At 40.0% G+C, this 144179-nt stretch overlaps 2 protein-coding genes across 2 annotated transcripts; both read right to left on the bottom strand.

Annotated features, from left to right (window-relative positions):
- Positions 1-58078: 58078 nt before the first annotated feature.
- Positions 58079-85974, bottom strand: LOC148032285 (uncharacterized). Its single transcript, XM_087684070.1, has 3 exons — positions 85469-85974; positions 58868-58921; positions 58079-58701 (listed from the first exon to the last, which is right to left on the bottom strand). Exons 1-3 carry the CDS (start codon positions 85823-85825, stop codon positions 58567-58569), a joined length of 546 nt encoding a protein of 181 aa, XP_087540196.1. The 5' UTR covers positions 85826-85974; the 3' UTR covers positions 58079-58566.
- Positions 85975-142862: 56888 nt separating this feature from the next.
- Positions 142863-144019, bottom strand: LOC148032284 (cold shock protein 2-like). The gene has a single exon (XM_087682925.1). The coding sequence runs from the start codon at positions 143874-143876 to the stop codon at positions 143268-143270; it is 609 nt and encodes a 202-aa protein (XP_087539051.1). The 5' UTR covers positions 143877-144019; the 3' UTR covers positions 142863-143267.
- Positions 144020-144179: the final 160 nt, after the last annotated feature.

The raw sequence follows: 144179 nt of genomic DNA, 5'->3' as shown, positions 1-144179 counted from the left end.
TAATGCAGACTACACGCGCTTATACACGCGCTTCACAATTCAAATTAAAAAAAGAAATTAAATATCTTTTTTTTAAATGACATTTTTTGTTTTCTGTTCGCGTCTATCAGTGCTTGTAAAGGCGCGTTTACCAGCGTGTCTATATGCATGTGTATATATGCGTCTATTGCTCGTCTATTTGTGCGTGTAAATTCGTTGATACATGCTATTATAGACGTGAAATGATACACGCACAAATAGACGGGTGGATAGACGCGCCCGTAAGTTTTTCTCTGTATTCAAAAATCGTGTCTAAATGTGCGTCTATGAGGCCTTTTTGTTGTAGTGAAATGACCCATTTACCCTCTACAACTTAGGGTACCTTACCTCCTCAATGTAGGTCATCATTCATGAAAACAATTGCTATGCATCCAGGATGATACCATATTTTGCGTGCAATGTAATTGTGTATGATTCTTAGTGCTCAAACAAATTTCTTAATGACAACCAATATTGTGAAGTTGCAAAAACATGTATTTCATGCCTTTCCTCTAACCAAGATTACTATGTTGCTTTAGGCCAGCACACCGAGCATGCTCGTGCTACTAGACCCTTCTTAATTTTAAACCACATGTATCCTATATGCCATGCATTAGAAAAACATCAGAATTTAGTGTATTTTCAACCCTCAAAATCCCCCTTCTCCCTACCACTTAAGGTTGTGCATTCGGTGGTAGGTTTAGAGAACAGTTTTTATATGTAAAAAACCTAAATTTTACTATTTTTCTTTATTTTTTACTATTTATTTATTGATAAATACCCCCATTTCTTGATTTACTGATTTTGACTTATCGATATTATTGAGAAATATTTTTCTATCATATGTTGTCCCATACAAACACTATACGCACAACAAAACACCAAAAACACATGATTTTTCTTAAATTGCAATGTTGGGGTTTTGCGTGATTATAAAGAAATTATTAGATGACTGATTTTTCTTGAATTCTTTAACATTTCTAGTAGATCATAGTATTGGCAGCCAAATGCAACCATTTTCAAACAAAATTACCATAAAACAATAAAATCTATGACTTACTTGTAAAATCATGCCTTATATTGCACATATCTCGTGATTGGAGGCATGTTGATGCTTTCCAACAGCCCATTGACGATCTTTTGAACCTCATCTATGCTCCTTTATGCTTTAGCATCATCCAATGATCAAAATCTTTCATCTCAACCCATCCCCTTCTCTCACACATTAATCCATGGAAACACACAATAAGAGAAGAGAGGAGAGAGGAGAGAGAAAAACTAAAAACTGATATTTTCATAGAATGCATCATTTTTTGAACAGATTGAAGCATTGGAAAGCATGGAAACTCTCTGTCTTGTTGCCTTCTTCCACCCCCTGATGTTAAGGGCCACAAAAATCATTTTTTTATTCATGGAGGAGGCGCCGAAAAGAATGGCACCCCCCTCCCCCCCAATGATTCATGTTTTTTAATTTTGCCTCTTAAATAAGGCTTAAGGCTTAAGCCTTAAAACAACTAGCTCAAGTTTGGAGTTTTTACACATTGTGCAAAAAGTGGGTTTTTGCATTTTGGCAGGGCAAACGAACTCGGATTTAAGATCCATCTGGCCAGTGGCTTCATGGTGTCAAAATCTATAAACCTAGCCTCCCTTGCGCACTTTTCAGATCCTGAATCACATAGTTGCTTTATAATGCCAAACCTTTGTGGGGATTAAATGGGGGGTCAAAATAGACTCTGATCGACAAATCGAGACTTGCATTGCATTACTAGCATCAAACTCTAGCTCATCAATCTACCAACCATTTCATTTTACATGAAAATGTGGTCTTTTACACCTCCCATACTACTTTTCCGCTTCAAAACGGGCTCTAAAAATCTGCTCTCATTGGCGACCACACGAGATAGGGCGACTCACCCCGTCAAATCCTAGAAACTTATTTGCACAAACAACAACCATAAAAAGAATCAGGCTGCTACAAAAAATAATACTCGACAAAGCATAAGAATAGCTCTCACCCTACCCCTTGACAAAATCAAGTCGTGATAATCCTCAAGGGATAGGCTCAGTATAATTTGATAGAAATCCAGAGCAAGTTGCTAGCCAACTACTCCAACATAGATTGGCTAAAAGAACCATCAAAGAAGTTATCCTTGGTTGTGGCCTGAACTACCTACCTGACTTAGGACAACATGACCAAGGACTCCTACTAGAAGGCGAGGACTCAAATCACTTTGTAAAGTAGTCTGTTGCTACAATAATGAAACTGACTGTCTCCTTTAGCATTATCCTTCATCGTTGCTCGAGCTGTAGACCACTTTGTAAAGTAGTTTGTTGCTACAATAATATAATGCTTTTGCATAGTCGATGAAGGGTATATTGGTCCAACAAAATCAATATCCCATTCTTTGAAGGGTAACGTAACTAAAATAGGGCTTAGCACGCACTTACAATTCTCCCTCGCATCGTATCTTTGACAGACATCACAGTGCTTAACATCGTATCTTTGACAGACATCACAATGCTTAACATCGTATCTTTGACAGACATCACAGTGCTTAACATAGTTGAAAGCAGATTCCTAAAATATCGATGGCCACCAATATCCAGCACAGAGAGCTTTCTGGGCGATTGGTGCACAGATCGGTCACCGTATGCACGCGTAGTGAGCGTCAGAAGGTCCCCAAGAACAAAAGAACTCTACTTTTTACACAAAAACCAATGAAGAAAGCTTGCACGACATGAACAAGGGACCAATTGGGTGCAATCTCCCCCCATGCCTTGTGTGAGCACTCCACAAAGCATGTATTTAATATATTATTTATCTTCAAGCTCAAATAATAGCCCAATTTACAAAATAGCATGCTTTAGCTTTTGAGTTTGCTTTTGTGCCAATAAAGAATTAAAGCTAATGGGCGCCCAAGAAGTCAGGCGGTACCCATTTACAATATCCAATATAAGTATTTAAATCGTGCGCCCATGCACATACAAAAATAATAAATAAATATCAAGCGCTTTGATAAATAAGCACATCAAAATATAGGTGTTATGCCTAAGATCCGCACCCATAAAAAATTGACGATAATTTGAATACACACTATCCTCCAATGCCTCCCACTGCCACCGTTGCTTGCTCTACACATCAACTGAAGCATTCACAATTGTTAAAAAAATAATACAATTAAACCGACAAAAGTGAATACCTAGCAATCTTCAGCTACATAAATAAATTGGTTAGAAATCAATCCTAACCTTAATTTATTACGAGTGCGCACTCTATAAACGTTTATCAATTTAAATATGTATTTTGTGGAATCACCCGCTATGGAATCACCCATGTACACATAAAATTAACAAAACGCCTGAAAAGGGTAGGCGTCCCTATCGACTTCTCGCACAAAGAATCCACTTTGTGTATGAGCCCCGATAATAATAATTTTACGGAATCCACCACAAAACCTCACGGAATCCATCGTGGGAATATGCCTCCTGGCATCATACCCCCAGGGTGGGATAGCAATTGTCCTCAATTGCTCTTAGCTCAATGTGGAGCTAACAAAGTGGGGAAAGCATTTAGGTCTCTAGCGTACATCCATTGGGCCTCTTCAACAGGATGATTTTTAAACTTGACCAAATATCTAGAATATCTACACCCAGTTCTAGTGGTCAGAAAGTTAGCATCTATAATAGTTACAGGCTCAAGGATTTCAGTTTCATCATCTAGTAAAGGAGGGTTTTCATAGACAGGTTGTACAGGTAATTGGCCTCTAAAGGTCGTAATAAACTGATATGGAAGGTGTTGTGAATTTTCCAATGTTGTGGTAGTTCTAGTTTAAATGCATTGTCATTGCTTTTGTGTATGATCTTGAATGGTCCATAAAAATATGCTTGTTTACTAAACCTGTCTACAACAGTTCAAATCATATCATGGTTAGCTTTAGTGTTAGGTAAACCAGTGATAAAATCCATTGAAATCTATTCCCATGGTCGTGATGGAATAGATAATGGCATTAGTAAACCATATTGTTTACCATGATGTCTTTTAACTCGTTGAAAAATTAAGATGTTAACCCTCAAACGAATGAAGGTGGAAAATCTGAAAAAGCTAAATAAGAAGACAAAGACAAAGGCCAAGGCAAAGAGAAATGGAAGACAAAGGCGCACAAGGAAAAGCGCAAGTCAAAACTTTAGTAAAAGAGCGCAAGCGCATCATGGTTTAATTCAAGAAGTACCGAGCTCTCACCCGTGCAATTTGTAAATGTAGACGGGCGGTGGAAAGGAAGTTAGGAGGATAGAAGGACAATGGGAAAAAGGGCCTAGGTTATGGCCGGCCATGTAAAAAAGGGAAAAGAGGATGACCGCCCAAAAGGGATTTAGGGTTTTGTATATAAAGTTGAAAAGTGAATGAGAAGCTCATTCTTGTGTGTGGCCAAAAGTAGCTCTCTTCTTCTTCTTCTTCTTCTTCTTGCTTGCTTGCTTGAGTGTGTGCTCGAGAGAGGGAGTGTGAGAGTGTGAGGGAGTGCGTGTGTGAGGGCGAGGGACCGAGGAGGAGAAGCTCTCCATCTTCTCCTCTCTTCTTCTCTTCTCTTCTCTTCTCTTGTCTTGCTCGCGGATATGGAGCTTGGAGTGTGGAGCTTGAGGATGGAGTTTTCTTGAAGCTTGCACTTGGATCGTGGAGCTACCGGAGTGCGCGGGAGAGGAGGTAACTTGAACGGCATCAAGGTAAGCTCACTACACCCGTAAGGTAGGCATTGCGCGTCGGCTATGTGAGAGGTAGCCATTAGTGCTCGGCTTGGAACGCTTGAAACAATAAGTGGTCCGAGGGTCTCGGCAGTTGAGTGAAAGCTCCCACATTTTGGTTCCGTTGCTGGGACCAACGGATTCAAGCCTTGAGCGCTTGCGCGCTTCGAATCGAGCATTGGAGTAGGGTTTTCCCCGAACCGGTGCTTGAGGTAGATAGATAGGAAGCGAGGGAGTTGAAGAGGGTATTCGATCTCCTTGGCAAGTAGGTTTTTTGCTTTCTTGAGATTTATGTTGTGGAATGGAGTAGTGTAGGTAGTTATTTTGTGATTTGGATGCATTTAGGATAGGAAAAAACAAAGAAAAAACAAGCAAACAGTAGGGTTTTCTGTTGCTGTATAACAGGCTAAAACAGGGAAATAGGGGACCAGATTCAAGTTTCTGGGTGAGACAGGGACAGGGAACTAGCTGTAAGGTTTTGCAGTGCTGGAAAAGGACCTTAAGAGGCCTGGGAGGCCAGGACTGACCTCATTTCCTTGGTTGGCTTTGAGTGAGAGATAGCGAGAGAGAGAGAGAGAGCTTCTGGTTCATAGGACGAGGAAGCGCTACCCCGATTTCTAGGCGCCAGCGATTCGTGCTGCTCCAGGTGAGTCTGGTGTTTTCCAATAGTACTCTAATCAAATCTAGGAAGTCTGTGGTGATTGCGTACAGTAGATAGTAAGGAGGGGTCAAACGCGCCGGAATTGTAGCTCAAACGTGCGGGAATCGCACCCGTCGCCGACACAGTCGGACCAACTCGTAGTGGTTCGATTCCCATAATCGGACCACCCGAGTCTTGGGGTCGGTCCGTCTGTCAGAATCGGACCGTCCGACTGAGGGAGTCGGACCAGACCTGTCCGATTCCCAGAATTGGATAGTCCGATCGGACGTGCCACATGGCACTCGAACCACTCAGATTCGGACCAACCCGTCTGAGTCGGACACTCGGACCAGTCCGAAATCGGACCCCAACCAGAATCGAACCACCCTGTCCGGTCCGATTCCCAAAATCGGACCACTTTGAAAATCGGACCACTTTTTGATTCGACTCCCAGAATCAGACGTGACCAAAATCGGACCACTGGCCCGATCGGACCAACCCAAAATCGAACGTCCGATTCTAATAATCGGACTCCTGAAAATCGGACATCTAAGAATCGGACAGAAAACTATCAAAATTGGACACGTGTCTAGAACACAAATTTTGATACATCTAAACCCCGAGATTGACCCCAAAGGCTACGTAGAGCTAAAGGCACATCACAGATTCATCACTGGGCTGAAACTTAGAGCAAGTAGTTCAAAATTTGCCTATAAACAGTCCTCCAAATTGTGCATGGATTTTACCGTAACGGCCCTGCGGGCCGGGGGGGACTGCCCCCCCGGACCCCCGCTGCCCCCTCCGCACCTCCCCCAAGTAGGTTGGAAGGAAAACGCGCACCGTGACAGGTCCTCCAAATTGGACCCTAGTGAAGTAATGGCTCTACAAGAGCATGGATTCTCACTTGCAAAAGAGCAGCCAAAAGCCCATACCTGAATAGAGACAAATAGAGACCCTAGAACCTCAATGGGCCCATCTAGCCAACAAGGGCAAAAAGGCCACACTGCAAAAACACATATGTGTTGCGTTCTGACTGCATCTAGTCAAAGCGGAAACCAACAATATCAAGCTACAATAGCGAGAATGACTAGATATGACAGTCCTGACGATAGATGCTCCTTGAATAGCACTACACTGACAATCCAAGGCACCAGTGGAGAATCCACATCTGGTCGTACAGTCGGGGACTCAAGGGCATTTGTCAGAAGGCTTAAATTTACAAGCCAAGACCCGAAAGATAAAGACATAGTACCACCTGCTTATCTTAGGGTCAAACTCACCGTAGAAAGAGAGCATAGTGTTGATGCTCTCATTGATGAAGGAGCAGATTTCAATATCTTGACTTACGAAGCATGGACTCTACTAGGTCAACCAAAGCTAACCAAAGCTCAAACCGAGTGATGCAACTCTTAACCCTTATGGGGAACACCCACAAGCACTTCTAGGGAAGTGCAGAATCCTTGTAACTATTGAAACAGAAAGCTTGCCAGTCCTATTCTATGTTCCTCCAAATATTGAGAATTGTGGAAAGGAAATCCTCCTAGGAAGGCCCTTCAAAAGGGCAACAAAGTGTGAAGCCGACTATATAGCACAGAGGATACACCTAACACTACCAGGTGTGAGGATAATCACAACTTTTAGCAAGGGTGACCTCACCAAACCTCGAGGGAAGGGAAATGAGCATTCTGACATATCAAGCAAGCCTAGTAATGAGAGCAAGGAGTTGTTGATACAAGCGCAGGTTGAACGGAGAGAACTAGTGAGAGTGAGGCCATACTTGAGATAAAAAGGTTAGGAGACAAGGCCAAGGATAGGGTTTGGACTCACAAATATCGTAGAAGACCACAGAAGAAGCCCAAGCCTTATAGGAGAAGGCATTGATGGAGAGCTAGCACAACACCACGATGGATATCCAAGGCATTGCTTCGTGCTCAAGGGTATTATGCAGGCAACCGATGGATTTGGGTACCAAAACCCCTTGCTAAACCACCTTTGTCAGACGCCCAAATCATGTCAAAAGCAAAGAGGCGTAGGAGGAAACCTAAACGAAAATCCAAGTCTCGAACCAAAAATATGGGAGTGATTGAGCCCCACATGAGTGAAGTCAAGAAACCAAACATGACCTATCAAAAAGTAGATCCTCGGCCTAGCATGCTTGACAAGCAGATGCCAGATGTAATCGTTGAGGATACGCAGAAGCCGCTAGTACCCAAGGAGCTTTTGATTCCCCAAGAGGATAGCAAGCATCATAGGCACAACATTGCTCAGGGCAAGGTTAAATGCTCAACAAAGCAAATAGCACAATCATCTAACAGCCACGAGCAAATCTCCCAGCTAGTGTCAAAGCCACTTAAGAGTTTCAAGTCTCCTACACCCTCTTCCCCTAAACGAACACAGGAAGCACAACACTCGTCAAGTGCGACTACTCAATCCCAATCTCGACCTACATCAAAGCTTCCAAATGTCCAAGAGGCAGGACACGACACCACCCTTAGCTCTCAACCTAGGGATGTGCCTGTGCAATCCACCATGGCTAGATCAACGGATACTCGATCTACGCAAGTGAATGCTCTAAGGGAAACAAAAGACACGACCACTTCCAATTTCTCTAAGGACTTGACACTGCAATCCACCAATAGTAGCAAGTCCATTGAACTAGCTGCTACTACTTCAAATCAGGGATCACACCAGTCACAGCCCTTGGCCATGACAAGACCCCTTGCAAAACATGTCCCTTAGAAGTTTACCTATGGAGGAGGTGTCACAACCAACTTCCTCACCAACTCCAGCACTTTCAAAGTGCCTAAAGCCTAGGTTGGAGGAGCTACACACAAGGGAGTTGGCTAAAGAGCTAGACTCTCCGAAAAGGGAGGCAGTTGTGCTCTCACAACCTAGCGAGGCTATTTAGCAGGCCACGGCCATGTCCCATAAGGACACACTAGAGAAAGAGAATGCTGAGGCCCGACCAAGCACATCAACGGCCGATATAGCCCAAGGTCTTGAGACGTTAGATGCAACTGCGTTGACCAAGAAAAAGAGGAGGAAACAACGAAAACAACAACAGTTGCAGGTGGTTATGGACCCCAAGAACATTGAGACGAAGGGCGCTGGAGAGCTGATGAATAAAGCATCGAGTCCATCCACCAATGAGCCCACTGATGCCTCTCCTAATAGCGGTGAAACCTTAGACACATCCGTGTGCTCTGAAAAATCAAAGCAGCTGTTGCCATCAACAGTTGCTTTCAACGCTCAATCCACTAACAATAGAACCCACATCGACCAATCAAGAGTGGATACAACATGGTCAGAACAAGGTGACGAACTCACACTAGTCACATCCAAGAAGAACCATAATGCAACAACGAAGCCTCTAGAGAAACATGGAAACCCCAAGAGCATGAGCAATCCTAACATTGACCAATCTTGCTCGTACAGGCCTGAACCCCCAACTATGCTAAAGCCTAGGCAAACTCCTAGGACCTTGCATGAGATAGCAACCGAGCAAGCCTTCGTTGAACATAGAAGTGTCACAGAATGCTTAACTAAGTTGGATGCTAAGCTCAAAGTGTTCGCACGTATCTACGTCCTTGCGGACATGGGCGCATGCCCTAAGGAGCAGCTTGAAGAATACTTGCCATTCCCCTTATCTTGGGAAGAGCAAGAACATCTTGACGAGCACTATAACAGGCTTTTACATGAACGCATGCAACTCATCCCTGACGAGGAGGCTAACAAACTGTGCTTAACTGTCACGTTCACTGAAATGCTCTGCCGACCAAATCTCATAGACATAGAGCAACTAAAGCGACTAACAGAGGGCCAAAGTCAATTTGAACAGTGTTGGTGTGAACGCCGTGTTGCAATGGCCGAACTAGGGGCTCAGATCATGACAATCACTAAGGAGTGATTGGCCACATGGCGATCCCAAAGGGACCCAACATATGTGGCACCAACTTCCCTTCGAGTGTGCTGACTACCATTCAGGGTACGCACTTAGCTGGAACTAGCCAAGAGAACGCTCTATTTGATAAGGTTCTCACTGAGGAGGAGTTACACATTGCCAGTAGACTCGGACAAGGTTCCATGCTACTCGATGTGGCAAAATATCTATTGGTACTAAGTAGGCTGCCACGAGTGCTGGATGCGTGTGCCACGCTCCAGTACAACCCCGAGTTCTACAATTAGTTCTTATCCTCGTAAAGTGACATTATGTATATAAATAAACACTGATTCTTGTGTCACCTTGTATAAACAATATCAACACACACAAGTAATGATAGTCAAGCGCAGGTAGAAGAGTTGGGTCTGACAGGCTAAACTCCTCAAGTCCTCCTCTCATCACCCATTTAAAAGCCGTGTGACCATCCCCACCTCCAAGTGAAGGGCATGCAACCCGCGTTATCGCCATAGGAAGCCTTGACCAACAGCACTGATGGTGTAGACAGGGTGCAGCCCCTTTCTATACACCTTCGTCCCTTTTTGGTCTATCCTTCCGAGGATGTGCCCTATCCCACTCCATGACAACCAGTCCACACAACTTAGCATAAGCCACTATTGGCTAATGGGTGGAGGCAAAACGAACATCATCATGGGGGCCATCCCTTTACGACAAAACACTGCATGCCTCACCCCTCCCCTTCTTGTCACATGCACTTGATAAACCACACTAAAGTCCCTTCCATGCGAATAGTTGTATCCTGTATCAAGGTCTAACCCTTGGATTGCATCTTGCAGGCTTCCAGACGGAACACATGGAGAACCATGGACATCTGGCATGCAAAGACACTCTTCACAGACGACGGGAGCACGTGGCATGTGCCCCTCCACCGGAGCGCTATGTGCCCACCATCAAGAGGTATGCCAAGAAGCGAGGCCCTAAGCGCCATTGTCCAGGGCGAACGCCGAAGAATCCTCGAGTCAAGAAAGCCAAGACTCAAAACACGCAACAGGTGGCAGCACTAGAGGCACAAACCCCCAGCTCACGCCCGGGCCCCAGATGCTCAAGGGCAAAAAGGGCAGCTCGGGAAAGGGAAGAATTCAATGAATTGTTTAAAGACATTCTGGAAACAGTAGCGGCCCGGGACTACACCATTCATGTCCCGGCCGACATGTTCCCTACCCGACCCCACAGGAGCCCCACGCCAGCAAAGCCCCAATCAACCGGCCACCCAGACTTGCCCCGCTTCGTACAAATAGAGTAGCCCCACTTCATATAAAGAGCGGGGCAAGTCTGGGTGGCCGGTTGAGTGTATTTCGGGGCAAGTCTTTAAATGGTTAAGTGTTGACATGTCCCCGAATTATACGAAACTTTCATATCTGCGTTTAATGTATTTCACGTCTTTTGCAAAGAAAAAGCTAATTAAGCGCAGGTGATAAATGTCCAAATTAACACCATAGAATTCAAATAAGTGGTGTCTCCTTGCATTGCACTGGTTTATTATAGTTGCAGCATATACCATGCATGTACTCTCATAAAGCGACAAGTGGATACAGGATCCGACATGTCTTTTGGGCGAAAGTGCTCAATGCCTGATTGCCGCAAGACCATAAACCCCACAAAGAGCCGTGGCAAAGCCACGCTGCCGAAAGCACCCTTGCCAACCGCCCCCATCGCACGGTCCAAAGCACATTCATGGGCCACGCTCCCTTTCTGGGTCAAGCTCTATAGTTGGCTCACGGTAGTCGTCACCTCAATCATACCAACATCGCGTGTGTCGCAAGGGAGGTTTGCAATATCTCAAGGGTAGCTCCCCATCTCAGCAACTGTTTCTCTAACAACGATACTAGGGCACAATCATCACTATAATATCAATTTCTTGAGCCCTCGAAACTTGATATTTTCCAACCCATTGGGAAGCTGATAGCCTCAACATGTTGTAATGATTATACTCAGGCAAGTCTCAAAAAAAAAGAGAGAGAAGAAAAGAAACAAAAAAAAAAGAAAAGAAAAGAAAAGAAAAAGAAACAAATGAAAAGATAAGAAGCACCCACGATCACAGCACAACACCTAGGGGTCCTCAAATAAGGTACGTCTAGTGACCTTGGTCGACTGGCTTCGTCCCTAGTTCCCTAGCCCTTTACCATCACCCACAATTGTTCAGGGCACATCAAGGGCAGGACATACCTGGGGAGCTTGTCTTGCCTATGGTTAGACCTGTCACCTTGACCCACTTGCACAATTCTCTCTTGCACTCTGCCTTAGTACCATTGCAATCAATGGTGGTAAGCACTGCACGATTGGCCATGAAAAGTACACCTTCCTCATCAAGCGAGTCCAATAGCTTCCAGCTACCGAAAGTGCGGTGTCCTTGTATTCATTTATGCTCCGTCGTGCAGTCATAATGCAAAGGATGTCTCATATACCTTCACGTGTACTTCTTCTCAACATGGACAACTTTGCTTCATCCACACATTGTTATGAGAAACTAGCCCACAGTCTTCTAACTACGTAATACCTAAGTATGCACGAACACTTACACAATACCTGCACTGAAGTATATACACAGTTTGGGTCCTCAAGTGTAGGACAATACTCTCAGCTTGCTTAGAGTTCGACCTGTCTCCCAAACTAATCAAATATGTCTTGTGCACAATAGAGAAGACTAGCACTACCCTTAGGGAGAGACCACATGAGAGGTTTTCAATTGCAAGTGTTGAAGACTCCAACGGAAGTGTCATTCGTTCTTCATCAACACCCACCTCTGAATGCTTATCCCTCACCATCCAACAAACCCGCAAAGAATAGTCCTGTGCAGAATCCCCAACAAACCAACACGTGTGCCGGCCACCAATGCAAACCAACACATCATAGCCCTACCACCAACTCCAACAACCTTCCACCAACCACCTTGACCACCAACAGGCCCCCAGGACCTTCTGCCACACCACCACCAACACTCCTCCATGGAAACCACAAGCGTCCTTGTCACCCACGTCTTCGGTGCATGCTACAGCCTGCTACCTACGACGGTGAGTGCCATGGGACCTAGGCGGGGGGTAATGTTAACCCTCAAACGAATGAAGGTGGAAAATCCGAAAAAGCTAAATAAGAAGACAAAGACAAAGGCCAAGGCAAAGAGAAATGGAAGACAAAGGCGCATAAGGAAAAGCGCAAGTCAAAACTTTGGTAAAAGAGCGCAAGCGCATCATGGTTTAATTAAAGGAGTGCCGGGCTCCACCCGTGCAATTTGTAAATATAGACAGGCGATGGAAAGGAAGTTAGGAGGATAGAAGGACAATGGGAAAAAGGGCCTAGGCTACGGCCGGCCATGTAAAAAAGGGAAAAGGGGATGACCGCCCAAAAGGGATTTAGGGTTTTGTATATAAAGTTGAAAAGTGAATGAGAAGCTCATTCTTGTGTGTGGCCAAAAGTAGCTCTCCTCCTCCTCTTCTTCTTCTTCTTCTTCTTCTTCTTCTTCTTCTTCTTCTTCTTGCTTGCTTGAGCATGTGCTTGAGAGAGGGAGTGTGAGAGTGTGAGGGAGTGAGTGTGTGAGGGTGAGGGACCGAGGAGGAGAAGCTCTCCATCTTCTCCTCTCTTCTTCTCTTCTCTTGTCTTGCTCACGGACATGGAGCTTGGAGTGTGGAGCTTGAGGATGGAGTTTGCTTGAAGCTTGCACTTGGATCGTGGAGCTACTGGAGTGCGCGGGAGAGAAGGTAACTCGAAGGGCATCAAGGTAAGCTCACTACACCCGTAAGGTAGGCCTTGCGCGTCGGCTATGTGAGAGGTAGCCATTAGTTCTCGGCTTGGAATGCTTGAAACAATAAGCGGCCCGAGGGTCTCGGCGATTGAGTGAAAGCTCCCACATAAGGATTCAGGTACAAAGTTAGATACATCAATGTCCATATGTGGCCAATAAAAATCTTCAGTCAATGTACGCAAAGTAGATATTATTCCTCTATGACCTTGATGTGGGGGACAATGAATTTCATGCAAAACAAAAGATCAAAATGGAACTGTCACACATAATATTTTTTCATAAAACATGAATCCATTATTGTAAGACAATGAATCAATAGGAATCCAATTATTTGCAACTAGTTTATTCCAATCAACTTGAAAAGTAGGATCTTGATGATAAGTATCTTTCATAGGAATAAGGGAATCAAATGATATCACAGAAATATTGTGAATTCTCGGTCTTCTACTCAAAGCATCAACTACAACATTCTCTTTTCCTGGTTGATATTGTATAAGGGAATGATAACTTTGATAAAAGCGGCCCATTTAATGTGTCAGTCAGATATTTGTGGTTGACTAAGGAGATGTCTAATACTTTGTTGGTCAGTTTTGATCATAAATTCAGATCCCATTAAATAATGTTTCCATTGATGTAAGGCTTGTACTACAGCTAGCAAATCTTTATCATAGGTAGAATATTTAAGTTTAGATGGTTTGAGTTTGCCACTAGAGTAGGCTATGGGATGATTATCTTGCATAAGGACTGCTCCTATTCCAGATCCACTAGCGTCAGTAACTACTAAAAAGAATGGTCTATTGAAGTCAGGTAGTTGTAATACAGGGGCATGAGTTAAAGCATGTTTCAATAAATCAAATGATTTTTGTTGATTGTCAGACCAGTTATACACAATACCTTTCTTTAAAAGTTTTGTCAAAGGTAATGCAAGTAATGAGAAATTCCTCACAAACTTTCTATAAAAGCTAGCAAGACCTAGAAAAGAACGTAATTCATGCACATTTTTGGGTATAGGCCAATTTAAAATTGCTTCTATCTTTTTAGGGTCGACTTTAATACCTTCTGATGAAATAATATGTCCTAGATATTCAATTTCAGTTTGGAAGAATTCACTCTTTTCTGGATTAGCATATAATTGATTGTCTTTTAACAACTTAAAAACTAAAGACAAATGTTCATAATGCTCATTCTCATTTTTACCGAATACTAATATGTCATCAAAGAAAACTATGACACAATGCTGATGTTTCAAAAATATGCGATTCATCATACGACTAAATGTGGCTGGTGCATTAGTTAAACAGAAAGGCATAACTAGAAATTCATAGTGTCCAAATTGTGTTCTAAATGCAGTTTTGAATATATCAGATTTGTCCAATCTTACCTGATGATATCCAGATTTAAGATCTATCTTACTGAATATGGCAGATCCTTGTAGCTTATCCATATGATCATCTACCCTAGGAATCGGGTATCTATTCTTAACAGTAATTTTATTTAGGGCACGATAATCAATGCACATGCGATAAGTATTATTTTTCTTCACTAATAAGACAGGTGCACCAAATGGAGAACTACTAGGTCTAATTAATCCTTTGTTAAGTAATTCTTCTAGTTGACTTTGAATTTCTTTATGTTCAATTTGGTTATGTCTATATGGTGCTTTACATGGTGGTTGTGTTCCGAGAATTAAATCTATTTTGTGATCTTCAGGACGTGAAGGTGGTAGTCCAGGTGGTAAATCAGCAGAGCAAAACAATCTTGAAATTGGGCAAGAAATTGTGTATGCCTAGGATGCATTTGTTTTTCTTTAGCTTGAAGTTCATTCACCCATATTAAATAAGATTTGCTACTTTTACGTAATGCACGTTTAGCCTGAGTATGAGTAAGCAGTCGAAAAATATTGGAAGCGTGCATACCATGCAATGTGATTTGTTTTCCTTGAAAATAAATTTTAATTGAATGCGTAGAATAATCTATGTCAGGATTGTATTGATGACACCAAGGCATTCCTAAGATAATGTCACTAGACTGCAAAGGTACAACTAAGAAATTTCTTCATTCAGTATAATCACCAATTTTAATTTCTAAATTATGCACCTCTTGTGTTCCATTATATCTCGTGCCTAGGAATGCAGCCTTGATGCGATAATGTGTAGAAACAGTTTGTAAATTCAATTCTTTGACTAATTTTGCAGAAATAAAGTCATGTGTGCTCCTATCATCATGTAAAATAGTCTTTTCTTTACCATGCACAAAACATTTCATTGTTAATAAAGAATGGGGAGTTGGCATATCTGGCAAAGTATCCGAAGTAGTAGCAATGTCGTCATCATCTTCCATAAAGTTCGGCATTTCCTCGTGTTCTTCTTCTTCTATTGCTCGTAGATAATTGATATGGATAGGTGGCTTTTTGGTTTGACAATTGGCTGCTAGATGTCCAGGTTGATGGCATTTGTAGCAAACTATGGGTTTTTCTTTAGATACATTATTGGTAATGGCAGAAAGTTTAGGAATGTTGGGATTTGAGGGGGATGGCTTAGGGTTTAGATTTGTGTTTGATGGCAAGGCAGGTGGTCGTGTCCAAGATTTACGAAATGAAGATGGAAGAAAACGACTTTGATTGAATCTTCAAAATTTTGAATTGAATTGTTTGGAACCAAAGTTACCATTAGTTGGAAATTATTGTGGTCGCTTGTCTCTTCCGCAAATCTTGTCTTCAGTGTCATGAGCTAAGGAAATTGCATCTTCAAGAGTTGTTGGCTTGAACATATTGACTTCCGCATAGAAATGTCCAAGTAGGCCAGACATAAACTTGCATTTATGAGTTGCTTCAGGTACATCTTCGAGCATACGTAGTTGCAGTAGAGAATTCTAGAAACGTTCAGTGTATTGGGAAATAGGTTTGTGATTCCTTTGTTGTAGAAGATCCCATTGCTTGATGGCTTTTTCATGGAATTGAGGAGGAAGGAAATTCTGCAAAAATTTCTTTTGGAAAGTCTCCCATGTAGTGGGGCAATCAACGCTCTTGCGGACCACAGTCCACCTTAAGGATGCTCGGTCAACTAAATGGTGAGTGACACATTTAATTTTGTCTTTCTCAGCATATGTTTCTTCATGGAAGTAATCATCAAATTGACTGATAAAAGCAAGCACAGTCTTTCCATTGCATGATCCATTGAAAGTACGAAATTTGAAGTTTCTTTTACTTATCTTTGTTTCTTTGCTACGGATGGATTGGGCTCCAAGTGTTGCATCGATGGTACATCGTATAAGATCTTCGGGTTGCGTTCCATCTTGGTCGATGGTAGATCGTTGCAAATTGGCCAATTGAACTTGCAAAGCTTGTCGAGCTCTTCGTTCTTTTTCAAGCCGCATCATAATCAAATACAACTTTTGCTCCATCGTTGGTTCAGGTAGATCTCCTTCAGCCATAAGATTGTCCATGTTTTGTTCAGTCATCTTGCAAAATTCCAAAAGACTTCACACTCTCAAAATCTTATTACCAGGATGAGTGTAGCTCAAAGGCGGATTTACAAGGCTTGTATATTTTGTTTGGCTTTTTTAGTCTTTTTCCTTTACGATTGCGGTATTCGTTGTCACAACCGTCTTCCAAGAGAATAGTGTTACGTAGAAACTGCGTAAGAACTTCTGTGTTTGCTGAAACTGGTTCAACAAGTCTGTAAGTGTGAACAGGGACTTCCAGAAAACAATAGACTGATTCGTGTGCTTCTGCGTACGAACTGCCTCTAGACTAGTTGTTGATGAAGTCTTTAATGACCTTGATGACTTGCAAGATTAAGAGAGCTTGGATAACTTGGAGGACTTAAAGCTTAAGGCTTTACTAACTCAGCATGATTTTCATGGACATGAGTATGTTGGCAGCCGTTTTGACGCCGTTCAGGACATGTCACTGCCGCCATTTTATAAATTCGTTTATGAAAGCTTTTAGATAAGCTTCTTATTAAGCTTAATAAGCTTAACCTTGAAGCTTTGAGAGATATGGAAGATTTCTTATCTGTGTATCACGAATTGATGAAGGAACTTTGCCGCCGGTCCTTCGCCTATAGAGGCTGGTCTCTCGCGATCAGAGGGTGCAGAAGGGGGTTCTTGACTACCAGGAACACGCTGGTATCGACCGTTCGCGACGAAACTGGCTGTAGAGCTCAATTTTTCCAAGAGCTCCACCTTCGCTCGAGATGGTAAGCGATTAGAAGCTCTCGATCTCAGCTTCGCTCTGATACCACTAGTACATAGATCGGTTGCCGTATGCGCGCGTAGTGAGCGTCAGAAGGTCCCCAAGAACAAAAAAACTCTACTTTTTACACAAAAACCAATGAAGAAAGCTTGCACAACATGAACAAGAGACCAATTGGGTGCAATCTCCCCCCATGCCTTGTGTGAGCACTCCACATGTATTTAATATATTATTCGTCTTCAAGCTCAAATAATAGCCCAATTTACATAATAGCACGCTTTAGCTTTTGAGTTTGCTTTTGTGCCAATAAAGAATTCAAGCTAATGGGCACCCAAAAAGTCTGGCGGTACCCAAATACAATGTCCAATACAAGTATATAAATCGTGCGCCCATGGACGTACAAAAATAATAAATAAATATCAAGCACTTTGATAAATAAGCACGTCAAAATATAGGAGCCATGCCTAAGATACACGCCCATAAAAAATTGACGATAATTTGAATACACACTATCCTCCAATGCTTCCCACTGCCACCGTTGCTCGCTCTACACATCAACTGAAGCATTCACAATTCTTAGAAAAATAATACAATCAAACCGACATAAGTGGATACTCTTCAGCTACATAAATAAATTGGTTAGAAATCAATCCTAACCTTAATTTATTACGAGTGTGCACTCTATAAACGTTTATTAATTTAAATATGTATTTTGCGGAATCACCCATGTACACATAACATTAACAACACGCCCGAAAAGGATAGGCGTCCCCATTGACTTCTCGCACAAAGAATCCACTTTGTGTATGAGCCCCAGTAATAATAATTTTACAAAATCCATCGCAAAACCTCACAGAATCCACCGTGGAATATGCCTCCTAGCATCAACGATAAGCCATCCAACAAAATGTCCCCCACATGCTAAATCATGGCATTCCTCAAGAATGAATGGTACCTCATTAGGTACTACACATCGGCAATAAATCTCGTCCACGCCTTTCCAATACAAGACAACCGTTATAATAAAAAAGAATAATGCTTGCTACTTAATCTTTCTCTTCTTAGACTTTGATAGAGGAGCCCCAAATCCCCCCCAGATAGATAAAGCATTATAGCTACATACTAGGAAGGGATGGAAGCTATATCAATTTTAAATAGACCTTTGATGTTAGTTCCTTCATCCAAAATTTCCTTTGGCTCCCCAAAATCCATAAGACATTCCACAATATCCTCTTGCAGCTTCGATGGCTTACTCCTAATCTAATAATCCAATAAACTGATCCCTATCAACTGAGATTCAAAAACTGCCACTTATTAGCGACTTCTAACAACTGCACCACTTGTCTCATGACCTAAAATGGGCCTGAACTTGGCTCTTGGAACTAGTCGAGCCTCTACTGCACACCCAAACTACCCCACATGGCCTCGCAGCCAGGAGTGTCTAAGGGCTATACTACCCTAACCTCTAATATAGAACTTCACGTTTATATGGATTGTAATCCAACGAAAAGCCATTCCCACACTTATTAAAGGGATTCCCTACACATGTCGCTGTTATACATCACGTAAGTACACACAAAGGGAGCGCCCCTTGGCTGATTGCTGCGGTCCCACTACGGCTCCCCTACAGCTCGAGGATTGGCCCCAAGATACATTGTGAACACATAAAGCACATATGACACATAATCCACTCTTTTAATCGAATTGATCCAGGAGATAATAGATAGTCCTCATTGAATACTCCCCAAAGAAACAAACCACTAACCCTGCTGCTTTGGGGTATTAAGAAAAAAATGGGGCATCGAAAAAATAGTGCTCCCTCCTTATTCATTGATTTTTTTGTTGATTAGCTTCTTTTAAGCTTCATTAACTTATAACTTGCAAAAAAACTGCTTTCCTCCTTCATGTTCACACTATCTCATAAGTGGTTTTGGGCCAAACATGGAGAGGCAAACCACCTCAGATTCACAATCCAACTGACGGGCAACTTTTTGGTATCAAAATCTATTACTTGGCCTTTGTGATTTGCTTTTTCCCTTCCAGATTAGGCAATTGCTTCATAACACCAAACATTGCAACTATTAAATGGGGATTCAAATGGACTGCGATCGATAAACAAATACTTGCCTGTTGGGTTCCTTGCATCAAAATACATATAAAAAAACTCCAGCTCCTTGATCTGTGATCAACACATTTTTTTTCAAAAATGCATTTTTTATTGATCTCGGGCCAGTTTTTCACTCTTAAATCGACTCTAAAATTCAGCTCTCATCAACCAAGTACTTGTCAAATTCATGAGAGACATACTCACTACCTCCATCAAATCTCAAGCATGAGATATAACATCCAAACTCTTTTTAGTATGTGTTTTAAAATTCTTGAAAACATGTAGCACTTCATCCTTGTGCTCCAGAATATACAACCAAGTATATCTATTAAAAACATCAATAAATGAGATATAATATCTTGCACCACTAAAGGATGTATTATGCGCCGGCATGGGGACCCTAGACATTTGAATGCACCAAATGTACTGGTGTAGTACTATTTTTGACATGTTTGACAAATAGAAGTCTTGCTTGCTTCCCAAACTAGACAAGTAAAGCATATATGCCCTAACTCCATATACTTGAAATTTGGCAAACCACATACAATTTCTCATTGTATGTTTACATGTCCAATGCACTTATACCAGATTTTCACATCTCTAACTACTCTAGTGTCATGACCAAACATGGCTGCCTTTAACTTAGGAATAGTAGCATCCAAGGTAAACGTCTTGCCATCCCTTCCGCCTTTAGCAATTTACTTGCAACCATTTCTATACTTTTCAATAAAATAGCCATCTCTATAGGATACATGCAAAGCCATCAATTTTTGAGCAAATCCATCCGACCCCCTTCTCCGCCTAAATTAGACAAGGAGAATTAGGCACAGGCTGTCGTTCTACTAGTGTAATACTATTTCAAAAAAAAAAGGAGACAAGCATACAAGGAAAAGCAAGAGGAACATTACGCACGGAATGGAGAAAACAAGTCACTTACAGAAGCACTTAGCACCACATAAAGCACAATCACTACACCTAGGGGTCCTCAAGTTAGGCATGCCCGGTTGCTTCGGTCGACTGGCCCTGCTCCTAACCCCCTAGCCCTTTTTGCTCCCCCACTTCACGCTGAGGGCCCATCAAGGACAAGACATACCTAGGGGGGTACCACTCACCTATGGTTAGACATGTCACCCTAAGCTACTTGCACCGCACCTCCCTTTGCACGAATGGGGTCCTCAAGTGTGGGACATCACCCAAGCTAGCCTGTGGTTAGACCCAACTCCCCATTGCACCAACACGTACACAATACACTACACAATAAGATCGACACCCCCATTAGATAGAGCACTGCACCTTTTTCTTCCAGGCATCACAAAGGCGACAAACCACTGACTTCGGAGGCCCCCATCATCCACTTGCTATCCAGCTGGCTTCTCCAACAATACTTATTACCAAGCTTCCACGAGCACCCGAGTTTACACGTGGCCCTACCCTCACACAACTACTTCGCCAATTGCCTCTTAAACCCCAATAGCAACCAAGAGTGCCATCGGGCTGGCACTCGTCTCGGAGGGGGAAAATGTTAACCCCAAGTCAAGAAGGCCGAGGAATAAATGAAAAAGCGGAAAGAAGATGGAAAAAGAGCAAAGACACGCATGCGGCCTCTAAAGCTAAGCCGGGGCCAAAGATGTAATTTTAAATGAAAGGCGCCTCAAAAAACTCCAAAAGCTCGTATAAAAGAGTGCCAAGCTCCCTCGTGTGGCAATTGTAAAGTATTAAACGGGTGTAGGCTAGAAGCATAAGGTTAGAAGGGGGAAATAGACAAAGGACCTTGCCACAATGGCCGGTCGTGTAAAAGAAAGGGATGGGTGCCCATGGGAATTTAGGATTTTGTATATAAAGTTCAAACAGTGAATGAAATCTCATTCTTTGGTGTGTGGCTAACAAGAGCTCTTCTCTTCTTCTCCTCTCCTTGCTTATGTGTGCTCTTGAGAGAGGGAGTGTAAGAGTGTGAGAGGGTGAGTGTGTGGGAGTGAGGGATCAAGGGGGTGAAGCTCTTCACCATCTCCTCTCCTCTTCTTCTCTTCTCTTCTCTTCTCTTATCTTCTCTTCTCTTCTCTTGTGCACACGGCTATGGTGGATGGAGCTTGGAGATGGAGGAGGCTTGAGAATGCTTGAGCTAGCATCTCGAATCGTGGAGCTACTGGTGTATGCGAGAGAGAAGGCAACTCATATCGGCATCAAGGTAATCTCCCTACACTCGTAGGATCAACAGTGGCGCGTCGACTAGGTGAGAGATAGCCATTAGAGCTCACTTGGAACGCTCGAAACAATAAGCGGTCTGTGGGTCTTGGCGGTTGAGGGAAAGCTCCCACACTAACAATAGTATGTACAAATCATCTTATTAGTGCTTAGATAGCTTCAGGACAATCGACGGCTTAAGTGGCTATTTGATTGGAGTTTTGTATGCACCTAGATTGGACAATGTTCACCATTAGCTTGAGTCTTAAACTTATTCACATATATTTTTTATTTTTAGGCTCAAAAATCTTGATTTTTTACTCACAACACTTTAGTCTACGTCCAAGAGATTTTATGCAAGCATATATATTCATGAGAGAGGAATTTTGATGCCGAGAAGTGCTTAAAAATAGCTAAAATTTACAAATATCAATGGAAAAATATTCAACGTCGAAGACGGCGGCTCGATCTAGGATGGTTTTAAGCCTCAAAGTGCTTTAAAGGCATCCCCGACCAACACTTGGTGATTTTTGATAATTTTTTAGACTGCCGTGCGAGTTGTCAAGAGTTATCGGTCAATGCGGGATGCTGAGCTGAATGCCCAGGATTTTTCAGAGCTCAATTCGCAGTCCGGACAGGGAAGGAACCAACAAATGGGCAAGATTTGAAGAAGTGGACCAAAGTTTGGCCAAATGGTCATGACTTTTGGGGGGGGCATGTAGCAACTTAGTGTAGCATGAAACTTTTTATGCATAGGAGAGGAAAAAATGTGGAGGAGGGCATAAGCAGTATGGCACCGAAAAATGCGCTTCATGGCATGATCATCAATTTGCAGCCTCAATGCAACCCCCCCAATGATCATTGGCAGTGAATCCCCTCTGGATGTTGGTCTTATCACCGCCTCTCGCCCGTCAAATGGTGGCCTCTATAGAAATCTCTGATTTCAGACTTTCTCTCTCCTCCCTCTCTCTCTTCTAGAGGCAGATTCATGTGGGAAGAAGAAGGATCTTGTCCAACCGAGATGGGATTGCTCCGTGTGTCAAGATTGTGGGAGAGAAGGAAGGAGTCTCGCTTGAAGCTTTCTTGCTTGCACAATGGGGGAGGACACACAAGGATGGAGGCTGAAAACAGTTTTCCTCTTCTTAGTTGTGTAAGCCAAAAGAACTCAAGTACAAAGAAATAGAAGAACCCTATATATGGGTCTCAAACCAAACTCAACTAACTAAGGTGGCATACTAACTGAGCCACGAACTAGAGTAGATAAGGATAGCTATCATGTAGCTATTATTCATGGGCGGTGTACCAACCGCGTCTGCAACTGACAAGTCGGTGACATAAATACACAACGGTCATCCTAGCGTATCACGAGTGGAGCTCGATATCTCAACACTCCCCCTCGAGCTCAATCCCAATTCCTGCACACCAAGCAGGTCTCTGAACTTGCGCAGCTTCTCTGCGCCCAATGCCTTCGTGAATATGTCAACTACCTGATCCTCTGTGCTGACATAAACTAGATCAATAAGACCTAGTAAAACCCTCTCTCGCACATAGTGATAATGCACCTCAATGTGCTTTGTTCTAGCATGATAGACTGGGTTATTTGCCAAGTGTATACTACTTATGTTGTCACAATAAATGACAACTGGTCCATCTGTAGACTGATGCATATCATAAAGTAGCTTATGCAACCAAGCTACCTCACATGCAGTCATTGTTGCACCCCTGTACTCAGCCTCTGTGCTCGACAAGGCAACTGTAGGCTGTTTCTTGCTCCTCCAAGTGACTGCAGTACTCCCAAAAGAGAACACATATCCACTGGTAGATCGTCTATCAGAAATACTACCAGCCCAATCAGCATCAGTGTATCCATGCAACTGTATCTAAACCCCAGTCTCATAAAATAGTCCATACTGCAATGTGGACTTCACATACCTGAGTATGCGTCTAGCCGCATCCAAATGTGGTTTCCTTGGAGCCTGCATAAACTGACTTACCAATCCAACAGCATAGCTCAAATCTGGCCTGGTAATAGTCATATAAATCAAACTTCCTACTATGCGTTTGTACATAGTAGGGTCTTCTAGAAGCTCACCTGCATCTGTGCTCAGCTTCACATTCTGCTCCAAAGGAACTGAAATAGGCTTACAGCTTGTCATCCCATATTTGGACAGCATGTCCAATCCATACTACCTCTGCAAGAGCTGTATCCCACTTGGTGATCTAATCACCTCAATGCCCAAGAAATAACGCAGCTCTCCCAAATCCTTCATCTCAAACTTCTGCTTCAATAGCATTTTCACATGAAGGATATCTTCATCACTGTCACCTGTCATAATCAAATCATCAACATAAATGACAAGTAGCATAATATCTTTCTCTGTTTTTCTCACATAAAGTGAGAAATCTGCCTTGGAAATCTGAAAGCCAATAGTGACAAGATACTGTCCTATCTTGTCAGACCATGCTCTAGGTGCTTGCTTCAAGCCATACAAGGCTTTCTTCAACCTGCAAACAAACTCAGGATGAACAACATGCACATAACCTGGTGGCTGCTCCATATAGACCTCTTCTTGCAAATCACCATGCGAGAAGGCATTCTTTACATCCATCTGATGTAAAGACCATCCCTTTGATGCAGCCATAGCAATGATTGCTCTTACGGTTGCCATCCTTGCAACCGGACTGAATGTTTCTTCATAGTCAATGCCATATGTTTGTGCATACCCCTTGACTACTAATCTTGCCTTGTATCTATTCACAGAACCATCTGCATTGCGCTTCACCTTATAAACCCACTTACAGCCAATTGCATTTTTACCTTTAGGCAAAGGTACCAATTCCCATGTAGCATTTGCTTCCAAGGCATCCATTTCTTCATCCATGGCTTTCTCCAATTTTTCTTTTCCCATGGCTTCCTCAAAAGAAGTGGGTTCTGGTTCCTGTATCACTTTAACCATATATGCATAGTGAATGGCTGTAAATCCATCATATTTCAGCCTATCCACAAGATACCTAGCTCTCGTAGACCTGCGCAAAGTAGGTTCACTCCCAGGTGCTCTCAAAACATCCCTGGTCTTCCTTACTCCAGGTGTAACAATAGAAGGAATACCCAACTCATCATCAATGCTCTGTTCTAAGCCACTGGATTCACCATCCACATAAGAGTGACCTGCATTCACATCAAACATGGGCTGATCAACCTTCTCTTTTCCTTTTCGTGATTCCTGCATACCACTATCTGCATTACTTTGAGAAGATTCTCCTGATCTCAATCTGCCTGTCCATGGCAAAGAATGTGAACCACTACTAGAGGACGCTCCAGGTCCACTAATATTTTGTGACTGCTGCTGTGAATTTTGTGCAACATTACCATTTTGTGCATCTACATCATCAATCACATTTACTGGTTTATACCAGCTACTCATCTCATCAAAAACAACATCTCTGCTCACTGTAAACTTACGAGTAGAAGGGTTATAGCATCTATACCCTTTTTTGCTGCAAAGAGTAACCAATAAAGATGCACTTCTCAGCTTTTGGATCCAACTTGGATCTCAACTCATCTGGCACATGTACATAGGCAATGTAACCAAAAATTTTCAAATGAGAAATATCTGGTTTCCTACCAGTATACCTCTCCTCTGGAGTCATTCCATGTATTGCTGCAGTGGGAGTCATGTTCATTATGTAGACTGCTGTAGCAACTGCTTCAGCCCAATAAAAATCTGGCAAGTCTTTTTCATTGAGCATGGCACGAGATACCTCTCCAATATGCCTGTTTTTTCTTTCTGCAATTCCATTTTGTTGTGGGATATGACTGCATGAATATTGCTGCTTTATGCCATGCTCCTGCAGGAACCTTGCAAACTCATTTGAGAGGTACTCTCCCCCTCCATCTGACCTTAGGCATTTTATCTGCAAGCCTGTTTCTTTTTCAACCATAGCTTTAAGAGTTTTGAAATGCCCAAAAACTTCACTTTTCTTTTTCATAAAATACACCCAAACTTTTCTGCTATAGTCATCAATAAAACTGACAAAATAATGACAACCTCCAAGAGATGCAGCTTTAGTTGTCCACACATCAGAGTGGATTAATTCCAATGGCTTCTTACTCTCTTGAACATGTCTAGGAAATGGTTTCCTTGCCTGTTTTCCAAACTGACAGGCTTCACATACCTTATGCATTTCTGCAACCTTGAATTTCGGCAAACCTGCAACAATATTTTGGGCCTACATTGATTTAAGTCGCTGTACATTAACATGACCAATGCGTTTATGCCAGATATCAATATCTGCAACTACACCGGTCCCATGTGCAAACATTGCTGCACTCAATTCAAACATGTCTGCATCCAATGTAAACATTCTGCCCTTCTTCTTTCCTTTTGCTATCAAGCGACCTTTATTTTTCATATCCTCAACAAAGCATCCATGAGGATTAAATCTGACCTGCAAGCCCTGCTCAACCATTTGACCAACAAAAACCAGATTCTTGGTGATATTCGGGACATGAAATACATCGGACAGGTATTTCTTTTTCCCATCCTGCATAGGCAAGGGAATTTTTCCAATCTGCACAATAGGATGTGCAGTATCATCACCAGTCTCCACAAATCCTGGTTTTTCCATTTTTCTTGCATCCTCCATCCATTCTGCATGACATGTCATGTGGTTTGATGCACCTGAGTCAACATACCATACATCATTGCTTTCTTCTACACTTGTCACAGAATTGTTCATGTGCTGCACCATAAACAAGTGCTCATTTCTGTCATCACCATGTCTACTAGAAGATGCATAATTCCCTTGTTGCAGTTTTCCATTCATGATGTCATTCTGCTTTTTATAGCAGTCTTTAGCCATATGACCCATTTTACCACAGTAGTAGCATTCAACATTACTGTTTGCATTTTGGCCTCTTTGCCATCCACCACGACCTCTTTGGCTCCCCCTGCCTCTAGAGTTACCACGTCCTCCTCCATAGGACTGGTTTTCTTGAGTTTGCTGCATATTCTGATTTCTGCCATGGCCTCCAAATCGGCCTCCTCTACCTCTGCCTCTACCTCTTCCAGCATTTGAGTAGAAGACAGCTTCTTTTGAAGTTCCTCCTGAAGAAGATACACCACCATTTCTTTGCTCCTCAGAAATTAGAAGAGCAATCAACTCAAAATCAAGAAATCTTTCACGAACGGAAATGGATGTTCGGAACTGTGCATAATCCTTTCCTAGACCATTCAAGGTCACGGAAACTAAATCATCATCTTCCACTGGCGACCCAATGGAAGCAAGTGCATCTGCAATCTTCTTCACCTTCATGTAGTAGTCGTTGATGCTCATACTTTCTCTTTGCACATTATGCAACTCTTGCTTGAGCTGCATTTTCCTGGCTTGCGTATTTGTGCTATACATTTTTGACAAAGTATCCCATGCCTCCTTTGGCGTACTTGCATCCTAAATATGCACAATCATAGAGTCTGAAATACTGATAGACAGCCAATACATAACTTTTCTGGCTCTCTCATGCCATGTTTTGAATGCCTGCATTTGCTGTTGATTGGGAACATCAAGAAGAACCGGTTCTTCTTTATTTCCTGCAACAAATTCCCAATATCCTTTTCCCATAAGGAAATTTGTCATTCTAAACTTCCATGCTTGGAAGTTGTTCTTGTCAAGCTTTTCAGTGACAATCTGTGAAAGAGAATCAGATGTCATTACAGAAGACTGGAAAAAATTCTGTCACTGCAAAAACCACAGCTTCACCCTCACACGGGAAAATCTGCAAAACTGGCGAAAGTGGTATTTGACCACACAATCACTTCCTAGTGACGATTTTGCATCAACAGGAAACAGGGATGATTCTGTAACTCCCAATGTCTCTGCGCACAAGCATACAATGCAATTTTACAGTAACTTTTCACCGACCTGTAGAACAATGGCTGCCCTGCATAAAACTGGGCCTTTTCCTGAGTGCGTGCAGAAAACTTCCGCCTCCAAAACAGGCCCCGAAATGGCCTCAAATCAAAAAAACAGGGTCGCCAAGGGCTAAAGCCCTGGCCCGCAGCATATATTGCCCTCTTGCTTCACCGCGAAGGGCGTCTCAACCTGAGACAATGCACTCCTACACTTTTCGGCTGTGCTACCTGCAGAGATCTGCTCCCAAAACAGAAAATGAAAGCAACACTGCTCCTCTTACCAGAACACCGCGAGCTTGGCTTGCTTTCTTGAGCTCCTTACCACAAACAAGGCTCTGATACCATGTCAAGATTGTGGGAGAGAAGGAAGGAGTCTCGCTTGAAGCTTTCTTGCTTGCACAATGGGCGAAGACACACAAGGGTGGAGGCTAAAAACAGTTTTCCTCTTCTTAGTTGTGTAAGCCAAAAGAACTCAAGTACAAAGAAATAGAAGAACCCTATATATGGGTCTCAAACCAAACTCAACTAACTAAGGTGGCATACTAACTGAGCCACGAACTAAATTAGATAAGGATAGCTATCATGTAGCTATTATTCATGGGCGGTGTACCAACCGCGTCTGCAACTGACAAGTCGGTGACATAAATACACAACGGTCACCCTGGCGTATCACAAGTGGAGCTCGATATCTCAACACCGTGATGCAAGAGGAGGGTAGATTGCTGATTTCGAACTGTCATGGACATTAATGGCTACTGGAAATCAGTCCCAAGACATGGCAAATAAAAATGCGCAACCCTCAAAGAATGGTAATTTCATTTTTACAAAGGGAATTGATGTTTTATGCAATTTGCTTCATGAATATTTGTTCCCATGGGCTGATTATGCATTATGATGTTGCTTGCTATGAGTTTGATCAGTTTATGCTCAGAAAATTAGAAAATTATAAGTGTTATGACTGAAGTTAATGGTATAAAACCCGTAAAACACGCGTTTAAGAGGCAAAATGGGGATTTTTTTGCAAAATAAAAGGCGAAACATGAGATATAACATCAATAAAACCTGAAATTTTGCTGTCAAAGAACCTAAGGGCCATAGCCCATAATCAATTTCAATTTCTAGTCATTTTTTATTGAAAATAAAAAAGAAAAAATACCTAAAAATGGTGAAAAATGAGTTTTAAATGGGGGAAAATTAGGAAACGATAAAAAGAAAATTCCAAAAAATTACATAAGTGTTTGTGCTATGTATAATGAAGGTAGAGCATGAGGTTAGCCTCGGTTTACCCTCATTTCTATGTTTTTGTTCGTATTTATTACTTTCTCTACAAAGAAATACACATAAAATGACTCTTACACCTATCAACGATTGCAAAACATTAAACGGTAGGGTGACAGGGGAGTTTGAGCGTCAAAGTACAATCTTAAATTTGATTTATGTATTGCATCATGGCTATAGGACGTTGTTTTAAAATAAAGGAAAAGGCAGCATAAGCGTAAGGCTCGGTGTCTCTCCTCGTTTCAATACATAAACGTTAGCGTGGAAATCATGAAAAGATTGGTTTTGCATGATGCACAATGCTGATTTTCTATTGTTTGTGCACTAAACCATTCACATTATGCACTATGCATGGTTCATAGTATCGAAGAAAAATCTCCTGGACTGCATAGCAATTGTTTTCTTAGGACTTTGACCCATGATTGAGAGTGTGAGGTCATCCCTTGCCGTAGGGTAGAGGGTCGATTTCCTAAGGGACTGTGAAGTGAGGAAGCATGGTATATCCCCTGAAAATACGAGAAATATAAAAGAGAGGAGTTTGTGCTTGTTTGTGTTATATGTTTAGCAGCGCATCAAAGGGCCAATCCCTGAGATGTAGGAGAGCTGCAATGGGGCTCCGACTATTAGTCGGTGGAGTGCCTCCTATGTGTGTGTGATCGTGGCATTGCCAATGTACTAAGGGATCTCCCTTTGAGGAGTTTTAGGAAAACGTTGGGACTATAAACTATAAACACATGAATTAAGCTTTAGGGCAGTTTGTCCTTCAACATTAGATTGACGCTCCTGGTCCGCAAGGCTGTGAGGGTGTTTGTGTGTCATGAGCATGAGGTTCGGCTAGTGCTATAACCAGTGCCGGCCCATTTCAGATCCCATCAGTGGTGCGTCTGCTGGGAGCCGCTTATAAGTGGTGGTTTTCGGATTTAGGGTTTCTAGGGACCAAAAGGAAGTTGGTTTAGGTCCTCTGACAAGGACCGTCAAGCCGAAATCCAAAAATCCAAATGTGTTGAGAGGGCTAGACGGCGGTTAGAGATTGTAAGCCGTTATTCTCCTCAAAGGAGTAGTCCAGTACATATACGAAGTAGTGGTCTTAGCCATTTAACTACTTCACCCATTCCATTAGGTGCAAGAGGAAGTGTAAGATCTTCCTTTCCTCCACCAAGTCTACCCACTTAAAGTGGGAGTGTGAATCCATCAGTTCATGCTCCTACTGCTAATCCGATTGTCACCATGGCACAACCTATTGCGATTCCTGCAGGGATGCCGGATTTACCAGCCTTAGGAGTCCCCTTGCCCATTTTTAATGGGTTAGCGGAAGAGGATGTAGAATTTCACATTTGTGAATTTCAGAGATTGATGTTCAATTATCGCATCCAAGACGAGGGACATCTCATGATGTTCTTCAATATGACGTTAAAAGGAAGGGCTATGGTATGGTATCACAGCATAGAGTCTGGAACCATAACCACCATCGATCAATTTTATGCAGCTTTCCGAGCGGAATATGCCCCTGAAAGAGGTGGCCAATATTGGTTGTGGGTCTTGAATGTAACACGTCAAGATCCTCACGAGAATGTAAAAGCATATGCCAAGAAGTTGAAGGAAGTATTCCACAAGTTACAGACTTACATTCCCATTCCGGCTGCCCAATTGCAATACTTTTTGCATGGGTTGGACTTTAATATCCAAGTACAATTGAAGAGTGTGGCCTTAGCAGATATAGACACTACTACCTATTGGAGCAAGATTAGTTCTCTCCAACAAGGGAGTAAACAACCGGGCCCAGTGAATCATAGAGCGCAAGGAAATAACTTGCAACAGAATGATGCACCAAGACAAATATTGCAGAGGGGAAAAACAACTATAGAAGAGTTGCCACAAGGCAATGGAGTCAGCCTTATTGAGACTGTACAAGTTAATGATGCTGAAACCTCTAACTTAAGGGCCGTGACAAGAGGCCAAAAGGCTAAAGAGGTTGACAAAGATAATATAAAACTGGTTTAGGCAAACCCTAAACAAGGGGATAAGGGGATGCAAGTCCAGAATTCTAGCATAGAAGGGGGACAGCTAAGACCGGTTGACAAGAAAGTCGACCCTAAAAAGGATGAGGAAGTTCCAAGAAAGAAGGCAAGAGCTAAGAAAGAAGCACCCAAACTGGTCCAAAGACCAAAAGAGAGAATGGTTTGGCGAGAAAAGAGAGCTTTGGCTACTTATCATGATTTTGATTTAGCGAGTTCTCTTTGCGAAGTCAAACCAGATGTGAATCTCTTGCAATTGATCAAATTATCTCCAAGAGTACGTAAGGAATTTAAGAAGATCCTGTGTACCGGATATATTGTGGAACCCCTGGGCATAGCACGAGTAGGGGAAGATTGGTTTGACTATGCTGAAAAGAACTACCCTAGGGTTCCAGCTTATGTAGATGGAATATTAGTGGAACATGCCATTGTAGACACTGGATCCTCTGTCAATATCATGAGTTCAGAATCGATGGAGAGGTTGGGTCTAGGCATCCAGAAAGACAGCTCCACCCTTCTGAGAATTGTTGATGATAGTCTAAGACAACCAAAAGGTTGCGTTACTAAGGTCCATATTACAGTTGCTAGTGTAGAATGTTTCTTGGACTTTAGGGTGACAAGATTTGCAGGACGTCCTAGCTATCGGGTTTTTCTAGGTAGGCCTTGGATCTTACGAACAGATTGTCAAGTCGATATAACCACTAGTCGAGTGGTTCTAGGTAGAGGTGCTAATCGAGTAATAGTCGATGCTTATCCTGTCTCCTCAAAGTGAGAGAGCTCCTTTATCTTCTACAGAATTAGAGATAGCAGATGATCCATTTGGTAGTGAGACATCATCTAGTGATGAATCTAAAGAGGGGTCCACTACAGAGAATATCTATCAGATAACTCTAAATGAGCCGATAGAACCGCAAGATAGGATAAGAGATGCGGATGTGATTGAGTTAGACTTTGGCACGCCGAATGATTCGCGGCCAATTAAATTAGGTTCCATGCTCAGTTTAGCAGAAAGGGAGGACTATGTGTCCTTGATTCAAGAATTCTGCGATATCTTCGCTTGGAGATATGATGAGCTGAGAGGCATTCCTCCCAACTTGGCTGTTCATACTAATCCTATAAAAGAAAGCAATCGTCCTGTGCATCAAAAAGTAAAGCGTATGCCTTTTGAATTGAGGGACGGGCTGTTTGAGGAGTTACATAAGTTAAGGAAAGCTGGTTTGATCTTCCTTGTGCAACACACAGAATGGTGTTCACCCGTTGTTATCAGGAAGAAGAAAAACAACCAGATCCGTTTATGTGTGGATTTTAGAGAGCTGAATAAGCAGACGGTTAAAGATTACTACCCGTTTCCATTTATTGACCAGATTTTGGATCAATTAGTGGATAGGGAGATATATTCGTTCATGGATTGCTTTGCGGGATATAACCAGATGGCAATTGCAGAAGAGGACAAGTTGAAAATAACTTTTATTACTGTCTTTGGTACTTTTATGTATCATATGATGGCCTTTGGTTTATGCAATGCACCTGGATCGTGGCAACAAACAGCATACAAGACCTTTGGTGACATCTCCCCAGATGAGTTGAAAGTATTTATTGATGACCTAGGGGCAGCCACTGTAAGGGAAAGGATGTTGATTATTTTGAGAAAGTGCTTTGAGCGTTGCAGAAAATTTTGTATCGCTCTTAACCCACGGAAGTGTGTCTTTGGAGTGCCTTATGGGCTATTGCTAGGCCATGTGGTCGGTTCAGTAGGAATAGCAACTGACCCTGAAAAGATCAAGGTCATAGTTGCTATGAGTCCACCACACACTCCAAAAGAGGTTCATAGATTTATGTCGTCAATAGGGTACTATCGGAGGTTTATAAATGCCTTGGCAGAAAGAACGTTTCCATTAACAAATTTATTATCCTTTAGCTGTTCATTTGAGTGGAGCGACCCTTGTAAGGTAACTTTCGAGGATGTGAAACAGGAGCTAGTAAAAGCACCCATTTTAAAAGCACCTAAAAGAGGTGAGATGTTCTATATATTTTCAACAGCCACCATGCATAGTATAAGCTGCTGTTTAGCCCAAATTTGGGAGGACAAGTGGTATCACCCAATAGCTTTTGCTAGTCGAAAATTGGGCATTTCAGAGATCAATTATACCTACATGGAGAAGTTGTGTCTTGCAATGGTCTTTGGGACTAAGAAATTCAGGCACTACATCCTCTATGAAAAGGTAGTGTTCTATACGAAGGCGGAAGGACTTAGATTGCTTATGAACAAGCTACAGCCGCCTGATCGTTTGGAAAAGTGGTTAATCACTTTGCAGGAGTTCAATTATGATATCAAGAGTAAGCCACCGGGGTTGCAGGGTATTGTGGAATGCCTTATGGATTTCAGGGAGCCGAAAGAGACTTTGGTTGAAGGAAGCAATATTGAGGAAATGTTTAAAATTGATACAGCTTCTATCCCATCTTGGTATGCTGCTATTACAAACTATCTATCAACAAGCAAGACGGGAGATGGTTTGTCAAAGTCTGAAAAGAGGAAGATCAAACAACAGGCATTGAAGTTTTCCTTGATCGCAGGGACACTATATCGGCAGGGTGTTGATGATATCTACCGCTGATGTGTGATGCCTGACAAGGTTCCTTTTATCTTGGAGGAGTGTCATGACTCTGCATGTGGAGGGCACTTCGCAGGACAGTTGACGGCGCAGAAAGCTTTGAGAGCTGGATATTGGTGGCCGTCCATCTTCCAAGATTCTTTTGAGTATGTAAAGAGATGTGATACCTGTCAAAGACATGACAGTAGAGAAAATAGGAAACGTCCACTTACACCTATTATGCCTACTCTTCCATTTGAGGAGTGGGGCATTGATTTTGTGGGTCCTATTACCCCGTCGTCTACTACCCAAAAGAGGTATATTATAGTAGCCACTGATTATTTTACAAAATGGTTAGAAGTGCGGACGACGAGGCAAGACAATGCAAAAGAGACTGCAAGTTTCCTTTTATAGCAGATTATCTGCCGTTTTGGTCCACCAAGGGAATTAGTGTCAGACGCTGGAACCCATTTTCTAAATAAAGTGATCAAAAGCTTGACTGAAGCTTGGCAAATCAAGCACAATAAAACGACTCCTTATAATCCGCAAGCAAATGGGCAGGTGGAAAGTACTAATAAGCAACTTGTGGGAATCTTGTCTAAGATAGTCTCTGAAAAGAAACGAGACTGGGACAAGAAGTTGTATGTGGCAGTATGGGCGTATAATACCACTTTCAAGTGAGCTACCATCCATACTCCATTTAAATTGGTTTATGGGGACGAGTGTGTGTTACCTCTCGAAATCGAATTGCCAACCATACGGTTTGCAATTAACCATTCCTTGGGAGATAAGGATTCCCTTTTTGAACGTTTCACGACCATAGCCCACCTGGATGAGCTGGAATTGCAGAGCTTATTACACCAGGAGGTAGCTAAGCGTTGGATGAAGTAGTTGCATGACCTTAGGGTGAAGAAATATACCTTTAAAAAAGGGCAATTAATCCTCTATTACGATGCGCGTAGGGAGTTGTTTCCAGGGAAGTTAGAACCTAAATGGGATGGCCCCTACAAGATTATGCGGCTAGGGAAAAATAGGTCTACAGCTCTATTAGCTGATCTACAGGGAGTAGAGTTTAAAAATAAGGTTAATCTTAATAAGATTAAACCTTATTATTTCTAAGTATGCTAATATAGAGAAATGCATTGCAAGTCCATGCTAGGAATGATTTGAGACCTGCGAAAGAGCTTAAAGTCGGTTGATGGGTCGGTTAATTCCTTATTTAGAGCACCCATATCTGGAGCAGAGATACCATTACAGGAAACTCATCTGGTAGAGCAAAGGATATAAAGTGATTGAGCAAGAAGACGAAACCTTTGTGTGGGAGATTAAAGTCTTTTGTCATCACTGCTTACAACTATTGACGAGGATCCCTGTTGAGTTCAATAAAGAATGTGGGATGGAGACGTCAGTTCATCCTCTCAACATGCTAAACTTTGATTACCATAATTACAAATAGAGGGGTTCATGATGGCCAACTGTGTAAACCCATTATGGATGTACACATTATATTTTGACAGAGCGTCCAGGGGCCCTAATAAAAAAAGGAGTGTTGGAGTAGTAATCCGAGATCCCCGACGAAGAGTTACGATGAAGTTAGCTGCTTATCTCGGGGTAGGATTCACTAACAATATGGCGGAGTATAAATCCTTGATTATGGGACTGCATATTGCCAAACAAGGTGGTATTCGTCGGTTGTTAGTAAAAGGGGATTCCCAGTTGATCTTGAATCAGCTAGATGGAACATACACAGTGCGGAATCCCATTCTTTGTATGTATCATCGAACTGCTATGACCCTACTTGAGGAGTTTGAGAGAGTGTCTTTTCACCTAATTCCACATTACTGGAATCAGTTTGCGGATTCACTGGAAAATCTTGCTTATGAGGAAGACCTCTTCTTCAATTGTGGTCCTAGTCTGGATATTATTATCAATGATGAAACAGGACCCGGTCGCTTGTGGGGAATGTTATCAGAGCATGCGATATATGGCAGACGATGGTTGATATGGGTGATGTAAAGAGTAACCGAGACCAATCTACCGTTATTATCTTGGACCCATAGATTGATTAGACAACATGTTATGCGTACGCCTCTTACTATATATATAGGAGGGATGGGTCATAACCTTATGCATTTAGTTTAGGGCTACGAGCTTGTTTTTCCTCCTTGGAAAGGAACCTATTATTGTATATCTGGATTCTTCCAGGGAAGGATGTGTAGGTGTTATTCTGTTTGATCTCGTTAGGCCAAGAGGGCCCGTTTTGCGAGGTTTTGAATGTTTTATTTCGTTAGGCCAAGAGGGCCGATTAAGTTTGGTAGTGAAGTGCTTTATTTCATTAGGCCAGGAGGGCCAGTTGTCTGTTTAGTGCAGGTGCAGTTAATGGTTTCTTGTTTGAGTTTTGTGCTAGACAGGTTCGGAAGAAGAGCTTGGAAGGAGCCTTTTGTTGCGTGGAAGCTTCTCCTGACCCTATCCAGGTGATATCTTTCCTTTATGAGTACTGTGGTTTTTATGCTATATGTGTTTGTGTACTTGTTAAGGGGTTTTTCGTTTCTTGTTGGGGACCGGCGACCAAGGCATGAAGTCCTAGGTTTATGTTCGGTATGTTTGAGGGAGGTCTGAGTAGTCGTTGCCTCCTGTAAAGACATTGTCAAGCATTGAAAGACCTATTTTAGAAGGGAGTCCTAGTGACCCTGTTCTGCGAGCCTACTAGGTGGCTATTCTAGGAGTTTTTGCTTAGTTGTGAGGCAGTTAGAGAAGCCTGCCAGAAGAGAAGTAATGAGGATAATGAAAGAAACTCTGAATATCTTAAAAACAATAATTCAATACAAAGGTGTGTAAAAAGGGGTTCTAACCCCCTATAAAAATAGAAAAGAAAAGAAAGGAAAATCTATAAGCAGTTGATCATTGCCTTGTGAAGGCCTGGTAGGTTCCTGGGGAGGGCCGATGCCTTGTCTTTCTAGGGGTGGCCTCTTGCTGGAAAAGAAGAAAATAAGGAAGATTGGAGCGAAAATAAAAGTGAGCATCAAAAAAGGATTAAGTGTCACCTTGCAAGGGCTTGGTAGATTCTTGGGTACCGAGACAGGTCCTGAGGCCGATGCCATGTTCTCCTTGGGTCACTATGCTCTGCTCCCTCCTTTTTACATACCCGAGTATGTCAATGAAATAAAAAACCCTGGAAGAAGAAATGTGCTATAAGAAAATACTTCTTGAATCAGGCTATAGGAGTCCTCGCCTAATAGGAGCTCCTAGTTGTGTTGTCCTTGGTTGGGTAGGTAGTTCAAACCACCACTTAGGGCAACCTCTTTGACAGTTCCTTTTAGTTTGGCCGTGTTGGAGCGGTTGGTTAGTGACTAGCATCGGACCTTTTATCAGATTATGCTAGGCCTACTCCTTGTGGATGTCATGCATTGGTTCTATCAGGGGGTAGGGTGAGTGTTGTGCTGTGTTTAATATGTATCTATTTTGTATCAGCTTGATGCTTCCTTTGGGTTGTTTTGTGCAGATCTATTGTGGGATTCGATGGGCTGAGTCACCCTATCCCGTGCTCGCCAATGAGAGTGGAATTTTGATGCCGAGAAGTGCTTAAAAATAGCTAAAATTTACGAATATCAAGGGAAAAATATTCAATGTCGAAGGCGGCGGCTCGATCTAGGACGATTTTAAGCATCAAAGTGCTCTAAAGGTGCCCGAGTGACACTTGGTGATTTTTGATAATTTTTCAGACTGCCGTGCGGGTTGTCAAGAGTTACCGGCCAATGCAGGATACCGAGCCGGATGCCCAAGATTTTTCAGAGCTCAATTCGGAGTCCGAAAAAGGAAGGAGCCAACAAATGGGCAAGATTTGAAGAGGTGGACCAAACTTTGGCCAAATGGTCATGACTTTTGGGGGGGGCATGTAGCAACTTAATGTAGCATGAAACTTTTCATGCATAGGAGAGGAAAAAATGTGGAGGAGGGCGTGAGCAGTATGGCGCCGAAAAATGCGCTTCTTGGCATGATCATCAATCCTCAGCCTCAATGCAACCCCCCCAATGAACATTGGCAGTGAATCCCCTCTGGATGCTGGTCTTATCGCTGCCTCTCCCCCGTTAAATGGTGGCCTCTATGGAAATCTCTGATTTCAGTCTTTCTCTCTCCTCCCTCTCTCTCTTCTATTCATGTGGGAAGAAGAAGGATCTTGTCCAACCGAGATGGGATTGCTCCGTGATGCAAGAGGAGGGTAGATTGCTAATTCCAGACTGTCATGGACATTAATGGCTGCTGGAAATCAGTCCCGAGACATGGCAAATAAAAACCCGCAACCCGCAAAGAACGATAATTTCATTTTTACAAAGGGAATTGATGTTTTATGCAATTTGCTTCATGAATATTTGTTCCCATGGGCTGATTATGCATTATGATGTTGCTTGCTATGAGTTTGATCAGTTTATGCTCAGAAAATTAGAAAATTGTAAGTGTTATGACTGAAATTAATGGTATAAAACCCGTAAAACACGTGTTTAAGAGGCAAAATGGGGGTTTTTTTGCAAAATAAAAGGGGAAACATGAGATATAACATCAATAAAACCTGAAATTTTGCTGTCAAAGAACCTAAGGGCCATAGCCCATAATCAATTTCAATTTCTAGTCATTTTTTATTGAAAATAAAAAAGAAAAAATACCTAAAAATGGTGAAAAATGAGTTTTAAATGGGGGAAAATTAGGAAACGATAAAAAGAAAATTCCAAAAAATTACATAAGTGTTTGTGCTATGTATAATGAAGGTAGAGCATGAGGTTAGCCTCGGTTTGCCCTCATTTCTATGTTTTTGTTCGTATTTATTGCTTTCTCTACAAAGAAATACACATAAAATGACTCTTACACCTATCAACGATTGCAAAACATTAAACGGTAGGGTGAGAGGGGATTTTGAGCGTCAAAGTACAATCTTAAATCTGATTTATGTATTGCATCATGGCTATAGGACGTTGTTTTAAAATAAAGGAAACGGCAGCATGAGTGTAAGGCTCGGTGTCTCTCCTCGTTTCAATACATAAACGTTAGCGTGGAAATCATGAAAAGATTGGTTTTGCACGATGCACAATGCTGATTTTCTATTGTTTGTGCACTAAACCATTCACATTATGCACTATGCATGGTTCATGGTATCGAAGGAAAAGCTCCTGGACTGCATAGCAATTGTTTTCTTAGGACTTTGACCCATGATTGAGAGTGTGAGGTTATCCCTTGCCGTAGGATAGAGGGTCGGTTTCCTAAGGGGCTGTGAAGTGAGGAAGCATGGTATATCCCTTGGAAATACGAGAAATATAAAAGAGAGGAGTTTGTGCTCGTTTGTGTTATATGTTTAGTAGCGCATCAAAGGGCCAAAATCCCTGAGATGTAGGAGAGCTGCAATGGGGTTCCGACTATTAGTCAGTGGAGTGCCTCCTATGTGTATGTGATTGTGGCATTGCCAATGTACTAAGGGATCTCCCTTTGAGGAGTTTTAGGGAAACGTTGGGACTATAAACTATAAACGCATGAATTAAGCTTTAGGGCAGTTTGTCCTTCAGCATTAGATTGACGCTCCTGGTCCGCGAGGCCGTGAGGGTGTTTGTGTCTCATGAGCATCAGGTCTGGTTAGTGCTATAGCTAGTGCAGGCCCATTTCAGGTCACATCAATTTATCTAGATTGTAGTTCTTGCCAATATACTAATCTAGATCAAGGAGCTATCATTGCAAGTTGAAGGGTTGAGTGGGTTTCTTATTAGAGAACATTCTTATTAAGATCTATGGAGCCTTTTTTTCTTCTCAAATAATCCTCTCATTGAAGTGATAACTTCACAGGAAGAAACATATTTAAAATGAAACCTCCTATCAACTATGTAGCTATCTAACTTGATGTAATTCGATCTATTAAAACAACTTTATTGGAATAATGCAATATGTAAGGTACAGATTGGTAAAATATTTACATCTTCCACAGTCTAGTGATGCAACAATTGAAGATATTTAGAAGCTTTCAAAAACCAATGGAAAACCCTATAACTCGTGCTTTTTTTACCCAACTCTCTAAAGAGCAACAAAATGCCTTCTTTATAGTGAAAGAAATCCAGATTCCCACATTTCCTATCAAAAAGCCTAAACTTTTTAGTGTTCTAGGTTTATTTTGTAAAGATAGCCCCAATGACATCCCACAATTCCACCATTGAATCATTCATGTCGCCAAAGTCCTCGAAAATATAGCCCCTTTGTAATCAATCTTGTAGTAGAAACCTATATATTTGACCCATTTCATAGTTTTACACCATAAGGGTCTTACTTCTTAGCACTACTAGAACAAGTGCCACAAATATTTCATATGTCTTTTGCATGGCCCACACATAGGAGATGCCCTCCCAAAATTTGCTTATCTCTCCCTAGTTGACCATTTCATGATGGCCCACCGCAGGACTAGGTTGAGACAGCATGAGGAGGTGCAGCCTCACACATCCCTAGCTCTTTTTCTCCATGTTCTCAATTTGGTTCTCTGGTATTTGCTCCTCCAATACTCAAAAGGCTTGAAGATAAATTGCTCGTTCTTATTTTTGAAATCTATTCTTTTCTTAGCATCAGGAAGCGATACACCTTTCTTAGTTTGAAACTTAGCAGACATGCATCTTGGCATGTGGGAAGTAGGCTAGCCTTCTTTCAGTTTACTTAGAACCTCTTCCAGCTAAATGGTTTCCCTTTCATCTAGCCTATAATGCCGTCATGCCAATCTAGAGCTTGGAAATCCCACATGTCAACCCACCTTCTAAGGCTTGTGTTGTGGATATTGCAAGCAAGATGATCCTGCCTTGAAAGCTTCAAGGGATAGCCAAATAACCTTATCAGAATTGGGTTGCCCCTCCCATCTTAATTTCCTATCCATTCAATGTCCAACTTCTTCCACTCATGCACCATCTTCTGAGTAATTTCTCAACTCAAAGCCCTTTGCAAATTTGTATATCAAACTCTTTGAGGTTCCAATGAGCACCATGGATTTTTCTTTTTGCCAACTATTCTCTTATTAGAATCACCCACAAATACTTTGAATCCACCCTACCTAGGGCTCCTGGTGGCATTCACGTGGCCTTCTCCCTAAGGGGCTCTATCCAAGCCCCCCCTCAAATTTATCACATCCGATCAATTCCCAAGGAATTAAATGCCACTAATGGTTGTCTCCATAAGTCCATAGAAAATTCTTGAAGGACTTCTCTAGTTCACTCCAGCATTTAGTGTTGAAACCAAAGGTAGCTCTACAATGCATATAGAAATATCCACAAGCATCAAACTTAGGATTTTTATCTACTCATGTGCACTGACATATACCAGGTCAATCTCTCCTACAAGTACCTTCTCTCTTATAAAGTCGTAGTGCACCTCAATCTGTTTTATCCTAATATGGAACACTCAAGTCCTAGCTAATTGTATGTTGCTCATGCTGTCATAGCGAATGACAATCGAACCATCTCCTTACACATCCAAATCACCAATAACTTTGCAGCTATACCACCTCACATGCTACCATAGCAACACCTCTGTACTCATCCTTTATGCTTAATGAAGCAACCATAGGTTGCTTTCTGCTCCTCCACATAAACGTTGTGCTACCAAGGGAAAATATGAATCCGTTGGTAGATCTTTTGTCAGATATGCTACCATCCCAATTTGCATCTGTGTATCCAAATACCTTTATATCATTAAAAAGTTCATAATCCAAAGCGGAATTCATATACCTCAATATGCATCTAATTGCATCCAAATGAGGCTTTCTAAGGCATCTGCATAAAGTGATTGACAAGATCAACAACATAACTCAAGTCTGGCCTTGTGATAATCATGTAAATCAAACCCCCTATGATCCTCCTAAACATACTAGGGTCTTCTATCTCATCCCCAACATCAGGACTCAACTTCACATTTTCTCGAATGGCATTGAAAGAGTCTTACACACTATTATACCATACTTGGGCAATATATCTAAGCCATACTACCTTTGAGGCAATCATGTACCATCATCACATTTGATCACCTTAATACCAAGAATATCTTAGCTCACCCAAATCCTTCATCTGAAAAAACTACTTCAAAAGGTCCTTGACTCAAGCAATCCCACTATCATTGTCACCTATAATAAACAATCATCCACATAGATGACTGTGATTACCAAACTTGTATCTCCCTTCCTCACATAAAGTGAGTGGTCAACATCAGAAACATAAAGGCTAATGTTAACAAGATACTCTCTGATCTTATCAGACTATGCTCTAAGTGCTTGATTCAATCCATAGAGTGCCTTCTTTAACTTGTATACATATGCGAGATGCTCTAAATCCTTATAACTTGCAGGCTACTCCATATACACCTCTTCTTAAAACTCACCATGTAAGAAGATATCCTTTATATCCATTTGCTACAAACTCCAACCTTTGGTTATTGTCAAAGCAATCACACATCTAACAGCTGCCATCCTAGCAACAAGTACATGAAATGTCACCTCATAATCTATGACGTATGTTTGAGCCTAGCCTTTTTTGTAACTAGCCTAGCCTTATACATGCTAACAGAACCATCTTCATTATGCAGACCCACTTATAGCTAATAGCTTTAAGGCAATGGTACTAGATCCCAAGTCTTATTGGCCTCTAATGTAGCCATCTCCTCATCCATTGCTACATCCCAATGAGCATGACTAACAGCATCATCAAAACAACTGGGCTCAACATCCTCAACCACCTTTATCATATAAGTATAATGGTGAGCTGTAGAGCCTTCAAAACCAAATCTTTTAATAGGGTATTATGACTTTATTAGACCTATGTACCATTAGATTATTGAATGGAGTCTTTATATTACCATCTGCTCTTTATATACTTGGCCTTTGAGTGAAGGAATACTAAGATCATCATCCAAACTCTCTGAACCACTAAAATCTCCATCAAATCCCAAATGACTAGTAAATACATCATAACCACCTGATACTTCCTTCTTCCTTTTGTTACCTACAACACTAATAGATGCAGCATGTGAAGATGTGAGACTACTCCTTAGTCTCCCAAACCAAGAGCTAACTTTGAATATAGTACCAAATGACATTTTTGGTCCACTAAGACTCCCAATTCATGCTTTTCTTTTTTCACATATATATCATCATCATGATAAACATCAAATGCATCATTACTACTAGATGCATACCAACCATCATCTCATCAAAAATAACATTCATGCTCCCTTTGAACTCACTTGTGATAGGGTTATAACAACAATACCCTTTTTGCTCTAAAGGTTATCTTGCCTGCTTACCAAATTGACATGCTTCATATACTTTATGAAATTTTGTAACTCTAAAAGCAAGGAACCCTTGTAACCAACCTTTGGACTACATTAATTTCATCATTTACACATTTGCATGTCCAATATGTTTGTGTCTACAACCACTCCTTTTCCTTTAGTATGCATAGTAGCGTTCATAGCCAAAATTCTAGCATCTAAAGTAAATATACATCCAACTCTACTTCCTTTTGCAACTAACGTGCACTTGACATTAAAATCTTTCACAAAAATAATATTTTGTATTAAATCAAACCTACAACTCTTGCTCTACCATCTGGCCAACAAACATTGACTTATTTTTGTGGATGGCACATGTAATATATCTGACAGATTCTTTGTTGTTTGACCATCATGCAAGGACAATGAAACTTTTTCAATGTGTGAAATTGGGTGGTATGAATCATCACACGTTTGCACATAACCAAGATATTGTAAATCTTGTATCTCTCCAAATAGTTCAAGCATGGTTTGTCATATGACTAGATGATATGCTTAAATCAACATACCATACATCATCATGTGTCCCCTTTCCTATAACAACATTCATCATATGATGCATAATAAACAGATGCTCATTTTTGTCTTCATTTTATCATGAAGAAAATGCATAGTTCTCTTCTTGCAATTTACCACTGCAAATATCATCCTTCTTAGTATAACATTGGGCTATAATATGATCTGTTTTGCCAAAATAATGACAAACAATATCAAAATTGCTAGAATCTCTATTCTACCATCCACCTCTTCCTCTAGAGCTCCCTCTACATCTAAAGTTTCCATGGCCTCCTGAAACCTACATTTTACTGAACTAGTGATTGAATCTATTTTATTGGTTATCACCAGTATATCCCATACCATAGTCTCTTAAAGAGGATATGCCATATCCCCTTCTTGAACTTGAGTAAAATTCTTGGATATGTTCATGACTTCTTTCAACAAATGATTCACTCTACATGTTGATCTCTTTAATGATCATGAGAGAGATCCACTCATCAAAAACTAGAAATGGCTTTCATATATACATAGAAGTGACAAACGATTTTCAAGCCTTCTCATTATTAAGGCCATCCAAAGTAGATAAAACCAAATCATTGTCATCAACTGTTACATCAATAGCTTCCAAGGAATCTGTAATGCTTCTCACCTTCAAAACATACTTATTTATAGACATTTTTTCTTTCTTCATTCAACTCTTACTTGAGTTGAATCTTCCATGCCTTTATATTTATCAAAATATGCTCTCCAAATTTGTCCAAGTTGCATGTGGAGTTTCTACATTTCTGATATATCCCAACATAGAATTATCAATGACTTCTGTTGTGGCAGATAGCCAATACATCACTTTTTGTCTTTTGCATTCCATTCTTTCCACGTCTTCAATTCTTATGTTGCCATAGGATTATTTAGCTCTTGCTCCTTTTCTTCACTTGAAACAAACTCATAAAGGTCTTTTTCAATAAGAAATTTTGTCACATGAAACTTCCATTATAGATAATTCTTCTCGTTCAACTTCTCAATGACGGGATCTCCACTTTTCTCTACCATTATCACAAAATTGATATAAAGGAGCAAGCAAGTCTTCTATAACCTTTCACAATATAACAACATACTAAGCAACTGCTTTGACTGATTGCTCAATAGTACATGTAATTTGCAACGTGTAAGCAAATAAAACTTATGTTTGCTTATAGATTTGAAATCCGTAACCTATGCATTCACTTTTGATTAGTGCAATCAAAATCACAATATACCCTGAAACTGTTGTCCACAACCTTGGGAGTCCAAAACGAGGCCCAAAACGGCCTCAAATGGCCAAAAAACCCATGGAAAAACCTCGAAGGACATATTTGCAAAATATGTAGCACTGTACTTGCACACCAAATCTCAAAGCAGTTTGAGATTTTTGCTATGCCAAACTTCTAGTGTCTCCACATGCACTATCCAAGAGAAAGAGTTGAAGAATAGGAGAACTTCTTATCCATTGCTTGATTGCTCAAATCCTTACTTCTTCTCCTTCACTTCAACCTTCAAAACCAATCTCTCTCAATGGTACTGCTTTGATACCATATCAAGATTCATGTCGTGGAAAGACTCGCTTGAGCTGCTACGCCAAACACACACCATACACATGAGAGGAAGCTCACACAACACCATAAGAAGAGAGATGGAGGCCAAAAAAAAATTCTTGTTGGTTTCTTCTTCTTTCACACATAGTACAATATACACAAAGTATAGATAAGACACAGTATAAAGAAAAGTGGCCTACGAAATCAAACAATCCATAACTGACTATATTAATCAACTGGTGCTATAAGTATGCCAGCTATAGGTAGTGCAACAAACCAAATATAATAAGTGATAAGTCAGTGGCTATATGAGGATCATAAAGACCACCAATGTGCTAAGTATAGATGTGCAGACCCATCTAGCTAAGTGGTCCATCATCAATGTCTGCACATGTTGAGCTTGCCATCTCAACACATTGATGGTTTCTTAGTCCTTACAAACTTTGATCTCCATGTCAACCATATGTACCCCACTCTTGCAAGTAGCAGCAAAGTCTAGATCCATGGTAGCTCCATGCTCAGTGCTTACTTCTTGCCATGGTAAAACTCAAAAGCTCATTCCTCTCCACTCTACTTGCTATTTTCTAGTGCTTGGATGCATGCATGACATTGTAGAATCCAACACATGTTAGGTGGCTTTATTGGGATTAAAGGCCACTACTGCGAGTTAAATCCATTAGCTCACTACCATTCACCTATCTTCCATCAATTCTTATGTTTCATCCACATTGTTAGAGACCTTTTACACAAACTCTCACCTTCTTTATTGAAAAAATATTTTCCTACCTCTCAATTCAACACCTTAACCAAGATTAGGCATCTTAGAAGTAATCCTTTCCACACTATCCTCAAAGAAATGGATGGTCCAAGTTGGTATGGATGGGCCAAGTCTACCAATAAGGTCCATCTTTATTCTCACCAATATTATCAAAGCTTTGCATTTAGCTTGGGAACATAAACTCATCATTATATTATGGGCTTATCACATATCCTATTTCTTTACGATATTTTATGAAACCAATCTTATTATTCCAATGGATTTTCCTCCTCCTAGCATATGAGTAGACATATAAGAAGGGAAAATGGGAACACTTGGGCTAAACGTCTAGAGGTTCATAAGAATCAAACAATCTATACTTGTTAACTACTCACACCTTGACTATGGAAAAACTTAAGTGAAAATATTGGTTTGACGAGCATTCACTCACTCTCTCTCTCTCTCTCTCTCTCTCTCTCTCTCTCTCTCTCTCTCTCTCTCTCTCTCTCTCTCTCTCTCTCTCTCTCTCTCTCTCTCTCTCTCTCTCTCTCTCTCTCTCTCTCTCTCTCTCTCTCTCTCTCTCTCTCTCTCTCTCTCTCTCTCTCTCTCTCTCTCTCTCAATGCAATGAAGCCAAGAAGCCTTAGAGAGTAAAAGCTACCAAAAAAAGAGCTACCAACTAGAATAATCAATTTTGCAATGTTAATTTTATAATTATTTTTTAGTCTTGCAAAATTACAAAAAATCTTCTTTTTGGGGGGGAGGAGTGTTTGTTTTGGGAGGGCACCTCTAACTGATTGTTTTATTACCTTGTTATATAAGTTAAGGGTATGTCTCATTACCCTTTGGATACATGTGATATGGATGGTTTCTTATAAGTACACCCCTCAATGTTGAGATACCAAGCTCAACACAAGCTAACACTCATGTACCTAGATGACCATTTTTGCATTCATATAACTAATGTGGATGGTACTTGCATTGATATATCATTCCAGTGATAATCCACTTACCTGAGTTACGAGATATTTATCTAGTCGTCTTTCTACTTAGCATGTTCACACAAATGACCACTTGTATATTATATATGTTGTACTCTCTTTTTGTTCTTCATAGACTATCATAGTGGAGAAAAAGAGAAAGAAAAAAGACTAGGGTTTTCAACTTTGTATCTTATATGCATTATTTACGTGTTTAGTGTCTTACTAGAGCTCAAGCTCTCTCTCTCTCCCCCTGTATTTTCATGGTATTAGAGTGATTTTCACGTGAGGAGTTGTGAGTTGCAAGCATAAGAGTCTACAAGGAAGCCTTGTTGTGGAGGACACCTATGAAGATCTCTCTCATATTATCTCCAATTGGTGAGATGTAGTACTCAATGGAGTGTAATAGACCTCTAGTCTATGAGCCTATGTGGTCAAATTCACATTCCGAGAATGTTTTGGCTTTCGTTAGAGATTAGACATTGTTCATGTGAGAATCTGGTAAGATTCATAAACTCTACAAACCCTGTCATTTTGCAAATAGGTTGTAGCTATTGGGTGTCGCAAACAATATTTGGGGACTATCAAACAAGTGTTACTCATGGTATGATTATGTACTTATTATGTACAAGTGACTAGTTAGATGAATTAGTTGGTTATTAATAAAAACATATTTTTGGGTTTTATTGCATAATGTTTGGCGATTCAATCAAATTGTCAATGACAAGATTGACAAGCATAACTTCCATGCTTGGAAGTTTAGATTGATTAATTTCCTTATAGTAAAGTTTATTGGGACCACATTGATGGAGATAGTGTTGAGGCACCAAAATTAAGAAAGGAAAATGTCATTCATGAGCAGGTCAAGGCATTTTAGAAATGGAACCAAGGTGCTCAAAAAGTCATGTATTGGATTTTCATCAATATTTCAAACAAGGTGATTGGGCATATACATGATGTAGACAGTCTTGCAAAAGCATGGAATAACACGGTCAAGTTGTTTGGTACAAATACCAAAGTTAAAAAGTTGATATTAAAGTCTGAGTTAAGCAATGTCAAGCATGAGAATTTGTTTATCAATGACTATGTATTGAACATTAAGAGAATTATTGAAGCTCTTGGATCTACTAAAGTGCAAGTTGATGATAATGATATAATGGCTACATGTTTGGATGGTTTGGGTGACAAGTACAAGTAGTTTCAAACCTACATCAACTCAAAAGACATTTTCCATGATTTTGCAAATCTAATATATATGTTGATATTAGAATAGAAAAACTTGGGTCTTATTGCATCATCGTCACAAAGTAAGAATATTTCAGAATATGTGCTCTACTCTTACACAAATAAAGGTAGAGATTGTGGTGTTAGAGGATGGAGTGGTAGACATTATGGGAAAAATCAGGGGCAACCTCATGACTCACAAGAACAATCACATATAGGTGGTGGTAGAGGCCAATCTTAAGGCAAGGAAAGCCATAGAGGACACGGCAAATAAAATGCAAGTTATGATAACAAAGAATGCTATAATTGTGGTCAAAAAGGTCATATTGCATATGAATGTCCCAAAAAGAGAAGAAGTGGAAATAACAAAAATGGGAGATGGTAGCATAACAATTATATATCTATCAATAAAAGTAGGTTAACAATGAGAAGTTGTTTGTTAGGCCACACATGATGAATGCCATGAATGCACATACACCAACAGTACTACCTGGTGATGTATGGTATGTGGATTCAAGTGCCTCTAACCATATGACATCTCATGGAGAATGGTTTAGAGAAATGAAAAATCGTGAGATACTTGATTTTATGGAAACATATGATAATACAACACATACTATTGCTCATGTTGGGAGTGTTCTATTGTCTATGTAGGAATGGAAAAGTGTTTGGTTAATGGCCTACCATGTGTCTAACATCATAAAGAACTTGGTTTCTATTGGGTAAATGGTTCAGCAAGAATTATAAGTAAAGCTCAATCACAATGGCTATTTTGTAAAAGACTTCAAAAATGGATATAAAATGGTTGCAAAAGGAAAGTCCGTGGGAAGGATGTTTACCTTGGATGTAAATGTACTCGAGTTGAAGGATATTATGTTTGCACAAGGTGTAAGAGTTTTAGCTGATATAGACATTTGGTATAAATGTATTGACTATGTAAATGTGTAGTATGATTGAAAATGTACAAACATATGAAATTGTAATGGCCTTACCTAAGTTCAGAGTGGTTGATGTGCAAAACCTATGTTAAGCATGCCAATTTGAAAAAAAAACAAGGCATGTATTTTCTCATGATAAATATGTGAGCATGCATTTACTTGTGTTGTACATTTTAATGTGTGGGATCCTGCAAATACTATATCAATGGTGGCTGGATGTAAGTACTGTGTAACCTTTATTGATAATCATAGAAGAAATATATGGGTGTATTACATGAAGGAGAAAAATGAGGTGTTCTCTTACTTTTAGGATTTTAAAAATCATGTTGAGAAACAAACTGGTGTGCGAATAAAGTATAAGGTCAAATAGAGAGGGAGAGTAGCAATGAATTTCGTAATTTTTTGAAACAGCCATGAAATTCAAGAAAGTTTATATGCAAGTATATTCCACAACAAAATGATGTTGCTAAAAGAAAGAACATGCACATTGTAGAACTTGCACGAGCCTTGATGGGGCTAAAAAGAGCATGCCTTTATTATTATTAGGCTCAAGCTGTCTCCCATTGTTGCAGTGCATGATATGACACCAAAGGAGAAGTTACTATCAAGAAACCAAATTTGTCACATGTTAAAGTATTTGGATGCATTGCATATGTACATGTTCTTGATGAGCTAATAAAGAAGTCCAATCCAAAAGCTGAAAAGTGTGTATTCTATTTCCTTGAGCAAACAGGTTGCAAACATTATAATCCAGTTACATGTAAGATAGAGGTGAGCAAAGATATTTTATTTTGTGAGATGAGTAGTTGATACATTACTAAAAAATAGATTGTTACAAATTATGTAAAAGAAAAGGTGGTTGCAAAAGAAGTGGATCCATAGTCAAAAACATTGAGTAGGCTAGAAGATTCCTCTTCTAGTAAGTCTATTGAGAGACCACTCCACAAGTGCAAAAAATGTATTACAAAAGGGAAAATAAAATGTGATTGAACCACTTGGTATGTTAGATGTTTCAATAGACTATTCACATGTAGATGGTGAATGTGATGGCACTCATAAAATCCACATGTAGTGTTGGAGTCATATTAATACCAAGGTCTACCAACCAAACACCGTAGCCATAGGGCCTCATTGCAAGCCGCACTAGGCTAAAATATACTGAGTTTCATTTAGTAAATAAGGCCGTGCATTTTTACACCCTAGACATCTCAAAAACAATACCTCCAATAAAGATGAAGACATATCCAGAGGTGGACTTTCTATTATCTCCATGTCTTGCATAATCAAAGTCAATGTAGCTCATGACTCTGGTATCTTGGGCACCATAAAAAATGTATATATTTGCAACACCTTTAAGGTATCTCATGATACCTTTCACAATGTCCCAATATTGTCACCAAGTGTCACCATATAAGTGCCAAAACCGCCACTACAAATGATATATCAGGTCTAGTTGTTATCATGGTATACATCAAGATGCCCACCACGAATGCATACAGGATCTTGTCCATCTCAACCTTTTCATTTATCTATACGGGACAATCTTCTTGACTAACCTTCACATGAGATAACGACTAGTCAATAGGCTTGCTACCCTACATATGGAATCACTAAAGTACCTTCTATATATACTCCTTGTGTGACAAGCAAAGAAGTCCATTAGAGCAATCATATGTAATGTGCATACCAAGTATGTGTGAGGCATGCCCCATATCTTTCATCTCAAAGCTCCTCTTGAGCTAAGTCTTCAAAGCATCAAAGCTCATCATGAGCACTCCCAAAAAAATCAACATGCCATCTACATAAAGCACCAAGATGACAAGGCTACCTATTGTCAGCCTTCTTCGTGTAAAGACATGAATTCATATCACTACAAGAGTGAGAATATGACTGCATAAATACATCAAACTTGTGGTACCATTCCATAGGTGCCTACTTAATACCATAAAGACTCTTTCTCAATTTGCACCCTAGGTGTTTCCTAACATTTTCTTGAAAGCCCTTCAGTTGCTACATATAGATGCCCTCATACAAGTCCCCATGCAAAAAAACTATTTTTTACATCCATCTAGTACAAGTCCAATTCCCTCTATGTAACCAAGGCCAATATATAGGGTAGTCATCTTGACCACATGAGAGAATATCTCATCAAAATCAACTCCCTTCTCTTACTTAAAGCCCCTAGTAACCAATCTAGCCTTATATGTTGGCTTAGGGAAACTATATGTTGGCTTAGGGAAACTAGGGGTACTCTTCAACTTGTACATCCACTTTCATACTTGTCATAAAGATCACAAATCATTTTCCATGCAACATAAGCATCACCTTCAATCGCAATAACATTGAAGTACACATGCTTTAACCATGATAAAACTGGCTATGCAAAGCCTTGAATGGGCTAAAACAAGCACCAAGAGCATGGCATGACAAGATAGCACATTATCTTGTCTCTCTATTGGTCTCAATGTTGGAAATGCAAATCACTTACTTTATGGGCATTAGAGTGATAGGGGCATTACTGAGATTACCTTGTATGTGGATGATTTGATTAATGGAGGTGATAATGTGCAAGAGAGGTGGAGCATATGAGGAGTCTTCTCAAGCAAAAATTTGACATGAAATATTTGGGGGAGCTAAAGTACTTTCTTGGCCTTGAGGTGATAAGAACAGCTAAGGGAATATGGCTCTCACAAAGGCATTACATTTTGAATATGTTGAGAAAGTATGGAATGGCTGATTGTAAGACAATCTCAATGCCATTATATCAAAATTTGAAGTTAAGTGCTAATGTGGGTGAGATATTGGAGGATCCCACAATGTACATGAAGATGGTGGGAAGTTTCATTTTTACAGCTATTACTACGCCACATTGCAACTACACATTTGGCTTTGAGAATCGATTTATAGAGGTGCCTCATAAGCCTCATTTGGATAGTATGAGATGTACATTATGGAACCTTAAAGCTACATTGGATTATGGTATATTTTATGAAGTTGACTTAGTGATTCTTTAATTATGGTTAGTCCATCTACCCGAGTTATGAGATATCTATCTAGTCATCTTTGTAGTTAGTGTATTTACACTATGGACCACTTATATATTATGTATGTTTTACTCTCTCTTTATTCTTCATGGACTATTATAGTGGAGAAGAAGAAGAAGAAGAAGAAGAAGAAGAAGAAGAAGATGAAGAAAGACTAGGTTTTTCAGCTTCCTATCGTGTGTGCATTCTCTATATGTTGTGTGACTTGCAAGAGTTCAAGCTTCCTCTTTCTCCCCCTCTTGTCACTTGAACCTATATTTTTAAATCTTGAAAGTGTATTGCAAAGGTATAGTTCTAGGGCAAGTACTATCGCAAACATGAATGGCCAAAAGAGCTATATTGAAGGTTGGAAACACCAACTAGTCTTGTATATAAATTTGAAACTCATCTAATGGAAGGTTAGGTCTTTATGTACAAGCTTATAGATATCATTCTATCTATGTCATTTTTTCTTCTCTATAATTAAAGCTTGAGTGAGAGTGAGGCTTGCTTGCTTGTGTGAGAATATTCATGAGCTTGAGAGCATGAGAGCTTCTTTGCTTGCTTGTGTGAGAATATTCATGAGCTTGAGAGTGTGATAGATTCTTTGCTTGATGTGATAGCTTCTTTGCTTGCTCTCTTGAACATTTTCCCTTCTTTTATTTTCTCTTGCTTGCTCGCAAGAGTGTGGTTTTGTGGAGTGAGTGGATACATGGATCAAGAGGAGGCCAATGAAGCTTGCTACATGGATCTAACACCATTGGAACTTTTCCCATAACATATTAGAATGGCTATAGAAGAGGAAATTGCAAATAGAATACAAAAATACTAGAGAGTAAGATGGAGGAAATGAAGAACTTAACTAACACAAATGAAGATTGATACAAGAACTCCTACACATGTTACAATGTCTATCATTGGGAGAATGAAAGTGAGAGATGGAAGAAGTCTAATGTTCCAATGCATGTTGACCAATTGATAGGATAACCTATAAATAGACAACAAACTTGGAAAAGAGCGGAAAGGTATCCCATGCTCCAAATCATGGGTAGGCCCAAAAATAGGGTCATTGACCAAAAGTCGGCCAAGTAAGAGCAAATTGATAAAAGTAACTAATTCTAGGCAAAGATCCTAATGTGTCACTAACACCTATTCTCAAATATTGGGTGTTCCCTAAACTCTCGAGATAAATTTAGGAAGAAGAGAAGGCAATGGAAGAGCCATCATAAAGATGTCCTATCACACTATCCTCTTTAGGACATATGCTTGCTCCATCTCTCTATTATATATCTACTTTCAAGCATGGAAATATTGAAACTCAATGTGCATTGTGCATGCATGAAACACAAGATTCTCTGTCGTGGCCAAGTAGTTCTATTTCTCGAAATGAATAATTGTAAGCTATGGTTGTGCAAACCAATCTCATCAATCATCCAACACAACTGCAAAACATTCTAGACCATTGTGCGAAGTGGCTCTTGTGCTCTACCTCTATAGAAGAAAGAGAAATAGTGAGTTATCTCTTGCTACTCCAACCAACAAAACCTAAATCCAAGGTAAACAAAAACCTCATTAAGGATCTCCAGGAGTCTATGACAATGCCTAATTTGAATCTTTCCAATATGTCACAATGAGGCCTCCTCTTTATACAAAATCCTATCAGTTGAGGTGCCATGTAAGTGTTGTGAAACCCACAAAGGGGCCTACCAATGAGGCTAAAGGGGTCTTTGCATGAAAGAAGTCAAGATGATGAAAAAAGTAGAAATATATGATCGGGTACAAATGAGCCAAATCAAAGTCCCAATAATCAAGCACCTGTATTAAGTGACATCTATCTTACTACATGTGTCAAGATAACTTGGAAACTAGTTCCATGGGGCACAAAATTGAGCTACAAGCAATCATGTGAAAGGTTCTCAACAACTCGGCCACGTATCTTTGTTGTGACATGAAAATATCTATGGATGTCTAAAAAATGTCTAGCCCAATGAAAAAGTAAAGGCCAAGATCTATGATCTCAAACTCCTTTCTTACATCTATGGTGTATCTTTGTTGTGAGATGAAAACACCTATTGGCATCTAACAAATGCCTAGCCCAATGAAAAAGTGGAGGCCAAGATCTATGATCTAAACTCCTTTCTTACATCTAGAATGATTAAAGAATGCAAAAGATTATCAACTCAATGTGACAATTAACTCTCCTCCTAAAGATCACCATTCAAGCAAGCTAACTTTGCATCTATCCAATAAAGGAGCTATTATGATCTATCCAATCTCCACATACCTAGGCTAGGATTCTATGCAAAGTGTTGATAACAAGCCTAGCCTTCGATTTGCTACAATGCAACTAATGTTGAACGAACACAATATCATCAATAACTTTCTCATATGGCAATTTTGTATTGATCACTCTTCTTTTTTCTTCCAAATACCTAATGTTACAATCCTCTTTAGTTAGGCTACATGCAAATCCATCCCAAACTCTTACTCTAGCCTTATCTATTTATGTATAACCCCATGGGAGGTGATTCAAGCAATCAAATGACTACCGATCAGCATCCAAAAGTTTGATCATGCTATTGTACCTCTACTCTACTGCGTACAATAGCAAATGAGTGGTCGGAGGCCATTTGCATGCATACAAGCAAAAATCATCCCGAATATGATTTTCCATGGCCTCAACGCAAATGTGCAAAGAATGTGTGTGAACATGTCATCACGAAACCAAAGACCAAGTCTTATTCCACTCAATGGAGACCAACTCATCCCACACCACTATATCAAAGTCTCATCAATGTAAGTAGGCTCTCTATCCTCTATAATCTTGTACATAATGGTATAACTCATGCTAAGGGAACTAGTATGATGGTACAATTTGTGCAAATGTTATACCTATTGTGATCTCTTACATCCATTATGAATGGTTTCTAGAAAAGAGTAAAACCCAAACTCCTACATTAGATTCTTGAATCATTGTGGAACTTGGAAAGGTGATTGCTATGAAAAATCTAGCTCCTCTCGGGCACTTGAATCCTATAACTCCATTTCACTATCTTCTTCATCCCCCTCTAACAACACTAATGATAACACCATTATGGGTGTCCTTGGTGGGAGTGCCTTAAGGGAGGGGATGAGAAAGGTTACATAAATGGGAATTTCAAAGGTTATAAAGCCCTATATATTGTATCTCATCAAGCATGAACTCAAGCATTGCTCTCTCTCTCTCTCTCTCTCTCTCTCTCTCTCTCTCTCTCTCTCTCTCTCTCTCTCTCTCTCTCTCTCTCTCTCTCTCTCTCTCTCTCTCTCTCTCTCTCTCTCTCTCTCTCTCTCTCTCTCTCTCTCTCTCTCTCTCTCTCTCTCATTTTGAGAGTCGAGGAAGGATTCAATCCATATTGAAGGCCCAACACATGGCAAATCCTACCATTAACATCACCTCTATATCTTTGGTTCGTGATGGTTGGCTATGTGCTACTCTGACTACAACTCTATTGGTTTTCACATCTACTAGGCCTTGCGAATTATACACATATTGAAGGACCAACACATGGCAAATCCTACCATTAACATCACCTCTATATCTTTGGTTCGTGATGGTTGGCTATGTGCTACTCTAACTACAACTCTATTGGTTTTCACATCTACTAGGCCTTGCGATTTATACACTACGCAGCTTAGCCTCCACACTAACCTTGTTGATCCATGCTTGAATTTGTGCACATCAATATAGAAGAAGGAAACAAGCAATAGAGTGCAACAATGCACGGGTCAAAGGCAACGGTTTCTCTAATCCTTTTTATGTGCAAGGCATGGTTGTCTATCCAACTCAGGGTCTGATTCTATAATGATGTGCAAGTTTCCATAACAATTGTGATCTAGCATTAGCCCCCTTATTCATCTTTCCCCACCCTAATTTACCTCAAATGCATTGCCATGGTGGCATGACCTGCATGCCATCCCGAAAGCATACCATAACATGGCAAACCTCTCAATACCATCACTACCACATGCTATCCGAAAAGTACACCATAACATAGCAAACTTCTTAGTGTCATTATTCTTAAGACTGCAATGATTATCACCCCAAAAGATATCAAAAATATATCGTCATACATATGTGAAGCATCCTAATATGTAAGGTGGCAAATAACTCCTAGATTGATGACGTCATTTTTATGTTTACAAATTGCATTTATAGGCGTTGCTTGTGGCAATCACATGCACCATGATCATGTTAATCAAACTCTTGAGATTTTATTATGGTTTCTAAGCTTTTTATTTATTTTAGGGATTTTCATTGTCTATTCACCACAAAATATTGACTTGTTGCACATTTTGCACGTATGTAGTGCTAATTGCATTGTACTTCACAAATAAATGACAAGGAATTAATATGTTTCATATTTTTATGAGCCAATTATTAGATGAAGTTATGCAAATGCAATTATTATTTTTATTCGCAAAGCACAATTAATGCACAAGCTTTTTATTAATTTAAGCTTTACTATAGTGCATATTTACTTATGCACTTTCACATGAAATTATTATTATAACCCTTGCATTGTGATCTAAGGTCAAGACTTTTTTTTAACAAGGTTAGACTTATTATAAATGTTTTAGAAATTATTAGATGAAAGCATATAATCCATGCAAGAAAAACACTTTTCAAAATATTTTAGCACAAGAGCTAAGAATTAAACATTCATAAATACATGCACAAGAAAGATGATCGCTCATACATGGGAGAAGACTATACTCTATTTTTAATCATACACTTATCTCAATCCCTTTATTCTATTCGTGCTCATTCAATTCTTTGTTAAGATGCTCACTCATACATGGGAGAAAGGTTGTATTTGTTCTTTTGTCGTGAACTCGTCCCAATTTCTCTATGTTCTATTTGTGCTCATTGGACTTTTAATTTCTTGTGTTTAATTATATGATAAATGAACTAACTATGCAATCACACTTAATTGATCAAAAAGATTGAACAATTAAGACTACTGCATGACCAAAAAATAAATGCAATCTCTCCTCATGCACAAGTTAGCATCTTCCTCAAACATATAATTATGGGATATATTTCTTAGCTTTTTTTATACCAAACAATCATTTAAAAAATCATTTGGTCGTTTTGCCTAAATTATAAGTCTTAACCTTACAAAAATAATTATCTTGCCCTAAGATCATATTATAATTGTTACAATAATGAATATTCGCATATAAGTGCATAATAGTACCGACCAAAATAATATACTCCCACATGCCAAATGTGCTTCACTAGACTAAATATAAAAACAATTGTATCTACATTACTCTATCTAATAATCTACTCGCTAGAAACACAAAACACGTTAATTTCCTAAAATCTACCACTCTAATACAATACAACTAATCACACACGTATAACAAGTCACTCTACTATGTAGCAAGAAGAGAAATGAAAATTCACAAAATAAAATCATAACATCTTACTTTCATAGCAATCAATTAAATACCATAACATTGCTTCCTCTTCAATTAGATAAATCGATTGAACTCGTGTTCAATAGCAATCACGCTCTTTCACCAAATTGCTCACAACTATGGTGTACATTGATGCAAAACTTTGTACATGATTGTCCTTGAGCTTCTTTCATGGGCAAGGATTAATACGGTCAAATTAGGAAGCATAGCCATGGCTTGATAAGACGTATTCAACATTGTTGTAAGTGGTCCCTAATGTGTGGGCTTTCCTCTTTTTGATTGAGGATGAGTTAAATTACACCTTCATTGACAAAATGCAGCATTTTCCCAGAAATCTTACTTGGTTGCTGTTTCAATATGCATCTTGTCCACAAACATCCCAAAAAGTGCTACAAAACTCAATGGCAAAACCATCAAGGCTCCAAGACTTTTATCTTTCTTCATTTTCCTGATAACATACTCCTCACATGTGCAAGACTTGCCAAGCAACATTGCATTTTCTTGATATATCTTTCTAGCCACCACTTAGAAGAATCACATACCTTTTTACAGCATCAGTACCCTTACTTTCTATAGAAGCTAGGCATTATTGAAAAACACAACAATACCATTGTTCTAGTAAAATTGCTACACTCATCCACCATCATGAATGTGTAATTGAACCTTCAGAATTTGCAGCTCTACAATCTTCCCTGTGTTTAAGGAAACCGTCAATGTTCTTACCATCACCAAGGAAGCAAGAAAGAGCATTAGAAATAGGGGACTAAAGTTGTATAGCTCAATATGATTACACTCTGCCCCAATATAGCTTTATTTTCTAAACGCTTGTTTTGTTAGCAAAGTTGCATTCCTCAGGCAACTATTCCAATTCTCAGTAGGGTGGAGTGCTGCAACAGGACCAAGGAGCCCTCTGAGACAAATGTCAATCAGGAAAGAAACACTCTATGCAAATAGCAGTTAGCCTTGGCCAAGAGGTCTTCATGAGACAAGTGATTGCTATTGGCACGAGATCAAACTGCAAAACATCATTCAGTAACTGCGCATCTTGCTCTAAGCACAATTCACCATTACCTATGCTCTAGCCTAGCTCTAGGAATGACGAAAGGAAACCAACTTTCTTTAGAAATACCTCGCAAGATCAACCACAGTAATTAGAATTTAGCAGGTTATCTTTAGGACAGAAACCTATAAAAATCTATTTTCAAGAATACGCCAAAAACAACAAAAGAGAGAGACTGGCTCTTCTCTGTTGCCATATTCCAGACAATCAAAACATGCATAAACATTGGGATCAACTGTATTAACCATGCCACAAGGTTCAATAAAATGGCTTGCTTCATTATTTCTCATTTCAAGCACACTGGCCTATTCAACTGGGATGAAATCACAAATTTCAATACATGTATATGCTCAGTCACACTTCTCCTCACCTAGCTCTGTAACTGGTGTTAGCTTTGATCCCAGAGCTTCTTTACCCACACTGTTTAGTGCAAATCTTGAAAGGTACAAAACTGAGCCTGCAGGCAAACACTCCGACCTCTTAACCTGCAACATGAAAGATTCCATCAAATAGAGATATGTAAGGTACAAAAGACAGGTAGCATAAATTAATGCTTGGCCAATGGACAATCATATCTGAAACTTGATTCACAGCCTACAACAAACTTTTGCTAAGTACTCCAATTAGACAAAGTACTGATCTGATACTTACAGTCATAAACTTCACTTCCTTTGGATTATCAGGTGGAGATCGTGCCATCCTCACCTATTGACACGAGGCAATAGACCAAATGGATGATCAATTTCATACTAGATAAAAATGAGCCAACATATACATGATGTCAGCTGCACAGACATGGTCTTAAGACTTACATTTAAAAAAACATCAAAACAGAATGCATATGACATCATTTTATCTTGAAGGAATTAGTACTATTCTGCCATGCAGCACCAAATTCATGAAGTTCTAGGTACCTCAGTATCCAGATATTCACAGTATCCAAAAGAAATTTGCCCTCACATGTCCAGAATTCACAGCTACAGATGTTGGAAGAAGAGGAGCACAGCTGAGAGAGATGGAGATCGAGCAGGAGTGGGCGAGAGAGAGTGTGACCGCTGAAGAGTGTGAGCAGAGTGAAAGTACGAATCGATAAGAGTGTACCAACAATGTGTTGGCACACAAAGAATAAAATGTATTTATACTTCGGGCATGTAAAGGGCCTGCAAGAGAGAGGGAGGAGATGCTGCTGCTCTGATTAGCAGCCATTGGAGGACCTTTTGAGAGAGCCAGGGGCAGGAGAAGATCAATCAACAGCAGGTGACAACATCTACAGGCTGTTGAGATAGGGCAGCAGAAGTAAATGACTGATTTTCTTCAATTCTTTGCATCTACAAGTTGTTGAGACAAGGCAACAGCTGCATTTGATTGATTTTCAGTCATTCTTCACAACAAAACTCTGAATTTTCTCTCTCCACAACTTTCTCTCTCATCTCCAAGGCATTTCACAGCCTTGCTCCGAAGATCTCAGCATTTGGACCCTTGGAGGCTAAGAAATTGCAAATTTCTCTGCTGTAAACCCTAATTTACAGCAAAAATTAGGGTTCAACAGCCTCGAGAAGTGCGCCAAAAATTGGAAGCTCTAAGACTTGGATTCAACAGGGCTGAAGGTGAATTTCAGCTAAATTCGGGTGGAGGACTAGCCAACCATTGAATTTGGGGCATTTCCATCATCTATGAAGTGGGTGAAGGCCAATTAAGTGCCCGAATCAAGGGGTGAAATAGATTGAAGACTTGCTGGTCACTTTGGAGAAGTAAGGGAAGTTTGGATTGTGAAGGGGATCAGGAGAATCCCATTGTAATTTAACTTCTTCAATAAAGCTAAAGAAATACTGAAAGGGGTGCCAATTTTAGGGCCAATCGGGTGTGCATTGTCCACAATCAGTAGATAGATTTGTATTTTCAGATTTGCATTAATTGTTTGCTGCTATAATTAAGTTGTAATCAAGGATTTATGTAACCGGCCTGTTCACTGGAAACGGCGATAGTGTACAACCAAAATTTATAAATGCTTTCACCCAATTCACAATCGCCCACTTTACCTGAACTTAAAGACACAGAATCAAGAAGAATTACAGGAAGCTAGAATGCTCCTGTTGCCACACAGACGCCCTGTTGGCCCCTAAGTCAAGCGTCCCTTGCGGTATTTCTTTATTTTTAAAAAGAGAGAAAGTACAATGGGCTGTCTTTCACCTATTCTGGGTGAAATTTGGCAGCATAACAGTACAATTACTGACCCAAAACACGTTGACCAAGAGGGGAAACTCTGCCCAAGTCTTAAACTTCTGGTTGGAGCACAGAATTGACCATTTCAGCCCGCTGTAATTATTGGTTCAGACCTGTTTTGAAACCTGTTTTCAGCTCATATTGTTCCCTGTACTATTCTCCAACATCTGTGCCATCGGACACTTGCTTGGTGAGGTTACCACCCTCACCTGTTCCTGCTTCGGGGCAATAAACAACTACTTGTGTTTCTGGAGAAAGGAGGCTCTTGCCTCATGCAAAAACAGCATATTCCCACACAACTGTACATGAATCAGAAGAAAGGCGCTCGACTGAGGCATAACCATAACTGTTAGGGAGAGAGAGAGAGAGAGTAGGGAGCAAGCTCAACCCTCTGTGCATCATAGACAAGGTAGGCAAGCTCTCAATAATTCTCCATCAGCAACTGTCCATCTTTTTCCCTCTTCAAATGAGTCCCCAAAAGCCCAAGAAACTGCACGCCAGCCCCTCTTTAAAGAGGAAAGTGCACAAATTTGTGCCAAATGGCAGCAATGGAAGGTGTTTCCCGTTCTAGCCTTCCGGTCTAAAATTCTCCATGCTCGGTGCAAAATTTGACCTCGGCACAGACCAGAGGATTAATCCTCGTGCAAAAACGAAGATAATGACGCGAACAGATTCTGGGGTCCAAAAATAGTAACTCCCTAAATTTTAGGAGTTGCTTCCATTGCATCCCCACTAGTCTTCTGACCATCTTTGCAGACTATGGCTACATCCAAATTTGCAATGTAGCACAACTGAAAGTGAATTTCCACTGATGACCCCACATGGACTAATCTCTTAGAGATTTGTCCATCTTCACTTTAAACTAGTCTCTTCCATGCTAGTTCTTTAACACATTTGTACATATACACTTTCACAAGTCTCTTCTAGGCTTGTCAATCTATAGTGCCATCAGTCTCTTCCAGACTTATACTGGACCCTAATTGTCCAGTCTTGACTCACTGGACATTCCTGTCCATTTCACATACTGGCCATGCAACTCAGGCGTTTAGATTTCAAGAGTGATCCTTCGAAAAAGAAAAAACAAATAAAGTAGTAATAAAGAAATCAGCAAAAAGATAATAGTTGTCACAGTCTTGTGACATACCTCCCTCTCGAAATCGCAAACGTCCTCGTTTGCATAAATGTCATACATGCTTGCTATCAGTTAACATTGTGTACTGAACACACTGTTAACACATGTATGTTCTAACTGTGAAACATGGTAGACTATCATCATGTGACTCCACATCACTGTTTCCAGATATAGTGGCCGGTACACCACAATGATATCCCCATAGTGGCAGATTCTCATTTGATGACTCCACATTACCCTGACTAGAGATCTAGTGGCCAGTACATCAAAATGATATCCCCACTGAGTCAATTCACAGAATACATGCCCGATCGAGTAAACATTGTTACAACATGTATTCAATTCAATAGAAGTAAAAACTGTATTCTTGCAACAAGCAATACTTACTTCTTTAGCACTGAGAAAACCATATGGACACAATAAGTGTTAACCTGTACAAAATTTGTTTATGTACATAATTTCTTTCTTGAGCAATTGTCACTTTGGCAATCTATTTCAGCTTAGAGATACAAGGGGTCAAGGTAGGTTGCAAGCGAAATGCTTCAAGGTAAAGTTCCAACACATTAGGTGACTCTGCAAGTTCACCTTCGTCCATCCACTTAGCATCTATAGCTGGATAGTTCTTGAACTTAACCAAATACCTTCTAGCAACCTTGCCTTTCACTTTCCTTTCCTTGTATGCCAGTACCTATTCTGGAACAAGAATTTCATCAAGTTCTTCAACTTCGGGCTGTTCCTCAACTGGCATATCTTCTGGCACATCACCCACATAGGGTCTAAGAAGACTTACATGGAAAGCATTATGAATCTTCCAATTGTCAAGCAATTTCAGCCTATAGCTGACATCACTAATCTTCTCTGTTACTTGAAAAGGCCCATAGTATCGCATACTAAGCTTAGTGAAAAGACTTTCCTTGCCTTTCCACTTCTTTAAGCGTGCATTTTCAAACCGCAACAGTACCCAATCACCAAGTGAAAATATCAATTCACGACGGTGATGATCAACAGCTTTCTTTTGTTTTGCCCGAGTCCTTTCAAGGGCATGCTTAACTTTCTGATACATTTCACCCATACTCTGCACATACTGATCTGCCTGAAAGATCTTATCCTTTGTATGCAAAATGGGAGGAACCTTTTTACCACCTTCAACAATTTCAAAAGGGGCTTTGCCTGTTGACGAATGCACAGTATTATTGTATGCATACTCGACCAAAGGCAAATAGTGCTCCCACTTTAACTTGTGCTCTGACACATAGCACTTAAGCAAATCCAAGACAGTAGAATTTGCCTCTTTTGGCAGTCCATCAGTCTGTGGATGAAATGACAATGAGAACTTAAACGTTGTGCCCATGTTCTCAAATATGCCTCTCCAGAATAGACTTGTCATCCGTGGATCACGGTCACTGACAATAGACTGTGGCATACCATGGTACTTGAAGACATTGTACATAAACAAACGTGCCATCTGATCTGGTTTTATCTTCTTCCTGACAAGAATGAAATGAGCATGTTTGCTAAACATGCAAATAATAGTCCATATACCATCATTTACTGTCTGTGTCCTTGGAAGATCAAAGATAAAATCCATAGCTATGCTTTCCCATGGTTTATCCGGAATAGGCAATGGCTGTAAAAGCCCTGGTGCTTTTTGCCTATCAAACTTGACCTTCTGACAAATCAAACGCTGCTGCACAAAAGCATCCACGTCTCTTCTCAAAGTAGGCCAATAAAAGAATGTCTCTACTGCTTTGACTGTTTCATCAATACCACGATGCCCTACATACGGTGGAGAATGACTCTATGTCATAACTTTCCGTCTCAATGGCATAGTCACACATAGTCTACCATGCATCAACATGAAACCATCCTTGAGAAGATAATGCTCATGATGTTGTCCATTGACAAGCTGATCAAAGATCCTTGCAAAATTTTCATCATCAGCATACTGTTCCTTCATATCATCAAGCTCATGATGATAAGAAATTGACACAGCTGAAATTTGTGGCTTCCTTGACAAAGCATCAGCCACAACATTCTTTTTGCCTTCCACATACACAATCTGAAAATGGAACATTGACAAAAAGTTTGCCCAACGCATATGCTTTTCTAACAGCTTAGTCTGGGTTAAGAGAGAACGCAATGTCTGATGATCTGTCTGGACAACAAAATCTGCCCCAAGTAGGTAGTGTTTCCAACAAAAAAGCGCATGAATCACAGCCAGCAATTCTTTCTCATAGACCTGCATAGTCTTCTTTGGCCCTCGCAGGATTCTGCTTTCTACCCGGCCATCTTGCATTAACATTGCACCAATGCTATTGCCACAGGCATCACACTGGACAACAAATGACTTCCTAAGGTCTGGCAGAATGATCACTGGACTAGAAGTCATCTTTTCTTTAAGAAGATTAAAAGCTGAAATCTCTTTCTGTGTCCACTAGAAAGAGATTCCTTTCTTCTGTAAAGCATGTAAAGGTGAAGCAATCTCTGCAAAGTTGCGGATGAACCTCCTGTAGTAAGAACACAAACCCAAGAAGCTTCTAACATCATGGACAGTCTTCAAATCTGGCCATGTTCTAATTGCTTCAACCTTAGCAGGATCCATTCGGACACCATCCTTTGACACTATGTGCCCCAGGAACTGGATTTCTTCCAATAAGAACTCACTCTTCTTGCCATTGATAAGCAACCTATTACTGCGAAGCTCATCAAAGACTGCTTTCAAGTGTTCTCTATGCTCCTAATCATTCTTTGAAAAAACAATCATGTCATCAAAGAATGTACCAACAAACTGCCTGTATGGACGAAAAATCCTATCCATCATTCGATTAAACATAGCAGGAGCATTAGTAAGTCCAAATGGCATTACCAAGAACTCATAGAGACCAAACGTGGTCCTAAATGCAGTCTTATGCACATCCTCTCGCTTAATCATGATCTCATGGTATCCACTCTTCAAATCTATCCTGCTGAAAATTGACGCTCCTTCCAAACGGTCAAGGATGTCGTCAATTCTTGGAATGGAAAACCTGTTCTTGATGGTACTCTTGTTCAACACTCGATAATCTATGCACATGCGCCAACAGCCATCCTTCTTCTGCACTAAGAGCACTGGTAAGCAAAAGGGAGATGAACTTGGCTGAATCAGCCCTTTTTCTAACAGCTCATTCACCTGGCTCAATATCTCTTTCTGTTGGGCTGCACTAATCCTATATGGAGGTCTATTTGGTGGGCTACTGCCTGGCACCAAATCTATCGCATGATCCTCATACCTCTCTGATGGCAACTGTGATGGTAATGAGTCAGAAAAACAATCACTGAATTGAGACAAGAAAGCAGACCTGTCTCTATTTAACATAGAGAAATTTGACTCATCATTATCCTTGACATCACGTGCAAAAATCAAGTGCGCAAAAAGATGATTCTTTATTATAGATATAATGGCAGAAGCCGATACAACAAGTACAAACTCTCCTTTAAGCTTCACATCAAGCACATGAGTCTTTCCCCTATGTTCCAAAGTCAGTGTCTTGTTAAAGGCATCCAACACACCATGCTTTCTGAACATCCATGGCATTCCCATCAAGACATCACAGCCTTCAAGTGGCATGATATAAAATTCTTCTGCATCAACATAAGACTGTATATGAAGACGCAGCTTTCCAAGAATGGGTGTCACAGACTCTGAGTGGCCAAGACATGCCAACCCTGCCTCTGTTGTGTAGCCCATCTCATCTGCTCTGATGCCCAAAGTAGAAGCCAACTCTGGTGAGATAAAGTTTGCCTTAGCTCCAGGATCAAAGAAAATGAGTACATGTTGATCCCTAACTTTACCCGAAGCTCAGCAAAGCTCATTAGCATCCAAGTGTGGCTTGTCTCCCAGCATATCTGGCACTAAACCTGCTGAAGGTTTGGGCTTCTTTCCTTTCCTGTCCTCTTTATCATCATCAACTGGTCTCTTATTCTTGTCCGGACAATTAGACGCAATATGACCAATCTGCTCACAAATAAAGCACTTCCTCTCAGCCATTAAAGCCTTTCTCTCTTTAAGAGACTTGTGCACAAAAGGTTTCTTCCGGTCCTTTGACTGCTGTCCAAAGAACTTGGCTGGCTTCTTCTTGAACTGCCAAGGTTTACCTGTGCTCTGAGAAATCTAAGAAACCTGTTTACCAAATGGCTTCTTTGCTGAAAATTTCTCAGATTTGTCCTGTTTAATGCTGCCCCCAAAACCACTTGACTGTCCCAACAATAATGCATTTCCTGTGCTGGCATTCTCAATTAACTAAGCGAAAGTGGTGACCTTTGTCTTTGAACAATAATTCCGGAGTTCCTTGGGCAGCCTGCAGCAATATTTCTCTATCTGCTCGGTCAATGGCACAACCCTGTAAGAAGTGACTGGAAGTAAAGCCTCCCAAAACTTCTTGTTATAGTCTTCCAGATCCTTGCATTTAGATGCATCCAAATTGTGCCAAGCTGACATAACATCAATCTCAAACTCATTGGTCAACCAAGCAAAAGCAAATACTTGCTTAAAATAAGTCCAAGTGGCAGGAGCCTGTCCTTGCATCAACAGTGTACTCCACCACTGACTAGCATTGTCCTTAAGAAAGGTGGCAGCTTTCCGGACCTTAGAAGGCTCTGTAAAGTTCCCTCCTGCAAATGCGGCATCAAATTGCTGTAAGAAAGAGAGAGCCTTAGTCCTATCTTCAAATCCTCAAAAGATGTCAAACTGTACGGCTGCACCACCTTCCATGTATGGCTTTGGCTTCTCATGAGCCATCAAAGGGTCCGTAAGATATGCCTATAACATAGGAACACTAACAGGTGGCATGGAAGTTGCCGGACCACTGACTACAGGGCTTGTAGACACAATACTTGCTTGCTGATTTTGATAACTAGTCATACCAAAAGTGCCCTGTGGCATGCCAAAACTGCCCTGAACTCCCTGAAATCCAAGCTGCATGCCTATATTACCATACATGGGGTTTGGCATAAAACCCTATGTACCCCCAAACACTGTTCCTGGTACATTAATCTGGTTTCCAGGTGCATAACCAGCCGTACTCTGAAATACAGATCCACCTCCAAAGTACCCAGGATGTACAGAGGTCGGTGGGAAAACCTGTGGTAAAGCCTGAAAACTGCTTCCCTGTCCATTTAAACCAACATTTGGCTGTTGTAAAGTGGCGAGCTGAACTGGCAATGCCTGTGTAACTAGCGTTTCTGCCACCTGTTCCTGGACAGTCGGAACCAATCTTGGAGTCTCCATTGACTCCACAAGCTGCCTTGGTGTTTCCACTGAATCTGCAGCATGCTTATCCTTATCCTGGACCTCTACTGGATCCAAAATCTTTGCAGATTGCCCAACTTGCTGTAAAGGAAGGGAGGGCTGCAAAAATGCCAAAAAACCTTGGATTCTGCATCACTTGAGTAAACATACTCACAGCAGCAACTAACTGAGTCTTGAAAATGTCTTCATCCATAGAAGAAGCCGTAAGAACTTGTGGCTCAACCATAACAGGAGGAAAACTGTGGAGGTCTAGAAGACTCTCCCAGTTAGCAGTCATGGTTGTCATGCCTTGTCATCTCCTGCCTGTGAGCCTCAGTCTGAGTCAGACGAGGACATTAGGAGCTCTGACATGTCTGTCATGTGTTATGATGGGGGAGGCTAGTCACTCTTGATTGGCTGTCTTAGGATGTGTATTTCTTTTTGGCCTCTTTTAGTGGGCAGCCACTAGCTGCCCGGCCACTTTTTGGTCACTGTTGTGGGGCGCCCATTTTAGGGCATTTTTAGGGTTTGCGCCCATTTTAGGGTTAGGGTTAGGGTTTGTCATTTGCCTATTTATAGGCAGTCCCCCTCCCCACTTGATCGCTTGTCGCAGATTCCGACACTCCTCCCCCGTGGTGGTGCTGCCATCATCATCAGCCTGATCTGGTGCCCTCACTGACGCTTCAGGCTGCGTGCGGGAACTGATCAATCCACAGTTTTGTATTCGGCATTCATTACAGTCAGTGCAGATTTTCTTCCTTCATTTTCTGCTCTCTCTCTCTCCTCCTCTGTGTTCGTGTTCTTCCGTTGCGCACTCTCACATGGTATCATCGCCTGACTGAGAGCACGGAGGACCTAACCTTGTGGAGAGATACCTCACCCCTCTTCTGTTGCTGTCGCCTCATCTCCAACTGCCCACGCAGCCCCTCCAGGTGGCCATTCTTCTTGCGTTTGCTGCAGACAACTACTCCCGAGGCTGCCACATCATCAAACGACCCCTCCTGCTTGCGTTTACCATCACGCGGCCCCTCCTTCAGCTGGGCGATACATCATCAGGCTGCGTTTTGCAGATCCGGTGGTCATTTCCACTCCTGGCGGCTCATCTCCTGTTGGCGACCCACTCCCAGGCTGCGTTTTGGTATTGGCAGTTTCTGTTCTGGTGATCTTCATCAGATACCCTTGCGTTTTGCAGCTCCAAGTGTTTGTAGGCTATCACAGCCTGCGTTTTGGTGGTTGGTGACTAGACTATTGGTCCTACTTCGGCTTCGGCACAGTTTTCTTTGGTGTTTGGTGTTTTGCAAATTGGAAGATGTCTTTTCATCAGTTTACGGGCTTTGATGACTCAAATGACGAGCTTTTGTCTCGCCACTCATCTGAACGGAGGCGTGATTTCTATCACGAGGACCGTCGTCCGGAGTCTATTTCTCTCTCCCGTCCCCCTTCTATTCATGTATCTCGGCAATCCTCTTCCAATGGACCGAAGATGCAGCCTTTGGTACCCCCTGTACAAGTACCTATACTTCCTCAGCTGCCCAAAGAGGACCGGTTGGATGGCTCCAACTTTTCTCTATGGTCCTGCAAGGTGGAGTGTATCTTGGACTCCTTCGATCTTTGGGAGCTTGTTTCTGTTCCTATTCCCCGGCCTCAGGTGGATCCCGCAGATGGAACATCTATGGATCATGCAGCCTTATGGGATTGGCTCAATTCTAGAGCCAGATCTTTCCTCTTTCTGAGTTTGCAGGATTCTGTCCTTGTTCATATTCACAGGTTGAAGACTGCAGCGGACGTGTGGAGAAAGCTCGCATCTCTCTATCAACAGAAGACGTTTGCCCACCGGAAATCTCTTGAAAAGAAGTTGCGGATGCTTGCTATTGATGATAGTCCTTCCATGAAGGACCACATCAACAGATTACAGGATATGAGGGATGAGCTTGCATCCCTCGGTCGGACGATATCTTCTGACGACATGGCTATGATTCTTTTGACTCAACTGCCATCGCCTCGGTTTGATGTCTTCTACACCAGCCTTCTTACATCGAGGACCCGTGAGAAGCTTCTATGGGAGGAGCTATCCCCGCTTGTCTTGGAGCATTACGAGCGACTCAGAGAGGTCAGTGCTAGTGGATCCGACTCCACTAGAGCCTTTGTTGCAGGTTCGGGAGGACAGAAGAAGAAGAAGAAGTCAAAGGCTAAGAAAAATGACAGTTCTTCAGGCTCTGACTCAGATTCAGAGAGCCTGAAGTGCCCACACTGTGGAAAAGAGACACATCCCAAGGAGAAATGCTGGAAGAAGTACCCTCACCTTCGTCCGGGAGCGAAGGGTGGATCTACATCGGAGCCTTCTTCTACCTCTACACCAGCTGTTACCCATGAGTCTGTGTTCCTTCATATCCATGCTTTGGAGAAGGATCCTTCTTCCGTGGCTGCAGTGTCTTCTGCGTAGCCTTGGTTAGTGGACAGTGATACTTCTAGTCATATGACTCCCCGAGGTGATTTGTTACAGGATCTCCGTCCATCAGAGGGTTCAATCACTGTTGGTGACATTTTATTGGTGTCTATTAGTGGTGTTGGCACATTGCCTTTGTTTACCGACCGACCTTCGAGCTCCTTTTCACAGGCCCTACATGTTCCGGATTTGGGCCTTCCCCTCCTCTCAGTTTATGGCCTTACGAGGCTTGGCACACGAGTGATCTTCACCTAGCATGCCGTTGTTATTGAGGATTCTTTTACAGGAGCTGTCTTATCTACAGGTTGGCAGGAGAGTGGGCTTTACAGGCTCCATTCCCCTTCTTTGATGCAGGGTCCTCCGAGGCAGTCTATTGCTACACCCGTTCCCGCTTGTGCACCTTCTATTCCACAGGTTCCTTCCCATCCCCCACCTTCTCCTCCAGTGGTTCCCTCGTACCCCCCATCCCTTTCAGAAGGGAACGATCTCGGTGATGCGGCTGTGGATTCCCTGGCCCCTAGTGTTTTAGAGGGGGATTCCCAGGATCGTGAGGAGCTCCTTCAACGGCAGTCTACATCGACGGACTTCATCGACCTTGGCATTCCTCTTGCCACCCCAGGATCCGTTTCTCCCTTGGCCTTCTGCCACATCCAGGATCTGAGAGGGGGTGTTAGCAGTCATGGTTGTTATGCCTTGTCATCTCCTGCCTGTGAGCCTCAATCTAAGTCAGACGAGGACATTAGGAGCTCTGACATGTCTGTCATGTGTTATGATGGGGGAGGCTAGTCACTCTTGATTGGCTATCTTAGGATGTATATTTCTTTTTGGCCTCTTTTAGTGGGCAGCCACTGGCTGCCCGGCCACTTTTTGGTCACTGTTGTGGGGCGCCCATTTTAGGACATTTTTAGGGTTTACGCCCATTTTAGGGTTAGGGTTAGGGTTTGTCCTTTGCCTATTTATAGACAGTCCCCCCTCCCCACTTGATCACTTGTCTTCTTGCAGATTCCGACACTCCTCCCCCGCGGTGGTGCTGCCATCATCGTCAACCTGATCTGGTGCCCTCACTGACGCTTCAGGCTGCGTGCAGGGACTGATCAGTCCACAGTTTTGTATTCAGTATTCATTACAGTCAGTGCAGATTTTCTTCCTTCATTTTCTGCTGTCTCTCTCTCCTCCTCTGTGTTCGTGTTCTTCTTCCGTTGCGCACTCTCACACTCCCACCTCATGAACAACAGGGATCTCCTGTGATGAAGACGCTTCCTCTCTGGTGTCTTCCTTTCTATCAGCCATAATGCACAATTCTGTGTCTTACACCCAAACAAACCCTGGCTCACTCTTTAGGGAAAAAGTGATTCGATCCCGGCAATGGAACCATGTAACCGGCCTGTTCACTAGAAAGGGCGGTAGTGCACAACCAAAATTTATAAATGCTTTCACCCAATTCATAGTCGCTCACTTTACCTGAACTTAAAGACACAGAATCAACAAGAATTACAGGAAGCTAGAATGCTCCTGTTGCCACACAAACACCCTGTTGGCCCCTAAGTCAGGCACCCCTTGCGGTATTTCTTTATTTTTAAAAAGAGAGAAAGTACAATGGGCTGTCTTTCACCTATTCTGGGTGAAATTTGGCAGCATAACAATACAATTACTGACCCAAAACAAGTTGACCAAGAGGGGAAAGTTTGCCCAAGTCTTAAACTTCTGGTTGGAGCGCAGAATTGACCATTTCAGCCCGCTGTAATTACTGGTTCAGACCTGTTTTGAAACCTATTTTCAGCTCATATTGTTCCCTGTACTGTTCTCCAACATCTGTGCCAAGTGCCCCTTGATTCTGACATCAATTGGGCTCTGAAATAACCTCTGAACAATCCAAAATCAGTACTGATTTAGTGCTGTTTCGGACACTTGCTTGGTGAGGTTACCACCCTCACCTGTTCCTGCTTGGGGGCAGCAAACAACTACTCCTGTTCCTGGAGAAAGGAGGCTCTTGCCTCATGCAAAAACAGCATATTCCCACACAACTGTACATGAATCAGAAGAAAGGCCCTCGACTGGGGCATAACCATAACTGTCAGGGAGAGAGAGAGAGAGTAGGGAGCAAGCTCAACCCTCTGTGCATCATAGACAAGGTAGGCAAGCTCTCAATAATTCTCCATCAGCAACTGTCCATCTTTTTCCCTCTTCAAATGAGTCCCCCAAAAGCCCAAGAAACTGCACGCCAACCCCTCTTTAAAGAGGAAAGTGCACAAATTTGTGCCAAATGGCAGCAATGGAAGGTGTTTCCCGTTCTAGCCTTCCAGCCTAAAATTCTCCATGCTCGGTGCAAAATTTGACCTCGGTACAGACCAGAGGATTAATCCTTGTGCAAAAACGAAGATAATGACGCGAACAAATTCTGGGGTCCAAAAATAGTAACTCCCTAAATTTTAGGAGTTGCTTCCATTGCATCCCCACTAGACTTCTGACCATCTTTGCAGACTATGGCTACAACCAAATTTGCAATGTAGCTCAACTGAAAGTGAATTTCCACTAATGACCCCACATGGACTAATCTCTTGGAGATTTGTCCATCTTCACTTTGAACTAGTCTCTTCCAGGCTAGTTCTTCAACACACTTGTACATATACACTTTCACAAGTCTCTTCCAGGCTTGTCAATCTACAGTGCCATCAGTCTCTTCCAGACTTGTACTGGACCCTAACTGTCCAGTCTTGACTCACTGGACATTCTTGTCCATTTCACATACTGGCCATGCAACTCAGGCGTTTAGATTTCAAAAGGGATTCTTCCAAAAAGAAAAACCAAATAAAGTAGTAATAAAGAAATCAGCAAAAAGGTAATAGTTGTCACAATCTTGTGACAATTTACCACCCATCCACAGAAGGAAGGCTGGTTACAACCACACTGGTACACACATATCAGTCGACTCACTCTCACTCTCACTCACTGTTCAGTACTATTCAGCACCTCAATTAATGTGTGCTCTCTCTGTGCTTCTGCTTCTACTCTGCACTTATATATGGGGAGACTCTGTCTCTATTCCTAAATTGAAAGCTTTAATCTCTGACCAAAAGTGGGTGCCTTTCCAAATGCATTCTTCTTCCACTCAAGCATATCATAGGTAGAAATTCCAACATCATGAAGCTCCTACGCCAAATGCCTTTCCCTTGTCTCTAGCATCGGATCCTTTCAAGGTTGATTAAAATCTTTGGAAATAGAGTCCAGCATGGTCCTCTATTGCTGTTCCCGAACTCCTCTTCTCTCTCTTGTCAGGGCAAACTGAGTCATCGCAGCCCTATGCAAAGAGCCCCCTTGTCCAAATCCTTTTCAATCTCTTTCACATGAGCCCAATTGTCCGACATGGCAAGGGCCCTATACGGCCAGGTGTCTTGAGACTTATGCAAGGACTTCTCATCCTTGCTGGCTTTCTTTGGGAGGAGGACAGCATGGATGGTGGTGAGCAAGCTCTTGACGAAGTACTCTAGTAGCTCGGCATTGTTTTCTTTGAGCTTTTGGTCAAAGATGTTAGGCTCATCTAGCCTTGGCAAGGTGGATGATGAACTCGGCAAGGACCTTGTCTGTGCAGCCAATGTTTGACTTGAGCTCTGTGCAGACCTTCGACACCATCGACAAGTAATCAAGATCCCTCAGCCCCGATTTGTCCTCATACTACTGCTCCACAGGCACTCCCATGGAGAAGTCTAGAGTAGCACCATATGCATTTTGGGTCGGTTCCATGCGTCCCTTGCATCCCATGTGACTCTGTATCAAAACATTTCAGTGCTTCTTCCTTACCTTGCACATATTGTGCATATCCTGTAATAAGCAAACTCCAAGGGACAACTCTCTCTCTAAACTTGAAAATTTAAAGAATACTAAACCTCGAACTCCTATATCTCAAGGATCAAGGCAGGGATAGTGAGCTAGAGAGTGTGTCGTACTCCGAATGGATCTTGAATCATAGTAAGGCAGCCTTCGATGGTCGAACACTAGTGAATGCAGCTTGTGTGGCTAGACCTTATGCAGACAGCAGTGTGCAGTGAAGCAAATGATGCAAACTATCACAAACCACCATCACAAACAAAAAATCCAGTATCATAAACTACCACCATGAAGATCACGAACCGCAAAGTAAACCACAAGCATGAAATAATGTAAACCACGAACCATGAACCTGAAACCAAAGACTACCATAAACTTAAAACCATGAACCTGAACATAAAACCATGATCTACAAACTAACGCAAACCATGAATCATGAACTATCACATGCTACCTACAAATTAAAGATCATTGCATCGTAAACTATGAAGTACGGTCTATCACATGCTACCCACAAACAAAAGAGCATCGCATAAACTACCACCATAAACTAACATCCATGAATCATAAAGTAAATTCTAAAGAACCATCCACATAAAAAGAACCATAAATTGAAGACCATGAGCCCTAGACTAACATAAACAAAATAAAGACCCAAGCGCATACTATCATCAAGGACTAACAACCATGAATCATCACATGCTACCATAATAAACTATCACATGCTACAATCATCAACCATGATGAGCTAAATATCTTTGTCCCTCCAATCGTAGCCCCATTCTTGTTAGAACTTATTACAAGTAGCTACGTCTTGGCACCAGTATGTGAATATCACTTTAATGCTCTCTTTGATTAGAGCTTGGGGCTTTCAAGAAGGTTAGACAACTAGCCCTAGCTGTTGACAAAGGATGGGCTAGTAGAAAACCTCTCTCTCTCTCTTTGTCTCTGTCTCTATTACTTACCTCTTACTTGCATTATTAGAAGTGACATCTCGAGGCCATATTTGAAGCTTTCCTTTGCTCTAGAAACAATAAGAGAAGGTTCAAAGTTCATTGTCGTGATTTCTTGAGCAACACTACCATCCCTACCAAGAAGACCCGAGTTTTTTGTATATTTTCAAATAATCAATGCTCATCCAAGTTTATGAAGGTGAGAGACACAAGAACAGAGACAACTATTTGCTTGGCAAGCTTGAGGTTTTTTTGGGGGAGTAGGGGGGATGACATGCCATATTGTAGTAGGGGAGCAAGGTTTTTTGGGGTTGGATGGAGCAGGGTTATTGGAAGGAGAGGGGAAGGATGTTTGCGCACGCACGCGCACGCGCGCGCGCGTGTGTGTGTGTGTGATGCCGTGGCAAAGTGGAGATTGGGTGTAGGGGTTGTGCCGCGGTTTTTGGAAGAGGGTGTGTGTACCATATCATGGGGGAATGGAGGTTTTTCAAGTTGGGTGGAGCGGTGTTTTTGGGAAGGGAGGGTGGTGTGCCATGTCATGGTGCGGTGTGGACTGCATAAATAGTAGCATCCGAGCTGTAGGAAAGTATCATGGAAATCAATGCTTAGACATTGTGCAAAACCTTTAGCAACAAGGCAGGCCTTGTGCTTGTCCAACATGCTATCATTGTAGTACTTGGTCTTGAAGACCCATTTGACTCCAATTACCTTTTTATGAGAAGGCTTAGGCACAAGATACCAAGTGCCATTCTTCCCAATCGACTCCAACTCCTACTCCATCACTTTCCGCCAATGATCATGCTGTAAAGTCTCCTTCACGAAGGTAGGCTCCCTAGAAATGCACCTGGTTCCTCCAAGAATACCGTAGGCCATCCTACGGCTGCCACTCCTCAAGGAACCCCTCAATCCCTACATCACGGAGAGTAACACGTACCCAACGAGGAGGAGACCGGATCTCTCCTCGTCACTCTCCATCTGCTAAAGACTCTAGGATGTCCATCGACTGTTGGGGCTCAATCTGAGAGTCCAATGGTGGAAAAATAAACTTCTCATCCAAAGAAGAATCCTCAAGAGGCACAAGCTCTAGAGGTATAGGAGTTGGTGCCCAACTATCTCTTGGATCTCCAAGAACGAGGTGTTCCTCACCCCTCTGAGGCTGCAACTTCCACAAACCGAACATCACAGCTCGTGTAGACATCCCGCTTGCCAAGATCATACAATCAGTAACCCTGGGACTACAAGCTATAGTCCACAAACACGTCTTTTAGAAGCCGCTTCAAATTTGTCACGCTTTGTTTTCGAGATGTGAACATAGACATCACACCCAAAAACCCTAAAATAAGAAACATCTAGCTTAGATCCAAAATACGCCTCACAAGGTGTTATACCAACGACAACCGAAGTAGGAGAGTGATTAAGAATGTGGACTGCAATAGCCACAGTCTCGGTCCATAGACACTGGGTCGTCCGTTATGATACGGGCTATCTCCATCGCACTACGATTCTTCTGCTCCAATATGTCATTCTCCTGAGGAGTGTTTGTGTTTGCAAACTCTTGGTGGATACCAAGATTTGTACAAAAGCAAGCAAGCTCATTAGAAACAAATTCTCCGCCCTTATCCGATTGTAAGGTCTTTAATTTCTAGCCTGAGTGGTGCCCTTCAAAGAGTAACCAATCCGCGAAGTTGGAGAAGGCCTCCGACTTCAACTTCAAAAATAAGCCCATGTCATCCTACTGTAATCATCCATAATCAACATGAAATACAAGCTCCCTTTAAGGGACTCCATCCGCATCGGTCCACAAAGATCGGTAGAAACAAGCTCCAAGGGTGCTGAAGACTACCTCGAAGCCTTGCTGGTAATTGCATCACAAGTTTGCTTTCCATAGATGCAAGATACACATGGTTGCTGGCTCGCCACAATATTCGGCAAACCTTGAACAAGCTATCCCCTAGACACCTTCCAAAGGTAATCTTTGAGCATACCATAGCTCGGACTGTGTCGGAGAGGTAAGAAGAAGACCTCAATCCTTATAACTTGAAGCAAGGACCTGTCTCGATCCACGATTAAGAATCTGAGAGGAATCCACATCAAACTCGACCAAGAGGCCGAGGGCACAAATCTTGTGCCCCGAAAGCAAATGGTATCCCAAGCCCGGCACATAAAGCACCTCGGAAGTACGGGCACCACCCTACCCATCTAGAATAAGCTGCATGTTACCCCGTTTCTAAATAGGGGTAAAAGAACTATCACCAATGAGAATCTACCCATGTGAAGGCCACAAATGAGCAACACCTGTTGTAGGAGTCATCTGCCAAGATGCACCACTGTCGACAATCCACTCCCAAGTGTGTGGGACCGTCAACGTAGCATCAAAGGCCTTCAAGGTCCATGCCTCAACCACCTCGAGGTGGAGGAAAGTAACTAATGAGGGAGCAACTACCGCTCTGAATCCTTTGAAGATTTCTCCTTCTTCTCCTTGTCCAAGTAGTCCTTCTTCCAATGACCTGTCTTGCCAAGATGTGACAAGTGGATATATTTTCCTTGTCCTTCTTTGATTTGTGCTCCTCCTTTTGGTCCTTCCCCTTCTTCTGAGAGGACTGACCTATCAATGCCTCCGATTTGGAAGCATTGGTCCCTTTCAACTACTACTCTTGGTCCAAGACCATAGGAATCAACTCCTCCCAACGAAGAGTATCCAACCACCCTGAGGTAATCAAGGGGAAATAAAACCACTCAAACGAGACGATAACTATGAAAGGAGAGTTATCGCCATGTCGTCAAAGTAATCACCTTCCTGTGTTCTGCATTTGCATCTGAAGCTGCCTCAGGTTGTTGATATGCTCCCGCATGGAAGACGCCTTGGTGACACTCATACTTCTCATCTTTACTTCCAAAGAAACTCATTTCATGACAATCATTCAATTATACATCTGATCAAGCTCCAACCATATCTCCCGAGCCATCGTCAAGTACTCTGTATGGGAGATCACAGCTAGAGTGCATGAGAAAAATAAAAACGAGCGGATGCAAGCATTTAGTTTGTCCCAATGCGACTGAGTCTTTGCCAACTCTAACTTATCACTAGCAGAGAGTTTGGATTGGTCTCTCAATGAAGGACAGTGGATAGCCTCTGTAACAAGCTCTGCCAAATCATAGGACTCTATAATGGCAAGATAAATGCGACACTTCTCGCCATCAAGCTTTTAATCCGATGTAAGAGCCGGTAAAATGGGCACCTTTTGATCCACGATTGCCTGAAACTCTCTCTTGGCCTCAGAAGACATCTTCACCTAAAGTACCTACACAAAATACAAAAAGCAGCCCCCTCTGAATATGAAACTACAGCTTACTAGGGCTCTTCTTCGCTTGTCCCACTCCTTCACCTGCCAAAGGCGATGAAAATGTAAAATCTATACTTGAAGACCCAAAACACAGCCTTCTTCCTTCTCGAACAGCAAAAATCAATATCAGCTTAGCAACTTTGCTCCTTTCTCGCACAGCCACACTCGCCTCAACCTTATTCTAATGCACAACCCTCCCATCCGCCCTTGAGCACTGAAAACGCAGCCTTGTGTCGCGCTGAACTCTCCTCTTCCGATAGGTCCATAGACCTTCAATGCTCTCGAGTCTCATACCATGTCAGAGTGAAGTGGTGCGGAAGCGTATGACCAAGATTGAGAGATTGAGTGAAGACAGAGAGGAGAGAGAGAGAGACCATGGAGAACAGAAAATTTGCAATGAAGAATGTTGAATAAGGAAGCAGATATGTACACGAGCACAGTGTATGTTTGCGTATGTTTCCACCTCGAAGATCTCATGAGCTATGAACCTCGAAGTATGTGCAACAGTCTCCACAATCAGAAATTTGGAATCGTGCAATTAGAGAATGTCTCACTATATACTAAAGGAAAGCAATAAATAGCCTGAAAGAAATGGTAAAAATATGCTGTCGGCTGCATTTAATGCAGCCAATTGTACTGTCCGACGACTGTACAAACGGCCTGTCCAACAGCACTACTGATGTGACATCACACATCCGACCTGTCCAGCACTACCACGTGGCATACCTGCAAACTGTACGGACTATACAAAACTACCATGTGCACCCACAAGACACACAGCTGATCAAATGCCTGACTGACAAGAAATGCATATATAGGAAGCCTATCTCTCAAGAATGCCTATCCAAGGGATAACAATCTCTAACAAAGGGCTATGCATATGTTTGCTCAACTGGGAGACAACAAACTGAAGATTGGGCCTCGTGTGACATAGATAAATCAAGCACCCAACAGCCTGCTGATGTAAAGTAGTAACAAAGGATCCACTACCATCATCGGAAACAAATTTAAAACGAGGCTCCAAGGGAGTAGACACAGGCTTACAATCCTCAAACTGAGAACATTGATGAAGCTGTCTAATATACTAGGATTGTGTCATAATGATGCCCCCCTCAATGGTGGCAAATTGGATACCCAAATAATAGTTAAGTAGACCAAGATCTATCATGGCAAATGTCTGCTGTAAATCAGCCTTAGAGGCTGCAATTTGACTGGCATTGATCCCAATGACAAGCATCTCATCAACATAAAGCACAATAATAATAAAATCAGATCCCTGATGTCGAATGTAAAGAGTGGCCTCAATAGGACTATTCTGAAATCCAAGGTGCAATAGATGAGAATGTATGTGGGCGTACCAACCCCGTGGAGCTTGCTTTAAACCATACAAAGCCTTCTTGAGACAACAGACTTTGTGCTCAAAGCCTTTTAAGTGCAAATCCTGGAGGCTGAGAAACATATACCTCTTCAGTGAGAGATCCATGGAGAAATGCCATTTTGATGTCCAGTTGATGCACCTCCCAATGAAAGTGGGCAACAAGGGCAATAATACTCCCGATGGTAGTAATGCAAGAGGTAGGGGCAAAAGTCTCCTCAAAGTCGAGCATAGCCCTTGGCAACAAGGCAGGCTCTGCACCTGTCAATAGAACCATCTAGCTTTCTTTTAATTTTATAAACCCATTTGGTACCTATGGCACACTTGCCGTGAGGCAAGTCACATAGCTCCCAAGTGTCATTCTAATGGATGGAATCAATCTCTACCTTCATTGCTTCCACCCAACGACCATCTGAAAAAGCATCTTTATAACATAGGGGTTCTTCATTGCATCCAATAGCCACCAATACACATGCCAGAAGATTACCTTCATCCTTGCAAGCAAAGGCTCGTACGCGGAAAGCCAAAGGAAGAGGCTGTTTGCTGTCCCGAAGAGTGTCTAACAACCAGCAAGGGACTCTTTTAGACTGCTGAATTTCAGCCCTTGTATGCTCCAATTGATCCAAAATAGGGGGCTGCTCTTCAGATGAGGTATCATGATGCTGTTGTGGCTGTAAATCAGGCTAAATAGACTATTGTAATGTATCTATAGATGGTGGAAATGAAGGCTAAGAAGAAAGATCAGCCATGGAACCATTATGGAAAAGGGGTAGCAAGCTGTCAAAGATGTCTAAAGCATCAATAGTAGGCTGTTTTTGATAGTCCAACAAGGAATGAGAAGCATTTTCAGCAAAGATAACATCTCTACTGACAATATCCTTGCTTGTAGAGGGTTGATAAAGAGGTACCCTTTACTTTCAGGATTATATCCAATAAATATGCAGTGAACAACCTTATCATCCAACTTATACATTTTCTCAGAAGGCACATGAGCATATGTCAATGATCCGAAAGTCCTCATATAAGAGAAAGAAGGCTTGGAACCAGCCCATGCCTCATAAGGAGTGATGGTACATAAAGCTCTTGTGGAACACCTATTCAAAACATAAGCAGCACATAGAATAGCATCGAGCCAAAAGGAATTAGGTAAATTCTTACTCTTCAGCATGCATCTTGCCATTGTCAAAAGATGATGTACCAGCGAGACAGCAGGGTTGGCAGGGAGGAACACGGAGTGAATTCGGCAAACATGGAGAAGAGAAGAGATGAGAGAAGAAACTTTGATGAATGGAATGATGAAGTTCCGAATCATGGAGTGAATGTGATACAAGGGAACAAGGGTGCCGTAGCACAAGGAAGATAATGATGACAGCCACGAACCACGAACCACAATGCCCTCCTGAAGGGGTATGAGGGTAGTGGAGAGACTAGAGAGAAGAGGTGACGGACTGAATGAATCAATCGCAAGGAATGAATGAGAGAGTGGCCTATAAATAGGCACAATCAGTCTAGAATAGGGCCCCTTTTTGGGGCTGCAAACCCTAAACGCAAACCCTTAACGCAAAACGCAGAAACGCAAAAACGCAAACTGCAGGTGAAGGATGAAGGGTTTCTCAACACCCCCTCTCAAGCCCAAAAAGGGGAACAAGAGAAGAGTGAGGTGGAGATGCAATGCTACATGCTAAAGAATGCTCATGCAGCAGGTGCCACTTGGACAGTGTCTCGCGTGGGAAAATTGTTCACTTGCCCAAGCGCCCTAGTACATAGATGATGAAATCATGCAATGCATAAGAGGACTGTCGGACTTTGTGTGGTGCCGAGAACCATAAGGATATGCCCGTACTTGATCTTGGGAGGTGGCTCCATGCTAACCAAGTGACCAAGGCAAGAAGAGATAGAGGACCCCTAAGATCCAAGATTTCCACCGGAAAGGAAACCTACAATAAAGAACAGTAGACAGAGTGAGCTGGAGAACCTGAAACTCAACCTCGGGAGAGAAGCCACTAGCTCCGTGCATCCATGCTGGAAGAAATACGAAGGCCTTGTCACCAAGTCGTGGCTGAACCTCCGAGGTCCCGATTTAGGTGGTACCTGAAGATCCTAGGGTATCAGTAGAAGAGATGACTGGTCGAAGACAGCCACCCCAAGAAAGTAGAGGATGGGTAAAGAACTTCACGTGGAGTAGGTTCCCCCTCTGAGGTGGGAGGTGGAGGGGCCCCTGCTGAAGTCAAAGAAGAAGTAGATGCCCCCGCTGAGGGCAAAGAAATAACATTCCCCTCTGAATCCCCCTCTGAAGTAGATAGGGAATTCAAAAACTCATGGATCATGGACTCCGAAATGTCTGATGACGAAGGAAGTGCCGCCGGTCGTGCTGAAGAAGGTATCTAGGGTGCCAAAGAGCTCCCAAAGGTAGCCTCTCGAACCTGAATAGTCGAGGGTGGAGAAGGGTGGGGCGTAGAATGAGCAAGAGGTGGGCAACAGTTGCTCTCTCAGTGGAGCAAACTGGGTAGCCGAAGAAGAGGAAGGAGTCGAGTAGCCACTGTCTCTCGAAGGAGCGGACTCACGAGGAGACGGTATCAAACAATCACTGTCTCTCGATGGAGTGGACTACAGAACCACGGGCCGTGGTAGCCGCTGTACCCGAAAATAGATGGGAGAAAAATGCCGCTGGCAATCGATCCTCCATGTGCTCGAAAGGACTTAGTACGCATCGGATGCGTCTTATGGCCTTGAGCATAGTACTCTCATAGCCAATGCAGAATGATCTTTATGGCCCAAAAAGGAGAGGTGGCACAAGGAGTGCCTTAGTCACTTTATTTCTAGCCAACCTGATTTCATTGTGGCTCCAAATGCTATCTAATTTGTTAATGATTGTGGCCTATTTATGGCCATGGCTCCCTCATCCACTTCAGTGCATACTCCTACACTTGCAAGTTATGTTGAAGAGAGGGAGCTGCCCACACAATTGGTGACTCACTATTGTTTTGTTGTCTCATCTTGGTTTACGGATTCCATTTCGCGAGCATTCTTCTTCTAAGTTCTTTTGCAGTGCTGTTCTTTCTCTGCAGTGTTTCCCTCCTTTGGTGTTTTTGTAGTCTATTACAGCAGATTCTCACACTTCCATCGATACACCTACTTCTAACAATGCTAACCTCCACAAAAGTCAAGCAGTTTGCCAAACCAAAATGGATATGCTCTAGGATTCGATCCATGCTGTCACTTGAGATGCCTTTGCTGAAGCTTGGAAAATCTCTCTTAGAATCAACTCTATGTAAGTTGTGGACAGGTTAGAATAAACTGAATGTGGAGTTTTCAGCAAGGACTCAGACAAACTATCAAGCTCTTTTCCAAAGGTAAAATACAGACAAACTATCAAGCTCTTTTCCAAAGGTAAAATACAGCAGATTCTCACACTTCCATCAATACACCCACTTCTAACAATGCTAACCTCCACAAAAGTCAAGCAATTTGTTAAACCAAAATGGATGTCCTCTGGGATTCAATCCATGCTGTCACATGCACTCGTGCATAGATCGGATGCCGTAAGTGTGCGTAGTGAGCATCAGAAGGTCCCCAAGAACAAAAGAACTCTACTTTTTGTACACAAATCAATGTAGAAGACTTGCACGACATGAACAAGAGACCAATTGGGTGCAATCTCCCCCCATGCCTTGTGTGAGCGCTCCACAAAGCATGTATTTTATGTATTAATTATCTTCAAGCTCAAATAATAGCCCAAATTACAAAATAGCACGCTTTTGGCTTTTGAGTTTGCTTTTGTGCCAAATAGAAATAAAGCTAATGGGCAGGTGCCCAAGAAGTCAGGCATACCCAATACAATGTCCAAATACAAGTATCTAAATCGTGCGCCTATGCGCATACAAAAATAATAAATAAATATCAAACACCTTGATAAATAGGCGCGACAAAATATAGGCGCCATGCCTACGGTATGCGCCCATCAAAATATAGATGATAACTGGAATACACGCTATCCTCCATTGCTTTCCACCGCCACTGCTGCTATCTCTACACATCAACTGAAGTATTCACAATCGTTAGTAAAATAATACAATTAAACCGACAAAAGTGAATACCTAGCAATCTTCAGCTACATAAATCAATTGGTTAGAAATCAATCCTAACCTTAATTTATCACGAGTGCGCACTCTAAACTCATAAACGTTTATTAATTTAAATATGTATTTTGCGGAATCACCCATGTACACACTAAATTAACAAAACGCCCGAAAAATATAGGCGTCCCCATCAACTTCTCCCACAAAGAATCCACTTTAATATGAGCCTCGGTAAGTGCCACGGTGGATTCTGTGAGGTTTTACAGTAGATTCCGTAAACTTTTATTACCGGGGCTCATACACAAAGTGGATTCTTTATACGAGAAGTCGATGGGGATACCCATTCCGTGCCACGATGGATTCCGTGAGGTTTTACGGTGGATTCCGTAAACTTTTATTACCGGGGCTCATACACAAAGTGGATTCTTTGTGCGAGAAGTCGATGGGGACGCCTATCCTTTTCGGGCGTTTTGTTAATTTAGTGTATACATGGGTGATTCCGCAAAATACATATTTAAATTAATAAACGTTTATGAGTTTAGAGTGTGCACTCATTATAAATTAAGGTTAGGATTGATTTCTAACCATTTAATTTATGTAGCTGAAGACTGCTAGATATTCACTTTTGTCGGTTTAATTGTATTATTTTACTAACGATTGTGAATGCTTCAGTTGATGTGTAGAGATAGCAGCAGTGGCGGTGGAAAGCAATGGAGGATAGCGTGTATTCCAGTTATCATCTATATTTTGATGGGCGCATACCGTAGGCATGGCGTCTATATTTTGTCGCGCCTATTTATCAAGGCGTTTGATATTTATTTATTATTTTTATATGCACATGGGCGCACGATTTAGATACTTGTATTTGGACATTGTATTGGGTATGCTGACTTCTTGGGCACCTGCCCATTAGCTTTATTTCTATTTGACACAAAAGCAAACTCAAAAGCCAAAAGCGTGCTATTTTGTAATTTGGACTATTATTGGAGCTTGAAGATGATTAATACATAAAATACATGCTTTGTGGAGCGCTCACACAAGGCATGGGGGGAGATTGCACCCAATTAGTCTCTTGTTCATGTCGTGCAAGTCTTCTACATTGATTTGTGTGCAAAAAGTAAAGTTCTTTTGTTCTTGGGGACCTTCTGACGCTCACTATGCGCGCTTACGGCATCCGATCTGTGCACCAACATGAGATGTCTTTACTGGAGCTTCGAAAATCTCTCTTAGAATCAACTCTATGTAAGCTGTGGACAGATTAAAAGAAACTAAAAATACGGAGTTTTCAGCAAGGACTCAGGCAAACTATCAAGCTCTTGTCCCAAGGGTAAAATACAGCAGGGCAAGTCCTACCTGGAGAGGAAAACTAAGAGAACTAAATCGATGTTGTCTAGAGACAGTAATGCAGCAAGGCAGGTCTGAAGTACAACTGCTAGGACTGATTTGATCGAAACCACACGGCTAGGAGGTCTGTTACCATGATGCCCTAGGAGACTAGTAAAATGCGGCCTTTTTGGGATGGAAAACCTACAAAGTTCAAGCATAATCAAAAACTATAGCATGTTGGTTGGTATCACATCTACTTCTGTAGCACAATGCTGCACCTTACTCTCAGTCTTGGCAGAAGAGTAGGAGGGCTAGGAAATGCAAAATTCAAAGCAGGTCTCGTGCTGAAAATGTAACCAGACCTCCACATGGCAGGGATCACAAATTGGCCAAGAACTCAACATGAGTGCATAGCTAATGTGCACGCGCACACAAGTAAAACTGTTGTACACTAATCTAAAAAGCCCCACATGGGTGCATGAGTGCCTGACTCGGATGATTGAATACTAGGGACCAAAGGTAGCTTTAATTAGCCAAAAGTCTTATATGGTAAGTTGGCCAAATCATTAAAACCACCCACATTTGACCATCAAAAGCCATTTTTAATGTCCATACATTGGACAAGACTAGAGCTCATCTGTCTCTTCAGACTATCTGTATTTGGTGTGAACAAGGACATTGTTCCCAAATCAAGCTGCACTTCTGTTATTGATGGATCATGCTTAATATTTTGACGTCTTAAAATAGTGAAGATGATTAGTGTCTAGCTCTAGACCGGGTCATGACAAGTCACAAATACAGAGTTGATAGACTTTCCAAAGTGGTGCTAAAAGCCCTCGCCTTTGGCACTTCATAGTTTGTAAGCGAGTACTTTTTGGATGTCTAGCCTCACGTTTTGAACGAGAGCACATGTGCGCGCCTTCCTGTCTGATAGAATATCTAGCATATAGTTTGAAAAAGTTCAAGGTTTTAGTTTAATAGAGCCTTGCTTTATTGAGAAAATGTCCCAACCAAATCATCATGTGCACCACAACATTCTAGCTATATGGTTTGTACCTGAGAGCTTCACATGCACAGACTCTGGCGTAGAAACCGAAATTTAAAAAACGCCTCAAAAAGATACCCAGTTGTAGTATTTATTTTGGTCGATCTAGTCACAGGCTTGGATTCCCCTTACAACCCCGGGAGCGACCTCATATATATGGCTTGTCGTACAACAGTGGATTTTTACTTGTCCCTCACCTAAGTAACATGGATGCAGGAGCAGAGAGAAAAAAAATTACCCGTCTGAGGTTGAAAAGCTTCTCAATACCATGCTGTGGCAACCTGGGGAGGCATTGTTTGATCCAATTCACGGCTGTCATGTCGGTTTGCGCCTTGCAGAGATGAGCCAGCCCGCCCATCTGAGGCGGTACGGGCGGGAGGATGAGCCATTCATCATCGCGAATGCGAAGGCCTGCTTGCAAGCGAGAAGGAGAGGACGAAGAGAAGGCGGTGGAGGAGGCAACCTGCACCTGTGTCCTCCTCGCGATAAGACTGTTCAAGGCGAACCCTCTCCTGCTGAAGAGATGAGCAACCATCGACATCACCGTTTCCTGTGACGAGAACCCTTGTCTGCCATCATCGGCATCTGCATGCATGTGCAGGCAGTGCTGGTGTAAAGCAAACTGCGCCGATGGGGCAAGCTAGCTGGTTTCAGTGTGAGTCGAGTTTCATGGGTGCATTAGTCTAAACTTTGCACGGATGGCGTAAGCTAGCTGGTTCGAGCGTGGGTTGAGTTTCATGGGTCCATGAGTCGACACCCAAAGTCACACTTCTTTGACAACAATATAAATATTTATAAGCGTCTAAAAGAAATTGTCACGGGATCAATAGCTCAGTTGGTTTGAGTGTGGGTTGAATTCCATAGGTGAATTTCACTACTTCTTTCCTTTTCCGGTATTTGATGGGGCGTCTTGTCCACAAGAGGAGTTCCCAAAGTGATTCTCATCCACCTTCCCATAGCTAATTGTAACCTACTACATTACAATCTTATGGAAAAAGGCTTTTACCAATTGATGATTGCATCAAAGATAGAGAGAGATTGTATTTTGGCTTGTGCAATAGCTCAGTTGATTTGAGTGTGGGTTGAATTCGATAGGTGAATTTCACTACTTCCTTCCTTTTCAGGTATTTGATGGGGCGTCTTGTCCACAAGAGGAGTTCCCAAAGTGATTCTCATCCACCTTCCCATAGCTAATTGTAACCTACTACATTGCAATCTTATGGAAAAAGGCTTTTACCAACTGATGATTGCATCAAAGATAAAGAGAGATTGTATTTTGGCTTGTGCAATTGGCTTCTATGGTCATGGACAATAGGCTTCTCACCCAAAGATTTCCTAAGAGACTGCCCTATGATGTATCTTTCCCTAGGTTGCACTCTACCTTTAACTTCAAAGCAATTACTAGTGCTCTTTGAAAAGCTCCTTATGCCCCTCACATCTAATCAACCCTAATGCTAACAAGAAGGCATCTTATGGGACTTGCAGGTGGAAATGTTGAAAATCCTTCAAACTCAAGATGCTCAAAGATGCTTTGTAAAATACATTCCTCCCTTTTTCTTGGCAATTGTTATATTTGTCAAGAATTGGGACATTTTACTAGGGAATGTTCTAAAGAAGCTCTTAAAGATGTTAAAGGACAAAAAGCAAAGGAATCAAGTTCTTCCGTTAAATCCCCACCTAGTGAGTGAGTGTCAAGCTATACATGTGATGGATGGAGCATGGGTAGACTCTTATTGTTTCAAGAGTTCAATGCTCTTGGACTCAACAACATCTCACATGGTTGGCTCACAATCCAATCTCACTGTTATTCACTCTCTCCTCACTTCCCTAGTAAGCAAAAAGTAAACAACCAAGAGCTCATAGCAGGCTTCCCTTCTTGCCTTCACACATTGTAGTCCAAATGCCTCAAAAGCTCGTCCATGGCCTCATGATTCAAGTGCTGCCCCTTCTACTACTAGTCTTTATCCTGACCAATCCTTCTAATCAATCATGGCTTTATTTACATATAATTAAACTTTATATTCATAGAAAAATAATTCTGATGCAGGATGCTAGTTGTTAAATTTACTAAACAAAGTGCCCTAAGGTTGTGACGTAGAGGAGGGGCTAGTGTGTTGCTCTAGGTGTAGTGAATGTGCATGCACTTTTTTTATTATCTTTGTTCTTTCTTTTTGTTTTCTTTATTCTTTTATTCTTTTTTTAAAAATTAGAGTGAAACATGTAGGTTTTATTGCCATGGATCACTTTGATACTAGGAATCGTTTGAAAATTGTATCTACCATGCTTCTTTTCCTAATACTCTTAGTTGATGTCAGGAGGCATATTTTACAGTGGATTCCGTGACCACGGTGGATTCTGTAAAACTATTTATTGCCAGGGCTCGTACACAAGGTGGATTCCTTGTGCAAGAAGCTGGCAGGGACACCTGTCCTTTTCGAGTGTCAAATTAATTTAATGTGCACGTGGATGATTCCGTAAAATACTAATTAAATTAATGGACGTTTACGAGTTTAGAGTGCGCACTTGAATTAAATTAAGGTTAGGATAGAGCTCCAACCTATTTAATTATTTTGTAGCTAAAGACTGATAGGTATTCACTTTTATTGGGTTTTATTTAATTATTTTTTAACAATTATGAATGCTTTAGATGTGTAGAGCAGGCGGTGATGGCATTGGATAGCATCGGGCGATGGCGTGAATCTAAATGCCTAGAAGAAATACTATTTTTTATGGGTGCGCGTCTTATTACTAAAGGAATGGTGCTAATATTTATTTAAGCGTGCTTATTTATTAAAGCGCTTAATAAAACATTTATTATCTTGTATGCCCATAGGTGATCGGTTAAATACTTCACTATTTGATATTTGTATTTGGACACAGCCCAACTTTTGGACGCCCAAACACCTTACTTTATATTTGGGCAAATGCAAACGCAAAAGCAAAAGCATGCTATTTTTTAGCTTGAAGATAAATAAATCTATAAATACATGCCTTATGAAGCACTCACATAAGGCATGGGGGGAGATTATACCCAATTTGTCTATTTTGTCTCATGTCGTGCAAATTTGCTTTTGCTTTGTACTTGAAATTACGAAGGTTTGTAGAGTTCTTTGTTCTTGGGGACCTTCCATCATTCATTATGTACGCATACAACATCTGATCTGCACATCAGTGGTATCATAGCGGAGCTGAGATCAAGAGCTTCCAATCTCTTGCCATCTTCTTGTGCAAAGGCAAAGCTCCTGGAACGAACGGGCTCTACAGGTTAACTCGTGACTAACTAACAACATAGGTGTGTTCCTTGCGATGAAGAACCCCTTGTTGTACCCTCTAATCACGAAGGACCTATCACAGCAGGTGGAGGACCGCTCAGGAAGTTTCTTCTACAAGTTGTTTTTTTTAAGAGAGGAGATAGAGAAAGCAATGGCAATGCTAAGCTTTATGTTTAAGCGTATAGAGCTTAAGCTCAAAACTTCTCACACTAGGACTTTGGCATGTACTCGTTGATGTCGACTCCAGCAAATGCATACCGCCGTCCTATGCTGATTCAACGAATTACTAAAGCTTTTTTTTTACAAAGCTTTAAGCTATTAAGCTTAACTTAAGCTTAAAGCTTAACTACCAATTATTTGACATAGCAGGTGTTCATATTGTGGTACTCCTGAACCAGTTCTGAAGCTTCAATAAGCCCTTCTTCCCACCTGCAACTTGACTGAATGAATTTACAGCAAGTAGGCTGTCACGCACAGTCTATGCAAAAGACTATTTTTCTTGGAAGAATACCGTTTCAATTGTCATACCCGAGAAAAGCAAGATCGTAAAAACAAATGCATACTAATAAACAAAGCCAGTTTGTGGTGGACTTATTCACACGTAACTAGAGGACGAGTGACGGATCTTCAATCAAATCCAAGATGTCGAATCATAACATGGATGATTTTATGGGCGAAGGTGATTTGCCAAAGCTGACTATGGAATAGAAATTGGATCTAATCATGATGCAACTTCAAGAAGAGCAAAGAGAATGTCAAAACTTGCAAGCACAATTGGTTGACTTCAACAATCCATTGCCGAGCAAGACGGACCACAACCTGAAGATGTCATCCGATGTACTATTGATGCAACAATCGATGCACATACTCTTAGGAAAGAGGCCAAGATAAGTAAAAGACATTTTACTTTCATTAGTCAGTTTGACGACTATTTTCATGAAGAGAAATATGCTGAAAAAGATAAACTTAAATGCGTCACTAACCATCTAGCAAATAGAGCATCATTATGGTGGACTGTTGTCTCACTGTTGTCCACAAGAGTGTTGATTGTCCCTCTACTTGGGAAGCCTTTCAAAAGAAATTCTTGCAAAATTTCCTTTCGTCTCAATTCCATGAGAAAGCCATCAAATAGTGGGATGTCCTACAAAAAAGAGATTGTGAATCCATCCCACAAGACACTGAGTGTTTCAGGAGTGCCTTGCTTCAACTTCGAATGCTTGAAAATGTTCTTGAGGCTACCCACAAGTGCAGTGCAAGTACATGTCCGGTTTGCTTGGTCACTTCTATGTGGAAGTGAATATGTTCAAGCCAAAAACTTTGGAGGATGCAATTTCTTTAGCGCATGATGCAAAGGATAAAATTTGTGAACGAGAAAAGTGACCACAACAATTTTCGATCAATGGTAACCTTGGTATAAAGCAATTCAATTCTAATTTCCGAAAATTCAATCAAAATTGCTTTGCTCCTTATTTTCGTAAACCCCAGGGACTTGACCTCCTACTTTACCATCAACTGCTAATTCAAACCCTAAGCCTTCCCTCCAGCCAAATCCCAATATACCCAAACTTCCAGTGTAATATTCCGTGTTAATAAAAATGAATTAGTTAATGGAAAATTTTTTATTATTATTCCCCCCTTATCCCTCCAGCCGACTGACGAGTTGGAGGGGGAGGGGAATAGAAGGAGCTACTAAGCTCCTTGGTGGAGCCTTGGGAGGGAGGGAGGACATGCGTGGCGACACGCAAGAAGAGAAGATCCCCCTCCCCTCCACTATTTAAACGACAGGAGGGGGGGGGGGGGGGGGGGGGGGGGCGCTGGAAAAAAAAAAATGAAGGCGGAGTCGTGTGAGAAAAGGTCGAAGGAGACAACCCTGCCGTGCCGCCATATCACCGAGCTGAGGGAGGAGGACGGAAGGTTGCGCCATCTACATCCTGAGACTGCCGCTGCCGTCGTCAACCAGTTCCACAAAGAGCCATCACGCCACGTGCATTCAGAAGCTTCTTTGAAGCTTCTTAGGGGGGGGGGATCTTTAAGCCCCCTCCCCCCCGGTTTCCATAAACCCCCCCTTGTTTCCCCTCCCGGTTTTTATTTTTCCCCCTAAGCCCTTGTTCTTTTTCCCCCCTCTTAGCTCTTTAGACTATTCAAGTCACACCCATAGGCCTGCTTTGTCCTTAGGCTACCTTGCGGACTTCCATTCTCTTGCATTAATTCCTTCACTCACTTTTTAGATCTTTTTGTGCAAGTGCTCTCTTAGTTGAGCTTTGTGTTCTTAGTTTTATTAAACAAGCCGGTGTCCACACACTCCCATGTCCTAAAAATCCAATTCATCATCATGGCCTCGTATGGTATCCCGTAAGGAGGAAATAGCCGTGAGATAAAAGATAGGGGGGGAAGTAGAGGGAGTGAAGGAGGAAGAGTGGGAAAAAGGTAAAAGAAAAGGAAGGAGAAGACGGTGGAATTCCAAGAAGAAAAAGGAAAAGGCTATCTCACATTCGAACTACGATGCCGCTGAAGAAAGTCCAAGGTGTAGCTGCGGGAGGGTCATCTCCCGATATCCATGTGGATATCTCACCTCAAAGCCAGGTTTTTTCTTCTTGGTGTTAATTCGGTTTTAAGTCAATCATGCAAAGAAAATTTGTTAAGGATAGGATATATTTGTTTGAGTTATTTTTAAACGAAGGAGTTAGCTTATGAATGACAATGAATACAACTTAGCTTTCTTCAAATTGCATCAAGCATTATAAAATTACAAGCAAGATTAACCATTTACTATAGTAATATATTCCTAAAGTGTAGAAATTATATCTTGCACCATTAGTCTTATTCCCTTTCGCAACGATTCATGGTAAATAGCTAAATTCAAGAAAGGTTTCTTTCGATGCTCAAATTACTAGGGAGTTATCTTTGCTAGTTGCACATCTTAACCAGAAAATTGTTGTTATTTGGCATGAGTTCATCTTTAAAGAAAACGGAAGTTAAATGTTAGGAATTAACAAGTATAAAAATTAGATGTACAAACTCATTTGGAAAGAAAATGTAATGGGGGATTGCTGGATGACACTCTATTAACACTTTTCCCTTGCTATTTGAGGACTTGGGACTAATAAAGTGTGTATACACCAATTTCACAGCTAGGCTTTTTTGTTCCAAGGAGTATTGTCGCTCTTTGTATCACCTTGGCATTATGCTATATGCCAAATTAAACTGTATTGATTGGGAAAGTAAATTGTCACAAGGATAGTAAAACCGTGACAAGACGATTAATATTACCTTCCAAAAGTTAACTAAACCAATCTAAACATAGAAACATTCATACCCTAAACACTTGACTACTTTCCTTACTGTAGGGACAATAAATTCATAAAGATAAGAAACTAGGGTTTGTCCCTAAGGTTCTTAAATGAAGAAACCCTAGGCCTGACATTCGTCAGCTTAAAGAATCTAAACAGATTATTCCATCGCAGGACTTGCGCAACATGTATGAAATCATTTTGTGATTGATTCACAAGGAGAAAAGGGAAAAACCCTCATCAAGGACGGCAGATCCTTACGCAAGTTATCTTGCAAAAAGACGTATTTTTGGATATCCTTCTAAATAAGGAAAGTTGTAAACCAGAAACTAGCATATCTAAGGTACCTTAGGGTTAACCAAGTTGGGTATGCCCCACACCGGAATGTAAGAGATCTTGCCAAGTTACAAGATACCTTGGGAACGAGTGCTGATACACTCAAAAAGGAAAGAACACTTCCTTAGCAGTTTGCCATACAACTGGGTTGATTAATGGAAATATTTGTGCTTGCTAGAGATTTTAGGGCTCTGTTTGAATTATGAATTACAAATTAAATGAGTACGTATACTTCAAGTTAAAAGGCCTGAAGGGAGAGGCAGCTTCAGTTACCCCCGACTGCCTGCCTGACCCTAACCAAGGGGGTTGTTGACCGCGCCGGGAACGTGGACCGAACCCCCCGCGAGAGGTCTTTCCGTTAAGCTCTACTTAGAGTAGGAGGACGCTTGGGTGCCAGGGGGGGCTCTGGCCGTAAATCCCTCGCATTCCGGGTCCTGCACAAGAGGCTAACGTGACTCGGGATTGGATCTCAAGGCCCGCATACTAGTTGACGCGGGCGAAAGCTTGGAATAGTGATCCCTGGAGATTACTGGTTAGCCTTTGGGCAGATTATGGAAAAGCCTACGAGCGGAACTCCTTGTATTTCAAAGATAAAATGATGAAATGTTAAAAGAACTTGCTTGATGTTGTTTTTCTATGTCACGTGATAAGATTACGTGAAGGAACCAGTGCTTAACAAGGTTAATTAAAAGAAGCTGATTGTTATATGTCAAATTAATGTGTTAGATAATTACATAACTAAAACAAACCGAGGAAAGTGCGAAGGATGGGCCATGGGTCAGTCCTACGGTTGGGTGGTCCCGGTTAGCCGGGAACTTTTCTCAAAAATCTTGAAGAACAGCAGAATGAAATCATCATAAAAAAGAATAGTGAGAACGATGACCTAGAGTTACATCTTACCCAATTTACACTGTTTTAGGGAAACGGAATGGGACTATGCCTTATGGCAAAGAGGTTGAGCTTTGCATCCCTCTCATTTCCCATTCTCCTTAGTGCGTCGTGAATCCGCTTCAGACCTGGTGTTTCTGCGTAAAGTAGTTCGCTCGGGTCTGACGCTAGTTGCTGTTAGCCGATGACCCATAAGGAAAACCCTAATTCCGGTCGATCCTAAGTGGGAACGGCCAGGATACTTCCGCTACGTGGCAGACGCGGAAAGACCTAGATCGTAAAACCCGTAACATTCCACGTGAGTGCCGGGCGGAGCTTTCTAGACATCCTTTCCGATGTACTGCTAAGACGTGTCTTGGATGATACTAGGGGACACGTTACATCTAGCCCTTACCAACAATGTCTCCAAAGCAAAGCTTATGGTTTGCTACAAGTGTCATCAGCCTGGATACTTAGTGGCGAACTATCAGTCCAAAAAGTAAGCTATTCAAATCAATCACTTGAAAGTAACTGATGATGAGGACCATGAACATTTGCCAGACTTGACTGAAGATGATGATGATATCGATGATGCTTCAGATATATTACCAAGTATGCCAAATCCTCATTTGTTATTAACAATGAAATGTTTTGTGCGTGGTCAAGAAAAGATTGTTTTGCATTATGATGGAAGTACGCATGATTTTATTTTCGCAAAGTTGGTAAAAGAATTGAATTTATCTATTGTTCCAACTCATTATCGCATAAAGGCTGCATTCTTAGACACTAGATACAATGGTACACAAGAAGTGCATGATTTAGAGATTAAAATCGGTGATTATATTGAGCGTAGAAATTTCTTGGTTGTGCCTTTCCAAGCTAGTGATATTATTTTAAGAATGCCTTAGTGTCACAAACATACCCTTGACATAGATTATTCCACACATTCCATAAAAATTCATTTTAATGAAAACCAAATCACATTACATGGATTACACACCTTTGATAATTTTCCACTGCTTAGTCACACACAGGCTAAATGTGCATTGAGATTCCAGGAGGCATATTTTAGCATATTTCATGGTGGATTCCATAAAACTATTTATTGACGGGACTCATACACAAGGTGGATTCCTTGTGCGAGAAGCTGACGGGGACATCTATTCTTTTCGGGCGTCAAATTAATTTAATGTGCACATGGGTGATTTCATAAAATACAAATTAAATTAATTGGCATTTATGAGTTTAGGGTGCGTACTCGAATTAAATTAAGGTTAGGACAGAGTTCCAACCTATTTAATTATTTTGTAGCTAAAGACTAATAGGTATTCACTTTTGTTGGGTTTTATTTAATTATTTTTTAACAATTGTGAATGCTTTAGTTGATGTGTAGAGTAGGCGGCGATGGCATTGGATAGCACCGCGTGATGGCATGAATCCAAATACCTAGAAGAATTACTATTTTTTATGGGTGCGTGTCTTATCACTAAAGGAGTGGTGCTAATATTTATTTAAGAGTGCTTATTTATTAAAGTACTTAATAAAACATTTATTATCTTGTATGCCCATAGGTGATCGGTTAAATACTTCACTATTTGATATTTGTATTTGGGCACACCCCGACTTTTGGACTCCCAAACGCCTTACTTTGTATTTGGGCAAATGCAAACGCAAAAGCAAGAGCATGCTATTTGTAAAGTGGGCTATTTTTTAGCTTGAAGATAAATAAATTATAAATACATGCCTTATGAAGCACTCACATAAGGCATGGGGGGAGATTGTACCCAATTTGTCTATTTTGTCTCATGTTGTGCAAATTTACTTTTGCTTTGTACTTGAAATTATGAAGGTTTGTAGAGTTCTTTGCTCTTGGGGACCTTCCACCATTCATTACTTACACATAGAGCATCCAATCTGCACACCATTAGCCATGCCTACTTGGGTAGGGACAAAGAGTGGATCTATCCACTTTTCCTTTCAGGAGTAAATGAGGCTTCCCAAGCAATCTTATTACCTTCTAGGATGGGGTAACGTCATTCAAGTAATCCTGCCATACTTCTCTGGGCTTCAATTTCAAGAACCTCCCCATGCTTTCTTATACTCTATGACTTTTGATAAGCTTCCGTATTTGAAGGGTCCATCCACTTTGTAGCAATGTTTTTATCTATACCTATGAGTAGTCATACAATGTGTAATGGAAGTGGCCTCCTAAATTGTCTCTCCTCATTTACCTTGAAATCAAACTTCATAACAGGGTTGTTCTCATGCTTCTCTTGGTATTTTTCCACTATTTCCTCTAGGTTTTCTTCCTCTTCCTATGTTAGGAGCTTAAGGGGAATTGTATACTCTATTAGTCTCTATGGCTAAGCTCATAAAGTTTAGATCATGGCAATGTAGGCATCCTTTTGCTTTGGCCTTCCCCTTCATCTATTGGGTGCTCTTCTAACTCCCCTATATTAAAATCTGGTAAATTTGGCAGATCTGTGGGGGTGTCATAACTGTGCATGGTAAGGAAGCTTGAATTGATGAAGATAGGAAGAGTTAGTATTGTACAAGGAAAAGAGTTGTTGAAGAAGATTTTGGAAAAACTCTTGAAAGGTAGGATGAACAAAAATTGGAGTCCAAACCAAACAAGTAACTCTTGAAGAACATGGTTCCCTACTCAATCAACCACTGGTGGTAGTCAATGAAATTACTATCCTTCAATCGAAGTATCTTTCCAAGCTTACTTTGAAGGTTATTTGCAAACACAAAGATGAAGGAAGTGGAAAGGGAAAAAGTGCAAGTGACGTTGAGACTCCCTATGTATGTCCTGACCTTGATGTGTCCTAGAGGTAAATGTGGGGGATGGTGAGAAAAGGGCTACGGGGTTAGCAATGAAGTAAGTTAACTGAAGTAATTAGATACATCCAACTTGAGGACCCCCAGGTGCAATGAAATATGAGTGCTGATTTTTTCTCTCTTTTTTTCTTCATTTTTCTCTCTCTCTCTCTCTTTTTGAATAAGAATAGGCTTGGACCTAGCTTATTGCTTTATAAACTAGGAATGGAAGTATGAAAGATTAGTAAGTTGAACGAGAATAAAACATCTAGCTCAAAGAATGCAATTGTACATTGAGGTGTACACAAGGAAGATTGAACATTGGGCTTATTGGACTTTGAAAGCATAATGCCTTGTTTTTGTTGAAGGTATTGTTAAAGAAGAACCAAATGGTTGATGAAGACTTGTGTGTTTGCCAATAAAGTAAGTTGTAACTCTTCCTAGGGAAATAAACGACCATGGAATGTTGAAGTCAAGGTATGCCATGATTGAAATTAGGATCTATTGTCAATGGCTCTCTTATGTCTTTGTCTCTTCTTGGAGTTTGATTGAAATTGGGATCTCATCGTCAATGGCTATCTTATGTCTTTGTCTCTTCTTGGAGTTTGATTGAAATTGGGATCTCATTGTTTGTCAATGGCTCTCTGATGTCTTTATCTCTTCTTGGAGTCTCTCAAATGATATTGGTAGCTTGATATTCTAATGATCTAGATAGATGATAGATGATCTAGATAGATGATGATCTATCATCTAGATACTTCTAGGACTTGAGATTTTTAGAAAAGTTTATGGTGCTCCTTTCATCTTCAAGTCTTGGATCTTCATTTTTTGACTTTGTCACCAATGTGATCTATCGTGTTTATGCATTCACTTGGTGAAATTTTGAGAGTATCATGCAGTGGAAAATATAGGAATAATTGATGACAATTTTTTTAGTTTTTCCCATTGCACCCACAATAGAAGCCTGATTGCATACCCTGGATCTTAACCTTGCACAAGATGTAGTATTGTTTCAAGGTTCAAGGGTTTTTAGCACTTGTCAGTGCAATACATTGAACTAAAGAAATAAATGTATATAAACTAACTAGGGTTGGTAGTATACAAGGTTAGTGTTTTGTAGTTTTAGGAATCCACCAATTATAGCAATTTGGATTTGCTCCAATTCAACAAAAGCATACAAGTAAGTTGGTTTGATAGCTAGTCCACAAAAGTAAGTGATCAAATTGCTAAGTAAGGAAGGCCTTGCAAAGTGATTGGTTATATGTAATTTCTCTTCAATTAGAATCGTCTCAAGTAATGGGTGATCTTTTAGCTATGATGGCTAACTCGCCAAAGATCAAGCCACTTTTAGCAAGGTTTTCAAAGAGTTGTTGCACAAGATATGTGGGATTTTTTGCTAATACCAATCACTCTAACTCATCTTCCTAGAGTTTATTATCAATTGATATAGTAGTCCAACCAACATTTCACCATGTCTATACACTAAGTAACCCTGCTTAGCTCCATTCATGCCACTTGCCACTGTAACTCATAGCTAGGTCTCTAAATAGATACTAGAGTCCTAGTCCTAGGCTAGCTTTGTTTTCCCCCTATCTTGTAAGGGTGCCTCTCACACTTTGCTCATGTCACATTGCAACGCTTTATCCATGATTTTTATTTTGTTTTAGTTTGAGAAAGTTTGTTTCAAGGTATAGATCTGTACGATCTACAAATTCACCATTTAAGTTCCTTCTTAAATGTTCTTAGCTCCTCCTCTTATAAATTCATTTATTTCATTTAAGTAAAAAGCAGACATTCAAAAGAAAACAAGCTAACATCCATAAAATCCAAAATTTTAATCCCCTTTTAAAATATTATCCTACTCTATAATGATATCTCATTGTTACACTTAAATGTTTAAATTATTAATTCATTTTAAGTTCCACTCGAAACGTCCTTTTTCTCCCTTCATTAGACTAACAACAAATATCATACAACTATCTTCTTCCTTATACCCACCCTTGCAAAAACAGAATTCATTATTAAATCTTGGATTTTTATCTAAATTAACAACTTAATCTATTAGCCCTCCACTCTGTTTCTTTACCAACCAATCAATTTGAGAATTTTGGATTTAGTATTCAAAGTCAACATTGAGGCTTCCCCCATACAAATGCTCCGTTCTTTATAGGCAATCATCAAATAAGATGTGAAAGCTCTTTAATTGCTAAAATATTTATAGTTATTTCTTTAGAAAGATAATTAGCTAATAGAATTTAGTACTCACTAAGAATTCTCAAACCTCTAAATTCCTTTATTCTAACACATAATCATGCGATAAATAATATGTCCATTTCTTTAATTCAACGAGTTTTAAATTAATTTGGAATTTAATATTTTACTTTTACTTATTCTCTATCTCAAAAAAATCTATGAAAAATACTAATAGTCATAATCCTATCAATTATCATCCACAAATTTCTAGCTTTTTATGAATTGGTTTCATAATTTTCATATAATAAAAATTGTGATTTTCATAAGAAAAACTTAGTTTTCTATTTTTTTAAAAAAATAGTAATTCTAGTCTAAAAACTCTCACAAAAATTATTAATATTTTTTATAACATAATAGATACTAAAATAATATTACTTTAAATTATTATATATTTTTAATTAAAAAATTTCAAATGTCTATTTTATGTCATTTTTGAGCGCTTTTAGTACATTTTTTATCTTTTGTTTTTTTACTAAGCTTAAAAATAATTTAGCATATAGGTAGTGAACAAACATCTCTGTATGTAGTGATAAAAAATATTAAACATGAAATTTTTCAACCCTTCCATACTTATAGCTAATAAAGAAGTATCATGCTTACTTGGAAATTTAACAAGTTTGTAGTTGCATCTTTGTAAGTTCGTATCTCCACAATCCAGCAAAGGATGCTAGTCTATCAATGTTGTTGTTTAGCAAACACCTCGATTTCACCTCCGTCACAGTTTCCACTCTTCATTAGAATATCACATATGAATTGTCCCTTTTTAACACTTTTAATTGAGCATTTAACTTAGAGCTAATGAAGAATTAATGTTATGATTTCTTTTCTTGTTTATGTTGATGACCATGGACCCAATATAATGATTTGAGAATGCCTACATTTGTGCATCAATTTAGGAAATGGTGATGGAGAGCGAAGAAATTATGTGTTGTGGTGGTGACTATCCATGACCTTCTAATGATTCTCCACAATGCTTGCTCTTTCATCAATGAAATGTCATCCCCGTTGTTTACAAAATCATGAAGAATGTTTCTCTTTCTCCAATGATAGCCTTCCTAATCAGGTGGCACCCCCTTTCTCTCTTATCTCTCTCTTTGCGGAATCAAATGCTTCCCTCCTACTCTCTCCAAAACAAAAAATTGTCACATTTCTCTCCCTCTCTTTTGTGGACAAGAAGGTGCCACAACAAAGAGAATGGTGTTGGCGATTATGATGAGGGGATGATGAAAATGGTGGAGAATATGTATTTTCTAATCAAATGCAAAGAAAAGGCAGCATGAAGGAAGAGACAACAATAGTGATGATAATGATGACAATAGCATGGGCCATGTTTACTACGATTCTTCTCTTTCTACACAGATCCTTTACCCCCTTCTTTATTAGTTCCTCGACATACTTCTTGCACCTCCCCTTTCATATCTTATGCCCTGTAACCTCCAAAATGCCTCCCTTCAAGTTCACGTTTCTCTTTTTTTTTTTTTTTTCATTTTTGCCTTTATCATTCAAAACCATTAGAGCATATAACCTTAGCTTATAAAATCTCCCCCCTCCCCTCAAACTTATATAAATGTCCTACAAAATTACAACTCTCTCTCTAGCTAGTTTGAGGCCTATTATCCCATACACGACATGGCCAAAAAATTTGCAAACTCTCATGTATGATCATCCTCGATAATCAAAGGTGCCTAGCATATGTATGCCATTTGATTCATGTCCTTTGCTACTACCATATACTCCAAACCATTCATGGCTTTATAAAGACTCATTCGAATTTGTCTATATAAATTCTGTCTATGTGAGTGAAGGTCAAATTATCATCTAGACCACAAATTCTAATCCCTTCTAAACCTTGCTAAATTCTACCATGTATTTTCCTAAGTCCACTCTTCCACTTAGTACAAAACTCCATTGAGCTAAGATTTTCCACTTGTCAGACTGCACAGACATGTCCTTCAAAGAGAGCAACTATGACCTCATCTACATAAAATTAATATGAAAGTTTGGTAACAATGGGTCGAATGTATACAATTTTGTTGAAATTTTTGCAATATCTGGCATGATCTATGGGTTGTTATTTCTCCTCCACTTAGATGCAAAGTGTCCTCATGAGCACAACTACAATACGAACATCTTGAACATCCAGCATCACAAACACCGCTATCACGGGCACTTCTACGCATCTTCAAAAAGAAAAATATACTCTCCCCCACTTAATTGCGATGCATCCTCACAAGAACATGAACAAGACTTGTGCAAGAACACAATGAATCTTTGTAGACACTGAAAAGGTAGAAAATACTTACTGGTGTCTTATCATGAAGTAAACAAGCAAGCTAGATATAACATTTAAAAAGGTTAAAATGTGTGCAAGCTAGCCTTCCCCTTACTAACTCACCCCACTATAGTGGATAACATGCATGGAGTGCATCAACTAGGAAATAGTCTACAAAACACTATATTAGAGAATTTGGGAATCTCCCAAGTTTCACTTCAAATTAGAAATAAAGATTTGACCATGTGGCTAAATCTCAATCCCTTTTTTAAAGATCAAACTTGGTGCTATTATCTATATAGTATCTAGAAAAAGTTTCACCTTCAAGGAAGGGGGTAATCATTTGACCATGTGACTAAATATTGACCAATCTATAAATTTCCAAAGTATATGAAAATTCTCAAACTCTCTAATGTAGTGTTAGAGCCACTAAGTAACAATAATCTCTCGGGGTAGTAAAATTACCACACTACTTTCCTATTAGGAATATTGTATTTGAAATAGTATCACTGATAAGATCAATGTCTATCAAAGAAAATATATAAGGCAAGCTAATACTAGAATATCAAATAGGACTCCTATGTTTTAATTGTTAACCCTCCATGTGACACTAAAATAACTAGTCATCAATGGTTCCTATCTCCAATCTTTCTCTTTTTTTGTTTTTTTCTATTTTTTTTTTGTAATCCATTTGGAGTCAAAAGAGTATATATATTTATTCTTCTTCCCAAAATGTCCCACCCCAAAGAGATGCAAGGCATCAGACGTAGGGCACCTATCAAGCAAATCCATATATCCTACCTGGACCTCAAAGGAGATAGTTATCTTCATTTGGTTTTTTATTTTTATTTTATTTTGATTTCCTTTATTCTTGAGTTTTTTAAATTTCTTTCATTGAAAAATAAATAGCTATACTCTTTTGGACTTATTTTATTTGTATTTAGTTTTGGGTAGCTTGACTTATAGGAATGACTAGAAGGCTAGGAATGCATCACTAAGTTGAACTTTTAAACATCTTAGCTTAAAAAATTCTAGAGAAATCTAAGCTAGCACATAATATCAGTCACCCTGCCTAGGCAAATGAAAGACAAAGATACCCACCAAATCAACATCTCTCATCTATGCTACTCCTAGTCCAAATTTTGTGGAGAGAACTTGGTTACTCAACTATCCACATTGCTAGGAAAGCAACAAATATACGGGAGTAAACTCTATTAGATTCCCAAGTGGTCACCCATACAAGGAAATTCAATAGGTCATATACCATCCCCTAAGATCACTTCCTAGTGCTAATGTCACATCCCATGTGGGTGGACACTCATATAGACTTGAGCTTTTATGGTTTCTTTTGTTGAGATCTTTTCTTTCATTTCTTTAATTGCATATTATGTAACTCTAATTATTCCAATAAATTGATATTTTTTTAAATTTTCCTTCATTTCAAATGAGCATGTATAGGTTAAGCAAGACACAACTTGTATAATGGATACTAGCATGGTAGCTCCAAATTGTGTTGATAGAAGCATCTAAGAATGCCCAAATAAAAAATGAAACCAAATGTACACATAAAACACAAACTAACCACTACATTATTAACATGTTAGAGCTATCGATAAATCATGCTTCATCACCTTGTCATTATTCTAGCATATAAACTCACCTACTTATTTGAACATAATTATTACAAGTCCCTCAATGTTGTAAGGATGACCTAACCATGCATGCAACTAACTACCTGATTACATGAGAACTAACTCGGCTATAAAGTGTGAGAAACTAAAAATAGCAAAGGTATAAACAATGCATGATGTGGCTTATGATTGTAATGTTATTTATTTTTTAATTTTTTTTTTCAAAATAGAAACACTACCAACCTAAGAGAACTACAAATCTAAGTAAAAATATTCACACTCCCTAAACTCATCTAAGACAAATAGAAAGCAAATATCAAAATCAAACCTATCCACTAAACTATCAAATAAAGGATGCACTTGAATGACCTCTATAACATAAGCACATCCAATATGACTAAACTACTATTAGGGGCATCACTAAAACTCTCCATCACTCATGGAGAGGAGCCTTGGTTACATCAAAATAATAGAGCATAGGTGCCACTGGTAATTATCCCAAGGACCAACTCTCGGTCGTATCCATGTATTGACAAATATAGTTCCAATAGGGACAACTATCATCTAGCTGAAGGTTAAGATATGATGAAGTAAGGTGGTAGACGATAGCTTGATATTTGGCAAATGACAGCTTCTCCCTATCCAACCTATATTGAACCAAGCGGTGCTCAAGTAAAAAGACACTAGCATAGTTGTGGTGCTGATAGGTAAAACCTGTAGCCTCCTGCATTGCACTGGCACCATAGTGTCAAAAATGACACTACTAACACTTATGAGCTACATGCATACATGAAGATGGTGCTAACAAGGCCTACAACTAAATAGTGGATGGTGGTATAAACAAAAAATAACTACAAAATGAGAATGGCAATAGGCGTCACCTCTTGAAGCATACAAAAACCGATCATGCATCTAAAATCTAGGAATACTATAAGGTCTTGCATGCATAGGATCAACATTGTCAGCATCAAGATGAGGAGAAATAGCATCCATCCACAAAATGTCCATACCTACATCCCATGAAGAAATCCCCCCAAAATAAAAGAAAGCCAAAAGCCAAATTAGTCAGGGGAGGTTGTCTAAATACTAACCTAAGTATACCTTGCTATTCTAAGTCACAAAATGCTTAAGAGGTAGGTCATTAGCCCTAAAAAGACTTCATTTTTAGCATGACTATCTTTCACATTGATAGAACCATTATCGTAAACTTTGATAATCTTAAAGGGTCCTACTTGATAAATTTTAAGCTTCCTAGGGAATTTGTAATAACGTTTATCATACAGTAACACTAAATCACCCTCTTTAAATTCTTGTACTTTAAGATTTTGATTATGCAAAACTTACGATGCTTTTGCATTGCTTCTAAACTCTACAAAACCAATAATCACTCTTCATCTAGTTGCACTGATTGTAAAATCCCGCATTTCAAGGACTCAGTTGCCCCTAATCATAATGAAAGAGCCATTCTGAGAGTGGGCAATTCCTACTCAATAGGAAATGTGGCATTGATCCCATGAACCAAATTAAACGGCGTATTTTACACTAGCACCTTGTAACTAGTTCGATAGGCCCAAAGTGCCTCATAAAGATGCTCATCCCAATATATTTGTGAGAAGCAATTGTTTTAGTTAAAATCCCATAAATAATTCAATTAGTCACTTCTACTTGGCCATTTTCTCTGGGATAATAAGGTGTTGATTTGCGATGCTTAATCTTATATAATTTGATTAACTCACTAATCAAACCATTTAAGAAATGGGAACCTCTATCGCTTACCAATTCCATTGGGCAACCAAAGCATGTAATAATATTTTCATAGTTAAACCTAGCCACCTCAATAGCATTATCTATTCTAAGTGCTTTTGCTTTCACCCACTTAGTATTATATTATGTACAAACTAAGATATATCAATTAGATCTGTATCTTGTATCTGGTTCAATTGGACCCACAAAATCAATTTCCCATTTCTCAAAAGGCACTAGTGTTAATATGCATGTCAAAGGTGTAGCAAAGCTTTTAGAAGGTTGACCACTCCTTTGACAAACATTACATTTCTTGCAACAATAATAATGAGCATCTTTAAATAAGATAGGCCACCAATAACTAGCTAGTAGATTTTTCCTTGAAGAGTTTGTCGATATTTTTTCTAGTTTTGATATTAACGTTTCATCCTCCTTCTCCTCCTCTAAGTCATCAGTGGTGGAAAATATTGCATGTCCATTATTATGTGCAAAAAATGCATTCTCAAGGTCATTGTTCTCCTTATTTGCACACGATCCAGGATAGGTTTCAATGAATGAATCACTCAATTCATTGTCATGGTGTCTTGCAGTATGGAAACCATTATCTCCCTCTCACTAAATCATTAAACAATCTAGAGTTGTATCTCCTGACGTAGATAGCCAATGGTTGATATCACTATTAGAATCGTCATCGGATAAGAAATTAAGAGCACATTCGCCAATATCTATCCGTTCTACTTTGTGAGGCTGATGCACTGCATTTACTTCCATGTTTTTCATTCCTGCTAGATATGTCTTAAATAATTAGGCATAAGGGCCTTCATTATTGGTCCTCTCCAATGCTAAATCATAGAACTCATTATTGGATTTTTCATCCATCTCACTAACTACTTGACCTCTTGACTCTCTCAAAAACCCTTTCAAGTTAACTTGTATTTTAACCCTATCATTCCTGAGGACCAATCATAAATGAACCTTTATTACCAATCTTGATGGCATCTTGCTTGGTATAACCAAGGTTGACCTACTAACATAGAAAATGAAGAGACATTTGTTGAAGAACCGACTACAAAATAATTCACATGACATTCTAATCTAGCAATTACTTCATTCAACAAATGGCCATTGATGGTAGTATTTATTGTTGGCACTCTTGGATCCACGAATAGATCTACTATTTTCACCTCCTTATTTTTTTTCCTTTTAGATGCATTTGTGCTAACTTTAATTACGTTAGTCTCGATTCTTTTTCTTCTACGTCGAACTAATTTATGATAAAGTTGTCTTCAACATGTAGGTGCTATTTCGATCAATTGGCAGAGGTTTATTATTAAGTGCACTTCCTCCAATGCTTCCCAAAGATCATAAGCTTTATTCATTGTTTCTATTTGCTCTTTACTTTCTCCCTTTGGGGGGGCACTAGTCTTTCAGGGAATGGAGCTATCCCCACTTGAACTTTAGGATTTGCCAAGGGTATCAACATTAATGGATAATCAAAAGAATGTTGAGGAGAATCTAATTTAGGTAACTCCACATTAGGATCTATATCCTTAGGTTTTTCTCCTACATCTCCTTTTGGTCGCACACTCTCTTCTTCTAAATCTTGCTCCTTTTGTTGTTGCTTTTGCACTCTAGAGAAGATACCAATCATGGTGTTAGCCTTAAAAGTCACCCTACGAGGTAGGAATTTTGACCTAACTCTGCACTCTTTCTCTTTTGTTTCTACCTCGATTAAATTTGTAGATGAAATCAAGGGATCATTAATGACTTGTTTACCCTTATCATTCTTCTTGTTATCATCCCGCTTGGGACAATTTTCTTCATAATGCCCTTCAGTGCTATTCTTCTTGCAAAGAGGTGTATAGTCCTGATTCTAGTGCGCATTTAGATACTACGTAGCTATATGACCTTCTTGTTGGCATGGATAACAAATAATTGGTTCTCTAGGCTATTCTTGTCCTTCTGTCCCATTGTATTATAGAAGTCTTCGTTATTTCTCCTAAAAGGGGAATTTCTTCCATGATTCGAAACGCTATTATAATTATTTCATGATATTGGAGGTCTTTCTTATGTAGCCAACCTCACAACCTAAACGGTTGGTTAGGTGGTCCAATTTCATAAATAGTATTATTCATGTCCATATAATTATAATATATTTGCATTACATGTGCTTGTTGCTACTCTTGACCTACCTTATGCCAACAATTGGTATCAAGATGCCCAATCTTTAGGCAAAAGGTGTAGAATGGTGGGTGGTTTGGTGTTAGGCTCAATGGAGTTGGACATTCACAAGCGACGTGGCCATACCCATGGCACTTACCACACCATATGTTTAATTGAGGTGGATTGATAGTCGAACTACTTGAAGGCTATTATGTATTAGTGGCTTGTGTTGCTATTAAATAAATTTCTTTTAATGGTGCTTGAACTGCATCCATTATCTCCTCTTTTAATGGTCCTAGATACTTTGCTATTATGTCCACTACTTTAGCCTCGTCTAGTGTAGACTAAGTCTAAGGCATAGATGGCATACCTGTCTGCATCATCATGTAAGCTAGAATTAAAGTGTATGGATTCAAAGGTACACTTAATATATTGGAACTTGCAGTTGTGGATGGATTTAGGGGAACAGTCACATATGACATATTCTTAGGTAGCCCACTTGAAGTACTCAAATATTCCATCTGGGGTTCCTTGAATAGATTAGGTCATTGTTGGATGAGTTGCACCTCTTCCCATCATCTAGCATGTGTTTTAGCATCTACTAGTGTAGCTGGTCTTTGTAGGCTAACATGCTGATGGACTTCTGGATTAAGCCCATCGATAAATTTGTGCTTTTGGGTTGGCTATGGATTTATATATTGTATGATTGTTTCCATATGCTCAACATAGTATTCAACACTTTTAGTTGACCCTTGAGACAAATAATCCAATTGAAGAGGTAACCTATCTTGGAAACCTTGCAGTTGAAATTTTTCTAAGAATGCTTTTGATAGGGCAGTATAAGTCCCCTTATGTCGAGTATCTAGATTACCATAACACCTTGCTCGAAAAATGTGAACCTTTTGATCATCATTAGCTATCTCATTTGTGACACAAGTTACTTCAAATCATTGTATGTGTGCATCGGGATCCTTATCCCACAATCCCCAAAATTGGGTAAAATCAACCAATCTTATAGGATTGTGAGCCATTGCTTCCCTAAATAATAACCCTAACCTAAAATCTTGAGTCAAGTAACCATGTGGGTTCCTTGGGCTCCTTGAATAGGGATCTCAGCCCTAGATTAGGTACATCTTGCAATGACTTGCCTTGATGGAAAATTCTAGACAAGGACTATAATCCTAAATCTAATACTCGCTCTATCTAGAAGACCTCCATAGGCTCCTTAACCAATTTTTTGAGACCAAAGTTAGAATCTAAATCCCAATCGATGGATAGGTCCTTACTTTCCACTGTGGCCCCAATCTCATTCTCTATACTTTCACTTTATATGCTTCTTTCCCTGGTGCGACTACTAGTACTTGAGAGCACTTAGTCCCATTGATATGAATCTACTTCACTTTCTTTTGATGGTGTTCTATCAATTGGTATATTAGGTCCAAGAGGCTACTTGTTCAAGCTAGATATAGCATCTTTTCCTAGGTTTAACAACACACCTTAATTGTATTTATCTTAATTTCATCTACCAATCCAATATGTGTCGCTAAAAGAACAATTTTTTGCATGCAATTGTTATAATTCTAACCCCAAGAGGATAATTGTTCAATGTCTATATTGTGAATTTTGGCCAAATATATTTACCCTCCTCATCTAATTTTATATCTCTTGCCCAATTTAGCACTTGCCTTTGGCAATCTTGAGGCAAATTCAAAAAATGGTCCCTTAAGAAAGAGACTTTGTATTCACTCATACATTTCATGAAAATGTACCTAAGATTCAAATGTCCTAGGCAAAGTCACCACTCATTCGAGTGCACTTGGCTCTTGGCAAACACACTAAAAGACAATTGTCCAAATACCAAAGCCACTTTTAGCCAGGTTTTTAAGCCCACTCCTAAGATTTTGTTATCAATTGCTATAGTACTCCAACTAACATCTCAGCATGTCTATTAACGTAAACCTACTTAGTTCTATTCATGCCATTGTCCATTGTAGCTCACAATTGAGTCTTTAAATAGGTACTAGAGTCCTAGTCCTAGGCTAGCTATATTGGTTTTCCCCCCATCTTGTAGGGGTGGCTCCTCTCATAATTTGTTCATATCGCATTGCAATGATTTATCAAAGATTTTTGTTTTGTTTGAGTTTAAGAAAGTTTGTTTCAAGGTATAGATTTGTACGACCTACAAATTCACTATTTAAGTTCATTTTTAAATGCTTTTGGCTCTTCCTTTTATAAACAAATTTATTTTATTTAAGTAAAAAGTAGACATTCAAAAGAAAACAAACTATCATCCATAAAATCTAAAAGTTTAATCTCCTTTTAAAACGTTATCCCACTTTGTAATGATAGCTCATTGTTACACTTTAAATGTTTAAATAATTAATTTATTTTAAGTTTTGCTTGAAACATCCTTTCTCTCCCTTCATTAACCTAATAGCAAACATCATAAAACCATCTTCTTTCTTACACTCACCCATGCATAAATAGAATTCATTATTGAATCTTTGATTTTTTCCTAAATTAATAACTTAATCTACTTGCCCTCTACTTTTTTTCTTTACCAACTAATAAAATTGAAAATTTGAATTTAGTATTCAAAGTAGGTGTTAAGCCTTACCCCCATACCACCACTCTATTCTTTATAGATAATCATCAAATAAATATGTGAAAGTTCTTTAAATGCTAAAATATCTCGAGTGATTCTTTTAGAAATAAAATTGGTTAATAAAATTTAGTACTCATTAAGAATTTTGAAATCCCCAACTTCTTTGTTTTGACACATAATCATGCGATAAATAATATGTCTATTTCATTAATTCAACGAGCTCTATGTTAATTTTGACTTTAATATTTTTACTTATTCTATATCTCAAAAAATCTAAGAAAATTAATAATAGTCACAATCCTATTACTTATCATCTCCACAAATTTTTAGATTTTTATAATTTTATTTTATTATTTTCATATAATAAAAATTGTGATTTTCATTGAACAAACTTAGTTTTCTATTTTTTAAAAGTAATTATAGTCCAAAATTTCTCACAAAAATTATTAATATTTTTCATAACATAATAAAAACTTAAAAAATAAATTTTAAATATTATGTATTTTTAATTGAAAATATTTAAATGTCTATTTTATATGTTTTTAGTTTTTAAGTAAATTTTCAAATTTTTAGTTTTTTACTAAGCTTAAAAATAATTTAGCATATAGCTAGTAAGCGACCAAGTCTGTGTGTAGTGATTAAAAATATTAAACACGAAAAAATTTAACCCTTCTGTACTCATAACTGATAAAGAAGTATTATGCTTGGAAATTTAATGGGTTTGTAGTTGCATCTTTGTAAGTCCGTATCTTCACAGTCCAACAGAGGATGTTGGTCTATCAATATTGTTGTTTAGCAAACACCATACTTTCACCTTCGTCATGGTTTCCATTCTTCATTAGAATCCCGCATATGAATTGACACTTTTTAAAACTTTTAATTAAGCCTTTAACTTAGACTTAAATGAAGGATTAATGCTATGGCTTATTTTCTTGTTTATGTGGTCGATGACATCAACCCAATATGAGGATTTGAGAATGCCTCCATATGTGCATCGATTTAAGAAAGGAAGATGGTGATGGAGAGGGAAGAAATTTTGTGTTGTGGTAGTGATGTCAAAGATGGTGGGTATTTAGAGGTGGGTAATTGTAGTTACAGAGAGAATGGTGATGAAGAAGATGATGATTTCCATGGCCTTCTAATGATTCTCCACAATGTTCTCTCTTTCATCAATGAAATGGCATCCCCTTTGTTTACAAAATCATGAAGAATGTTTCTCTTTCTCTCTTTCTCCAATGACAACCTTCCTAATTAGATGGCACCTGCTTTCTCTCTTACCTCTCTCCTTGTCCAATCGAAGCTTCCCCCCTACTCTCTCCAAAACAAAAATTGTCACCTCTCCCTCTTTTTCATGGATAAGAAGGTGCCATAATAAAGAGAATGGTGTTGGCAATTATGATGGGGGGATGATGAAAATGGTGGAGATATCGTCTTATTTTCTGATTGAAAGTAAAGAAATGGCAGCAATGAAGGAAGAGATGAAAATGGTGATGATAAAGATGACAATAATATGGGCCATGTTTACTACAATCTTCTTCTCTTTCTGCACAAATCCTTCCCCCCTTCTTTCTTAGTTCCTCAGTATACTTCTTGCACCTCCCCTTTCATATCTCATGCCCTTTAACCTAAAAAATGACCCCCTTCAAGGTCATGTTTTTTTTTTAAGTTTCATTTTTTCTTTTGTCATTCAAAGCCATTGAAGCATATAACCTTAGCTTGTACCCTCCCTCAAACTTATATAAATGTCCTACAAAATTACAACTCTCTCTCTAGCTAGTTTAAGGCCTATTATCCTATATATGATGTGGCAAAAAAAATTCCTAACTCTACTACTCCCGTCTATGATCATCCTTGATACTCGAAGGTGTCTAACATATGTATGCCATTTGATTCATGTCCTCTGCTACCATATACTCCAAACCATTCATGGCTTTATAAAAGACTCATTTGAATTTGTTTATATATATATATATATTGTCTATGAGAGTGAAGGTCAAATTATCATCTAGGCCACACATATATTCGAAATTCTAATCCTCTCTAAACCTTGTTGAATTCTACCATATATTTTCTGAAGTTGAGTCTTCCACTTAGTACAAAACTCCATTGAGCTAGATTTTTTCACTTGTCAGACTGTAAAGACACGTCCTTCAAAGAGAGCAACTACAATCGCATCTGCATAAAATTAATCTAAATGTTTGGTAAAAATGGATCAAATGTATACAAATTTGTTGAAAATTTTTGAAATATTTGGCATGTTTCTATGGGTTGTCAATGGCATGCCTAAATTTTGAGCTAGGATGATTGAGGGTAGTCAAGTGGTCTCATAGTAGGTTGGGTCAGATTGAAGTGTATTGACTATATGTTGCTATTCAGCCATCGTCATAAGTAGACTACCATTGGAGCAAGCTCACGTCGATGAGAATACCACTTCTGCAAGAATGAGCTTGAGGAATGGAAATTTTGCTTGAGTTGATCAAGTATGAGTGGTCTTTGATTTTGGTCATAGAAGCATAAGAGGGAACAACTTGGCATGACTGCAATTACTTTTGAGGTAGGGTCTTAGTATATTCATCTTGAACCAAGAGAATTTTACGAAAGAGGTGTTCACTCTCTTCCCAAATGGGATGCTATCTGGAAGCAAATTGAATTGGCTCATTGTCAACAAGGTCTAAATGAATCATTATTACAAACAACTTGGCATATTGGTGAATATGGCATCAAATTGGAGGATCCATTCTACTTTAGATGCATTGTATTTCTTCGCTAAATGAACAACCATGGTACTTGGTGCTCGGCATACTAGCAAAGATTTCATATGAGTAGGTAGATCAAGTTTAGCGGTACTAATGTGAAGGTGAGTCTATGCACCTTCCTGTGAAGTGGTCTAGGATTTGGCACGCTTATTTGGGTCTAGTTAGTGGATTGGGTTAGTAGGGATATCAGTTGTTTCAACCTTGAGACCTGGAGTCTCAAGCACACTACCTTTTTTTATTGTGTCTTTGTTAGTAGAAATTCGATGTACATCACTTCACTACACAACATTTAATAAGGATGCACTCTCCATGGTAGTTGAAGTTGAGAAACGATAAGATTCTATGTCACTCAGCCTTAGAATAAAACACTTGTAAAAACTAGGATTGTATTGAAGAGAAGCATATTTATCAAGAATTCAGGGGTCTTGGGTGACGATATATCTAATGACATCAACATCATGTTGCTTCGTCCCAATCAGCAACGTATAACTCTTCCTCTAAAAGGAGTTTGTTATACAAGGGATCTTTTTGGGCATGTAGCTCTTTCTCTAAAAGGAGTTTTCCACACAAGGGATCTTTTTGGGAAAGTTTAGAAACACTGCAAACAGTTGCAAGCACTCTCAATGATATAGGGGCTATGTATATCAGATTATGCATTGAAGTCCAAAGCACTTTTCTTTGCCTAGCAATAGTCATTAGGTGATTGCCATACCATGTAACTAGATTCCGACTAAAATACCAATTTTTTTCAAACTCACTTTGTCCTTTTACTTTCCTAGCCAACGTCATAATTCCTCCTTGCTTGTCTCACAATGCCCAATGTGGAATATAAGAATCAAGTGATGCTTCTCCTGCTTAGCCTTGGTCACTTGCTTTACAACTTCTCCCACAATTTTTAGATAACACCAAAATTTTTTGCTTACTCTAACCATGCCAAATGCCTTTTTAAGAGCTTATCGTACTCAGCAATTCAAATTCCAATGTTGGCATGAATATATGCATGAGTGAGCGATAATCTTATGCCCTCTAGTTTCTTCTGGTGTTTAGCCTCCACTTAATCTTATTACAGTACCAACTTATCCACCTCCTCTAGGAGAGATCGCTTACGTTTCAAATATGTAGGGGGTTTGGGCTAAGAAGAACATGACTTGTGAACCAATGGAGCTATTATGCTCTTTGTGTTTGAGTCTGTGTCCTTTTGTGATACTAGAGTACTAGAGGCTTCTTCCTTGGCTGAAGTGATAGTCTTGGTCACAACTAAAGGCTATGACCTTGTGGGTTCCACTCTAGAGTTGGTAGAAGTAACTTTTCATTCAATGGATTGGTTAATCTTGACAATCGAAGATGATTGTAAACTCGGATCCTTGAGTTGATTGGAAAAAGTCTCAGTCTCAAAATTTCTAAATTTATTTTTTTAACACCCTTAGAAGGAGGTTGTCAATCATCTGATACTTTCTTGATTCTCCATTGTGGATCCTTTTTCTTCAATTGAGTAGATGCATTGGACTGTTACTCTAGGATTTTTTGTTTGGGCTTGGATGAAAGGGTTCTTTGTTCTTGGGAGATTTCAGCCAGGTGGATGGACCTAGGGTTATTGCTTTGTCAACACTTGAGGACTCCATCTTCTCCTTTTTTGGAATTTTTGTTCCGATGTGAGTAGCGTTACTAGGAAGTGGTTGTTATCTTTCATCCTTTTGACTCAATGACTTCTTAGACACCACATGTTCCTCACATGGATTAGCAACTACTTCAGGATATTGCGCTTTAGGTGTAGATGTCTCTTCTTGGTAGGTTAGACGCAACTTTTTAGTAGTAAGCACAAGTTTCTCGGTCTCTAATTGGTCTAGGTTTGTCTCCCTATTGGTCTTGCTTCTTAACCTCGATTTACCTTGGGTGTCTTTGTCTTTCTTTTTTATTTCAATGGGACTAAGAATGTATTTAGAGGAGGTGGCTATGTGGGTGGTTTTGGCAACTAGATCCAACAATTTCCCACATGAAACCCTTGAGCATGTAGCAACGCCTTGGGAACCCTTGCAACTTTGTGCTAGCTCTCCATTGATGGTGCCGATTATATGCCTTGGGTCCTCTCTTCCTTCTGGATAAAGTTCTTTTCCAAATAGCTTGAGAAGCTATTGTGTTGTTCCTAACTGCATGGATCTTCTCTTTAATTCTAAGAGGATTCCTATTGAGAGGTTGCCTCTTATCTTCTTGTGCCTTGAGGAGTTCCTTTAAGGTTTCCTTTATTGAAAGTAATGATAAACTTGATGCTTGGCAAGCTCAAGTGTATCTTGTGTGCTTGATAATCCGCATCATATTTGGTTGGGCACTTAAAAGGTAATCAAAGCAAGACTTCCTTGTCCATATCCTCTCGATTTGGAAGCACATAGAACACAATGCTCTTAATCTATACAGTGGTCAGGAGAATTCATGCCTTCTTAGGAAAGGACATACGATCCTCCATATGGTCTAATAGTTGCATTTATTGAGGCGAGATTCGATTTGCTAATTTCAATCCATACATCATATGTCAGGATGTTGTAATCTAAACCTTTGTCTATGAGAGCATCAATTGCTTGGTAGTTAGCTTGATCCTACGATACACAGACGGTATTAGCTCTTCATCTTTAGGGTCAGGGTTTTGTGGCTTTGGCCTTTCAGATGTTAGGTTGGGTAGACCTAGTTAGGATGCCACTAGAAGCCTTGTGTGTTGGACAATCATTATCCATGTGAATGATGTTGTATTCAATGTATCTTAGCTCAACCTTTGTGATTTTATATGTCTTCATCCACTCCACTAGCAGTAACGAGTAATGTAGAAGTGAAGTCCTAATCCTAGTGTGGAAGTGAAGTTGATGCTAGGTCTAGTGTATGTGTGCTTAGTGTGTGAGTGGTGAGTGTGATTGGGGATGTGAGTGTGGATTGTATGGTGGGAGTGTTAAATGGAATTAGGTAGGGTGAGTTTGATGAGTGCATGTGATGTTTATGTGAGAGTAGGGTGTGTGTATAAGGGCATGTGAATGAGAGAGAGAGAGAGAGAGAGAGAGAGAGAGAGAGAGAGAGAGAGAGAGAGAGAGAGTGTGTGTGTGTGTGTGTGTGTGTGTGAGGCATTAGTAGATGTGTGTGAATGGGCGCATGTTAAGGGGGTTTGCATGTGCATATGGGGAGTGAATGGTCAGTTTATCGTGGGAGTACATTTAGTGTGTGCATGAGTGAGTGGTGTGTTAAGTATAGGGGGTTGTATATTATGTAGGGTTCTTGAGTATTGATTGTAGGCGTTTTGTGCATAGACAAAATATTTGTGTGTTTCGGGACGTTATGCATAAGAAGAGGTTTACGTGTTTGTGAGTGGATGAGTTGTGTAAACGGGTGAGATGCATGTGAATGAGGTTTGTGAATTTGTGTGCAAGTGGACGAGGTGTAAGGGGGTTGTGTGTGAATGGTGGGTGGGTGGGTGTGTGTTTGAGGTGGGTGGAACAAGGGTGTAAAGGGGTGTAGAGGGTGTGTTTGTGAGGTGTGTATAAGGGCATGTGTGCAGGCTATGCGTGTGAATGAGGTCTGTGAGGTGTGCGTCAATGTGGTTATGGAGTGGGTGGGGTGTGTTTAGTATGTGTGGGGGGTGAAATGTGCGTGAGAGTGCCTGTGTATCGTCCCTCTTGTGCTATGCAATGTGCTCGCGAAACTGTGTGTGTGGGGAGGCACAAGCACGGACCACGATCGATGCTCTGACATGCTGCGGCTAAGGAAATCAGCGACCCGCCATCGAGGATGAGTAACCCATAAGAGCTAATGGGTCACTGCCCCAGACAAGCACCCACCCTGCCTTACGATGCGACGATAGCTGCTCAGGCAATGTGGCAGCGTCGTGAAGTGCAGCCGTCAGATTAAACACAGCCGCCGTTAAAATCCGAGTGTGCGAGTCGATGGGCTGTGGGCTGCAGAGCAATCCTCCTAAAGTCGTGCGTTTATAGAGAGGTGGACCACCCTGGGATCAGAAATCGGCATATCTGCGCATAGACAGAAGGCTCGCCTTTGTGCTTGTGCCATCCGCCATGGTAGGATTCTAACATGAGCCATGGCCTTCAAGCCACAATGCCATTCAAGCGTCAACAAGCACTCCATAATCCATACAGGACATACAGGCATCTAGAATATCAATTGTGATGATTAAGGATGTCACAAACTCCCTCTCCCTCTTCCAATCCCTCTACATTAGCCCTTGTAATACCGTTATTAACATCAAATGACATCAACCCTCCCATGAAGATGCCCATCCTACCCCATGTTGTGTGTCTTGGGGAGTCTATGGAGTTGCATGTAACCTTGATGATGATGGATGTATCATACTTGTGGAAAGCAGCCTGGTGTGTGTGCAACACTTATGTTGATAAATGCCTTGCATTTCAATGTTGCATGAGAGATTTAGTTGATTTCTGCATGCCTATGCACCATCCATTATGGGCATAAGTATCTCTATCATGCTTATATAATCTAAACAAATATATAAATATGTGCAATTTGCCACTTTGACCTTTGCAAAGATCAAGAAAAAATGGAGTATCAAATTACATAATCGAAGCATGAGGTTGGGATAGGAGGGACACATAGGCACATAGGTACATTAATAAGACAAAGCACAATAAGGCTCTAATTCCTTGCCTAATACCCATGGATTTGAGAGAGAGAGAGAGAGAGAGAGAGAGAGAGACACTACAAGGATATATTGGAATAGCGAAAGGTGGTTCCAATGCAAATAGCAATGATACTCAGACAAAAAAAGGGTTGAAGCTCAAGCATGGCATTTTGTCGCAAAGAGCGAAATACATCGTGCATTTGGGAGGGAGAGGGAGAGAAAGAGAGAAAATGAGAGCTTCTCATTGCGGTCGTTGCTGTTCGTGAAGAAGAGGAGGAAGTGCATGAAGGGGGAAGAGGAGCCACCGTCGCGAAGAGGAAACGAAGAATCCATCCTCAGGCCTTTGCGGTGAGTGCATTGCTTCCTCTTGGTTTATTCTTGTTCTTTCTCATTTTCTTTTGTTTGTTTTTTTTTTAAAGAATGAGAAGCATTGAGGGAGAAAGAGAGGAAATGAGAGAGGGAGAAAAAGAAAAAAAAATGAAGAAAGAACGAGAGAGAGAAAGAATAAACACGAAACATAACAGAGAGAGAGAGAGAATAAATATGAAAGATAACAAATAAATGGGGGGAGAGAGAGAGGAGAATGAGTGAGAAAACATAAGGGGGTGGAGAGAAACAAAAAGAGGGGCAACAAAGAAAGAGAGAGAGAGAAAGAAATATAGGAAATGGGGAGGGAGAAGAAGAAAGGAAGAGGAAGAGAGAAATGGCTGTCATGTTTGCTGCACTCTCATATTCTGTAACTGTTGAGCAATATATGAAAGGTGGGATGGTGGATGTAGTAATAGTAGTAATAGAGAGAGAGAAAGAGAGGTTTTGTTAAAGGTGCACCTTGGGTGCGTTCGACGCTTCGGGAAGGCGTGGAAGGCCTATGTCTCCATGCCCAGTAAAGTGAAAGAGAGATTGGACTTGGAGGTGAATGGATAGTTTTCTTGACATGCTTTGCACTACCTCCTCTTACGCTTTGCATATTGAGTCACACACAAAGAAAAAAAGGTGGTGAGATCCAATGCAATACCATGGGACAGGGAACACTCTGACATAGGGTAGCTAGTTTCTCACCCCCATGCATAGCATATTAGACTTTATATACTAGGCCCGCTAGTAAGGGGGTGGAGAGAAACAAAGAGAGGGGCAATAAAGAAGAGAGAGATAGACATAAAGATAGAAAATAAGAGAGGGAGAAGAAGAAAGGAAGAGGAAGAGAGAACGAGAAAGAGAGAATAAACATGAAAGAGAAAGGGAAGAGAATATAAAACAAAGAGTGCAAAGAAATGTGCAAAGAAAGAGGGAGAAAACCAAGACTTTAGTTAACGTTAATTTTGTTGAATTACAAGAGAAGAAATCCCTTCTTAAACAATTTAAGAAAGAAAAAGAGAATGAGAATTGCTTGTCATAACATAGACCAAATGAAAAATGATGAAGATCGTGATGTTCAAGATTGTGAGGCATATCTTAATCAATGTGTTCCGTGTCCTTGCTCTCAATGCAAGCTGGCAAATAGACGAAAACGTACTACGCTTCAGCAAGTTTCAATCAAAGATCATTGATCAAATGATCTCAGACTTTGAGCAAACAATAAGAAAACTATATATCAATCATGTATTATATTCGTAAACTAATTGAATATCATATACAAAAATATTGGATATGGTCGTAAAATTTAGTATAGGGAGGTGACGTCTTATCCCAAGGAGGAGTGTGGCTATTTGGCCAGTTAGAAGAGTTCACAGACGTCCGATGGAAGGAGTGCCTAAGCCAATCCACCCCTTGGAAGGCACTACCTAGTCTATACTATCAATACTAGAGGAGAAAGACAGCTTTTCAAACTTTCCTACAATCTTGGAGCTTGAGATGGAGGCAATGATCGATGCATTGATGCCCATGGATATGAAGTCATTAGATCCGCTTAGAGAGAAAGCATCCATACCATTATATAATGGGTGTCGAGTATCTTGCCTAAAGACGCTGCTTACACTCTTAAGTGTGCAAGCAAAATACAGGTGGAGCAACGAGAGTGTGACCGAGTTGTTCAAGTACCTTCTATGTACGCTTCGTTGATTTCTTTTCGGCACCATTATAAAAAAACAATTGTGCTTTTTCAAGGTGTTTTATGATTTCTTTTCATATTGCTAAAGTATCATATATTACCACTTGTAAATACCATGTCTGAGTCTTATGATGATACGCGACATGTTTTACGAAAGCTTGGCATGGACTACAACATCATCCATGCATGTGTCAACGATTGTGTGTTGTTTCGAGGAGAGTATGAGACTCTGGAGACATGTCCAAAGTGTGGTACTCACAGGTATCGACAGGACTTGTAAGGACAAACCATCCCTTAGAAAGTTCTTAGACACTTTCCACTTATTCCCCATATACATCACATGTTTTGTACGTCAGGCTTGGTGAGCTTGACAATGTGGCATGCGCAGAATAGATCCATAGATGGAGTTCAACGAATATCAACTGATTTATGCACATGGAGCCATATTGACTCTACCTTTCCAAGCTTTGCACGAGAGCCAAGGAATTTTCGGCTCAATCTTGCTATGGATGGCATGAATCCATTCGATCTGTCTCCGCTCAACTTCTTACAGTGTGTGGCATGTAGTCCTTGTTAACTATAACATTCCACCATGGCTTTCTACGAAGAAAGGATACCTGATCCATAGCTTGCTCATTCTTGGCCGCTACAAAGTCAAGAATATAGACGTCTATCTCCGTCCATCAGTCAATTAGCTTAAGATCTTGTGGGAGGAGGGGGACGTTGTGAAAGATATGAGCAAGCACAATGGTCGACGGCAGTCCGCCAATATACGAGCCATTCTCATGTGGACCATGCATAACTTTCTAGGATTTAGGGAGTGCTCATGCAAGTCGTTTGTAGTACCGATCGTAATGCTTCTTCATTTGTGGCAGTTTGTACTACCGATCGTGATCGCAAGATGACTCACTCCAGAAATACGTGGAGCGATTTACAGGTTGTCAAATTTAGTGCAATGGATCTCACAAAAGGAGATCAAGACATTCTCTATTGAATTCGCAAGGCGCGGAGCAATGGAGACGGTTTGTCTCTTTAAGAAGTACTTGCCCACGAGCATGCTCACGATATAAATCCACTTCTTGGTGCATCTTGTGGATAAAGTGGAGATTACGGGACCTATCCATATACGATGAATGTTCTTCTTGGAGTGCTTCATGAAAATCCTGAAAGGCTTTGTGCAGCAGCAAGCTCGCCCAGAAGGTAGCATGGCCGAAGGTTGATTGGTGTCCGAGGCATTAGTGCATATCTTATAGTGGCTACCAACGGTGGATTCAATATGCTATGGTTGTTGAAGGACGATGATAGACTGACTGGAGATGTGGTGGTTGGAAATGGGATTAAAAAAAGGGATAGACGCTGCAATGGAGGAGAAAGTGAATCGTTTTTGTATGTTGCACCATGCCTCCATGGAGACATGGCTTGCTAGGTACGAGCAAGCTAGAAAGAAAGATTGAGAAGAAGCGCGATCCGAATTTTGACATAGTATGTGCCATCGACCGATTCGATATTCCAAGGGAATGGAGGAGATGCTAGAGCTTATGTCTATGCAATGGTTACATGGAGCTTTGATTGCAGCCTCTCGCGAAGGGATTGAGGTTTCTATTGAGGAGTGAAAAATCTCAAGGGGATGTAGTCCAAAGGTAACCACATGTTTTATAAGCTGTCGTATCATGATTTTATATGTGACAACTAATTAACCATTTCAATGTATAGTACAAAATATACAGTGTGGCGTGGTCGCACACACGGACGACATTTTTGCGTGGAGTATATCGACAAAATGTACTCCACAACGGATTGTGGTATCATGGTAAAGTTCGAGCAAGAGAGTCAAGGGCGAGCCAAGAATCCAAACACCGTTATAAAAGAGATGGAGTATTTTGGGAACTTGCAAAGTATTATCATAGTGGATTACCGTACCTTCTCCATGATCCTATTCGATGTGCAGCAGTTCAAAGTGCTAGTGGAAGGAGCCGGGACAATTGTTCAACAAGGTCCATCTGGATTTCTCGAAATAGATTCCAAAAAAAGATAAACAGATTTGTGCAATATGTTTGTATTGCCGGCCCATTGTGAACATGCACATGAACTCATGTTTTTTAAAATTTTATTACAACATGGTATATATCACAAATGTTAAATCTCTTTTTTATGTGATTTTGAATAGGTAACTTTCTATCCAAACCCCCGACAATCTCAATGGTGGTATGTTGTACTTTCAGCTCCTCGAAGTGTGAGAGTATATGATGAAAGCAATGTCCCCAACATAGATGATAATAATATACAAATAAAGGGATTGATATTGCAAGGGGTGGAGGCCGCCCAAAGCTTGGAGCATGTAGGGGAAGTAGAATCGAGCAACAATGATGGAAAGATAGAAGGCCAAGAATTCTTTGAGAACAAGGTGGACTCATCCTTTTGTGGTGACCTTTCTATCGACCTTCCACTGTATGCGGAGTTATGTTAGGAAACTGACATGGGACCATAGGCTACATCATACTTGGAGCATCCACCTACTCAATTCGGTGATGAATCGCTTATAAGGGTATTGTAGAATATGCATTTTAAGTAAAATCATTTTTTTAAGAGCTATATTACCATGATTTGCTTGAATCTTTATATTGATTATGCTAATATTAATTTTTATTTGTACAGTTGACCTTTGTGGATATTTGGACAGCACGATGAGTTAAGAGATGAGCGACGAGAAGCTACAGGAGATCTTCACACGTATGTTTCCAAATCAGATGGCTCAATTTAGAGATATGGCGGACCAGGAGCTATCTCGGATACCATCAAGTCGTTCCGTTAGATCTACTTCGGCACGCTCTAATGCTTCGATTTCCAGTAGACGAGATCGATGCTCCAGACTTAGGCTGCGGACGGAGGGAGTGGTTTTGGGGAATGTTATGGAGATGTGGATGCAATGAGCCTCTAGTCGACTCGAGATACAAGTGCTACTCCTCGCTCTCGTGCAGATTTGAGAGAGGGTGGCTCATGTGGTTGTTGTGGAGGTACCGACGCAGTGTCTTCATCTTGTCATTTTGCTAGAGTTAAGTCACCTGTGGGATTTGTCACACCTGTGGGGACGTCTACTCTATTCACTCCAGCTTTTACTCTCAACCGTCCGCAGATGGCATCCTATGGGTGCTACTCCAAGAGATACCACCCCCTGAGTACACCAGATGTACAGGGGTCTCCTAGATATGCCCAGAAGCACGATCGCAAGTGGGAGAGGCCACATCTTAGACACACCCCTGAGGGTATGGATATCTTGTAGATGATAGGACAGGAACCGTCATCATGAATGATGAGGGGAGAAGGGTGATGGCTCGTATGACAGAGTTGTGCCAACAAGTTTTCCGGCACAACTTCTTGGATCATTGGAAGACCATATCGGAGAGAAGCAAGGACTACATAGTAGTATCCTTGCACATGAGGAGTTTTTGATACCCACCGCAACAGATAGGTTTTCCACAGGAGGCTGGATGATGGAGTCCATGCATGTGGACATGTCACACGGACGATTGGGGATGCACACAAGGCACTTAAGAGTGGGGCCTCAAAGCCAGAGTGGCTAGATGCAGATGTCTAGCGCCAACTTAGGGAGGAGACTACAGATTCTCCAGGATGTTGGAGACAACATCGCGAGGCAGCCATGGCACGACTAGAGGTAGGAGTGGCCATCATCTTGGGAGTGGCGGCCACATGACTTATATGAAGGACTTTGTAAGTTTTTCTTTTGTTATTCTCACTTATTTTTTTGCAACATCGCTTGTACTAACAATCGAGTTTCTAACAGTTATATTTTATTTTCTTTGTAGCACTCCATTACAAATCGTGATCCCATCAGCCTAGAGACTCGATATGCAGAGAGACACGGTCTCACTGCATTGATCGATAGATTGTATGCACGCGATGGCCCAGTAATAAGTCACTCATCTTTCTTGTCTGTAGTTACTAATTTTAATTAAGATGCATTATTGTATGGTGGACTAATGTGTAGTTGTTTCTTTTTTTGCAGAGTCCATTCGATGCTCCTTTGCTGCGAGATGAGCTTTTAGATAGCAAGGATCTATAGCTCGCGCTTAGATCCATGGAGCACATATCCTCTCCTTTTTTGGTCATGTGATTTATGTAGGCATTTTCTATGCACTATGTTATTATCATCCTTTATATCTTGCCATGATTCCATGAGCGCTTTCATTAAGCGATCTTGTATTTATTTTATGTATCAATCTTGTGGATTCAAGTACACTTCACCTTCATTTTGACAATCATTGTACACTTTACTATAACTCTTTTGTATGGCCCAAATACAGCACATAGTGCTACATGTAGATGCCCTGCCACTTTTTTTTTCTCTGTAACCGTCACTACTAGCATCGCAAATTTACCTACACGCATTGCTATTATTATCATAGCTTGTGTCACAAAACGTCACTATTTGCATCTCTATTTACGTCGCATTTGCAATGCAAATAGTAACACCGATAGCGATGGTTCTATGGAGTCGCTAATACCAATGCGTTTAGCGATGACGGGGGCAATTTTTTTGATAAACATTTTCATTGCTTTGAACGTCGAGAGAGAGAGAGAGAGAGAGAGAGAGAGAGAGAGAGAGAGAGATCTTCTTCTAGAATTACTCTTAGGAAAACTCATTCATTAGCCACTCCTTTCATCGTGGTTCCATTATCTTACTATTGAAGTATCATATCACCTTTGAGAGACTTGGGGGGCCCTTTTGTGTTTTAGCATATTTATTAGTCCCATTTTGATGTCCAAGATCTCTTCTACTAGTTTCAGGGTGAACTCGATGTTGGCCACCAATTCATTATGTTTTCCATTAGTTTTTATATTGTATCTGAACTTGCTAGATTTGGAGGTTGGGTCATAGTTCTCGATCAATCCGAAGTAAGTTAAAAAGTGGATGTGCCTCTGATGTAGTCTTTAAGGCCATAGTTGGCTATGAGCTCCAATGCAATTAGGTATTTTTCAACCAGTTTCTCAAGGTTGGTGATGAGAATTCAAAACCTTAGGTAGCCTATTGCCCACATGCTTGGCTCCAATTTTAGCTCATGTCTCTGTTGGGCAAAGAAAACTAGTTTATCCTCATTAGTGGGTCTTTGATAGGCATGGGCCGCATTGTGACTGAGAGGAATGGTGCTTGTGTATTGGTTGCCATATATAAGAAAAATTAAAATTTTATGAGCCTTTTTAAATTAAAATTTAAATTGCACAACTTTTGCTTTTCTTACCAGAATTGAAAATTTTAAATCTACACAACCTAGAACCCCAAGCCTTACCCATCATTTACCTTTACTTCGCATTTAATGGTTACTTCATTGTGGCCAAGTTCTTAGTTTCTCAGTCGCTCTTGGATTCATAGTCTTGGAAATTTAATCTCGCCTTCCTCCCCCTACAAAATTGTATTAAGCTTCCCAATTTGGGAGAGTATGACAGTGTGTGTGCATGTATTTTTTATGTTTTAGTAGTTTGATTAATATTTACAAAAAATTGGTTAATTTATTTATGTATACCAAATAAAGATTCGTGAATCTAGTCGAGGTTGTAGTCAAGTTTAGCTAGGGCATCCATGGTATCGAACCAAATCAACATAGCACACAAAGATCATACATGTTGTCTATGAATGATGGGTCGTTGAATTGCTCTTCTTCAATCAACACTTTGTCGATTAATGGATGATGATACAATTGCTTGGGCATGTCAGTATGCAGGCCTTAATGACGACATGTAAAGATAGGATCTCATATTACATGGGGTCACAATTGAGAAGACTGACAATTTTGTGTTGTTTGGTCGTGGTGACAACCTTGTTTCCTATAGTAACAGTTTCGAAGAGATGATATATCATCTTTTGAGAAAACAATTGGTTGTGCTACAAAGATGGTGTAGCCTATCCAATGATAGACAAGTCCTTAAGGAGTATTGCCTCTATAAATGAGGAAAGGATTCGGCAAGCTTGCCAACTACTATTTTGAAATATCCTAAGCCATCTAGTCTTGTACAAGGATGCTTTTGTGAAAGAGGTATTCTTGCTGCTCCCAAGTGGGGTGCCATTGGAAAAGTGAGAATGATCATATCAATGTCAACTAGTTCGAGGTCTATCATAGCAAATAATTTGGCAAAGGTGCCAAACATGGAGTTGAGCTACAAAAAGCATTCTTGCAATGACTTTCCTACTTGGGAGGATAAGTCTTCACCCATTTTATATATAGAACATCTTTAAAATGGTTTTTTCAATGCTTCCAGTAGAGAGGGTCAATATTTACATATTCAACATGAGGGAACTTGGTACAATAAAAATGATATCTTCTTGTGGGGATAAATTGGTGATAAACGAGCTTGTGCTAATGATAGTGATATCCGATTTTTAGAGGATTGAGATTTTGTGCTAACTAGGGAATCTATAGGTGGAGATGAAGTGATTGGTCAAGTGATAGGTGGGTGTAGGTGAACCTTTTTTCTGAGTAGAAATGTTGTATGAAGGCTTTATCGGAGCCTAGTTAGTAGTCATAGTACAAGCAAGTGGTTTATTTGGTTTATTGGACGTCATTAGAGTTATTGTAGTAGTTTGTACATGGGTAGTGACCATGTGTATAGTGTGGATAGTTTTGGTAGCCATAGTTTACAGTAGCCTTTGTAATACCCTTGAGCTTTGAAAATGTACTTTGGAACCCATCGAGTTCCTATGCATAGGTAATACGGGGTCGGTGTTGTCAATGATGTGTTTTTGCTTGTGTTTCTTTGTGTAATTTAAAAAGTTGCATTTGGGTGTTTTGGGTTTCCACTTTCAATGAGTGGTGGAGCTGACATGTGACTTCTTGCAAAGTTGATTATTTAAAAGAGCCGGGTCAAGAGCGTTATGCTTTGAGGTATTTGGTCAAACTGAGAGGTAGGGGTGATTTGAGTAGGCTTAGATCACGCCTCTTTGGAATTTAAGATTGTGATTATTCATGCATGTGCTAATTGTAGATGGATGCATTTATGGACAATTAATATTGCAATTAGTTAAGAACTTGAATAGTTGTCCCAAAAGAACCTCAATGCCACTCCCCTAAGAGTTCTAGAGCATAGAGAAGAGGAGTGGGGTGCCCTCAATCTCAATGGTGACTATTAAAATACACTTGCCTAGCAAAGAGTAAGGTCATCCTCTATATGGATTCAATTTTGTGTTTGTTGACTACAATTGTAGTGTGGCTAGCCTAAGTTTTTCCAATAGTAGTAAGGAAGTGTGTTATAATCTAGCCCCTCATCAACAAGTGCATTAGTCACCATGACTGACTTACTGTTATTAGGCATATGAGAAGGTAAGTTGCCAGAATAAGAGGCTCATCTTCCATTCTAAACTGCTAACGGTAACAACTCAAACATTTATAAGACTGGAAATTTTGTTGGATTTGGTCAAATATGTGATGGAGTGTGTTGCTATTGTTTCTCAAATTGTTCATAAAAGTTATGTTCTATACGCCACATGAACTATCGTCATTTACGATGGGTAGTTCATGGGAAGGGTGTTAGGGTGGCTAGTCCTTCTTTAGTTTAATGCCATTAAAATGGCTGATGGGCTAGCCATTTAGGGTTTCTAGCTCAACATTCATTGTCTTGTGAATTACACAAGTGCAAAAAGGTCGAGGCCTCGGCATTAGCAGCATTTTGCAAAGGCTAAAGTTAAAGAATATCAAAGCAAAGGGAAAGCTTAAGTGTGGAATTTATTTGATGGTGGATTATTATTTTTGGAGTGCTTCAATGATTATTTCTAGGTAGTTTAGTATCAATGTGCTTCGTGTGACACATTAGATTCATGGATATATTATTTTGTGAGAGTTAGGCTCGCACCTATGTACATTATATCACCACTTATAGTTATATTTATCACACTTGCAAAATTGTTGTGTGGATTGCACACATGTATTTGTGATTATATTAGTGTAAGCAAGTCTATTCATATTGACAATAAGGCATGTTTCAAGGAATGACCAGCTTAGATTCCACACAGTAGGTAGAACATCCAAAAGGGGTGCAAACCCTCATTCATAGTGGTGGAAACCCTAAATGCAAAGGAGTGCAAACCCTAAAACACAAAAAGGATACAAACCTAAAACACAAAGTGGGGCACAAACCCTAAAACGCAAAGGGGACACCACCCTAGAGAAGTAACTTAACCCTAATCCTAATCTTGGTTTATATAATGATGGGGGGTCTTACATGTATTTACCTTTTTGGCACATTCATGTTGTACAAGCTCTATTGAAACAAAGACCCTTTTGGTATATCCATGCTTTAAGCTCTCTTAGTACAACTATTGAAGTTTACTATTCTCTTCTTCTACTCTATCATCTTGCCACCATTGTTGAGAGAGAGAGAGAGAGAGAGAGAGAGAGAGAGAGAGAGAGAGAGAGAGAGAGAGAGAATGTGTGTGTGTGTGTGTGTGTGTGTGTGTGTGTGTGTGTGTGTGTGTGTGTGTGGGAGAGCTGTGGAGTGAGGGACCGAGGGAAGGTAAAGCTCTTCATTGTCTTCTTGCTTTTCTTCTTCTTCTCTACTAGCTTCTCAACTCATTGTGTGCTTGGTGGTAGATGCAAAGGAACAATGACATCAGATTGTGTTGTTTGCATCATGGAACCATCTTCAAGCCTTCAAGCTTTCAAACTATAACACGAGAAGGTAAGTTGGTGAGTTCACTACACCTTGAAGCTAATCGTGTGTTCTTTCTTTCTTGGGTTGCAAAGAAAGATGCTCGGTTAGTTAGAGTGGAGTGTTAAGAAGAGGTAAGAGATTATCACCAAAGTGAGCTGCAAATTCTGAAACAATAGAAGTCCACATCCAACATCTTGACTCTTGTGCATTTAGGCCAACACTTGGAGTTTCAACTTTTACTTATGGCCTTTAATCGAGTAAAGCTACATAAGATTCCCCTTGTCAAATGATCATTACTTGACATGCTTGTTAAAGCAAGCCTTTCATTAATCTTTTCCAACAAAACACCATATTAGTGATTTTGGGAATTTCCCAAGTTCCACTTTTAATGAATGTATTATTTTTGTGAATGAAAGAGAGAAGCACTATGTTTATTTTTGTCTTTAAAGGACACTTTTTATATTACAAATGTGATATCACACATCTTGAGAGCTTAAGTGATGAAGTGTAAGCTATGTGACTATTAGGATATTTGGATTTCGCTCTATCTTTTCTAGCATACTAACAAAATACAATGTTGTATGGTGGTGGAAACATCAAGGAGGCTTAGCTAGGATATACCTAAGAAATTTCCAAGTTTGATGTAAGAATACAAAGGTTTGAAGGAGTGTAGGGAGAATTTAGAATACAAGAGCCTCAAACATTATATGACGTTATGTTATCATGGCTAAATTTTATAATGTTATGGACTTGAAGATATTATAATATGAGTTTTTTCCTTTAGATATAGTATTATTTAAAGTGACATGTATAAGTTTCATGAACTAAGTCCTTAAAAGAGTCACCACCAACTAGGTGTGGTTTAATAACCTCATAGATCTAATATCATATAGTAATAAGTTTGGATACCATATGATGTGATGGTTTTTTTTTGTATAAGTCAATAAACACAAGTATGTTAAATAATTGCTAACTCCATTTACATTTTTTGCATGTATGTGCATGATATATAAATGTCTTTTGTTTAAAAGTTCTATCTATCATTAACAATATATGAACAAGATGGATATTGGCTTTGACCAAAATCAACCAGCTTAACACTTTGAATAGCTAAATGAACTTTCATATCATAAAATGAAGATTTATATATCAAGCTAGAAGTTTATGATTTTTCTAAGACCAAAGATTTAACCTTTGACCAATGATTTGTGTTTCTAAAAAAGAGACATAAATTTTATTACTAATTAAGACTTAGTTGTTAGTTAAGACATAAAGTACAAAATTGGACTTAAACCACTTTATAATAAATTTCAATACAATTAACTAATGTTATTGAAAGAATAAAAAACATTAAGTAGATTCTTTAATTGATATTGGTGGTGTTTAAAAACACCAGGGTAACTACATAAAACACTTCAAATTTCTAAAAAGCATATATTTCATAGCCATGCAAAAGCCCTTAATATAAGTGATATATTTATTATGGGAATCAAAATTATTCCATATAGAGTCACTACCTTGTTACATCATGTATATTGAAAAAATACAACTTTTGTAGATTTTGTATAAAACGTTTAATTGCACTACCATTTATGAAATGTTTGTGATATCCTAACTCATGAGCAAGTTGCATTGATTCCATATATTTCAAAGTAGAGACTAAAGGAGTATGCTTCAACTTGGATAATTGTGAGCTATTCAATGTGAGAGACGGATGACGTGAGGCATTTGTTGAGGATGTTTGTATAATAGATGGTCTCTTGAAGCAAGAAGTGATTGAAGGTTGAATATATCTACCGTCTTTATCAATCATAGTCTCCTACGATGCTGATGATAAAGATGAAATACCATCATTCTCTGCTCTAGTCCATTCATCATGAATGACAACCTTGAATTGTGCATATAATTGATGTCCATATTGAACTAGCTCGTGTCCATATCGATTAAACTTGATTACTTCACGTGCATCATGGTATTTGCTTAAGCAAGTCAAGTATGGTAGAAGTTATTTGATCAAGATAGAGTCTCCATGATCAATGTCAAATGTTTTTGGATAAATGCAATTCTCAATAGAATTTGGACATCCTTTGTAAGGACTGTCATTTATGAGAATAGTCTTGGTATGCTGACAAACATCTCTATATTGATCCTATACATACTTCAGAGGCTTGAACATTGCTTCTACTCTCATTTTATCTGGCATGTATATGATTTTGAGTGCATGTCTATGACATTATTCTTGGCCCCAAATCATGAAAAAAAAGATGCTTTCTTTTTTCATGAATCTCCAAGCACTTAATAACTGCCATGACATTCTTATGAAAGTTATTGGCCAAACTCCCACTTGGAATCTTGCAAATAAGGCTTCAAGAAACTCCATACATCCCAATTGAAGAACAAGCCATTGCTTTCCCATTTGAAAACTTTGAAACTTTTTAGACTTAGCAAAGCATCATTGTAAAAGAGGACCATTGAGATCAAGTATTGCACATAATTGTGTTGCATTTCTTATCAAGGACACATCAATTACATCATCGTGATCTATTGTTGTTGAATCTATTAGATATCCAACCATAGATGTCTTAGTTGAAGTTACAAAGAAGAAAAAGAAGCATGTTAGATTCATTTACTTCCTCATCATCCTACTTAATGTTTGATCTATAAACTAGCATAGAATACTAAAGCAATTTAACTTCATATTGATAAATATGAAGTTAATAAGTACTAGTTAATAAATGATGTCTTAAGAAAAGAGACATTTGACCATGTGGACAAATCTGACCAAGAGTAATATTATGAGGCAAAGAAAATATATATGATCATTTCTTTGAGGTAAAATCTATTCTTAAAATTTTATTTTTTCATACCTACATTTTATCGCTAATTATAAGTATACGTGGGATACTAACAATAGATTATTGTAATTAGTTACAATAATTATCTTAGCATTATAATATTAAACATACTCAAATTCTAAAAAGTCCTTCAAAATGGCATGTACAAAGAAGGTGTTTATTAGTCCTAATTATTAAAAGAAAATTTAAACATGATATATTTAACCATGTAACCAAAACTACTATCATGTATAAGTGACACATGATAATTTAATTGAGATAAGCTAAACTCTATTTGGATAAAGTTTTCATAGTTTCTTCTTGAGGACTAACCATTCTATTTTTTAACTAGCTATATCCCATAGATATTTAAACTTATGAATTGTAACAAGTATTTTATCTTAATATTCCATATACACATCTCAAAAGATACATTGGAGGTGAAATCTTTGTCGTAATATTTGCTAGTGAGGTAAAAAAGGTTTGGGAAGTGCATTGAAACTTTTTGGGGTGTGCAATATATTATTGACTCTCTTTTCCTAAGGTACATGCATAGACATACACTAGTGATGTAGTAAAAGAGATTATAAAATATAAGAGATTTGACCATGACATAGACAAACCTAACCAAAACTAACATGACAAGATCTAAAATAAAATTAAGTAAATTTTGCATAGCTAGCTTAAACTTTTTATTATGATAAGTATACTTTTGCATAGCTAGCTTAAACTTTTTATTATGATAAGTATTCTTACACACTAGATTACAATATCTCCTTTAAACAATTATCCTTACAAAGGATGAAAAATTTTAATGAGCTCTTTAATACTATTTTAGCAAAAGATTTACTTAAATAGATTTTTTAAAACCAAACATGCTTAATGAATTTTGCAAAAAAGTAAAAAAACTAAAGACAGTTTTTTTAAGTAATATCACCAAAGAAAGAAAATATCACAAATGCTAATGGAGGTAATTTCTCATAAGTAAAACAAAATTTCATGAATGTGTTTTCCTTGATGAAAGGAGAAGAAACGAAGTTTAAACACCTAAAGTAGCCTTAATTTCTCTTTCATAATTAGACTTGCTATATCTTGGCTTGATTCTTCTATGCTGATGGTACTTCAAGAACTTGAACTTCAGTAGGAGAAACCTCTTGGGATTTTTTTTATTTTTTTTTTGCACTCTCATGGACTCTCCATAATTGTGCTTCAACCTCTCTTTGATCTTAAATGTTACAAACCACTACAATATTCTTCATGTGATTTAGCAATGCCACCTTAGATGTTAGTCCACTTGCATGTACATCAAATACAAGTTCATGAACATCATTGAATGCTTTAATTGTAGTCCCCATAACTTTCATTTTCTTTCTCAAAACGGCCTTTGCAATCCTCTAGTCTTCTTCAAGGTCGTTATCGATGCACTCCTTGTCCAAGCCTCCAAAGTTCAAAATGAAAGGCTTGTTGATATTGTTTATATATCGCTCAAAATTGATGCAGCTTTTTTTCATGGTCATTAATGTCAAAACCACAAAAGAATCTAGAGATCCAAAAGGAAAGGTTCTATCCCCATTGGTAGTAAGTCAACACTACTAACTAGCATGTGATACTTGCAAGAAATACTTTCAAGAGCATTTTCCAAAGCTGCCATTTGCTTTCGATCAAGAAATGTTAACAACATGAATTGTTGAGGTTCACATGTCATTTGTAGTAGAGTGGATACAACCTTTTCAAACTTTATAGAGTCCCATTTCATTCCCTTAACTCCATGTGTTGCATCTAGAATAACAACCCCAATGGTAATTGGATCTTTGTAAACATTATGTATAAGATCAAAGGTTTCTAGATTGTACCCGACAATATATGCACGCCAAGGTGAACTAGTGGAGGATTGAAGAGGATTTTACTTTTTTTCAATTAGGAAGTTCACAATATCGTTTGCTCCATTTGGTAGAAACCTTGCATCAGCTCCACGTGTGAGCTTTTTTGATACCCAATCATTGCAAATGCCTAAAATCTTTGTGTAGACTTCATCACAATGCTACTTTTTGAAACTGAGGCATTGAAAAGAGTAACTAATTCCTCCTTTAGGACCCTATCTTGCTTGATTTTCTTAGCCCTTGTTTTCATGTCAATCATATCTTCCTTACCCCATTTGTTTCTAAGAAAAAGGATATGACCTTCATTGAACTCCTCTTATAGTGTAAGGATGTCTTCATCCTTTAGGCCCATAAGGCAATGAAATGAAATAGAAGAAGGTTGCCTTCCCTTCTTTCTCAAACTCTCCTCTTGGGTTATAAGCTCACCTCTAGAGTATCTCTTCATGATTTTGATCCAACTATCAAATATTTCTTGGGAGCTAACAATCATATGGCAATCTCTAGATGCATAATTTCTCCAATATATGCCACAAATCTTTGCAAAAAAAAGATCAAAATAGTGAGCATAGAACAAAAGAATGAGCATCACACTAATCTCCACAAAAGAGAAGGTAAGCTTATATGTGATTACCTACCATGGTACTCTTTGAAAGCTTGTCTTAGAAATCCCTTGTTAGGGTTTTGGTGGAGAACCAAATGCTAGCCACTAATCTCTTAATTGTTAGACAACGTGTAGTATTACTCTAAATATATGTTTTGGAGACAATGCTTGGTTGCTAGACAACGTGTAGTATTACTCTAAATATATATATTTACTGCATGAATTGAGTAAAGCCCTAATATAATCCAATAACTATAAGTGTCCAACTTATTAGCATCCACCTCATCATGATGTATGGGTCTCTTCTCATTGTTGTCTTGTATAAAAGGCATAAGATATATTCTTGTTGGATTCATGGGATTCTATTGAAAAACTAAATAAATTAATAAGATTTCTAGGTTGAAAATTGAAAACATAACACCACAAGATTTTACAAAATACAAGATAAATATACTCCAAAGAGGCTCTTCCATTAAATGAAATATTAAAATTTGAGATTTAAGTGTGGTATGAGATCTAACCATAAATAGATGTGCTTAGGTATCAAACCTCATGGATTATTTTGGCCCGAAGTTAGCATTAATTATGTTTCTCTTGCAAGAATCATATAGTAGAAACTTTGCCATGGACTCTGCTCAGAAGATCAAATTCTACTAATAATGAGACTTGGCCATGGGCTTAAGCAAATGGTCAAGCAATAATGAAATGTTAACTATTAGTGTGTTATGAGATATAGTGAAAAATCATTGTGGTTATGTAGAAAATCTCATGGATGACGTTGTCCCTAAGTTAACATTGGATTTCTTCTCCATGTAAGTTTCCTATACAAGGATCATACTCTAGGAACTTTGCTAACATTATTGGCCATGTGGTCAAATCTTATTTAATCAAATAATATTTAGTCCTTTTATAATTTTCATTGTGCACTTACTTACCTTGTTCAAAGTAAAAACATGATTTGTACTTTGAGCCCAAGGTTGAAACTAGCACTATGTTTTTAATCTAATATTTGTTCAATTGTTACTTAGTTCTACTCATCTTTATCTATATTAATCCTTCATATTAGATTGCATGTAGATGGGCAAATAGTAATTTTAGTGGCACCAAGTCGTACGACTTGTATCTTTCCAAAATGAGTGCTACTCAAGGGGAGCATAGTTCTTTAAGAAAAGTTGAAACATGATCCAAATATCATAGCTGTTACAAAAGCTTTTATGGGTATGCTTGCTTAAAAAGATAGCATCTTCAAATTGGTTTCAAAGGTTTTAGAACAATCTTCTATGGTCCTAATAGTCTAATGGTAGCAATAGTATGTAGTGACCAAACAAGAATGACTTGTAAAGCAATTTGCTCAAGGAACCATAAATCATGGTAAGCTTGAGGTTTGCTAAAGTACGTTGATGTCTTGAAATATTTTATTGGTCCTAAGATTGTCTTACAACAATGTGTCTCCTTCCATAGTCAATGGGGCAATGATTCTTCTTTTTGGACTCAAGCTCATATTACAAAATAGAGAGTTCTTACAAGGCTCTGTTGTCCATGTAGCCAATGAACATAAGTGGGAGTTCATTTACCAGTCGCTAGTTCCTATTTTGACAAGACAGCCATAGCCAGTTACCTTCAAGCTCATTTTTCCTTCATTTTCTCCCTCTTGCCACTTAAACCAAGCCAAGGCCACTCTAATCTGAAGTTTTCAGCAAGTATTCAACCATCAAATCAGCAAGGAGGGGAAGCTATGAAGAGTTTTTTGAGATCATCAAGTCAAACTAAAGCAACAAACATCAAATTTCAAACTAGTATCTTTTGATACTTCACTACCATTGCTTGTCTTTTGACACATACAAAGATCAACTCATTGCTGGTTATTCTTAGTCATTTGAAGTTGATTTCCATCATGGGAATGACCAAAATCAAGTCTTTTATGAAGATGCTTCTCATGAAGAGTAACGTTACTCTTGTTGCTCAATTCAACTACATGGAAGACTTGTTTATTCTGCTTGCAGGGATGGATAGATTTACTTGTTTTGAAGAGCAATCAATGAATTTATTTGAAGATTTTGAAGACATTTCTGTTGCCTCAAAGATAATGATACCTTTGCTTGAGGGGAACATGGACATAAAGATTAGTGCAACTATTGCAAGCAAAGTCAATGAAGAAGCAGATCAAGAGGACCAAAAAAACAAGAATAAGAATAAGAAGCAGAAAAATCGTAAAGACTTTGAAGTGGCAAACAAAGTGAAGTACAAGTACATGAAGCTAGACAGGAAGAACTGCAATGAATCGAAGATCTATGTCAAAAGAAATGCTAAAAACCGCAAGGGCCTCACGATCCTTAATCCTATTTTTTACTGACTTTTTTAGCCTTGTAATGTCTAGCCCAAATGTCTTTATCATAAGCTTGTAAAACTCCTCATGTAGCCTTGTACTACAGCCTCTGTAAGGCCTCTACTACAGCCTCTAGATGTCCATCATGTTTGTGGTACCCACACTTAGCCTTTTCTACGACAGCCTCTGGTGTTTTGCCATGTTTATGGTGTGTCCACACTTTGCAGATGTTACTTTCACTAAAATCTCTACATACGTTGTACTTTCTGGTTGTGATTGAGGAGGGGTGTTGAGATATTAGCAATCACACCCAATGTAACCTCTTTGTATGAGGCAGTTTGGGATGAAGGCATGTAGGCTGCTACAAGAATCCTGTATGCACAGAAAGGGAAAATTGTACCCATCCAACAACTATAAAGCATTGTACTTGACTACCACTTTTGATAGATGAATGAATACGTGATGCTTTTCTTTAACAGTTAGTGTCAGTCTTGTACTTGTCAGTCTTACACAAGATTGTGTTTATGAGTCCAAGCTTCCATCTTGAAACCTAATTCACTTGTGTAACAGTTGTGGTCTTCACTCAATGTCATCATGAATTTAGTCTATGCTTACAAGCCGCCATAGCCATGCTCTAGATCCCTGTATTTTAACACATTTTAATATGGATATAAAATATATTATTTAAAAAAGTAAAATACTTACAATCACTAGTTAAACGAGTGCATCAAGCTAACTTAGTCCCAATGGACATGAAAAAGAGCTCTTAAAGAGTCTTTAGAAGTTTCGACCAAGAAACTAGGAAAACCTGAGTGGATCTTTAGGGTCTTTGCAAATAAGCTACCTTTAACCAATAAAGATAAGTTGACACCATGAAGCGAGTTTTTTGGCTACCTTATGGATTCCATTCATTATCTTGAGGTTGGCATGCAAGTTATAGATTTTGGAAATGGTTAATTAATCAAATAGAGTTATTTGGAATGCTATGACTAGGAACATTGGCATGCATCATGCTATATGTGTAAACAATGCCAAACAAAATGCATGTAGACCAAAACAACTTTTCTGGGAAGAGACTTTATAGAGAATACAAGTCACATGGTTTTAACTTCACAAAAGATGAGCTACATCACTCAAAAGCATATAATCAAATCATTTATAGTTGAACTCATTGTCATTAACTAGGTGAGAAATTTACATCCAAGTTTGGCATACAAGCCATAAATGATGCCAAAAAATTTCATCTATATGTAAAGACAAAACCTCTGTTCTAGGAAAATACTCATTATAAGATACAAGTCAAAACTCCATGTAATGGTTTTCTAACTTGTGTGTTGTTGCAACAAATTGGAAGTCCATTGTGGCAATGTAGCTAGGCAAGAGGTGGCAAAAACATCCATTCCAGTCATGTGGTACTTAAACATACATCATATTTACCTCCCCAACCCTAACCTACCAAATGAGGATATTTCAAAAGTTTTTGTTGATCGTTATGCACAGGCCTAAATCACCCTCTTCCATGGTGCTCGATTACCCACTGAGGTCATTCACATGTGGATAAAAGATAATTGGTGCATTTAGGAACAAGGGTCCAATCAACAAGGTATTTGCCAAATAATTATTTTATGTTTGTATTCGATGATATTTTTGTTGATTATTATGCATAGGCCTAAATCAGCCTCTTCCATGGTGCTCGACTGCCCACCACTGAGGTCATTCACGCATGGATAAAAGATAATCGGGTGCATTTAGGAACACAGGTCCAATCAACAAGGTATTTGCCAAATAATTATTTTGTGTTTGTATTTGAAAACAAGAATATGGTTGTAAACACAATAGCTTATATATGGCCACTGGATGTTGCATAAACCCCCACTCACTCTCTTTAAAAGGAATGATAAATTTACGCCTCATGTTCCCAACTCTACCAAAAGTCATGTTTGGGTAGAGTATCTAGACTTGCCTGATCTATTCTATGTATTTCTAGGCTCAATTGCATCTCCATTTGGAAGTGTGTTAGGACAATGCCCTCAATCAAAAAATAAATCCAAGATGGTAACCCCAAGTACTCCTCGAAATAGATATAAGTAAAAAGCCCAAAGGAATTAGTAGTGATCAAAACTAAGGGCATTCCCATCCCCACTCAACCCATCTTGTATAAGCGTCTTCATAACACATGTTTCAAATGTTTAAAGCAAGGATATTTTATTTGTGACTACCTAGAATGGGGGCCCATGGAAAAAAGGAGGAAGTTAGCCCTAAACAACCTAAAGTTGATAATCAAGGTTTCCAAAAAGTACAAAACAAACAATAAAAGAATAAAAAAGTGAGGTAAACCCAACAAAAAAAGGTTCCTAGCCCAAATGTAAGATTGGCAACAAGTATGGATCAATTCTTATCAATCTTGATAACAATGATCACCATGAAAAGGATAAAGGGAAATTGCCCAATAACTTAGGTGATTGTGAAGATCTTGTTAACAATACCCAATCTTTTTAGGATATAAGCATGCACAAGGATGAGTTTGAGCAAGAGGCAAATAAGTATAACCTTAACAGCCATTGGTTGACCCTTCTAAATCAGCCAACGAAATGGAGAAATCTCAAGTTGAGGAGAAGTCGCTACCATTGCCAAAGAGTTGAAGGTGAATTATCGGATCCCTCCCTGAAATTCCTATTTGTTCGTTATTATTGGAGAGTGAAGGTAAATTATTGAATCCCAAAACTTCTTGTTTGTTCGATATCGTGGACTATCAAAAATTTCTTGTTCGATCAGTATCGTAGACTATCAAAAATTGAGACTAGTTTGAACATCACAACGTGGGCATGTAAAAGTACTCATGGTGAAGGGATCACCTCTAAACAAAATAAGAGATGATACCTACCCCATTTAAAATCTTCTCTTATAATACAAAAGGGTCGACTAGTCTGTATAGACCAAAGGTCATTACTAGTTGGCTCTATTAGGAAGCATGAAGTCCAAATTTCCTATCTTCAAAAGGGCCATGGGAGAAGTCCTTAAAACGAACCTACAAGCCATCTCCAAAAACTGTGTGGCACACCATAGATCATGGTGGAGGGGGCGGTATGGCCCTAGAAGGAGTTGATTGATGCCATCACCTCTCTTGCTAAAAGATCTCCAAGAATCAATGGCATGCCAAATGAATTCTTCTAAAATTTCCTAAAATTTCCAAGACATTCTTCAATTTTAGCAAAATGAAAGCCAAAGTTTATAAACTTTCCAAGAATTGATTGTATTGAGAAAATCTACCCATTTTGGAGCCTACCTTCCATTCATTAATGAAGGGGTAGTGAGTTGATTCATAAAAAGAATTGATTGTATGGAGAGAATCTCCCCATTTTGGAGCCTTCCCTCCATTCATCAATGAAGGGGTAGTAAGTTGATTCATAAAAAGGATGATAAAGAGGACCTAGGTAATCAAGACCTATTACTTGTCTAAATTCAACACACAAAATTTTTGCTAAGACTTTAGGACGAAGGCTCTCGCATCACCTAGACCATTGGATTTAGAGGGAGCAACAGGGCTTCATTAAAGGCCATTACTTGCTTGATGCCATCATTAGTCTTTGGGAGAACATGTGTACGAAAGGCTAACCAACAAGACTATATATTTCCAATAGTCGATTTCAACAAGGCTTTTGATTGCCTAAAATGAGATTTTATTCTCGAATCCCTCTTGGACATGGGTTTATGAAGGAGATTTATCAAACTTGTTTTCATACTATTTGGAAATGCCTCCGAAAAAATCACGATGTGCATGAATCATGATTAATGGAGACCTAACTACCCCATTCCCTTAAGATGGTCAACTTGGCAATTATCCCCACCCTTCCGCTTTTGCCCATAGTCCTTGATGGGTTAGGATAAAAATCATTCAAATCTAATAAAATTTGTCGTAACACACATACAATTAGGTAACGAACAATAAACAAAAACTCTCAATTGCATGATGGCCAATTAAAGACCAAGGTAGTAAAGGAAATATCCAAAGTATTGAACTCTTTAATGGAATGCTCTCACTAACTTCATTTTGGGAGTATTTAGAAATTTTCCACATTACATAAGGTTGTAAAGTCAACCATAGCAAAAGTGGCATTAAAACACTCTAAAAAGACCCTCTTGGGTGGATTTTAAAGGTAGATTGTCACTTGATATAATATAAAAGGGAACGTGTTTTCTAATTACTTGGCATTCCCGATGGATTTGCGATAACACATTGACACTTCCAAGTCTATTATGCCATCAAGGAAACTCCCATCAATCCCACACATTACAACAAACCTCTAGGTTCTCTTGCTATTCTTAGGTTTTACTTCATCTTAGTCAAACCTACACCGCAATGGAATTATTATTAGGTGATAGAAATACTAGTTTAAACCCAACACCACCTAATTTAAAAGTTCTTACATAGAGATGATGGAATGACCATTCAATAAAGTACAAACTATTCAAGGGGTTAGGATGAAAAAAGTGTGCATAGATTGTCCATGATAAAGTTTTGAATCATTCAAAAAAAAGCTTGTGAAATAAAAGACAAGGCTAGATATGTGTTATTATAAAATTATAACATTAGATCTAAGTCATAGCAAAATACCATGTGTCACTTTGTAAGTGCACTTGAATAAGTTGTTGTAGAGTTGCATCTTCTTTTGCAAGTATATTGTAGAGGTCATTATTTTTGTTGTTGCCTCATCTTTTTTTTTTTTTTTTTGAAGTAAAGTGGTGGTGTTTGGGAAGGAAGAGATTGCCTTCCTATCTAAGATAGGTTGATTGATTCTTATAAATATTCAAAATGGTTGTTTGGATTGATGTTATGAAAAAGGGATGTTTTTCTTGATGATGATGCTATGTTGATTGCTTGGTTGTGTATTTGTACAGAAGTTTTTATGCCCTAATGGGCAGACTTATAGCTACACACTAAACCTCCCCCCTGATTAGTGGAGCTACATACTAAACCTCCCCCTGATTAGTGGTGTTATCCCTTTCACCGAGGAGCTAATTGGACAATGATGGTGGCTAGGACTACAGCCCCAGATGTGAGAGGCATGGGTAATGAATAACGTGCAAAACAAGATGACCAAATGGAATGACTTACTGCGAAGTTTATTTCCTCTCATGTCTATTTCCTCGCTTGTTAACATCCCCCAAAAACCAGTCTTACCTAGCTAGAAGCCCTACACAAAAAATTACCTTCGGGGTGGGGATTGAAACACGAGTTCAGGATACCCAAAGTCACATGGAATACATGAGCGGAATATATGTACTGTGCCAAAGAAGCAAAGACTTTGACGTAATGAACATAAAAGTTGAGTTAAATTATCCACGAATTGGATTACTCAGATGTTTGGAGCATCACAAAGACAACTATGTTTTTCTACTCACACAGCCTACAACATTATGTCAGTCTCTCAACCAAAGTTTGCAAATCTCACAGCACACATGGTTTATCTTCTCACAAGTTTAAACCAATAGAGTACAACCCCTCTTATCAAACAAATTGGGAGGCTTGGCAAAAATACAAAGGGCACAATAAGCCCAACAAGCCCACCAAAATGCTCAGCCAGATAGCCAGTGATTCAACCTACCAGATCTTGACGGTACCAACCATAGATGAAAAACAAGCCCACCAAAATGCTCGGCCAGATAGCCAGTGATTCAACCTACAACAGCTTGACGGTACCAACCATAGATGAAGAATACCAACCATAGATGAAGAATCCTACAAAGGGGTAAGTAACAAGGCTCAGCAAGAAAAGGATCTGAGTAAGGGGCAGACTTGGGGCCCGAGAGGTTTCCATTCCAAGAACTTGCTGCCAGACTTGGCTCTTAAAGAAAATTTCAGGCTCAACAGGGACAATCTTTTATTAATTAAATTCAGGAAAAGTGTCTGGACTGCTTCGAACCCTATGTGGATTCAATGCAACTTATCGATGGGGTGAGGACTTGGGGTGGAAAGAGAACATCGCACCCCTGCCATGTCTTCCAATTTCCAATAGTTTGACCATCTGCAAGCTAAACAGGAGATTGCATATAAACTCAAACAAGGCAACAGGAGCATTGGGACAGCAGGGATTGGTTTCAACCATTTTTGTCCCTGGTGATCCAACCCAAAATCTCATCTTCTCTGGCCGATTTTACAGAGGTGTTTTGACACAGAATACAGCCCGAAATTCGGAATGGGAGTGGAGTTTGCCCCAAGATGTGGAGAAGAATACTCTTCCTCAGCTATTCATCAACTGTAGGGTCAACCAAGACAAGTTACAATGGCTGCTAGCTTTGATGTAGCCATTCTTCCATCCTTTTTCTATGGACCAGCATGCAAGGAGTACAGGAATTCAACAATACTTAATGGTAAGGGCTGCAGTACAGTTTCTTTCAGGAGGCTGGAATATTTCTTGCAGGTCCTCATAGATGGAGTCATCATCATGAGAGAGGAGGCATGTGTGATGGGGGCAGAGCAGCAGCAATAAGGCAGAGCAAAAAACAGCTTACAACAGGAACATAACAGCAACAGAAAAATTCATCAGTACACTAATCCCCTTGCCCTTGCCCTTGGCCAGTACCATTTCTTCGGACAGACAAATAGTCCACCTTTACATATCGTAATGCCCTTGCCCTTGCCATTGGCCAGTACCATTTCTTCGGACAGACAAATAGTCCACCTTACATATCGTAACCCTCAAATGCAATAACAGCATCCAAACAAGATATTGCTCCTCTAATCGTACCTACTCCTACCTAGCACCCTTCCTACAACACAAAGTAAAGAGCATATTTTACTACCTGATTTGGCTTCTTGGTCATGGGCAGTGGCCCCTCAGCTGTAAATACTCCTCATTTATTGTCATGTATCCTAATTAGTAAATTTTCCCCGAAAAACAAAAGATACAAGTTACATGTTCTTTTACCTTCACAAAAGGGGGCTAAACTTCTCAGAAATCTATCATTCGTACCTACTCCTACCTAGCACCCTTCCTACAACACAAAGTAAAGAGCATATTTTACTACCTGATTTGGCTTCTTGGTCATGGGCAGTGGCCCCTCAGCTGTAAATACTCCTCATTTATTGTCATGTATCCTAATTAGTAAATTTTCCCCGAAAAACAAAAGATACAAGTTATATGCTCTTTTACCTTCACAAAAGGGGGCTAAACTTCTCAGAAATCTATCATTCATAGCTGAATTCATTTAGTTAATTGAGGTATTAACAGCAGACTGCTTACACCTGCTAAAGGCTGTTACAGAAGCAGGCAACAGAACTTAGATTGTAAGGTTGCTAAAAATCCTGGGCATTCAAATCATGCAACAATCAGATCAAGAAATATACCAGTCAAGTAACTAGAGAAAAGTACAGTATACTACAAATACAAAGATCTGACAAATCACAGCACTACAAATACAAAGATCTGACAAATCACAGCACCCATTATCACGAGATAAATCAAAGTCCTCAATAAAAATAAAACTAAAATCACTAATACACCTACACTGATCATCGGAAGTATTTTCTAAGTTGGTGCAGCAACTACACTGTTTATTACTGGGAGAACAGCCTTATAAGTATACAACTCCAGAAACTAAACCAGCAGGAGCCTTATAAAACAGGATAATAGTAAAACCACCCTTAAAGCATTAAAGTCCAGCAACTATACCAGCTGGAGCCCTATACAAGTGTTACATGCTAGGGAAATCAAGCATTCAACCTTACAACCCCTCCAGCAGCTCTATCAAACTCCAAAAGCATCATGCAAGCAGTATAACCACCCTTGTCAAGCATAAAAGTCCAGCAACTATACCAGCTGAAGCCTTATGTGTGTTACATGCTAGGAAAGATTGAGCTTGCAACCTCACAACTCCTCCAGCAACTATACCAAACTCCAGAAGCATCATGCAAGCTGCAATATTTACGTAGACTATTGGATGCACTCCCATTTATCAAGGGAGAATCAACTCAACATTTGTTCAATCCCTGTTTGACTCACTTGGGACAACTTGCGTAAACAAACATGACAGCAAGCTCCATCTTCTTCCAGCATATACCAAACTCCAGATGCATCATGCAAGCTGCAATATTTACATAGATTATTGAATGCACTCCCATATATCAAGGGAGAAACAACTAAATATTTGTTCAATCCCTGCTTCACTCACTTGGGACATCTTGTGTAAACAAACATGACAACAAGCTCCATCTTCTTCCAGCACATCATTTCAACAATTGCCTAAGGTGCAGGCAATACCACCCGATATCATGGACAAATAACACTATCAAGACAGATCATGTGCCACTTTCATTCCAAGGACTTGTTCTAACGTAAAGGGTTATGGGAGAGTTTATTGCACAGGGGTCCAACTTTGAAAATCGCTTATAAAACGATGAAGCTTCCATTAACAGTCAAAGTTCGATGGGAGCTAGAATGCTACTTCCATCAACACTCTTAATCAACCACCTGCTACAAGTGACATAACACAACTCTTCATAAAACGAGTTATGGAATAGGTGGCCGCATAATGATACTCCACTGTGTCCTTTGTGGAAGAAAGACAGTTCAACAAGAGTAGAAATGATGCTTCCATCACCAACCACTCCAGTGGTAAAGCACAAAAATTGATCGAGCGAGACATAGTAAGGAAAAGATGAAACAATGGTACTGCTTTAAAAATCCGTTAAAACAAGAGCACGGGGGTCAACACCAGCCGTAATAAGCCCCTTCTAGACACAAGGTTTCCCTTAGAATTCAGGTCCTCATAAAGTCCAGGCAGGACAAACTGACAAACTTGGAGCTGAGTCCCCCCTCAAATGTCTTCGCCACAGCATACAGAGCCACCCGCCTAGTGAGGAACAGGAAGGGAGTAGACAAAAACTCAATATACAATAGCCAAAACCAGAAGCACCAAAAGGACCTATAACATGCTGGGAGGGGCGATCATCCCACGACCAGGAGGAGTTGGCTCCTGGGGAGGGACACCAAAAAAGGAGCACTACAAGAAGAAAGTCTTGAAACAACCCTAAGCAAAAGGAAGGCCTGTGTCTAATTCACAACGGTGCAGTCACGAGCCAGGTGACCTGGTTCACCGCAGTTGTAGCAGGCTCCACCGCCACCTCCACGCCCCCCTCCAGAGCGCCGGCCCCCTGCATCATTCGTGCAATCGCGGGCAAGGTGTCCCGGCTCTCCACAGTTATAGCACGCACCGCCGCCGCCGCCGCCGCCGCCATAACCGGCTCCGCCATAACCGCCTCCGCCATAGCCGCCTCCACCGTACCCGCCTCCGCCGTAGCCGCCGCCTCCACGACCAGCCCTACCCCTCCCCCTGGCAGACCCTCCATAGGCACCGTTACTGCCGCGGCCTCCTCCTCGGCCGTAGCCGTCTCCTCCACCCCTGCTGTTACCCTGCACCGGGTTGCCATTCGGCCCGGTGACATCCAGGGCCTTGGTCCTGCCGTCCTCCCCTTCCTCGACGCTGAACTCCACGGCCTCGCCCTCCGCTAGCGAGCGAAAGCCGTCCGAGACGATGGAGGTCTGGTGGACGAACAGATCCTCGCTGCCGTCGTCGGGGGTGATGAATCCGAAGCCCTTGGTGCTGTTGAACCACTTGACCTTGCCCGTCTTCTTGGGGCCGCCGCTGCGGGAATCGGCCATGGCAGGCTGTGCAGGAGCTGCTGCGGGGGGCGGCAGCAGGGGCCGAGAAGGGGAGGACGTTGGGGAAGAAGGCACAGAGGGCCCCTGCGAGGAAATGCGCAGGCGAGATATGGTGGTGGAGAATGGCCGAGCTAGGGTTTTGAAGACCCGATTAGGGTTTTCTTTTGTCTGTGCTAAATTGTGGGGCCCGCTTGACCGTCGGTATAGACCGCCACGGAATCCGACGCTTCCACGCAATCTTCGCCAGATCTAACGGCCCACAGATTTGCTCCACGGTGACACTGTCCCTCGCATCGCATGGTC

The sequence above is a fragment of the Lygodium microphyllum genome, chromosome 8 (genome assembly GCF_053477565.2).
Source record: "Lygodium microphyllum isolate KBCC chromosome 8, Lygodium_microphyllum_v1.1.10, whole genome shotgun sequence".
Classification (NCBI taxonomy): domain Eukaryota; kingdom Viridiplantae; phylum Streptophyta; class Polypodiopsida; order Schizaeales; family Lygodiaceae; genus Lygodium; species Lygodium microphyllum.
This window is presented reverse-complemented; position numbering and strand designations above follow the sequence as displayed.

Excerpts from the sequence above, each read along its gene's own strand:
- LOC148032285 (XM_087684070.1), bottom strand. The coding sequence starts at position 85,825 with ATGCATGCAGATGCCGATGATGGCAGACAAGGGTTCTCGTCACAGGAA. Across the intron at positions 58,922-85,468 it reads AGCTTTTCAACCTCAGACGG|GTGAGGATGGCACGATCTCC; the intron begins GTAATTTTTTTT and ends TCGTGTCAATAG. Across the intron at positions 58,702-58,867 it reads AGGAAGTGAAGTTTATGACT|GTTAAGAGGTCGGAGTGTTT; the intron begins GTAAGTATCAGA and ends TTCATGTTGCAG.
- LOC148032284 (XM_087682925.1), bottom strand. The coding sequence starts at position 143,876 with ATGGCCGATTCCCGCAGCGGCGGCCCCAAGAAGACGGGCAAGGTCAAG.